The following is a 144,179-nucleotide window of genomic DNA, read 5'->3' as shown; positions in this document are numbered from 1 at the left end:
ACCATGTGTGTCCAGGGGGCTGGAAATGAAATGCAAGTACAATTCTAGCTCCAGTCATTTAAAGCCAGGCTGTATTGCAGAAGATAAATTTCTTCTATCTCAGGGAGTTTAGTTTAAGACTTCTCAATTCTCAAAGACAATGATGAACTTAATAAGTAGAATAGATGTTCACTAAAAGAATTCAGAAAACTAGCTCCACATTGTAGCAGTTCATGGAACTCTTGACTATCCTCTTCCCTTGTGGCAAAATATATTTAGCTGCATAACATTATATTGCATACTTCTTTCAGGGGCCAAGCCTCTCTAATCAGAGAGGTTGTACTGGGGCCAGGTTTGTGTGCAGAAGATACTTCTTTTTAGAGTTTAGGGATCGAATTGCTCTCAGTTAATTTTCCTAGTTTCTTCTGCCTGAGCTACTGTCATTCCTCAAGAGGCCCCTGCCTGTCTGATAAATGCAGGGACTGTGTGACTTTTCGCTACTAGAGCCCTGATCTGAGTCACGAGCTTGTTTGGCTTCCCTGGGGCTGCTGAGGAGGAAATGCTTAGCTCCTGGATGACTGCCTCTAAGAAAAGCAGTTAATAGAATAGAGCTATTTACATGTTGATGAGGGTTCAGCTTAATTACAGGCTCTACTTACATTACACAAGAGGAAGTAATGCAGGCCTAAGAGGACTGCTTTGAATGGGGAGCAAGGTGAAAAAGCAATCTTTAAGGTCAATGATAGCCATATTCCAGTCTTTTGGAATCATAGCTGGAAAAGGGAGGCCTTGTTGTAAAGGTCCCATAGGTTTAAGAACTGCATTAATTTGCCTTAAGTCATGTAAGAGTCTCTAATTAAGGTCCACAGGCCAAATGTGTCCACCGGAACCTTTTTTGGACCATGGGTAGAATAATAAGATTGAAGTCCCTTTCCTACCTCATTCCACAATTATATGTCTACTGTCCCTTCTTCTGGGAACTAAGGGCACATTTTCTCAATAAAATCTAAAAATCTTTCTAATTGGGGTTTCCCTACTTTAATTCCTCTGGTGGCTAACAACCTCTTTAGCCCACAAACATATAACTGTTTGCTCCCTGCCTGTCCTGTATTGGACTCCCAGAAAAATTCACTTACCACGTCCACGTTTCTTGCGCGCTTCTTCTCTCGCGCATCTTCTCTGGTTCCCCTGGCCAGGGCTTTCTCTTTTCTATTGGCCTCGTGGTGGCCCTCACCTTCTCCCTCTCCTTCAGGTCCCTATTCCGGCGCCACTTGACGCGGTCCAGCTGCGCCGAGTCGAGCAGGTCCTGAAGTGCGGAAGGGGGGTGAAGAAAAGAAAGAAAGACAGAAAGAGCTGGGAGGGCTGATGCTCCCATGAGCCACCAGCAAAACTTTATTGAAGGTCCAGGGTTTATATAATGCAGTGGGGTTACATGATTCCAGGACATAGCATTATCCAATAGACAATCAAGCACAGTATTGACGTCAGCGGTAGCCAGGCAAAGGTAGGCTCAGCAGGGTTCCAGTTAGTTGCTCATGGAATGCGTAAACAGAATGTTCTTTGTTCTCCATTCCCGCCACATCGGCAAGTGGGGGAAGGGCATAGCCCACTCCCCACAATACCTGACTATTCAGACTGTGAAAGCACTTTACTACAGCTCCTTCACTGTCCCCCAAAGTGGGGTGCCTCAGTTCCCTGCTCCTGTTTTGTGACTTGGCAGCAATATTACTGACGGGCAGCACTCTCGGGCCTCATTCAGACACACCGAAAAATATGGAGCATGTCTAATTGTGTTGTTCTGACATCTCTTTGAGAATGTTACTTTCCTCATGAGAAATCATCCACCATCTAATTTTCATGACTATAAAGAGGAAGTCATTCGGCACATAGTGACGGCTGAGCGTGAACCAAGGGGCACTATTCCACCCAAAAGATAATGCACACATGCTTATTAAGGCTATTAACATTATAATTATAACCTGTATCTTTTCTGAGCTGGCTAGACTCTCTCCAGGCGCCATCAGTTCTTTTATTGAGCTGCCCAAGAGGACAATTATCCTGTCAAGACACTCACTTAATGACATTATGTGTCCTCTGCCTGAACATGGTTCTATTTCCTTGGCTTGCACCCCTGCTAAAAAAAGAAAATAAGCACATGATAAAAAGGATGAATTTCTTATGCCCATATCATTTTTTTCTGACCACTATGGACACAGTATTATAGCTGACACTTTACATATAAAACTATCTAAAACTTGATATCATACACAATTCTCTCCTTATGCAAAAAGTAGTAACTGTAATGTGTACAGTTTTGAATATACTCATTTGAAAAGAGCAGTAAACACATTTCATAGTATTTCATTTGCAAACAACATAGTACATAAACTATAAGCATAAATTCTTATATATTTCCTCTCAGAAGCTAAATGACTGATATATCAGAAGTATGACCTCACAATTGATATGGAAAAATAGAAAATAACAGCCAGTCTCAGTTTCTTAACCTTCCTTCACATAAAGTTTCTCAGATGTAAGGGAAGGAGAAAAAGAGAAAAGAATATTCAAAATCAGCTGACATATAGAATCATCTAATGCCACCAAAACCCAATATTAATGTATCAATTACAGAGTAATATTTAGAAATGAGGTGCAATGTTGCCATAGTGAATTCTGTAAGATATTGTACAAGAGGAGCCAGGCTGGTAAATAATTGATAGGTGCCTAAGGTTAGAAAAGCTAATTTACAGGCTGTTCCTATGTGACAGGTACTAGGAAGTCTCTGATGAGCAGTGATGGAACTGACAACCCACCAGCCGTTTTGCGCACACAGTTCTACACTGTTAATCACAGAGAAGCATGTTACAGGGAGTGAAAAAGCAGAATAGCTTTATGTTAAATTATGTGCTTATATATTAACTAGGCAATAGAAAGAGTGGTGCTCTGGGTTCAGAGCATTTTCCTGGGTGTATCTCATTGTGTGCTCACAGCTGCTTTGTGATACACACTTAACACACGCAGAGGTGTGTCTCTGAGAGATCAGTGACTGGGCTAAGGTCCCTCGGCTGGTCCAGAGCACAAGCTCCCAGGCTTCTGCCTCACCTTGCCCTGTAAAGGAAGCCCCTCCTACACTAATACGCTCTGGGGGGTGTTTCTGGGTCAATCCTTAGTGTTAGATAAGCAAACAGTACTTTTTTGATGCATTCAAGACATAAAGCCTGCACCTCCCCCCATCCCCAGCTAAATAGAGTTCTGTCCTTTTCTATGAGCAGAGGTATGGAAATTGTCTTTCAAAATGTATTGTCTTCCCTTCATATTTTAAGCAGATCAGGAGACTTGACAAGAAATCCAGGTCACAAGGAGATTCACCTTGACCTGTTCTACCTGTTGGACTGTGGTGGTTTGTCCTGCCATCAACCCAAGATGGGATATATACAGAGTAACCAAAGATAGGCGAGTGGAGAAATACAACATGCATCCAACCAGGAGCCCTGCTCATGAGAGACTACAAAGCTGTGTAACTTGTACACCAAGTATCTTTTAATATCCATGCACAACAGGAAGGTCTGGAAACGTGCTCCATATTCCTTTTCATTAACTTGTTTTCTACCCGGAGTTCCATCTTAAGGACACGAATTGCCATGTCTGAGTGTGGCGCCTTCCAAATGCTCTGGGCACCGAAACAAGGGCTGGCCTCTAAGGAGGCCTCAGCAGCCTGTCATTTGTGCACTTCGGCTGCAGCTGAAAGCAGAGTCAGATGCCTGGGTGTCTGGCACTTAGAGGGAGCTTAATTGCTTGCTCATTTAACAAACATTTGATGATCTGTCCACTGGTGCCACCAAACCACTGCAGATGAGGGAGTCCAGAAAGCAGGGAATTCAGTAGCTAAAACTGCCATTCTGCGACATTTTAAAGCATTTTAAAGTGCTCTCACTATCAAGTTGTCTCCATGAATATGTAGGCAGATGACTATCTGTACAAGATTGGCCCTGCACTCCCACTCAGGGAGGGCCCACGCACCGAACACAAGTGTGCATGATGCACTGGCACAGGAGTGCAATTCAGACAGCAGAAATACTATGCTAAACTGCGCAATGCTTTAAAATAGCAACAGGGATTATTCAAGTGGGAACGATGAAATATCATTTATCTACAGTCTGCTTATCACTATTCCTGACTTTCCTCTCCATCTTGCAAGAATTAAAAAAAACCTTCAAACATGGCTCAACCAGTCAAGAATGTATGGTTTGGCTTTGAGGAAAGAAAAAACACCTGGAAGCTGGAGAAAGTGCTGCAGCTGCGTGACAGGTGACAGAGGTGGCCCCTGGGGGCTGTGAGGGGCCCCCCAAGCAGGGACGGCCAACCCCTGCCCACCTGCCAGCCAGGAAGAGACGTGCTTTCCCCTGCAGCCCGGCACACATGCAGACAGGCATCTGTACATACACACACACAGACTTCTGCAAACTTATAGTTGAACAGACATTTTGTGATACAGTTCTTAGCCTTACTGAGTGTAAGACTCACATGTTCTAGTCTGTTCTGTTCTCCTCCATTATACCTACATTACGAAAAATGCTGTCGAGGTCCTGCCTGTGAGTTACAATCCACCAAGAAGAGAGAAGTGTTCAGAGGCATCTAAATTTCCATTCATTTAACTCCAGGTGCTAAGTGTTAGATGATGGCATTGCTCATTCTTCAGAGAGAGAATTTTACACATTAGAAGCCTTCTACATAGGCAGAAAATCAAAACAAAATTTTTCTGCAAATACTTATGAAATCTGTATCAATAATAAGTACATTTCTAAATTAAAAGAAATGAATAGAAATAAAAGAAACCTACTTGGAGGAAACCTGTTTACTCAATTACTGTGAGATTTGCCCCTCTGTTGCCAGGCGATGTGAGAACTTTCACGGGACTGTACTCTGGGTGGCCTCAAGGCTGGGAGGCTCTTCAGTGCCCCCAAACCTGCCCAGATGTGGAGCTCAGCATCCCAGCTGGAGCCCAGTGGAGACTTCCTCCCATGTATCTAGTTGCACACACTAGTTTCCTTGGAAACAGAGATGTCTTTTTGGAGTAAAGTGATCTGAACCCCAGCCTCCTTCCCCTTCAGATGCAAAGTTGTCAATATTTGCCTGACGACGGTACCTTGACCAAACTAGATGGAAGGGCAGAGGTGCCCAAGGGAGGAGGCCTCCAGAGGGAAGCAGAGACGGAACCAGCGCCTCTACACCAAGTGTTGGACACAGAAGGGACCCTGGTCTATATCCATGAGGTGACTTATTCTAGAATTTGCACCAGGCAGGTGAGGCGGTGGCAGGTAGCTCCACAAGGATGAAGCATTCAGACTGTGTTGGTGAAATAAGGGCCACGCCACAGGAGCGTTCAGGGCAGCGCTGAGGGAAGGGGTATCTGCCCATGCCCCTGAGGATCACTGCAGCTTGGGTGAGTCAGCAGGGCCTGGGCCAGTGGCTACACCAGCCAGCTGCCATTGCAAGTCAGCTCCGGCTCTATTGGGCCACTTTTCTGTGTCTTCTTGAGCTTCAGCAAAAGGAAGACTGTACTTCTGTCTTCAGCGAATGGAGCACCAGGACAGGCAGGGTTGATTAGCTCTGCCAGAAACTCAGCCCATGGGGCCTGATTCTCAGGTCCCTTGGGTCATGGTGGCAAGGACAAGAATTTGGCACTCAAGGGGCTCAAGCAGCCTGGCTTTGGAGATTTTCTCCAGCATTTTCAACAAGTATAACACAGAGGGAACCGTGCCCGTTTCCTTTGGGGGGGAATGGCGGGTGGCCCTGCCACAGGGACAGCATTACAGATTTGTTAGAACATTCTCTGTGCTGATGCAGGGAATAGGGGGCTAACTATAATATCTGGGCCAGCTGTGGATTTTGCACAGACATAAAGACTGACCTCAGGATATGCGTAAGCACCTCTGCAATTTATTTAAGTCACCAAGGACAGGTGATGGTGGTGGCATTATGACCGGATGTCTTATCTGGGGCTGTACTTTGAGGAGAAAGGGTGGCATTGTTTATACTAGTGACCTGGACACACTATTTTCCTTCTTCCTTTTTTCCCTAACAGTTCATTTATTGATAAATATGTGTGCATAATTATGAACAAATGACTGTGCTGATATAGCTTAGAAACTAGTGATTATGAAATGGTTAAAGAGGAAAACAAAAATCTTGAGTAATGCCTCCAGAAAGGTGCTTAACGGTGGAACTTGGGAGGCATTCCAGACTGGGGTACATCCTCAAAACAGCTCTCTTCTACTGAAAAACTGGTTCAGGATATGAACTTAGACTCCTTCTCGTTTGTCACAGCCCAAAGAAGCAAGATTAGAGAGAAGCAACTTCAGAGAGAGAGAAACGGAGACAGAGAGAGAAAGAGAGATGAGTGGGCATTCTTGGCATAATAAACAGCAGCAGTGGAATTTCCCAGAATATTTTGAAACCCAAGTAGATAAGTTTATGTAATGGAAGAACTTCAAAGCCCAGTTAATGACAACTGGATCCTTTACAGGGTGAAGCTGAAGCAATGTGAGACCAGAGGTGTCTTGGGATCTGAGCAGCTTGGAGTCTGCCACTGAGCCAGTGAGATGTGCAGGGCAAGACTGGCGAGTTGGACCCATGAACAAGAAGTGGTGAGAGCAGCCTGGGCCACTTGCTCATGGTTTCTGCCCAACACTAGGCCAGCAGGGGCAGGGGAGTACTGGTGAGGCACCATACGCTGGACTCTGGTGTACCATTTGCCTGTGTTTTGTTGAGAAAACCATGATTGAACCTTTCTCAGGTACATCTTCACTTTTCTTGAGGAATCTGAACTGAAGAATTCCTACAGGTAGATTGTATAGATAACCAAGTTCTAACAAGGGGCAGATGCCCAGAAGGGGCAGATCTGACCAGAAACAATCTTGCTTATTCTTGCATGTGGGTGCTACATAGTACATTGGGTGCTGTAGAAAATAGGTCAAGAAATAAGAAACAGACTCTGCCTCCATGCCCCAGTTTAATAGGAAAAGTGAACACTTTATGTAAATACCCATAATAGGATGTTAAAACCGGTAAGACCCATAAAAGAAACACAGATAAAGCACTGGGAGAGTCTGTTAGAAGCATAAATGGTATCTAGCTGGAGGTGGAAGCAGGGAGAATTTGGAGGCCACAAGTTTTGCCACCAAAAAAGTATAGCACAAGGGCCAAAAGCCTGGGCTTTGGAGTAACATCGCCTGGATCTCAGTCTCGGCTCCCCCACATCTGGCCATTCGCTCAACTTCCCTGAACCTCAATTTCTGCAGTTGGTAATGCAGATAGAACAATGAATGCATCACTCCAAAGCCGCATGCACTGATTTCCCAACAGAACAGCGTCTTGTACCTGGTAAGCTGCTCAGTTAATGTTAGCTGCTCTACCGTTAATAAAGAGGCCTTTGTTGAGCTTGGCCTCAAAGGCTAAGGGTGATTTTGATTTGTGGGGATGGAGACAGGGCTGTGCCCCGGAAAGCTAGGACAAAGCATGGCAGGACAGGCTGAGGGGGTGATGCTGCCCTTCCCTCTTCCTCCCCTCCCCCTCCTCTCCTGCAAAGTGATGTTAAGGTTGGAATGGACATGCTGCCTGGCCTCACATGACCTCATGGTAGCTGGCTGTTCCCGCATGTGTGAGTGAGGGTGAGGGCAGGGGTGAACCGAAAAGGCTTAACATATTCCACCCTTTGTGCACAGAGGCATGCAAGTCTTCAGTGACATTCCCACTGAGGGTACACAGGTGGGTCAACCAGTTCCCATAATGTAAAATGTAAGATTTGTGATACATGCTCTGCTCGGTCTTGGGACTCAACTAGGAAACAAGTGCTCACCTGCACAGCACCCCCTTTACACTTAGACATGATGACTCTATTACACTGGAATCTGTGTTTTCCACTATCAAGTTCTAGCTGCTTTCATTTATGGCAAAGTCAGCTCAACGTCCTCAACGTCTGGAGCCTTTAACAATCATGCTCTCAGGAAATGGTTACTACTGAGTAAGGCTGGACTATATTTAAAAATCTCTACCTGTAGCAAATCCTGACTTTACGTAGTAGGAAGTTCCATGACACACAATTAAGTGGAGCAAAAGAGCCCTCACTAGACTAGCTGGGGCTATGTGTGAGATCTGGAAGAGGATAAATGACCAGGACATGCATATTTCAAAGGTACACACAGGGTCTCTGCCAGCCTCAGAGAGTGCCAGCACACTGACGTCCTAGAACCACTCCAGTGCCCAGGTAAGAATGACTGGTAAATGGCATATGAAGCAAACTGCCATTCAAGGATGATGCTTAACACGCTGTAAAGCCCTAGCTCTTGCTCAGTAAATATTTGCTGAATGAACAAATGAACATTTCTAAGGAACTTAGAAAGAGGCTTGGTACTTGAAACAGCACAGGACCCTAGTTCAAACCCTCAGTCCACTTCTTCAGATATACAACTTTCATTCGTCATTTAAACCCTAAGCCTCAGGTTTCTCATTGGTGAAAATATAGATGCTATTATCTACTTCAGAGGCTACCTGTGATGTTAAGTTACGGACACATATGCAGTGCTTAGCACTAAGTGCGCTCATGGTGCTCCCCTCAAAGGCCTATCTCGTTCAACTATTATTTCTACTTTTATTATAAATGTAGAGATTGGAGACTTATGCCAAGGTTTCACCAAAATAATCAAGTTCATTCAATAATGAATTAATGAGATGTCACTGGCACTGCCTTAATAATAGTAATAATCCTAAAGCTAATTATATCTATATTTAAGTCACTTAATATTTTTTCTTCTAGTACATTTACAGTCATGTTTTAAGTTAATATATGGGAATAACTCATTGCATCCAAACTATGTATCTTTACAATCCTACTATGATATAATAGATATTACAGATATTATACCATATGTATCTTGAATTAGGAAGCCAATCTCTAAGCTTTCTTGCTGAACAGGTACAGAATCAGACATAGCCATCAAAGTAGCAAAGATAAATACGATTTTACCTGAATATCAGTCTCAGAGCTTATATTCCCACTCAGCACAGGGGTTTTTCTCACAAAATAAATTTCAACTCTGCAACAGCCTGAAAATCCCAGATTTAATTCAGAACACCTCAAATTTGAACCATGGGCTCCTACAGAAATTATATTTCAATGTTAGAACTAATATTCAGATAGCAGTTTGGTCCTGGGATTCTAGGATTATGTCTACCCCATAAGGTTCTTAGACTTGCGGCCCACAGTTAGTTTTACATATAAAAAAAAAACTAGAAAATCTCTCCACTGCCTTAATTTTTTTTTTAAAAGAAAAATGGTTCAAGAAAAAGCAAAAACACTTTTTGATCAACAAGCTCAGGCATTTTCTATGGCTCTTATCTATATGCTATGTGGACATAGGGGCATTTACAACAATTTACAATGTCCATGTTATTCAGGAATGTACTTGAAAAGCAGGGAAACAATTTGAGAATGATTCCAGCCACCTGGGATATAGCTACATATAAATATACATACATGTATGTGCATGCACACATCCATCTACAGAATACACACACACACATATGCACTCACATAACACTCTCTCTATATATATTATATATACATATATTCGAAAAGTCTGTGTAGAGATACTTATGATCTATGATATATATGTGTGTGTACATATGCATAACATCCATACATAGACCATAGACAGTCCTTTCTGAACAGATATATTTAAATATCGTGCATGCACATGAAGAGGTCTTTTCATAGGCTGAAAAGCACCAGGTTTCAGGGGTAGCTATCACAACATCAGGATCCCAGATTCCTCTTCCATTCTGAACCACATTCAAGGATAATGATAGTCACTCCTTATCTGACTTAGCTTCAAGTTTCCACTGCGTCTCAGTTCCATTTGTTATTCAATCTGCAGTCAGTTAAACTACACTTAAGTGAAAGGTATGGGTGTATTTGGAAATAAGTCCAGGCATCAATCTTGGTCATGATTTGACATGTTTTGCTTGGAAAACTGTGTCTTGGCAATACCCACTTTATTCAGCATAGACAGAGACCTCAATGAAGACAAGTCATCAAACTGAATTTGGCTACCCCATACAATATCTTATAAACCAAGCAACTACAAAAACATGGTGGTAAAAAGAAAACATTTACAAAGAAACTTGAAATAAATAGCTAGTCCCACACAAATGCTTCTCATATGCACCAATATAAGCCGCATGACTTGGTCTTTCCAACATTGGCATATGTGGCATTTGTTGACCTTTCACTTGAAACCCAGAGTTTTGTTTAATCCTTTGAGCAGTGGATCAAAAGCTATGCCTTAGATTAAGAAATGACTGAAAACTATTTAAAAGTAGGCAGAGTTGATTCCCAAAATAGAAATTTTCCATTTGTCTGGCAACAAAAGGTCCCTGTAGATTAACTACACTGGCAAGGGAAAAATGAGCCTGTTTCAAAGTTAAAATTTCAACTGGGCTGTCATTCTGCCAACATGCTGAACTCTTCTAGTATGCCATTAAAGTAGCAAATTTTAAAACTCACACACAGTTTACTTGTGGAGTAAGAGAAAAAAAAGAAAACATATTCTCAAATGAGTCCCAAAGATTAGAACATCATCAGTTGCCTGTCATTTAATATATCTTAAATTCTACTAATGAGAAGCAACTCAGGCTAAGAATCTAGTTGAGTTTTGAGATTCTTTCAGACCCACATTCTTGCTCTGTTATGTAATGAACCACATATATTTGTATGTCTATAATATTCAAGTTGGACAAATAATTAATGTTGCAAAACCACTGATGCCCTGACATACTTCAGAGGACACAGAGTAGTTAAATAAAAAGACAAGAACATGCAGGAAATGGTTTACTATCTTTCATGTCATCAATTATGAATGTCAGTTTCTCAAGCTAATTTTCATAAAAGCCTCCTTTGACTCTCCTTTTATAAAAGCAATTCCTGCCTAATGCTGGTATTTTCCCTCCTCTTTAACAGAAGCCTTTGCCAAACCCTGTGATAATCATTATTTTCTTGCCTGGCACTTTACTGAATTGTAAATAAATTTCTTAACTTATCATTTTTGATATAAAGTAAAGCCAGTATTTAGGTTCTTACAAATAATGCTCCCTCTGTTCTACCTTTATCCTCATCCAACTAGGGGTGGATTTTTCTAGCTAAGATCTGCCCCAAACTTGAGTCTCATTTCTGTAATTTTCTTAATGACACTGCCCTTCCCAGGATTTCCCAATCATCTTTCCAAATGCATTTTCAAGATAGTCATGTATAAGCTTAAACTCATTAGAAAGCTCGTATTTCAGATTCCAACGGAACTCAATGGTCTAAGGATGAAATGGAATACCAGAATTCGCTCTGGTGGATATCCTCTAAGGGAATTAAAATACACCACAAAACATCCTACTTGGAATGCAGAAGGAGCAGCCGTTTCAGAAACTTCTTGGGGAACTCCAGGTTGCAGGATGGCAATGGACACTAGCAGACGTGGTGGGTCCTTCAGCTTCACTTGCAAGTTTAGTGTAGACATAGCCTTAAAGAATGCTGCTTCTTGTGTACGTTAAATTTTAAAAAGCAGATTTCACCATTACTTGATGGCCCACCCTTTAATTGATTACCTCCACTCTAATTCTATCAACTGCCCTATGTTTTTCAGCCCCCAATCTGACTCTCCAACCGGATATCTTCATGCTGTGGCATCTTAACTGTCCCTTATCTCTGCAGCATCTTCTATGTGATAGCTCATTAGCAATTCAAATGTAACTTGACCAAGATTGTTGTCTCAAACTTAGAAGGACCTTCCCCCAGTGCCGCTCAGCCTTGTCTGACTTTCACCTTCTAGCAGTTTTCTCTAACTCTGCTCTAATTGATTTGCCCCTTCTGGCCCCAGAGCTCCTAGTTTGACTTTAACAAAGTTGGATTTTCAGGGGAAGGCTTGACAACGTTCTTTAAAAACTTGCCATTCTTTCAGGACATGTACACAGAGAGGGACCCCAGATTCCTTAGGGTAGCATTAGCATCCTAGTGATACAAAGTCAGTGCGAGGCCAAGGTTAATTGGCCGGCTGGAATGACTTGTCTCTTCTTTGACTTATTGTGTGTGTTACTGCCCAATTTCATTAAATAAGGAAAAAGGCACATGACCTTGTAATGGAAATGAGGCAATTTGTGCCTCATACTTTTCATTTGATATTTATAGATATGGCTGAAGGTAACAAGCAACATTCCACATGCAAGGAAACTTGATTTTCCCATTTTATTGAGATACAATTGATATATAAATATTGTATAAGTTTCAGGTGTACAGCATAATGGTTTGGTGTATGTCTATATTGCAAATGATTACCACCCACCCCAGCTCAAATGCCTCCCATCACCAAACTGCCACTTAGCTTTTCTCCATCACTATCATCTATTCATCTTTCTAGGAATTTACTCAGTCCAGTCATACTCTTTAGATACTGGAGGTTGCCTTTTTTATCCCTAGTTCAGTATCTGATCTTCTACGTGCTCAGTGAGTGCTTGCTGAATGAATAAAAGTTGAGAAGGGCAAAATAACAGCAGACACAGACAAGCACTTCCTAACTTGCCACATTTACAAATATGAATTCATTTAATCCTCCTTAACACGGAAACTGCTATTTCCTTCATTTCATGGATGAGGAAACTGAAGCATAGACAAGTTAAAGACTAGCTCTAGGTCACATAACCCAAGGAGTCTGGAATCCTATGTTGCTTCTCTATTTTGTGTATTTTTTAAGAAATGTAATAATTCCTTAAAACAAAATGATTCCCCCCCAAAAAAGGAAATAAATGTGCCATTGTGGATAGTGAAGAAAACTACTCAAATACTAAAAGTCACAGAGCTTTATAAAATTTCTATGACAATATAATGCAAAGAAAAAATTGTTAACAGCCTTGAAATAGCCCCACTGTGTTTTCTATATTACTTGGAAGAACCTGTAGACTTGTTCTGTTTTTGCTTTTATTAGATTTTGTTTTTTCTATGTACTGTCAGGACTCTAAACTTTGAATACTTAAAGTGTTTAAATATTTAAATTCTTTGCATTATCAAAACTGACTTGCATATACCTTAACAGTATCTACAAAAATGGAGTTATAAATATAGCCTTGAAATATTTCAATATGCTTAAATTATGTAAAATAGTTTATATTTACTGTCCTATTTTTTGGAGGATCATATAAGCATATTCATTACTTTTGTCAGAATTCAGCAACTTTAAATTGATTCTTTAGTTCCCTAGAGAACATATTTTTCCTAAGCATGAAGAAATAAACTATCCTTTGTATCACTATATCTAACATGTAATTGAAAATACAGTATTTCTATATTCCAAAAAGCATTAAATAAAGCAATGGCTCTTGAGCTTCTCTAAGATCCATGTAAGAAATACATATTATCTGCAATCCAGTACCAATGTAGGTATACACATACTTATTTAAATGTGTATAAAAATTTTTGCAAAACATTTAACCTTATAATACATGACTCACTTTGGTAGTTCTAGTTTATTCTATTTAATATTTTTAAAAATAAGTGGTTATAAATCATGAAACTAATTTTCTGATCCACTAATGGGTCATTAATGGTTCATGATCTGCAGTTTTTCATGACTAAAAAAGCAGGCTCTGGAGTTCACACTTTCTCCTTTGGATTCTGGTCATGGCAAGTTCTTTAGAGAAGCTTCCTGGTCATAAGGAGGGTAGGCCCACAAAAAACCGTTTCCTTAGGCAGTTAAGAAAGGCATGTAGTCGTGTGGGGTACACTTATCCCATTTTCACAGGACAGTGGCCTCCTGACTAAATACTCTGCAAAGAACTCATTAAAAACTTGGCTTTGCAAAGTTAGTCCTTGGTCCAGTTATTCTGCCAGATTTCCTGTTTACACTGAACTCTGTTGTTAGGTTATTGTCCCCACTGTAAAGTACTTCAGACAAGAAAAAAAGGTGAATCAAAGCAGGAAGCCATATTCCTAGCATCATTTCATGGTGCACTCTGGGAAAGAATTAATGAACACCGTATAACTGTTGATGAAATCTAGGAGCCTGCCGCAAATGCTAACTGACCAAATAATCATAGTAAATGGTCCAAAAGGCTTAATACAGTGTGATTAGTATGTACTTCTTTCTCCTGGCAGTCCTTGAGAGAACAGCCCACTGGTTACTTGAGATATATTTTACAGAAGTTTCAAGATGAACATTTTCCATATTCCTGAGCTAAGAGTTGAGGTAAAGCATTTTTGTGAGTACACTGATAACACTTCATATAACTCATATTTCTGCCCCAAATCATGGCCACACAAAACCTAGTTCAATTTAACTGGTTACTAGAGGCACATTTGTTTTGTTAATTTAAGAGTTAAGAAAAGATGAAGCCGCACTCTCAAAAAATAAAAATAAAAATAAAAATAAAAAAAAAAAGAAAGAAAGAAAGAAAGAAAAGGGGGATTACTCCTTAACAGGATAAAACTATTGGTAAATCAAAGATCAACGCATGCTTTAAATATCCTTAATGTTGATCACTTAAAGGGTGTCAGATGATCAGCTATGGAGGTACTCTTTTCTGATAATATTCCTTTCTCTTAATTTAAAAAAAAAAAAAAAAAAAGCAGTTACTGTGTGCTGACCTCCAATGAGTTCTGCACAGTGGTATAGAGGGCATGTCAAAGTGTGGGCAAAGGGTCTCTTTGTTTCTATGCAGAAGATCAAGGCCTAGCTTGGATACCCAGAAAATGAACTAAGATACGATATGAGGAGGAGCTTCCGGCATCAGCACTCTCTGGAGGACTTGTGCCGGGGGATGATCATCAAAAAGCCTCCACAGGGATCCGGACGATGCTGCGGTTGTGGCTGCATCCAGCCCACCGTCTCCTGGACTTGCCATAAGAATGAGGAGGGAGATGTCTAGGCTGGCATGTGCATACAGTGAGACAACGAATTTGACCGGATCTGTACTGTTGGAACTCAACCAGGAGTTGGGAGGGGTGCAAGTTGTAGCACCCCAAAATCTCATGACTATAGACTATATATGGTTAAAAGAACATATGGGATGTGAACAGATCCCAGAAATGGGCTGCTTTAATTTGTCTGATGGTTCAAGTACAGTTGGACAATATCCATCATATCATAGATAAATTTTCACAAATGCCTAGGGTGCCTAACTGGTTTTCTTGGCTTCACTGGAGATGGATGGTAATTATAGATTTGCTTTGTTTATGTCACCGTATTCCTATTATGTTAATATGTGTGTGCAAATTAGTTAGTAGTTTAAAACCTATACATACTTAAGGTACTATACAAGAAGATATGTCAAAGAAATAATCAATCCTCCCAAGTTTCCTTCATATGCTACATCTATAGCTTTTCTTCTTCCTTCCTAATTACAACCCTTAAATAGAATTCGTGCCTCAGATCGAATTTACCGAGTATCATAATTCCTCCAGGTGGTAAAGATACCTCGAGACAAGTGCTGGGCATAGAAGCCACAGGGCATAAATCTGCAAAGAAGTAAAAAGCTAACCTTTGCAAACAATATGGCTTCTCTCTCACTTACCAACTTTACATTTCCCTGTATGGCCCCGGAAGATGACTGGTTAGCCAGAGACGGGTAAGATTCCTCAAGGGAGGAACAACCTAATAGTCGCAGGCACAGTTGCAGGGGGGCCATCAGGTGAGAATTTGGGGATCAACAGAGGTGAGGCTCAGAACCTCACCCCCCCTGCTTTGAGAGAAATCTTCTGCATCCATGGATGTCTTGCTGCCCTTGTCTAGCCTGGATTAATACTTAGTCCATAGGCACACACCTGATCATCTGATCATCTACATTTGCCTTCTTACAGCACTAAACTATGTTTTCTACCTTTATCTTGCATCTACCTACCACTTCAGCATTTTATTAAAAATAAAAATAATAATAATAATAGGAGAAATGTGGGATCAACATATAAATCAAGTACAAAAATCAAACGAATATTCATATTTGACCTGATTGTTTATAGGTCATATTGCATGATCAAAACCGAAAGTTTCTGTGATGACTGCCCTTGTACTGTTCACCATGTAAGAATTTATTCACTATGTAAGAATTCGTTCACCATGTAAGAACTTGTTCGTTATGCTTCAGAAGATTGGAGACTGACGAGAATTAGGCTTGAGATGGATTAATGATTGTACATTGAGCGTTGACCCCCCTATACTGAATTTTATTGTTGTTAACAACCATTTGATCAATAAATATGAGAGATGCCCTCTCAAAAAAAAGAAAGAAAAGATGAAGCCATCTGACTATTTCCTTCCTTCTGCTATTTTTGAGTAGTTGATACTTCTTTTCCTAGCTCCTTAAGCTGTAAAGTTAGGTAATTTTTTGAGATCTTTCATCTTTCTTTAATGTAAGCATTTATCCCATCTTAGTTCTGTTTTTACCGCATCCCATCAGTATTGGTATTTTGGTATTTTGTGTTTTCATTTTCCTTTGTTGTGAGGCATTTTCTAATGTCCTTTTTGATTTCTTCTTTGACCCAAAAGTTGTTCAAGAGGATGTTGTTTACTTTCCACATTTTGTGAATTTTCCAGTTAGCTTTGTGAAAAGATAGGAAAAACTGACAGACTCTTAGTTACACTAAGATGTCCCATCCCGCGGGACGAATGTGGGGCGTAGCCGGAGATGCCTGCAGAAATGAAACAAGCAAGGGACACAAAGAACGACCAGCAAGACAGGATGTCTGATCAAGCTGGCACAGTTTATTGTTTACAGGCTCAATTTATACAAGTAGCAATTAAGGGGTGGGTCAGGAGATAATTGGACCTTAGGTGGCGCCGGCAGGGAGGTGTAGAAGGGTGATTGGGTCTTGGTTGGTGCCGGCGGGGATGGAGGACCCGGAAGAGAAGCGGGGAGTTCACCATTTTGGGGGTGGGGGAGGTGTTTTCACACATCCTCAAGGTCTCCCTATTTTCAGAGTGAGGAGTCTTGGCTCATCTTCAAGGACAAGATATGTTTTTGTGAGCAGATAACTTCCAAGGACTGCACCAGTTGCTCTCAAGCTTGTGCTTTCCCATGCTGCATTCAGACGTGGGGGAAGGGACATAGCCCCGGCTCCCAACACTAAGATAAAAAGAAGATTCAAAACTAGAAATGAAAGGAGTCACTATAATAGGTGACCCAGAAATAAAAAGGATAATAAGAGATTACAATGAAAAAATACACACCACCCAACTGGGTAACTAAAAGAAATGAATAAATTCCTAGAAATATACAACCTACCAAGACTAAATCATGAAGAAATAGAAAGTCTGAAAAGACTTATAATTAGTTTAGAGATTGAATCAGTAAACAAAATCTCCCAAGAAAGAAAATGCCAGTACCAGATGGCTTCCCTGGTTAATTCTACCAAACATTTAAGGAATAATTAATGCCAATCCTTCTCAAACTCTTCAAAAAATAGAATAGGAGAGAACATTTCCAAAATCATCTCATGAGGCCAGCATTAACCATGATGCCAAAGCCAGACAAAGACACCACAAAAAAAGAAAACTATAGCCAATATCCCCAATGAGTATTGTTGTAAAAATCGTCAACAAGATACTAGCAAAGTGAAGTCAACACCACATTAGAAGGATCATATACCACAACCGTGTAAGATTTATCCATGGGATGCAAGGATGGTTCAACATAAAAGATAAATTAATATGATACATCACATTTACAGAATAAAGATAAAATTAAATGATCATCTCAATAAATGTAGAAAAAGCTTCTGACAAAATTCAACACTATTTCAAGATAAAAATTGTCAACAAACCAGGAATAGAAGGAAAGTATTTCAACATAATAAAGATCATATATGAAAAGCCCATAGCTAACATCATAATTAATGGTGAAAAAACTGAATGCTTTTCCTTCCTTTAAGATCAACAAAGTACCGGACATCCTAGCCAGTGGAATTAGACAAGAAAAAATTTTAATGGCATCCAAATAAGAAAAGAACAAGTAAAACTGTCCCTGTTTGTAGATGACGTGATCTTAAAACCATGACAGAAAACCCTAAGGACTCCATAAAAACAAAAACAAACTTTAAACTAACAACCAGATTTAATAAAGTTGTAGGATACAAAAATCAGTTGCATTTCTGTGTATTTACAACAAAACATTTAAAAACGCAATTAGGAGAAAAATCCTACTTAAAATATTACAAAAGGAATAAAACACTTAGGAATAAAGTTGAAAACTACAAACATTGATGAAAGATAATAAAAAGACATAAATCAATGGAAATACATCCCATCTTCATGTACTGGAAGACTTAATAATGTTAAAAATGTCCATACTATACCCAAAGTGACCTACAGATTCAATGCAATCCTTATCAAAATCCCAAAGGCATTTTTTTTTACAGAACTAGAAAAAAATTCTAAAATTCTGTGGAGCTACAAAAGGCCAAGAATAGCCAACTCAATCTTGAGAGAGAAGAACAAAGCTGGAAGCACCACACTTTCTGATTCCAAAATATGTTACAAAGGCACCATAATCAAAACATTATGGTACTGACATAAAGATAGACATATAAACCCATGGAACAGAATAGAAATCCCAGAAATAAATGCATGCATATGTAGTTGACTGATCTTTGACAAGGACTTCAGGCATACACAATGGGGAATGGAGTCTCACTTCAACAAAAGGTGTTGGTCAAACTGGTTAGCCACATGCAAAAGAAAGGAATTGGGCCCTTACTTTACCCCATACTTAAAAATCAATTCACAATGGATTAAAGCCTTAAATGTAACCTGAAACTATAAAACTCCTACAAGAACACATAAGAGAAAATTATGACAATTGTCTTGGCAATGATTTTATGAATATGATACCAAAAGCACAGGCAACAAGAACAGAGCTAAACAACAGGGACTACATCAAACTAAAAGGCTTCTTCATGGCAAATAAAACAACAGAATAAAAAGGCAATCTACAAAATGGAAGAAAATATTTACAAGTCATACTTGTGATAAAGGGTTAATCTCCAAAATATATAAGGAACTCCTATGACTCTTGAAAAATGGGCTAAGTACTGGAATAGACATTTCTCTGAAGGACACATACATATGGCTGGTAAGTACATGAAAAAATATTCAATGTCACTAATAATCAGGTAAATGCAAATCAAAACCACAGTCTGTCAGGATGGATGGCTATTATCAAAAAAAAACTGATAACAAGTGTTGATAGGGATGTACGATTTCTGTAAATTGGAACCTTTGCATTCTGTTGCTGGGAAGGGAAAATGGTGCAACTGTTATGGAAAACAGTATGGAGGCCTCCCCCCAAAATTAAAACTATAATAAGATCCAGAAATTCCATTTCTGTGTATTTATACAAAAGAACTGAATTCAGAGTCTTAAAGAGATATTAGCAAGCTCATGTTCACTGTAGTGTTCCTTTAACAATAAACAAATGTGGAAATGTTCCAAGTGTCCTTTGAAAGATTTTTTTAAATGGAATACTATTCATCTTTAGAAAAGAAGGAAATTCTGCAATATATGACAACATGGATGAACCTTGAGGACATTATGCTATGTGAAATACTCCAGTCACAGAAGGACCACTACTGTAGATCCCTCTCATATGAGGTATCTAAAACAGTCAAATTCATAGAATCAGAGAGTGGAAGAGTGGATGCAAGGGGCTGGGGGAGGAGGAAATGGGGAGTTACTAATCAATCAGAATAAAGTTTCAGTTAAGAAAGATAAATAAATTCTAGAAATAAATTCTACAGATCTTTGTATAATATTGTGCCAATAGTCAACAATACTGTTTCATAGTTTAACTTTTGTTCCAAGTGTAGTTCTCATGTTAAGTGCTCTCACCATAATTTAAAAAAATGAAGCTGCTTTCAGCAAAATTTTTTCTCTGGGAAAGGTGACATGCAAATGAGATAGATAGTCTCTATCTCTTCTTCTTCACACCCACCTAAGAGAATTAGACCAAACTTGTTGCTTATCATGTAACTTTTTTGTACAGAGATCACCCATCATAAATAGGTTATGCAGCTTCACCTCAGATGAAGTACAGCTTCTTGGCTAACACCAACAGCCTTTTCTATCTCATACAGGGTCAAGTACCTGATTTAGGGTGGTTCAGGGACATCTACAGTAGGATTATGTGCTGCAAGCATTAAAACCATGAGCCGATACTAAGAAGTAAGAAGTACTAAGCTCTGGTCTTGCCATCATATCAAAATGTATCTAACCCACCAGGGAAGCTTGACAGTCCTAATGTCTAACAAAATCAGCTCCACTTAAGTCCATTTCCTCTTGGTTGTTTCTCTAAGAACATCAACACAATGAACCTCACACAATCGAGTGCTTAATTTTATATAGTCTGCTCATTGTTTCTCGTATGTGCATCTCCTCTTTGTAGTGGCCTTTGAGCTATTCAAAGGTTGGAGTTTTGTCTTATTTTTTTGTTTGTTGCATCTCCTGCCTCCCTTATGCAATGACACTACCTATCACCTATTGTCTGCCCAGCTGATTTCTGGGCCTACCGGGTGTGTGCTAGTGGAGAATTGAGTGGAATCAGGGGTGGGAACTGGTTCTGAGAGTGTGGCCCTTGAGTTCCAGGGAAATTCATCCAATTCTAGAATAATATATCAGCATAAAAGTTGTCACTGACTCATTATAAAATCTAGAAAAGCAGTTGTCTGCAATACTCTAATATCAAGCTCATGTACAAGGCCATAGTATGCTTGTGGGAAAGTGCCTAATAAAGATTATTTGAAAAAGATTAAAAACCTATAGGCTTTTTCAATTATTTCTAGTGAACAGTATATTATTTTGCACCAGTTAACTTCTAAATACCTTAGGATTTGATGTAGGTCTAAAAGAAAACCAACTTTATAGCAGTTTAAGGCCTTGTAATCCTCATGTTTGTGTTTTGAGATAATTTTCATGCACAGGAAATCTCACTGGTTGTCTTCCATTCAGAAACTTAGGGTAGAAGTGTTTGTCATAAGCATTCAAAATGTGACACACTTCTGCGGGCTGAGAAGTTACTATATAAATATTACAAGGAAGCCCTTCCTGTGCCTTAGGTCCCAAAACATGATTAGATAGCATAAAAATAGAATATGCCCCAAATGGTAAATCTGGTGAATCATTTTCTTATATTTTCTGACACATATTTAAATATATTTTCTTCACTGAACCAGAAGATAATAAACCAAACAAATATAGTACATGTGGAGGTGGAGAAAATGAATATGACATTTTTCCTGGTGCCTGGATTTGACTATTATATGTCTAATTATAGCATCATGGACAGGGCTTCTTTAGGCTGGAATGCAATATTAGTGAAAAGAGATCATTTCCTGGGTAGAGTCAGACCCATTTTTTAAGTATCATTAATCTTTCTTTTTCTATTAAGACATAAAAGGTAGATGCTTTTCAGTTTAATGACACAAGTTTCCAGGTAATTAGAAATGCAGAAATGTGGCTGATGTTGATAAGCCAGCACGGTATACCTGGTTACAGCACCTACATTAGATGATTTACACAATCATTTAGGGTACTACTTAAACACACTTACGCAGACCCAGATCTTGCTCTGAGATTCATTCCCTCCTTACTGCAGATCTCATTAAGACATTATAATCAGGTCGTATGTGATGAAACCACTGTCTACCATCAGCAGAGAAGATCAAGTGGACTTGGGTGACCCAGTGTCGCTCCCTGTCCAGGAATACCCACACGAGAGGAGTCACATCACTCATGTTCCTGCTCTGACCTATTGATTTGTCACTTCCTCTAAACGGCTTGCCTGGATTACCCACACTCCCACCTGGACCAGCTGAATGGCACTGGGATGAGGCTCTTTTACAGACCTAGCACCTCATGGTTTTACATGCAGCCTCCTAAGGGAAGACAGGATGCCCTCCCAGGGGAAGCCATGGCCTGACTATGGGTCTACAAGGTCAGTAAGCTGCTCGCACATGTTAGAGAGATCTCACCCAGATGTTTACATGAACTTTCCTGGATATGGGAGTGGTTTGTAGATGGAGTTTCTCCTCCAGGCTGCCTGCAACACTGGAATCTATGTTATTGCTTCCAACTTTTCCTGAATGATATTTGTTTTAAAAATTCTCAGATCCAAGACACTAAAATCATTCATGAGAGTTCAGAGACAATTAAAAAATATGAAAACTACGGTTTCCACTATCCACTTTTCATCCCCACCCCAGGCTGAGAGACCAACTTCATAAGATAAGACATAGCTAAATCAGGAGCCTCTGACTTCCTTTTTATAACAACAGTTTACTACATGTTCAGCACAGCTCTGAGTCCTGTACATACTCCCCTGCCAACCCCTCACAACACACCTGTGAAGTAGGCATTATAATCTCCATTTTACAGATGGGAAAACTAAGCATCTACTACGTGCCAGGTCTGGTCTAGGCACTGGAGCTGAGATTAGTTAGCATGCGCAGAAGCAATGGCCTGGAGTCGTCTGACCAGGTTATACTGCCCAGTAGAAGGACTCCGTATAGCAGTATGATTTCCTACCTCTTCTTAGCTGTTCACCACACTTTATAAATGCAAAGGCCAAATTCTAGAGAAAGGTGACAATGAGGAAGAAATCTAGATTTGTCTACTGTGCTGCACCCACATGGCTCAACTGCCTTCAAAGTCAATCCCTCCCCCTGAAATCAAATGCTTGTGCTGGTGACTCCAGGAGGGTCTGCCTCTCCTCACCCCCGGGACACAGATTTCATACGGTAAACCCACAGTAGCTTCATGGTGAAAGGAGGGAGATGGTAAAAGTATTATTTTGGTTAAAAGCAGGGAAACTGAGCTTACAAACTGCTGATGACTATACATTTTCCTGTTGGAATAAAATAGACTGCTGGTTTAACAGGGAAACAAAAATCGTGTTCCACAAGCAAACCTAGTATGTAAAGGGACGATTTATGACCATCCCGTGAACTTCACTACTGGCGAAAAGTGACTAAACATTTCTGGTCCAGAATGGTTTGGGGACTTAAATTTTAAATTATCTGGTTTACACCTCCAGAAAAATCGGTTTTATTGATCAACTGCCATATCTCCAGGTGACTGGCATTTGTGAGGAAAAAAGACTATTTACAACTCTAGTCTGGAAACGAAAAGGAAAATAATATCAAATGCTGCTCTAGGACAAAGGAGAAGCTGCTGTAGTAACCAGATTTTTCTATATAATTGAAATATGTTTGCATCTAATTAAATAGCATCTAATTATGCTATTCACAGGCACTGCCAATACAACTATAGAGAAGTTTTAAGCAAGGAACCCATAGATGTTTAATTTCTTACAGGCTAAAATATATCTACTTCTAATGAAAAAGTATTATAAAATAAATAAATATTGGAAGAGGTATAATGAAATACAGAGATACTGTCTCCATTCCATGAAAGAATTAATTATTGAAGATAAATAAAAATTATTTTTTGATTGTTAAGCATGTATTAGGAAATATTATTTTTGTAGGAATATATGTATAGAAACCAAGTCATTAAGCTATTTAGCATGTGGCCAGTACCTTAAATCTGGGAGACACACAACTCTAAATATATTAAATCTCTCTGTGCTTACTGCAAAGTTATGTTTACATGCAGAGTGATGTGAGATCTTCAAAACCCCCATTTTATTTCCCTTTAGGCCCTTATTAATTGTATTATTTAATCATTTGTGTTATTTACAATACACCATTCACAACATAAATTAAACCAAAATTTTTGGTCAAGGTACAATTAGTAGACTGACTTCAAAATTTATAACTGTGAGATGTATTTTAGAATTTCTGCCCATGTTATTATAATGAACTAGAAGTTATTGCCTTACATAATCCCATTCTGAGGTTAAAAGTAATAAGCATCATCACCTGAAGCATTGTCAATCCTAACTCTGTGCTAATCTTAAAAGAATAGCATTTTAAAAGCATTCTTTATCGCATAAGCAAGATGCAGGCCATCCAGGAAACTGTAGGAAATGGGTGTATATTAAATACTCCCGCAGCTATGGGAAGTTACCATGACAATCTGTGGAGGAAAAGGGTCCATAAAAGCCAGAGCAAGTAAGTGTAACATCTGAGTCACTTCGCTTAATGGACAAATGGTCCCATGTTTGTAGGTTTACAGCCAAAGAAGGAACAGCCCTATGCTCACACAGATGGCTCAGGCCATCCAGAAAAGGGAAAGTCAACTTCAGGATTCTGTTTCAGAAGAGAGAGGAGCATGTCTCTATGTTAGAAAGACTTCCAACAGAGTGAACTTATGTCATCTGAAACGCTAACACACCTGGAACATTCCCCTATAATAGTATATAAAGGTGGTTTTATTGTACTTGTGAAGTGGTAAGTGACAGACTTTGCATAAGCTTCCAAACAGTAGACTCAGCTACTGCTGATGCCAAAGGTAATGCTCTATTCGTAAACAGAGGGATCTCTGGCATTTAAGCAATAATGGTTTAGGATCAACTATGGGATAAAGAGGTTAACATCAGTCAGTCATCACTGTTCTCCCACTTTGGTCGGTTAATCCTCAATGAAGAGCCCATTTCAGTAAAGCTTACCCTCTTATGGGATGGGTGTTCAAGTAAAACAGAGACCACTTTGCAAGATGTTGCAAAGAAAATCCATCCACAAAAATCCAGAAGCTTCACTCAAGTTCACAGATAAAACTCATGAGCAGACTCGATAGTTCAAAAGGTTTGCAGAAGGGAATTTAGCCAATTAGTGCAAAATAAATGTTAATTAGAATTTCCCTTTTAAACTAAGGTGGAGCTTCTCTACAATATTGATAGTAATACCAATATCAAAATATTAATGGAAAACTTCCAAAAATGAAAATTTCATCATTTGTTTCCTTTCCCTTTGTGTACATTTGATCATTTCATCACAGTGTGGGACACAGTAAAGGACAGTGCTTAAGCTTTCCAAACCTACCTGCTTGTCAAAAAGGTCTTGATTATGACTTGATTTCATTTTGATTCATATTACTTCAAACCACTCATGGACCCGTTCTTTCCACAGACCAATATCAATACTCTCAAAGAACTTATATCCTGAGTGACAAACAAGATAAATATAATCAATTCTTACTATGCATATGATCCAAAAGATCATATATTTTTTAATTAGTAGGGTGCATCTTAGAATTTAGAACTCTGAAGGCATATTTGGACCTTTAAATGTTCAGGGCTGTAGCCAAAATTGTGGGAATTTAGGCCCACTGGAGCCAAAATAATAAAGGTCCATTCACAGGGCCTCCTCTGGCCATTGTGCTGCCCAGTCCAGCACCTTCCTGCAGCCTTCAGACCAGGCTGGGGATGGACGGTGTCACCCTCCACACCATTCAGCCTCCCCAGAGAAGACTCCCTCCAACTTTGTGATTTCTTGGATTCACTGGGTACTCAGGAAGGTAAGGGTTTGGGTTTAAGGGCCCCCACAACCTGGTAGCTGAACTTGGAGGTTAAGGACACCTCAAATTTCTTCCCTTTCAGGGTAATTTGAATATAACATCCAGCCAGCAAAGCAGAGGCTATTTTAAAGTGGGGAGAAAAGCTAGAACTGTGGCTCTGAAACACTTTTTTAGCCATGGTTTCTTTAAAAAGTTTATTATAGATTCTCTTCTGAAAGGAAAAGAACAGGGAGGGAGGGAGGAAGAATACATACATGTTGCCTGTGTTTCACATAAACTTCAATGGAGAAAAAAAATCACTGCTGTCCTGCATGTCATCCGGGATCCCAGTGAAATCGGTAGTTCTGCAGCCATTTTCCCTGGGCTTTCTTAGCTCTGAACTGTGTCTCATGCTTTCTAATCTAGTGGCTCTCTGCTGGCACTGGCCCTCTGCGGGGCTGGTGGGTCTGGGGCCCTGTGTTGAGAGGGAGCTGAGAGCAGGAACACAGGCTGCTCTCTGCCTCCTAATCTACAGTCCTCACACCCAGTCCTGGCGGAAGGCTGGGGCGGCTCTGCCAGCTTTGACTGTCTTCTACTAAATGGGGGTAATTCACATATTTCTTTTCAACACTTCCAGCAACTCCTTTTCAGTGCTAAGGACATGACCCAACAAGATATCAAGTTCTACAGTTTCAGTAAAGATACGATTGAAAGCCCGTACTACAATGCATTTGTGTCCAACTGACATTTCTGACAAATACCTCAACTGTTTAACAAACACTGAGGAGAATGTGAAAACACCCAAAGGCACTCGTCCAATTTGCACTAGCTGATAAGTGCTGGCAAATGTCAGCATCTGGGAGAGCTTTTAATGTTATTGATAGCTTATTCAAATAGGCTGGAGTGATCCCACAGGGCCTGAATCACTACCACTGCTATGCAATAAGCCACTTACAAAGTAAAGATAGGGAAAATGTGCTCAGAAATAAGTGCTCTAGCATGCCGCAGTCAAAATGGCCCTTTGCAGCATTACAATGTCATCAGAGGGCAGTAACCCTTCCTTGCAGTTTTGCAATACAACTGCTGCAAGAGTGTCTTGAAAGCCGAAGTGCCAAGTGGCTTCCCTTAGGAAAGAAAACAATTCTAAAATAGGTAGTACTGCTTCCAGAAACTTGAACAGCTGCCATGGTCACAGAAAATACCACGGTCTTAAAGTCTGTTCTTTCCAATACACCATATGTCCTTGCTGAGAGGACAAAAATGCCAGGGAAATAGAAAAAGGCACTGCCTGAAAGGAAAGAAAGGGGAGAAGAGAAATGGGAATGCTGAGTGAGGGTTTTTCATTGGGGAGAGAGGGTAATGGGGGGCACAGCTGCCCACATGGGCCAGGGGGGAAGGGCATGTATGCCAGCACCCTGGGCGGCTGGCAAGGTGGAGGCTCAGGCTCTTCAGTGGGAAGGTGAAAGAGCAAGCACATTTGAGGCTAGAAAATGGGGAATGTTGATTCATTCTTTAAAATGTGTGTCTGTATATTCTATATATGCGTAGACACACATATATTTTTTTTCAGGAGGCAAAATGACTATAAAGAAGAGATTAAGGTAGTGTTTAAAAAAGAAACATAAATGAGTGGGAACTTGTTTCAAGAGCTTTGATGGGCTTTTGGAGAACCTAGGTAGCCAAAAGCAATCTATACGTGCCTGGGTAAAACATTGGGATAAAGAACCAAGGACTAGTGTCTGATTCTACTAGAATGAAACACACTGCTTATCACTCTTAACAGTGAAGTTGTGGGAGGTTTCAGAGCCTGATCTATGAAATGGCAGGATCTTCAAGATAGTCTGGTTCTGCTTATCTCACTGGCAACCAAATTTTGGCTGCTTCACTGCTCATTAGGCTTTGAATCAGGGACTAATCAGGGGAAATAAAAGGAGAAACAAATTAGTCCATTTATGAGCAGCTCTAGTTGCAAGATGGAGGGAGAGGAGATTTGCCATATCATAAGATTGGTTATTATCTGTGGGATTCCATTATCTCTGGTGTGCTGGCTCCCAGGGGGAGCTGTAATTGAGAACCAGCTGTAGAAATGCGAATTATAAGACGGGGATGGTGTCCGCAAGCCGAGTGGCAGCCTTTGAACAGCAGACGGGCTTGGATTCAAGAGCCCAGTTGGAAGGGTTGTGTGTCCCCTGACGTTCCTCTATCAGAGGATGAAGGCAGAAAAGCTCACCTGCTCTTCCACGTCACAGCCATGGATGACTCTGCGAACTCTGGGAAGACCATGACAACACTGGGAAGGTCATGATGACGAGTCCCAGTACCAGGAAGAGGTAGGAGGTCAGGCGTACAGCTCTCACTTCACAAGTGAGGCCAACTCAAGATCAGGCTACTTGGAAACTCCACCAGGTAGGGGCGTGTCCTGAACAGACGGACAAAAGTCCTCAGCCCAGAGCTGGGTGGAGGCTCTCCTAGTGTCTCCAAACACAGGGACCAAGGTCTGATGACTTTCAGTTTGTCTAAAAATCTATGTAATGATTTGCTCTCATGGAAAGACATTCGGGATAAATTCTGCTATATGAAAAAATCAGCTTATAAAATAGCAGAGTAAATGGTTCAATTGTTACAAACATGGTATCTATATATTAAAAAAATCTGGGAGGAAACATGCAAAATGCAAACGGTGATTATATTTAGGAGGTAGAATCATGGATAGTTTGTATTTTCTTCTACTGCCTCAACTAAATTAAAATTTTTTCAATATTGAATACATTACTTGCATGATAATGTATTTAAGGTACATTAATCAGGTATTTAAGATATTAATCAGGTGTCACATGCCCATGGTGCTGGACCTGTGAAACTATAAGAGCACTTTTGAAATTGATTTCTAAAAACTCTTAAGTGGATGCCTGAGGATCTTGTCAAAGAATTGGGGGAATACAATGTAGGTTTCACTAGCTACAATGTATTGACATGAATGTTTAAGGTCTGCGAACTACTTAAAACCTTATGGAACCTCTAATTAAAAGCCTTCTTTCTATATAGTTATTGCTTCTGGAGTAAACTACAGGTTGCCTATGGTTTTATTCTTATTCAAGAAAATGCATATCTAGGACTCAAAGGATAGCAAATGAAGATGACAGTTCCCCAGTTCTCGGCACTGGAGTGTTAGGTGTGGGTGGATTTGGTCCCACTGCTTTGCTGAGTGGGTGCAGACTCCTGCAGAGAATAATACTGCTCTGCACCCTCCACCCCCTTTTAAAGGGCTTCTGTTTCTACTTGAGCTGCTTCCCACTCAGCTGACACTCTGTGTAGGGTAAGAGAGACAGCTCCGGTGAGAAGAGAGGGCTCTAGACTGGACTTCCAGAGCCTAGTAGGGAAGTTCCTGCAGATGTGTAATGGTGGACAGCTTGATACAGCGGTTGCCATAGCAGTGGACAGGACAGGGCTAAACCCGAGAGGCAAAAAATACCCGGGACTTTCACCAGATGAGTACCTCACACTCATTCCCAAAAACAAAAGCCACAATAGCAATAAGCAACTGCTCCGCAGCAGGCCATCAGCACTTGAGATATTTTACAAATGTTCTCCTGCAAATGCGCAGGAAACTGCCCAGCAGAATGAAGGGACCCCTTTTACAAATAAGGGAGCTAGGACAGGGGTGTCAGGTGAACCCCATCGGGTACAATGCAGGGTTTAAAGGCATGGTTCTGGGTCCCACACTGAGGCAGGCGTCTTCCTTCAACTTCTTCACCTGCCACCGAAGTGACATTGGGCAAAACATCTAATCTTTCTTCAGTTTCCTAACCTGTAAAATAGAGATAATAACAGATCTCCTGTACAGGGGGTTGCTGTGGGGATTAAATAAGGAGAGGATGTAAAGTTTGTAGCTTAGTCCTAGCCACACAGCCTTCAAAGGGCACTGGTCTACTTATCCTGTGGATAAGGGGGTGGTAGGTCCAAGACTTCTTGAGTCTGAGCTCTTTCCACCCCCAAAAACACACCTAATATAATGTAGCCACTGCTCAAGGGGTCTCCCAACCTCTACCCTGGTCATTTCCACAGTCAGAAAGTCACTCTCCACTCCTGTGCCATACTCATAGAGCCTCTACTCCAGTTCCCTCAGAAACAAGAGGATAATGCCAAAGGGAAGATTGTATTGAGACCAAATTTCAAAGCCATAAGCAGTATTTTGGATAAGTGTGTTTTTAAGAGATACAACTAAGGTGGAAACCCGGTCTCAAGTGCTACTAGGGTCTGTGAATGTCTGAACCAAGGTCTCTTATCGAATTTGTGTCTACCTCTTGGAAAAACATCTAAGTAAAGGAAGAGAATCCTGATATGCTATTGTGCCTCAAGTGGTTTCTGAAAAAAGTCTCTAAGGATTTACCATCTCTAGTGGCAACTGAAGGATTATTGTCATTATTTTTGTTTCACTTTCAAAAAATGAAAAAATGTCACTGGACACAGAACCCCAACTTTCCAGATCAGCTTTGATTTTTACAAAAAGCATAAACTGCCCCTTGAAGTGGTGGCAATTAATGTCTATGCTTTATGTTCTGGACCTATCACGTAATGATCTAACATTTCTATTTCAGTGTCCAAAATGTCTGCTCATCTCCCTCAACCCCACAGACTAGAATCTGACTACTCCTGCCATCAACCTCATATCCATATCAACTTCTTACATATTTTCAATAGGTTTTCCTTAGCCATGTTCTTTCTCATTCTGTCATTTTGCCTTTTATAATTGTTTCAGTATATTTCACTACTTAAGTGCTTTCCATTTTCTGTATATGAGTGCATCTGTCTTTTGTATGACAGAAACATTCAGAAAAATCTTCTTTGCCTGCACACCTGGGATACATGCATTACTTTGCCTGTTTCCCATCCCTTTCTCCCTCCCTTCCTTTTCCTTTTTTATTAAGACTTTTTTTTTTAAAGCAGTTTAAGGTTCACAGCAAAATTGATGAGAAGGCACAGACATTTCCCATATGCCTCCTGCCTCACACATGTGCAGCCTCCCATATCATCAGCCTCCCCCACTATAGTGGTGCCTTTGTTACAATGATGAACCTACAGCGACATATCATCACCTGTGATGCACACATTTTACCTCATGGTTCACTCTGGATTTTATTGTACATTCTGTGGATTTGGACAAATGTATAATGACATGTATCCATTATTATCATATTTCTTTATCTTCTTTCCAACATGTAACATTATGGCTTATCTGAAATTAATTGCTTTTACAAAAGACCTGCATTAGTACCTATTGTCACTAGCTGACAGAAATCTGAAGGGGATTTTTGCTTTTACAAAATGGTAATTGTTCTTTGCTTTATGTCACAGTTGTTTACAAAAGGTTTCATAGAAAAGCTCTACTTTTGCATAATGAGGAAAACCTGTATTTGTTTATGACTAAAATGTGTTACTTTTTCTGTTTTTCTATTTTCTTTTCTTCAAACTGTTAATTCTATACTTTAGTAAGCTTTATTAAGTAACTGATATTTCCTCAAAGCTATACTGCTTATTTGTGTGTATGAAATTAAGTTCATTAGATAATCTATACCAAAATCTAGAATATACTATTATTCTTACTCTAATTTTAAATTCTGAATCATAGAATTTTAATTATGGTCATTTGTAACAGATTTTTTTTTTAATTTGTAAAGGCATGTTTATCTTCATGACTTCTTTTTGTTAAAATTTCAGTTTTGATGTTCTTGATTTTTCATTCTAGGTGATTTAACTATCAAATTATAAAGCATTATATAGACTTTTATTCATAATTAATAAGAATCTTCGGGCCAAAGGATGGAAATTCCTGTGTCAATCAGGCAAACAATATATTCTAATTCAGTACATATTTATTAAACTCCTACCATTTTCAGGCCCTTTCCTAGTCTCTAGGGCTCAAAAGGTTTGCAAAGATATGCCTCTTTTCCCTCCATTCACAAATTCATAAAGGTTAAAGCTAAAACAGAATGCAAACACCTAGAACAGCTCCAGGAAGGCTGTTCGTCCCATTTGGGGATCTCATGTGCAAGTATCCAAGCCAAGGAGGGGCTCTAAGAAGCAAAGGACTCCTGAGTGTCAATGATTTTGAGAAATATCTGAAAGCAAGATGCAGCACTCATGTAGATTCAACTGTTCAATACAGTTTTAGGACAATTCAAATGTTTCTGCACATTACTGCATTTGACTAACTACTCCATTTTTATATGGATTTAATTCATGTATGGAACCAGAGGTTAAAAGGCCACAAATCCTGGATTATAAAATATATTGGATTAAGGCAGACACACTTCAGTGGTGTGGATAAACCCAAGGACTGTCCTGACCAACATCAAATCTAGGTCAGCAACATAAGCCAGGCAGAAAAGCCTTCACTGTCCAGTTTAAGCTAATATTGCTACTTTAATTAGGGAGTTACGATGTCAGTTTGGAAACACGATGGGGGAGCAGCTGTGCTCCAGTGAAAACATTCCTACCATTTCCATCAACACAGACAGGCTCATGCACAATGCAAAGGAGATGTGTGCAAAGTCACACAGTGGAATGAATGGGAGGCAGAGAGCAATCTCACTTCTCACTGGAGAAATTACCCCTCTGAGATTTTTGAGACTGACCACCTGCTTATGTTTTCATGACTACTTCTTCACATGCATGGTCAAGATCCCAAGAAAAAGTCATAGAACTTTAAAGATATTGTGATCATTAACCAGCCACATACAGAAAAGTCACGATAGCAGCAACACATTTAACTTACTTAGCCATCCATCCTAACACTTCTCCAATCACTCACTCCTTCTATTCATCATTAAAAGTAATGTCTTGAGTCTAACCCTATGTCCGCTCCACTCATTGCTGCCCTCCATCAGCATCCTGAAAATAAAGGTACATTTTAAACATTCTGTGCCTAGGCTTGTCACCACTGCGTTCTGCTAATGGCATCCATACAATTCCCTCCAGCACCAGGCCTTTATGTGCATGTGCACCATCTGATCATCTGATCAGTACTGACAAGCAGTCAAGAAAAAAAGTATGTTTCATGCTATTTTGCGTTTACATGCAGAAGTCTACTCCAGAGCACATCTGCAGCACACAATTCATTTGGCAACTCCAGTGTTACTCTGATAAATGCCCTTTTTAAAAGTTGCCTGTTAATGTTCATGCCTCCTGCCTTTCTTGATACTCCAAACCCACAGTGAATGAGGATTTACCCTGAACATAATTACCTTACAGGTCTTAAGATCTTACAGCTAAAGATGTATTTGTTAAGGCTCACTTATGTGTTACAGATTTAAGTGCTCGCCTCCTCTTCACCGGGGTGGTTCATTTTTTCCCTGGGAATCTTTTCCGTACTGTGCAGTTTCTCATATTTTCTTTCTCTCGAGGTGAACACTGAGCCCCTGACCCCAGTACCCAGAAAACACTGACTGTGAGCATGGCTGGACCATCTGGCACCACGATGATATCATAATGTATATTTAATTAATGTTTACTGGATGAGAGGGCCATGTGTCAGGCCCAGCACCAGGCATTCTGGCACATTTGGCTGAATCCTCCCTGTGGACATGGACCGAATTCATTCATCTCCATGTATTCACTGTCTTTTATTTTCTGTATTGTGATGTTTTGACATCTTGGGGCCTTGATGATGCTGGCAGGGCTGCCTCTCCCAGGGTGAGCCCATTCCTACAGACAAACAACTGGTCTTCCAAAGTGCCTTCCCTAAGCAAGCCAATCAATCCAGAGTCCATGCTCCCAACCACCTCCTCTATTGGCCCTCACAATTAGGGCACTAGCCACCTGCTGTAATCATTCTGGGGTCAGGGGTCAGACGAGGGCAGCCCTATGCCCCAAAGCCTTCTGAAATTATTCATACCAGCTGGTCTTATGCCTGCTTGTCCTGCCTCTCCTGTTCCTTCAAGTGGAAACCACAAGAGACGCTCTTGTCCACAATTCCCCTTACTTCCTCTGCTTCTCAATGGGCCCCAGTGCTTCCGATGTGTCCCTGCATGACATTCTTTGCCTCTTGCTTCTGGGGGACTGTGAGCATAATAAAGTTATCCCACTGTGGCAGTCATTTCTACATCTGCATATCTTAACATACTCGATTAAAACAAATCCTGGGCACCATTAAAACACCCCACATAATCACAGAATTGGCAGCTAAGATTACTATGTTTTTCTTTGATCCCATCCTACATGTTCAGTAAAAACAAGTTTTAAATTTTGTCATTTGTCATTTGTCTGGCCCACTTTAAAGGACTTCATAAAAGTAATTATATGTAAGTTTGTTTGGCATATAACCAAAAGGACTTAATTGTTGTTTTATACTGTATGAAAGAATCAACTTTGGTTTGTCTGCCGGGTCCAGTCATGGCACCTGCTACCTTGGCACATGGGGAGAGGCCATGGTGAACCTCTGCCCATGTCATGTTCTCACCCTGAGCGGGCGAACTGAATGTATTTTTGGAACTCATGAGTGACCTTCGTTGGTTATGCACTTGTTTCAGAGGTCACACATGTCACTGGACTGGAGTCTGGGTGTTTTTGCAGATCCAGTCTTACAGTCACGGACTTGGAGGTTATCTGGGCTGTGCTAATTACCTCAGCTCCTCGGGATTGCTGCAGAGCTTCTGCTAAGCTGAGCCTCCCTGCCATTCCTTCTGCTGCATCTTCATCCAGCTTCCTGTCCTTGGCCTAGAAGTACAGCCGACTTGACTAGGGGGCAGTAAGGAGGCAGAGGCACTGATAGATGGAGGTCTGTACCGCCTCTCAAGGTTTTCCCTTTTCTGTCTTTTTCTTTGTCAAAATGTCAAGATGCCCTTTTTGGGGTTAAAAAGTGGACAATAGGCAAGGCCTTGAAATACATATACACATAAGTCTTCTTGGAGATGTGCATCCAAAGTCACCAGCACTGAGTGTCTGTGACAGAACAGCCTACGGCGGGAACAGTATGTACCTATGAATTCTCAGCTATGTTTAAGTACACAGTGGGACAAGTACGCGAAATTGAACTAAGCATAAAATTCGAGCAATTTTTTATTTTGGATCATACAAAAGGGCCAAGATAAAAGTTGTTACAGATTCCTTCAGTAATCAAAGATTAATAAAAGTTACAATGGAATTTCTTCTACCCTGCACTAGTTTTGTAACAGCATGAAATACTTTGAATAGGGATCTGTAAATAAAATCAAAGACTTAAATGCTGGCCTCACTCTTTTTCTGTTTGGCATTTCTGTCAATCTCATAATTATAAGAATGTTTTCCGACCAGCAGGAGAACAGTCAACTCCTTGATGCATCCCTATGACACTCCATGGAAGAATGACTTTCATTCGCTCATTCTATGGACATTCACTGAGCAGATTAACTATGTGTTCTAGACTCTTCTAGTGGTTGGCATATAGTAGAGAACAAGAGAAGTCCTTGCCCTCCAGGAGCTTGAAGTCTAACAAAATGAACGACTACATGAATGAATGAATGAATGAATGACCACATGAAAGAAAGCAGGCAGGTTAGGGTTCAGGAAACTAAGGACACAGACTAGCAGATCTCATAGCTAAGGCTTTTTTCTTCACATTTTAACTTCTCTGAAATCAGGGTGAGTCTTAATATTGGCAGTATCTTAAAACTGCTGACAAAATGACAGTAGTCACAGCACAATTGTCATTGCTCTGCCACATGAACAAACTTGGTCACAGCTATTTATTTTGTTGCCACTTCTGCTAAATTATGGGCATTGTTGGCACTGTACATGTTCTGTTTAATTGCCATTTAAATGGTTTTCAAAAAGATTAGGCTATGATTTTAACTGAAAGATGTCTCTTCGTATGCACCAAGGCACAGAAATAAAGCAGTGGGGTATACATGTTATATTACTAAACAACACATGTGTCTATTTTTTGGCATTTTCCTGTTACCTTGCAAAGACAGATTCAAGTGCTTTACCAGACTGAAGAAAGACACACAGATGAATATGAGCTATGGTCTGTTAATAAGATATATGCAAACCCACTGCCAATCACACTCTTAGCAAGGAAACTGAAAGGACCAGCAGGAAAAAGTATCAAAACCCCAGGAAGCAATGAAGGAAACATGAAAGCAATGAAAGATAAGTGTGACCAACTCACACAGTGTCATGGAAAACCATTGTTAAAGTGGCATGTCATAATATAATGGGCAGTATCTTATTTCTTTCTGTGTGACAAAAAAAAATAATGTGTCTTACAACTGATGGTATTTTAGATTTGAGGAAATATGGAAAGAAAGATGGCATGCAATTAATGACAAGTTTTATAAACAGAATAGAATGCAGACTGGAAATCTGTTGACACTAGACCATTTTAAGTTAATGAGGTATTTGCATGAACCCAACTTTAGGCAGACTGTGTGATGTCAATAGTTTGGTATAATTCTCTGGGTAACTAGTCATTTTTAAGACATCTGCTTCACTCTTCATCCCCAGCAGTGTTTCTGGTACATCTTCCATTCTGGTTCAAGAGTGTGACTATGAGCAAATCTCATGTTCTCTTTTCCCAGCTTTAATTTGTGCTGTTACAGTTTCTGGCAGTTTAGAGATATTGGAGGGAAGGTGTTGGGGCTGTATTCTAAACTCAAACCTGACCACTGCCACAGGGCATGGAGTGAAATAATTAGATAGGAAAGTCCATTTGAAATCCCAAAGCCTGCATACAGGACTTTTGAGACTCTGCACTAGGGTAACATGAGTAAAATGCCAGCTACTGGGATATGTTTCCAGGCAGCATATGGCCACAGCTCAAAAATGCATCCATTTCTTTTTAGGCATGGTACTGTAAATCATTTTGGAACCAGAGAGAGTTGAAAACTATATCTGGGGACAAGAACAACACACACCCCTAAGGAGGAGAAATGATATGATTTCTCTGCAGATTGTACAGACATGGTTTTTTTAGGCCCAGCTTCAAAACATACTGTGTCGCAACTCTGACATCAGTTCTTGACACTTCAGCCAAGTGACAACCACAAGGCTGCAAAAGGAAGTAATCAAATCAGACATAGGTGTGTGGCCACATCCATCAGCAGGACAGGAGGTAAAAGGGTGTCTATATGGTGGACACATATCTTCAATAGTATTGACAACAGACTGTATCAAATGCATGGCATTTCACACTAGGGAAAAGGCCTGTTTCCTGCTCCTAGGGTCCTCTGGTAATTTCCTTTCCGGTCCCCAGTGGAGAATCCAGGGATTCCCTCAACTTAATACCGCCTTCTCCAGCAACTTTGTTTCAGGTTTTCCTTTTAAAGTAGGCTGGCCTGTGTCAGGAATTCTCTGACAGTTGGTACAGGAAAATGAGTGTGCCAATGGGAACACTACCAGGTTGCGTTGCTGCCAACTGGTGGTGTGTATTGTGTGTACAGAGCTAAAACAGGCTTGGATGACTGAGAGGGTAGAAAGTGCTCCTGAAGTGACAAGGAAGGAAACACTTGGCTACCTGTCTTCTAGAACCAATTTATATGAAAGGACAAGATTATGTTTCCATCTGAGTTCACATGCTGGAGTCTGGGGAGTTCCTGATGTCACTCTTTGAACAGAATATCTGCTGGGCACAGGCATGCAGTGTCAGGTTCTCAGAGGGACAGAATATTGTAGAATGGGGTCTGATCCAGGAAGCCAGTAGGGATAGTATAAATTGCCATATCTGGATTACCTACTATAACACAGGGGAACGCTCTCTCAAGAGGGGATGAGAGGCAGCATAGGACAGTGGTAAAGAGTATCAGCAGATCAAGGAGATCCAGGTTGAAATCCCACCGCCATCAGTATATCTGGCACAAGGTATGTGCTCGGTACCACGTGTGTCACTACTAAGGAAATTTCCTTCTCTTTATGATGCAAATGTTCCTACAGATGTGGCATTACCACTTGCTATAGTGTATATAACAGGAACCAGAACAAAATGCCCACGTCCTTAGCTGAGGGTGTTTCTAGGGCACAAAAGTTGGTCTTATAAAGTTGTCTTATGGTATGAATATGTCTTGGGAAGAGAAGAAATGAACAAAGCAAATGCCAGGATCCATGTGATCTGAAAAGTATCAGATCCATTGGAATTAAACAGGATCAATATATATTTGTTAATTTCCATCCCATGTGATATCTACTTGTTCCTACCTCTATTGTGAGCTACTAACTGATGATGTGGTCCTACAATCTTGTGTAACGCTCAATTCTGACTGTATGTCTCTGCATTAGAGTAAGTTTTGTAAAGCAAATAACTCCCACCTAATCCACCTTGTTTTGAAGGTTCAAACTTTCTCCTATCTTCAAGTGGGTACTTGTGTTCTGTATTCATTGTTGCCACCTCTCCCCCTTATAACTGGGCTGTAACTTCTCCTCCCTTTCCTGTGCCCCACAGCACCCGCCCAGCACTCAGGGAAAACTGGAAGCACATGGCAGTAAGAAAATAGCCAAGATTTGACAAAAGTAATCACGGGCGCCTTGGACACACTGGTGTTTCCGGATCTTTCATTAGAAGGTCGTTTGAAATATGTGAAGCTCTTAGAGCACGGATAGCACCCATTGCAGCTCCCATTCTAGGGGGCGAGGACATGGGACAGACCCGCTGCACTGTTTTCAAGCAAAAGCCACAGCGTGGGGGCTCTGGAGGCTCTGTCTCCGGAAAGCCACCTCCCCAAAGGGGATTCCCACAGAGGAATTTCCTCAAGGAAGCGCTCGTGGCAAGTAGGCTGCTAGGGTCCCAAAGCGTTTAAGGATTCCTGCATGCCCATCCTCGGGACCCGGGCGTCCCCGGCAGCGGATGTGCGGGCCGCGGGGACCCTCGAGTCTGGCTCCTCAAGTCTCAGTATCAAACTTTCTCCTGGAGCAAAGCCTCTTGCAAACCACAGGAGGCAGGAGGAGGATGGAGGATGGGGATGCCGCCCGCTGCCCCCCGGAGACCGCCCTCCTCCCGCACCCGCTTCCCTCTGGCACCACCCTCCGCTCGCGGGGCCGGCGTCCCAATGGCGCGGCCCCGCCCAGCCCCACCTGCCCCGCTCACCAGCCCACCACTAGCTCCAGGAGCCTCGAGCCCCGCAGAGCCGCGCCGCGGGCGCCGCGGAGTCCCGCGGAGAGGGGACGAGCGGGGCTGGGTACCTTCAGGAAGAGGCCGGGACGCCGGCGCCCGCCGAGAGCCGCAGCATCGCCCGGACACCGCCGCCGCTGCGGGAGGCTACCGTGCCTCGCCGAGGGCCGGATCCGGCGGGGACCCCGCGCTTCCAGCGCTGCGCTCAGCTCGCCGCGCCCGGGCTCCGCTGCCCAGCGACCACCACTGTCAAGCGCAGCCCCGCCCCTTGCGCGCCCGGCGAGTCGCGGACCCCTGGGACGCGCCGCCGCCAGGACTGGCTGCCCGAGCTGCTGGCTCCGCCCCCAGCCCCGCCCTCCCGCGCCGGGGACGCGCGGGGCGGCGGGAGGGTGGGGTCCCTGGCTGGGCGAGGCATCCTGCAGGGCAGGGCGCGCTCCTGGGTTCTGCAGCTTCTCTCCTTTGCCCGCCCAGAAATAAATAGACGACCCAGAGAAAAACAGAGCATGGAAGCCTCTCTCGGGTCCTTCTCTCCCTGGGAGGGCAGAGGCTGCAGCTGGGTGCTGAGAAACCTTAATTATTTAAAGATATCGATTAAGGAAGCCCGGCAAAGGCTACCTAGGGTGAACTGTTGCAATTACAGCCAGAGGGGTTTCTTGTGTGTTTTTGCTGGTTTGTTTTGTAGCCTGAAGGTGCCGTCATTCCCCGTCTAAACTTCGTGGTAGAAACGAAAACCAGTTCAACTAGCGCAAGGTCACAGAGGAAGGAGATTGACTCTCTACTAAGTCAAAGCTGCTTCAGATTTTATTTCTTTTCAATCATGAGAAGAGATGCATTCTAATATTTGATGCTATGTCTATTGCTAAGAAGAAATGAATTAAAAATCCGTAGAGACAAAAATCAGTGGTTGCCAGGGGCTAGAGGAAAATAGGGAGTGGCTGTTAATGGGTAGGGGCTGCTTTTTAGGGTAATGAGAATGCACTGCAATTGGACTGCACAATTCTGAATATACTAAAAACCTCTGAATTGTACAATTTAAGTGGAGAATGTGAGCTGTATCTCAATAAAGCTGTTATTAAATATGTTGATAGCACTTTGGGGAGACTCACAAAAGCACCCAGTTCGTGTACATCACAGTTCTGTTCTTTGTGGGCAGGAATGATGGCTTATATGCGCGCGCCCATCCATGCATGCAATAAACCATGTCCATCTCTACCAGGTACTCCCATTGGGGTACAAAGATTAATAATATATGACCTCCATCTTCAAGGAGTTCCCAGACTATTGAGGGGGCAGTCATTATAGTGCAATATGTTAAGTGTTAACTCTACGGAGGTTAGCAATGTGCCAGATTTTGGGTCCAGAGCAGGGAAGGAGCTTTGCACAGTCAAGGAAGACCTAGAGTGCATTGTGTCTTACTGAAGGCTAATGTGGCCGAGTGTGAGAGGTGTGCAGGGAAGGGACGCTGGACAGTTACTCACACAGCAAAGTACCACTTGGATTAGAGTTCAGTTCAGGATTAGCAGCCTAATCAGGAAGTGAAAATTTGAGTTGCTCTGGGTCTTTCCTACCCCTGTGGAGCGCGTGCTTTTGGCGAATAGTCTTAATGTAAACTCACCTTCATCATTTCATGAGGGAACAATGGTATCATGCACGGACCTATGTTTCTGCACTTATAGTACACAAAGTGCTCTGTGCATTCTCTCCTCTGAAGCTGGAGAGGGGAGGCGATGTGCTCAGGGCCTTCTAGTTTCTGAGTGATGGAGCTGGAATGAAATTCTGTTTCCTGGCTTATGAGTCCCATATTCTTGACGTTATCAGCCTTTCCACTTGTGAAGCTTCCTTAGAAGTGCAAAGAACTCTTGAGCTAAAAAAGCTTTCTAAGCCACAGCAAATGAAATATGTTTTTATATGTGGAATCGATCTACTTTTTGATTGGAAAGTAGGAATATTATAGGCCCTAAATTTAAAAAAAAACATAGCCACTGATCATCTAAGGTTGGGTCATTGCAGTAAAATCCTGGAATCTGGCTTTTATATATGTATATATATGTGTGTGTGTGTGTGTGTGTGTGTGTGTGTGTGTGTGTGTGTGTGTGTGTATTCTGGCTGTTCTAGGAAAGTGAACTTACCTTTTGGTGAATATGAATGCACACCACACACACACACACAAACACACATAAAAGTGGCTCTGCAATATGAAAACTGAAGGCTACCTATTTGCATTGTCAGTATCCAGTACAGTTGCCAGCACACCAGTGGCATTGTCACTTTCCTCCACCTTCCCTGCCATCCCTCATCGGACTGTGAACACCTTTTGAAAGCAGGTACTGTGCTTTGTTAATTTCCTTACCTGCCCAGACCCTTCTTGCATTCCCATCCATCCTAACCCTAACCTCCTTCCCACCCTCTTCCTACCCTTAGACCTGGGACCCACGAGCCCCTCAATGAATGTTTGTTAAATGTTCAGTGTTGTTTTATTACCAAAAAGGGAATCATTTTTTACATGCTAATTGTTTATAATGATGACATACATCATAAAGTTTGGATATTAGCTTACCCACACAGTATGTACCCTCTAGAGCTTTGAGGCTTAGTTTCAAGAACATTAGAGAATTACATTCCACACTTTAATAAACTGAGAATTCAACTCTAAATCTAAATGCCTAAAATTTAAGTTACTCTCAATCTAGGAAGGCACAATATGAATATTTTAACAGTAAATAAACTCAGTACTTGAGAGCAGGATAATTTTGATATTAATTATAGAATTTTTAATCTCTGAGGAGATAATTTACTAGTGGTTTTAAAGGTCTTTGAAATCTTTTCTATACTGTCCTTGTTTCTTTCCTTTTCCCTTTCCAGTTCTTTCTTTGGGGTTCATTTTTATCTTTCACAGTATTCTGATACTTAATTAACACCTCAACATTACAATTCTCTTTTCCATAAAATTTGTATAAAAATCTAGGGAAGCCAAAAAATGGGGGTGGGGGCGCTGCTGATCTCCCTGGAGTCTGGAGCTTGGAGAAAACCAACAAGAAGCCTGTGGCTGTTCTTGCTGGAACAGATGTTGTCCCTCCCCAAGTACTTATTATGGATTGGAAGAAATGAGATAATGAAAATAAACCAGCTACTTTGTGACTGTTATCAAATCTCATCAATCAACACCAGCCACATAGATCTCTGAATAAAGTATTCTTTACTGATAAAAGTCAAAGCAGATAGTGATTAGCACACATAATATAGGAGGGGCACGGGGAAGGGAGTACAGCAGAGAAGACACGTAGTGACTCTATAGCATCTTACTACACTGATGGACATTGACTGCAGTGGGGCATGTGGGGGTGACTTGATAATAGAGGGGAATGTAGCAACCGCCATGTTGCTCCTGTGAAACTTTCATAAGACTGTATATCAATGATACCTTAATTTAAAAAAAGTCCAAGCAGATGAACATGACAGTTTTCTAAATATACTCAGAATAAAATAATCTGTAACTCTCCAGTGGAGAGTTACTGGAACAGTGATCAACTGCCCATTAGGGTACTTATGGGTCCTGCTTTTTGGGTAAAAAGGCAACCAAAGATAGTGCTAGAGCAACAACCAAAATGTTTCCCTGCTGAGCTGTCTACCAGCCCCTGGTGTTTTCAATCAGCTGGCCTGGGGTTCCTGACTCTTCTAGGAAAATGAACTTACCTTATGGCAAAATTTCAGGAAAAGAAGGATCCCAACAGATAAGGATTACAAAAGCAGATAACCTGATGAAAAAGAACAATTTTGTAAATATCATCAATGTGAAAATTATGAAGAACTTTTAGAAAACATCAAAGATAGGCTACAATTGCCTACTCTAAGAGAATTAATAGTGGGGAACCATCCCCTAGCAAAGACAAGAACACCTGACGCTGTCTGGATCAGAGAAGGCATGCAGATAGAGGTGGACTGGGCTGACAGTGAAGGATGGAAGAGGAGCAGAAGCCTGAGAATGAGGGAAGCAAGGTGTGGGGTAAACCGCACCTGGAAAGTCCCAGGGTGTGAATATATATATGGTTTCAGAAAAAGGCAAACTGATATGATATGGATGAAATATGGAGCGGATACACATTTCTGTTCATCTCAACTGCTTATACTTTCTTTGGCTTTTTGTATTTGCAGATTCCCTACCCCCATGTCCAGAAAATAGATGCATACTTAAGAGAGAAAAGGAACAGACTTGAAGTAACTCAGCTGTTACCATAGAAAAAAGAAAACAAAAATTTTCATATTATGTGAAAGGAAAGTCAAGCATGATATATAATTATTCAGAATAAAGCACTAAAGAGGCTTTTCAATAGAGTAAAGAAGAATAGTTATCACAAGGGAAGCTACTGTTTTGACATTTAACTGGGAAGACATCCAAAAACTTAAGATTATAGCCCTTGCCTTTCTTCTGGGAGACTTTGTAGTGATTACTCAGAGAAGCTGATGTTTGCAATTCTAGTTACCTTCAATGATAATAAAATAAAAGAAAGCAAAACCCAAGGATGCATATGTAAAGGGCACTGATAGTAGCATCGTTTCCATCCATTTAATAAATGACTTGAAGCATTTTCTTGATGTAGCTAAACTTCTTTCAAAAAGTGAACTTCAATTTTCCTTTTTTATTTCTTCACTCTGTTTTTGCCTGCTTTCTAGACTTGTTGAGATGGCTCCACTTCTTCCTTTTTTTCTTTTACTGTCTCTTGCCTTGCAAGAATTTTATTTCACACCACTGGGAGTAGCTTAGAAGGAAGTTACCAAGGTGTTAATCTATGAAGAACTCCAAGGTGTGAGAGTATGTCAGGAAGACAGGAAAGGGAACAATTCAAATCTAATTTTCCTAAACAGAAAGAAGTCATTTCTGCAAAGTAAGACGAATGAACTTGATCAGGATTCTGACTGAGGGTCTGGACCAGGTTTTTAAAAGTCTTCATATGAGCACCTAAGAGAACGTAATGACCACCAGATTCCAGCAGATAATACTGAAGAATAAATTATGTCAGATTAACCCTCTGGGATCCCCTAGGTTATACAGATAGGTCAGATATTATTAGGTTAATGTACAGGTGACAGAGACTGGTAATTGATCTCCAATATCTATTCTTCTCATCTCATTTTCATTAAAATAACCCCTGAGTAATAGTTGGAAGCACAGTGACCTAGTTAGACTCCACATGGCAGGACATAGCCAAATGACTAGGTTCCGGGCAACAGCATACAGAGCAGGAATAATGTGTGCCACCTCTAGATGGCCTCCCGTTATTTCTTCCTTCCCTTTCTGCAGACAGGTAGTGGGGAGGAAATTCAGCCAAATATTTAGAACAACACTCAGGGGAAGGTGGAACAATATAGTGAGTCCTTCACTGGCCTCATGAAGAAAAGCTACCCATCTCTCTCTACATTGTATATTAAAGAGAAATAAACTCTGATTTTGTTTCAGCCTGTTAGGGTCCAGGCTTCTGAGGCTTCCCCAGAGAACAAACTACACAGGCATAGAGATGTAAATTCAAGCAAAGTCTTTATTCAGCTAGCTAGCTGAGGTCCAAGTCAGCCCGATGCAGCGGGTCTCAACAAGGACCCCGAGCACTCCGAGCCAAGGGTTTATATAGCAATTTCAAAGCACTTAACTCATAGCAATTTTCTATAACTATACATTATTCTTGCAAGACATATATCCTGGGGTTAAGCAAGGGCAGGGTAAGACTACTCCTCAATGGTTAGGGAGGTTCTGCACGATAAGCTTGGTATGTAAGATTTACTGACCAAGGTTAGCTGACCAAGGGTCACAGCTGCCCACCACCCGGTGCTCATGATTAACTTGTTTTTCAAGGCCTTACCCAGGCCCAGGGTTTGTTTTTTTTGTTTTTTTTTTTTTCCTCTGAGTCACACTCTCAGAAAATGGTTTCTAGGTTTCTAAGATGGCTATGCTTATGCTAATTTACTAATCTTACTAATGCTTAGATTCTACATTTCCCCACTTTCCTTTGACCATTCCAATCATGGAATGTTTGTTTCTTCCTGCTGTGTGAGTGAATGATACTGCGGTCTCAGCATTAGCACCTGAACAGCACTCACTCTTTCCCTAACAAAGGCTATTAGCCGGTTTAAGATACAGGGACCTAAAGTGAGAAGCAGTATAAAAATAAGCAAGGGCCCTGCCAGGGCGGATATCAGGGTTGTAAACCATGGGGATTTAGTAAACTAGGATTCAAATAGCCCTTGGCAGGCCTCTCGCTCTCTCTTCCTTTGATCTGGTCTCTCTCTAAGTTTAGACATTGAATCTCTTACTATTCCGGAATGGTCTGCTGTTAAGGTTTAGCTAAGTTTTATTAGTTCTTTTTCCTGACTCTTAATGCTCTCTGCACTCCTTTACATTTCCCCCCTTTTCTTGATTAGACTGTGGAATCTTCCACAGCGGCATCTGGGTCCTGATACCTTTGACGAAGGACTAAGAGTTGGACAGTGTCAATTCTTTCCTGCACAAACTTAACAAGCCTGTTAATTATGCACGGGCCAATTGTAAACAGCAACAGCAGGATGACGAGCGGCCCCGCAACGGCCGAGAGAAGGGTAGCAAACCAAGGCTTGTATTTGAACCAAGACTCAAACCAGCCTTCGCTACTTTCATATTCTTTACGCCTCTTCTCTAAATCTTTTTGCAGTTTGGCCAAGGAATCTCTGACTGCACCTGTTTTGTCTACATAGAAACAGCACTCTTCTCTTAAGGCTGTGCATAACCCACCTTCCTTTAAGAACAAGAGGTCCAGGCCTCTTCGGTTCTGTAGGACCACCTCGGACAAGGAGGTGAGGGATTGCTCTAGGTCTGATATTGTTTGTCGGAGTTGTTCTAGGTCTCTGTCGATTGCCAGCCTCAGGGCTGTGAGCCCCTTTTCTCGAGTTACAAGAGCTGCAACCCCCGTGCTTGCCCCTGCCATCCCTAGGGTGAAGAGGGTTCCAATGGTCAGGGCGGTAACAACCTCCCTCTTGCTCCGGTGGGGGCTCAGCCTTTCTTCCCAATAAGAAAGGAGAGATTCATGAGAATGATACATTAGGCGAGGTAGAAGGGCCACCAGCACACAAAACTCACTGTTAGCATTGAACACAGAGGTGGATAGGGCCGGAGTGAGGCCTGTCTTTGAGCAGAGCCACCAGCCCGAGGAGGGTATAATCCACTTTCCCTGCTCCCACGTAGTGTTATTATAGGAGGAGCATAACTGGCTCTGGGTCGTCAGGACTGTGCCTACACACGTACCAACGACTGATACTTGAGCGATTGTAAGTCCCCACGGTCTCCCGTCCCAGTAAGTGGGATGGGAGTTGTTGATAGTGTAGGAGCCATTTATCTCGATTGCCTCATAGAAGGGAGGTGAACCTGTGTAGCATAGCCAACAGGGATCGGTGAGGGAGGAAGTGGTGTGGTTAAGAGTCTCTACAACTGCTTGCACCATTTCCCACATGGGATTATCTAACCCGGAGGGGGTGTGCTGGGCCCATAACCCAGAGGTCGATGGACTCAGTCCTCTCGTGGGCTCTGGAGCAAGCGTTCTGGTTGGCATTTTCTCATCTTTTTTGCTCAGGCCTTTGTCCTGGATTGAAGGTTTCTGGGGATTTATAACCGAGTTGGGACCTACGGCAGCGGTGGGAGTTGACACGGTTAATTTAATGATGAGGGTCGAGCCAGCATGCCCCCCATATTTATAATACACTATTCCCCACGCTAGTCTATTTATCTAGCGCGATACCTCAGTGTTTTTGCCTGTCTCGGTGAATTGAACTCTTACTCAATCCTGGTCCGTTTTGTCACAAGCCTTGGTTTTGTAAAGGGTCATAGGCTGGTGACGAGGGATGCCCTTGTTGACATAAGTAAATTTGACAGAATCGATTTTTGTAACTGTCCATCTCCAATCCCCATCGTTCGAGGTTACACAGTCCCAGCTGGCACAAAAGAAGTCATGCCCCCCCCCACAGTGCCTTCCTTTACCTGTTCCTGGGCAAGCATAAAACCCATGGGAGCGAGCCAAATTTGGAGGGATGGATCAGTAAACGGGGTTGATCTGTCGAAAGCAGAAATACAGGTCAGGCCACCAGGTTCCGATTGGCGCACTGTGTTGTGTGGAGTTGATGACTTCCCCATTGTCACTATCAATCAGCATCCAGGTCAGGTTCCTTGGTTGATGGGGGTTGGTGCCTTTGATCCCCACAGATGTGGCTCTCGTGAAGATCTATACTAAGGAGCTTATTAGCAGGATCTCTTTCATCTTCGGCTTAAGTGTAGTTTTAGGGGATTGGCAGGATGCTGCTGCACCTTCCACTTTTCCTTACAGGCCCCTGGGTCTTTATGAGGCAGGACTTTCCGAACGTGGGTGTGGTGTACCCAGGGAGCGATACCATCAACCTTGAGAGCAGTGGGGGTGGTAAACAATACAACATAAGGTCCTTTCCACCTGGGCTCGAGAGTCTTCACTTGATGTCTTTTGACCCATACTATATCCCCTGGGACTATGCCATGTTCCGGGCTCGGAATTTTCCCGCCCTCATAATATGCTCTGATCAGGGGCCAGATTTCTTGCTGCACTTTAGCAAGAACTTGCAACACATTCAGATAGTCAGGGGCCGGGTCTTCTGCATCGGGAAGCTGCACTCGTCGAGTTATAGGTGGAGGGGCCCCATACATTATCTCAAATGGAGTTAAACCATGTACATAGGGGGAGTTCCGAGCGCGGAAGATGGCTAAGGGAAGGAGAGTCACTCAGTCCCCACCAGTCTCCAATACCAATTTAGAAAGGGTCTCTTTCAAGGTCCAATTCATTCTCTCTACCTGCCCAGAGCTTTGTGGGTTATAAGCACAATGTAACTTCTAATCTACTCCCAAAGCTAGGGCTAGTCCTTGCAGGACTTTGCTAATGAAAGCCGGGCCGTTATCGGAACTTATTGCTTCAGGGACCCCATATCTGTGGATGATTTCTTCAATTAATCTTTTTGCTACTACCTGGCTAGTCTCATGCTTGGTTGGAAAGGCCTCCACCCACCCAGAAAAAGTATCTACCATAACTAGCAAATACCTGTATCCATACTTCCCTGGTTTTATTTCGGTGAAGTCTATTTCCCAATTCCTCCCTGGAGCCCTCCCCCTTTCCCGGGTACCTGCTGGGTGGAGCCCTCTTGGGGCTGGTCTTAGCATTGCACAGCTACTGCATTCTTTCATGATCTGGCGAGTCACCTCATTCTGGTGGGGAAACACCAACTGCGCAGACTGGAAAAGGCTGAGCAGTTTTTTTCCACTTAGATGGGTGGACTTATGCAGATTAGCAAGCAGGTACTGTCCTAATGCTTCTGGCAAGATCAATCTACCCTCCTGGTCCCTACCCCAATGTCCCTCTCCAAACACTTCCCCCGGGACTTGTTTCCTAATCCACTCAAGATCTTGAGGGGAATACTCAGGTTTGGGCGGCAGTGCGGGCAGTTCAGGTATGGGTATTTCGAGGGCCGCAAGCACAAGAGAGTCCGAGAGGGCTGCCCTTTTAGCTTCTGCATCTGCATGGCTGTTGCCGATGGCCTCGGGTGTCTTCTTTGATTGGTGGCCCGGTACATGTATAACTGCTACCGCTTTAGGTTTTTCAACAGCAGCTAATAGTCTTTGGACTTCTTGCAGATTCCTCAGTCCCTTCTCTTCCACGGAACGGAATCCTCTTTCTCGGTAGATGGCACCATGGACATGGACAGTGCCAAAGGCGTATCTGCTATCTGTGTAAATGTTGGCCCGCTTTCCTTCTGCTCTTTCCAGGGCCTCAGCGAGAGCAATAAGTTCCGCCTTCTGTGCTGAGGGGCCAGGGGGCAGAGCTGTGCTCCAGACAACTTCCCCATCGTGGGTTACTACTGCTGCCCCTGCTCTCCTGACCCCCTCCTGCACAAAGCTGCTCCCATCTGTATACCAATTTAGCTCACAGTTCAGTAACGGTGTGTCTTTCAGGTCTGCTCGCACCTGGATAATTTCGGAAAGGATATCTCTACAGTCATGGATGGGGGTCGTCAGATCTGGGTCCGGCAGAAGGGTGGCAGGATTTAGGGTTACCGGGTCAGAGAAGGCGATTCGGGGAGAATCTAGTAGGAGCCCTTGATAGTGGGTGAGTCTTGCGTTCGTCATCTATTTTCTTGGAGGATGCTTGAGGATCCCCTCCACGGTATGTGGGGCTGTTATTCTCAGATTTTGGCCAAAAGTCAGCTTGTCTGCCTCTTTTACCAGTAGAGCGATGGCTGCTAGGATACGCAGACAAGGTGGCCACCCGGAGGCCACTGGGTCTAGCCGCTTGGACAAATAAGCCACAGGTCTCTTCCACGGGCCCAGCTGCTGAGCCAGAACTCCTTTAGCTACTCCCTTCTTTTCATCTACAAACAGGATAAAGGGTTTTTCTGGGTCTGGCAGAGATAGGGCGGGGGCCCGGAGAAGAGCTTCTTTTAGTCTGTCAAACGCCTCTTGTTGTTCCTGCATCCATTGCCAGCCCGGCCCTACTTTGGTTGCTTCATATAGTGGTCGGGCTATTTCTGCGTACCCTGGAATCCAGAGCCTGCAAAACCCGGCTGAGCCAAGAAATTCTCTCACTCCCCGGGGTGAGGAAGGGATGGGGATAGCCAGGACAGTTTGCTTCATGGCCTGTGTTAGCCACCTGGCCCCATTAGATATTGTGTACCCCAAGTAGACTACTGACCTCTGACAGATGTGGGCTTTCTTGGCGCTGGCTCGATATCTCAGTTCACCTAGTTCAGCCAGCAAGTTCCTCGTGGCTTCTTCGCACTCTTCACGGGTTTCTGTGGCCAGCAACAGGTCATCTACATACTGCAACAACGTCACGTGGGGGTGGCTCCTGCGAAAGGGCTCCAAGTCCTGGCTTAGGGCTTCATTGAATAAGGTGGGAGAGTTCTTGAAGCCCTGAGGCAGTCTAGTCCAGGTAAGCTGCCCTTTTCTTCCTCCCCCTGGCTCTTGCCACTCAAAGGCAAACAAAGGCTGACTAACTTCAGAGAGTGGAATACTAAAGAAGGCATCTTTCAGGTCCAGAGTAGTATACCACACATGCGTGGGTGGCAGGTGGCTGAGTAAGGTGTAAGGGTTAGGCACTGTAGGATGGATGTCTTCTACCCTCTCATTGACTTTCCGCAAGTCTTGCACTGGCCTATAATCTTTACTGCCAGGCTTCCTCACTGGAAGCAGAGGCGTATTCCATGCAGATTGGCAGGTCTTAAAGATTCCTGTCTCTAACAGTCTATGGATATGGGGTGCTATCCCTTTCCTAGCCTCTTCTGGCATTGGATATTGCCGGACCCGGATGGGTAGAGCTGCGGCTTTGAGTTGAACAACAACCGGGGATAGGTGTTTAGCGAGACCAATTCCTCCGGTCTCGGCCCATGCGGAAGGGAACTTCTGTAACCAAGAGTCTATCTCTCCCTGGCCCCCCTTTTCTTGATCCGCCTGAAACAGACGATGTTCATCGGCCAGGGAAAGAGTTAACACATGTGCCGGTTGTAGGGGCTGCCCTTCTTTGTCCATGATTTTTATCCCTTCGGGTTCAAAATGAATGCAAGCCCCGACCTTGGTTAATAAGTCTCTGCCCAGCAACGGTGCGGGGCTTTCGGGTACGACCAGAAATGAGTGAGAGACCTGATGCCTTCCTAGGTCCACTTTTCTGTTAGTAGTCCAGGCACATTTCCTGGACCCTGTCGCTCCCTGGACTATACTTGTGCGTCCTGGGTTTAGGGGGCCGTGGGCCTGGTTGAGAACTGAATACTGTGCCCCAGTATCTACCATAAACCCAATGGGAGTCCCCTCCACGCACAGGGTTACCCAGGACTCGGGGAGGGGTGCCGAGCCCCGTCCCCGTCAATCCTCCTCTCCTAGGTGCAGGGTCTTAACAGGGTTCCCTCTCCCTTGTTCCCTCCTTTGGGGGCACTCCCTCTTCCAATGTCCATATTTCTTACACAGGGCGCACTGATCTTGTCCTAGTCGGGATTGACGGGGTCCTGTTCCTTGAGGTGGCCTAGGGCCTTCCTTCACTTCGGCCAGGAATATCCTGGCCATCTCTTCCCTCTGCTTCTTGTTCTCCCTTTTCTGAAATTCTCTGTCTTCCTTCCTATTTTTCTCCTGCATTACCCATTTCTCTTTCCTCAGCCTTTCTTCTCTATCTTCCGGAGTTTCTCTAGCATTGAAGACTTTCTCTGCCTGCTGCAGCAGCTCTCTAATAGAGATCTCCCCTAGGTCCTCCCGCTTGTGGAGTTTTCTCCGGATATTGGGGGCTGCCTGGTTGATGAATGAGAGGACTACAGCTGACCTATGTTCCTCTGCTTCCGGGTTTATGGGGGTGTACTGCCGGTAAGCATCAAACAGCCTTTCCAGATACGCGGCTGGGCTTTCCATTTCCCCCTGAACAATAGTTTTTACCTTAGCCAAGTTAGTGGGCCGTCTGGCGGCCGCCCGGAGACCGGTCATCAGAGTCTGGCGGTAGACCCAGAGACGCTCCCTACCTTCTGCAGTTCCGAAGTCCCAATCTGGGTGTGTAAGTGGGAACGCCTCGTCGATGATGGGCTGGAGGGTAGTGGGTCTTCCATTTTCTCCGAGGACATTTTTCCTGGCTTCATTGAGGATACGCTCTCGTTCTTCCGTTGTGAAGAGAGTGCGGAGTAATTGCTGGCAGTCGTCCCATGTGGGACGATGGGTAAACATAATGGACTCCACTAAACCTATAAGACACTTGGGGTCCTCTGAGAAGGGACGATTCTGAGTCCTCCAATTATAAAGGTCACTAGATGAAAAGGGCCAATATTGATATTGCTGAGCAATGCCGGTACCGATGGCACGCACAGGCAGAACTGGCACTGCTCCTTCTGAGGTGGAGGAGGGAGCCTCCCCTTCTTGTTCCCTGGCCCCTCGAGACCTTAGCTGCATTCCTCCAGTTCTACCTGGCGCCCAGCGTGGGGCCAGGGCGGGGGAGTGTGAGGAAGCTCTTTCCGGCCTCCCGCCTCCCTCTGCTGAAGAATCTGGGGAAGCTGCAGCCGCCTGGTTCCTGCTGGGTTCCCTAGCCGCATTTTCTATCCCCCCGGCAGCTTCACCCCTCTCCTCTGCATACGGGGGTGGCTGCTCAATCGGCGGGAGGGGGTAAAGAGGAGAACTGTCGGGGAGGACAGGCGGCGCACTTGGGCGCACAGGATTTCTGGCCCTGCGATCAGAGGGCTTTGATTTTTCCTGGGCAACTAGGACGGAGGTTTTTTGTGGGTCAGTATGAGGTTTCTCCACCAAAAAGGGCTCCAACCAGGAAGGGGGATTCTCGGCCAAATTTTCCCAGACAAGAATATAGAGAAGTTGGTCAGGGTGGCCCTCAGGACTTGGCCGGGAGATAATGGCTTTGATCTTGCCAATAAGGTCCAAAGAAAGAGACCCCTGGGCCGGCCAGCCTACTCCGAAGGAAGGCCACTCGACTGAGCAAAAGGTGTCGAGCTTACCCTTCTTGATGCCAAGGCTCATACTTAAGGCCTGTTCCTTGACCTTGGGGAAATGGGAGAGGATCAGACTCTTAGGAGTAGCCTGAGTCTGACCCATGGTGAGAAAGAAGAAGGAAAAAGAATATGAGGGAGACAAAGGCGAAGGATGAAGATGCCACTTCAAACAAAATGACTGTTGTATGTGCTTATAAACGAGTGCCTGTCGTTGCACAGTTTTTCTTCCGCGGGGGACGCGAATTTATTTGGGATTCGCGGCTGTGACCCCCTTATCCTGTCACAGGAGTCTTCTAGCGGCGGGCGCCCTAATGGCTCTTAATTGCCTGACCCGTGCCCGCAGGGAATGATGTAGTGGCAGAAAGGAGGAACAGACAAACAAAATGACTGTTGTATGTGCTTGTGAACGAGTGCCTGTCGTTGCACAGTTTTTCTTCCGCGGGGGACGCGAATTTATCTGGGATTCGTGGCTGTGACCCCCTTATCCTGTCACGGGAGTCTTCTAGCGGCGGGCGCCCTAATGGCTCTTAATTGCCCGACCCGTGCCCGCGGGGAATGATATAGTGGCAGAAAGGAGGAACGGAGAGAGCAGGAGAACCTTAGAACAAGGAAACTTAAAATGATAAGTGCAAAAAGAAATATAAACCAAAACCAAAACACAGTAAAACAATCAATGATAACACCAAACATACACACCACATCTGATCGCACTCGTTCGGACCGGTCCTTCTCTCACTCTGGTGCGCACCACACTCACCACTTTCAGGGTCCTCAAAAACTCTCGTAATTCTCACGAAGGGTGTCCACTTGGACTGCCGCAGGGTGACGAGCTCGATCTTTTCCTCCTCGGGTGCCAGTTTTCTGCCGATCGGATTTGCCTTCCTAAGGCCGAGTCACTCGGACCCTAGGGCCAGGATTGGTTACCTGGACTTTTACCCAGGGTCACTAACCTGGGGGCCGGGACTACCAGCCCGGACTTCCTCACTCGGGACCACTAACCCGAGACCATACACGGGATGGCGACTCCCACTTTATAATGGATTTATGCAGACACGAGGGGGCAACCCTCAAATTAAACTGCCCCGTCCGGACAATTAGACCTTGCCTCCAGCTGTCCTTTGTTCTCAGGGAAGCCGCTCGAATCCCGGACGAGCCCCCAAATGTTAGGGTCCAGGCTTCCGAGGCTTCCCCAGAGAACAAACTACACAGGCATAGAGATGTAAATTCAAGCAAAGTCTTTATTCAGCTAGCTAGCTGAGGTCCAAGTCAGTCCGATGCAGCGGGTCTCAATAAGGACCCCGAGCACTCCGAGTCAAGGGTTTATATAGCAATTTCAAAGCACTTAACTCATAGCAATTTTCTATAACTATACATTATTCTTGCAAGACATATATCCTGGGGTTAAGCAAGGGCAGGGTAAGACTACTCCTCAATGGTTAGGAAGGTTCTGCACGATAAGCTTGGTATGTAAGATTTACTGACCAAGGTTAGCTGACCAAGGGTCACAGCTGCCCACCACCCGGTGCTCATGATTAACTTGTTTTTCAAGGCCTTACCCAGGCCCAGGGTTTATTTTTTTTTGTTTTTTTTTTTTTCCTCTGAGTCACACTCTCAGAAAATGGTTTCTAGGTTTCTAAGATGGCTATGCTTATGCTAATTTACTAATCTTACTAATGCTTAGATTCTACATTTCCCCACTTTCCTTTGACCATTCCAATCATGGAATGTTTGTTTCTTCCTGCTGTGTGAGTGAATGATACTGGTCTCAGCATTAGCACCTGAACAGCACTCACTCTTTCCCTAACAAAGGCTATTAGCCGGTTTAAGATACAGGGACCTAAAGTGAGAAGCAGTATAAAAATAAGCAAGGGCCCTGCCAGGGCGGATATCAGGGTTGTAAACCATGGAGATTTAGTAAACTAGGATTCAAATAGCCCTTGGCAGGCCTCTCGCTCTCTCTTCCTTTGATCTGGTCTCTCTCTAAGTTTAGACATTGAATCTCTTACTATTCCGGAATGGTCTGCTGTTAAGGTTTAGCTAAGTTTTATTAGTTCTTTTTCCTGACTCTTAATGCTCTCTGCACTCCTTTACAAGCCACTGTTTTGAGTGTCCATATTATAGCATCTTAGGTTGTATTCTCACTAATGCAGTGTATGAACTTCAAAAGATACTTGCTTATGTCTTTTAGAATGTACTTCTATACAAAGACCAAAAAATGTAAGACAATTATATACATTTGTAACTGGAAGATTATCTTTACTTAAATTGAACTCACTGAAAGTTGTTATACTCACAGTTACAGTGTATTACCTTGAAAGGATCCAGATTAAGTCAGCCAAGGAAAGAATCAGATAGGTCAGAATCCAGAAAAGTTCCACATGTAGATCTGTATGTCCTGTCCCAGTGGAGTCCTGGACAGAGCTAACTTTTCCCAAAAAAAAATAAGCAATAATTTGCTCCAAGTAACGCCAATCAGGGAAGGGCACCAGAGCTTTGGTGTCTGGAGTTATTATTGGGACTTGTTCACACAGACCACTTGCAAAGCTAGCCTTAGCCTCTAGGCCCCCAGAGGTCGAGCTGATACGGCATGGCTCAAAGCCCCAACCATAAGGCACATTATTAGTCTATCTTGTGTGGCCCAAGGCTCCCAAATAAACAAAGACTCTCATCAGGCAGGACATTCCATGGGACTAGAAATCACTTTCCAGGAGATGAGGGCAAAGACCAGGTCTCTCTTTAGGTAAGGTTAATTTTTTACTACACAATAGGTGTCAATCCATTGTAATTACTGTTCTTGAAGCTCAAATTGTGTCATCTTTGACCAAAGAGAGTGTTTTGAGTTTGGTTGCTGAGTCCTAGTGAGAAGAGTCAGTGATCTCAGATGGGTTCCTTCCTAATTTTTATGAAAACATGCTCCACGCTCATCTGATTTCTTTTGGAACAAAGGATCAAAGTCTGTATGCTAGGAATGTTCATCACTATTGAGTTGGTTATTATTTCTAGGGATTTTCAGTGGACAGAGTTAGCAGGATATGTATTCCACATATTATATATAGAATGTTATATACATAACAAAGATCAATATCTTATGAGTGTCATACTGGTATTAACTATTGGACTACAGTAATACAGAACTTTTACTTAACTTCTTCTGTATTACAACTACATTTTCTTTCTTACATACTGAAAATTATGATTCTCAAGGACCAATACAGAGGATATTAGAATTACAATATCCCTTAGTTATTCATTTGTTTTATTTATAAACACACAACAAAATAATAATACTAACAGCATTGCCCTAACATGATTACTGAAACAGGTAGAATGTTTTCCATGTGCTTTTCCCCATCTTTCCCCTGTAATTGTTTATAGGTATATATCTATACTGATGGAGTATATAACCTCTAAATACTATACTGTCTCTTTTTTTAGACACCATTAGTTTTAGTCCTATTTTTTTAAAAAAACTACTGCACATTTAACATTCACAACAAGTTGTATGGCAATGTCTCTCTTGTCATTTTGGTTATCATAACCTCATTCTCTAGGATTCTTTAAGGACTCACAGAATTATGTTCCTTTATCTCTTGAATAATGGTAATGTTTTTCTGTGCTTTTTCTACCTGAAAACAATTTTTGATGGATATAAAAGCCATGGCTCAAATCTCATACATATATATATGAAATGGAGTTCTGACAAAAACAATGCAAGACAGGCAGTACTGTCCCAGGATGGGTTTGGAGTCAGAGTGAAGCATTTTTTTCTGGCAGATCTGAATCACCTTGGCTAGTTTTGCAGATTCAGTTCTCATTCCCATCCAGCGCTGTTCTGCTTTTATCAGGTTAAAAGACACGAGGCCCCTGCAAGAACCATGTACATGTTATATTGTGCAAAGCAGCTGCAGGTTTTTCAGCTCTAGGTAGGTTCCTGAAGCCCTGTGCTCTCATACCCTCTGCCTGATTCAGAACTAGACACGTTGAATTACAAGAGCTGACAGAAATTAATCCTCTGGAATGTTGAAAAATAGGTAGACCAAACTCTGGAGCTCTGCTGATAAACTCAGATGATACTTGTTGACTGTGCAGCCTAGGGTTGCTCATGTGAGACTGACCGGCAGCAAGGGCCTGGAGAGGTAAAAATGAGGGCAGTACCGCTTCTACATGTGTGCACAGTCGGGAAAGAGCCAACGGCACGCTTCTCTCCCTTTACAATTTGTTGAAGGGAAATCAGGATAAACTCAACAGCTGCCTTGAAGACAGAAATGTGAAATGCATCTTGAGGGGTGTGACTAGACAAGGGGCAAGAGAAATCCCATCTGGGTTGAGATTTAGGGGTTGGAAGTCCATAGGTATGTGAGCCCAGGTACTCTCAGCACCTCCTGGCAAAATTGCTCTCAGCCTCTCTCTTGCCCAGGCCCCTCCTTCCTGCCCAGGGGTGGTCTGGCAATGTGTCATCAGTTTTGCCTGTAGAGATGAAGCCTTGTGCATTTCTTGTGAAATAGTTACATATTTCATTAATTCTTTTCTCTATGCTATATATTTCTAAGTAATGTGTTTCTATAATTGTTTTTTCAAACCAACACCTACCAAGTTACATTGTAAGAGGCTCTAAGTATTTTATAGTTAAAGCTTCCAATTTGAGGTTACAATGAAATGTTTACTAAAACTACCATAAGTTAAAAATGTATAATTTTCAGGCATGTGCTGAAAAGTATACCTAATGTATAGATTTTAAAGTGCCAAAGAATCAACAAAATACATAATCCTGATAAATTTGGAAATGTTCAACAGTCAATTAAATGTAAATAAAATTATCAATACCTCTTGGTTCAGACAGAAAACCAATTTTAAAATTCAACTAAAAACTAAAGATCATAATGAATGGTAAAGTAACTGTAGCCCAATTTGTTATTAATAAGACTAATATGTTGATTAGTTTTATTATAACCTTTGGCACAGAGCATGAATTTTAGAAACTTGAAATAATATATAATTACAGACTAATTTTTTCCAAAAAATAGTCTTAATTTCCCTAAAAATAATCATGGAAAGAAAATTTGCAAATGTTATCTAAGGTAAAATGTATTTGTATCTCTTTACCCCTACCATATTTGAAAATGCTTAGGGACTTTGAAACAAAACAAAAAAATGTTATAAATTATATTGCTTTATCGTTTAATGATTATTCTTGATTGGTTTAATCTTTATGATATTAAGCCATCTATTTCTCCAGCCATACCTTAGAAAAATGAGTTAAGTGTTATATAATTAGGGGATAATAATATTGAATTAATGAATAATATACCTGATCCTTTTTCTATTTTTTCATAAGAATTAAGGTAAAAGAAACATAGTAAACTTTTACCTTATTCATTTCTTTGCTAGTCAGTATTTCTGGTAGTTATATATTTACCTAGACTTAGTGATCTACTATAGAGCGTCAATGGCTAAGCTATTACTCAAGTTTAATATTCTTACCACATTTAATTCATCCTCAGAGTTGGTTAAATCTAAGTATTATTAGTGCATAGTCAAATTATACAGACTGAATTGAAAATATAGTTTTTATTTTGATAGAGTATACCTTTGATTTTTCTAGAGATGTGCATGATTCCTGGATAAACAATACCCAAGTATGTATTTAAAATACTTTTAGCTGTTGATTGTTGAATCATATTTCAGAGACCATTATAGTTGTGCTTATAAACACAATAACAGACATCTCTGTAGTATTCGATAATAGCTGTTGGATCAGAGAAATAATGTACTCCATTTTAAAAACAACATCAAATAAATATATATCCATATTATACATTTGGATTTAAGATATGTGATTAATAGACAAATACTTGGAACTATTTCTACTTCACATTCTAAGAAATTAAACTTTTCTTTCCTGGGTCACTTATTAAGAAAAAGAGACCAAATCAGCAATCTGGCTTTACTTTATCATATCCATTAGGTGCATTGATACAATTGAATTTTTCCTTAAAATACTGTTTCTTAATTGGAACAAGAATACTCTCATCCTAAAAGTATAAAGATCATTAAAAATCACATAATTTATTCTCTATATTCTAAAAATTGAATATTTACTCAGGACTATGGAAAATCGAATTACTTCTTTTTTAGAGTTGATTATTAATTTTGGCAATCTGATATTAAGCAAAAGTGAGTAGCATGCTGATCTTGCAAACACACAAGTTATAGCTTTTATTTTTCTAAGTCTTGCATTTTAATGTTGTTTTCCTTGTACATTGACAACTCAGTGAACAAGTCCTTCAGGAGTGAAGTTTCACGATAATAAATTTGACCAAATTGACAAAACTGACCTAGAAAAAAACAGGAGGTAAGTTACTTGGCAATGACTTTTTTGGATTTGACACCAAAAGCAAATCTAAACAACTGGGAGACATGTCAATCTAAAAAATCTCTGTATGGCTGAGGAAACCATCAACAAAATGAAAAGGCAATCTACAGAATGAGAGAAAATATTTGCAAATCACATATCTGGTAAGGGGTTATTATCCAAAATACATAAAGAATTCATACAACTCAACAGTAGAAAAAAAAATCTGATTGGGCAGAACACTGGATAAAGGACAGGAAAATAGCCAGTAGCTACTTGGAAAGCTGCTGAACATCACTGGTCATCAGGAAATTCAAGTCAAGACCACAAGGATCTATTATTGTCTTACACCTGTTAGAATGGATTCTATCAGAATGACAAGAAATAACAAGTGTTGGAAAGGATTTGGAGAAAAGGGAACGCTGTGCATTGGTGGTGGAATGTAAACTGGTTCAGCCTCTATGGAGAATGGTTTTTAGGTTCCTCAAGAAGTTAAAAATAGAACTACCATTTGATCCATCAATCCCACTTTTGGGTATTTATCCAAAGGAAATAAAAACAGGACATCAAAGAGATATCTGATGGGATGTGACCTATCCATGTTCACTGCAGCATTGTTCATGATAGTCAAGACTTGGAAACCTAGATTTCCATCAATAGATGAATGGATAAAGTTGATGTAATATAAATATATATATAATGGAATATTATTCAACCATGAAGAGGAAGAAAATCCTGCCATTTATAACATGGATGGACCTTGAGGGACCTTGCTAAGTGAAATAATCCAGAAAGAAACAAATCCTGCATGGTAGGTAAAACTTATATATGAAACCTAAAGAAAAAAAACCAGTCAAACTCATAGAAACAGAGAGTAAAAAAGTGGTTGCCAAAGGCTGGGCGTGGGAGAAATAGGGAAAGGTTGGTGAAAGGCTACAAACTTGAAAAAAAAAATTGGACAGATTTAAAACACATGCCTATAAAGTAATCACGTGGAGCACAGATAACTGCACAGATGAACAGGAGAAAGAAAAAAATATCTCTTCCAACTACACCCAAGTGGAAGGCAGACATAAAGATTATTCTGGAATATGTGGACGTTGGTGAAATCTGTCTCAGTCCCTATCCTCCCATTTTCCACTTCACTCATTTCACTGAAAAAGTGAATGACTGTTGCTCATGTCAGTTTTCAGACTTCTGGGTAGTCAGCACTTTCCAGGACCATCAGTGGTATGGATCTTCTATCGGCCAGTTCATAAAAACAAAACAAAAAGTTTGCTCGTGTTGGTTTTTACTCTTCAGGTGCCCTGAGATCAAGAGCCATCAGTTTGCATTTTGAAAGAGATTAAGAGCTTGTTCAAGATCACACTGCCTCTCTGTGACTAGCTGGGACTAGAACTAGGTCTTTTAATACCCAGTGTAGATTATTTCAACCCAAGAGCATAGCCACCTCATATGTCCTTCATGGAGTGTCACAGGCTGGTATTTCTAAAAGCAGACTCTGAAACATAGTGCTCAGGGGTCTTTATTAAGGATGTACCCCAGGATCAATGCCTGTGGAAGGAAGAGGAGCAAGCAGATCAGGCAGAGGAGGAAGTGACTGGGGTTGCAGACCAGTAGCCACAGCTGACACCCTGGGGAGGATGGGATGTGACCCGGCAGAGCTGTCATGCATTGAGCTGCACTGGGCCTCAATGGCTGGATCCCCACCTCACTCACTCATTGGATGCCAGCTACATAGAGAGCATGACATCGGACAAGGGATTCTGGAGATGAAGTGATCCTTGACGGTGCTGATAGCTGAAGGCAGCATCTGGGGCAAAAAGTCCTTCCTTAGCAGGCCATGGGGGTGGGGGCACATCTGTCTGCAGCCACCACGGAGAACAAACAGGAGGTGAGGTCATGACTCATTCTGCTTAGCGTTCAAAAAAGTAAAATCTCTGGTGACCTTAACTTCAATTAGAAGCTTCAAGGAATGCTTGCTACTTATGGCCACATAGTAATAGAAAAGTCTAGTCCGCATTCCACAAATCTCACATCACCATCTCAGCTAAGCCTTACACCAGTGTCAAAGCAGAGTCAGAAGAGAAGGCTTGATATGTGCCATGTCAGTCCATCGTCAGGAGCACAAGTCCTATCACATCATTGGCGTGCCCTCAGCAGCACTTCTCAGGGTGCGTGCACTTGCTACTCATCTGGGGAGCTTGGAAAATGCAGGTTCCACTTCAGTAGGTCTGAGGTGGGGTCCGAGATCCTGCAATTTTAACTAATTCTCAGATGCTGCTAAGGGTGCTGGTGCTCTGACCACACTTTGGGTAGCAAGGTCCAGTGTGGAAATTTCAAGCCTGTCTTCAAAGGCCAAGGAAAGGTTACCTTACCTAAGCTGATGGAGGGTGATTTTCCTGCACGCCACCACTTTGCATCTGCATGTGTGCTAACTGCACTCTGTTTGTGGTTTTTCCTGTTGGCATGCCCTGTGCGGTGGTCAGGTAGAACGGGTATGACAAAGAACCTGTACGTGCAGCTAGTCAAGCACTTACATTTACTTTGTGTGACTTAGCCATTGTTTGCAAAATTATGGAGGCTTCTTTCTTTATATTAGTATTATATTATGGTGAATCTTTCAGAGAGAATAACTCTCTCTGAAGACAGTTGGCAGCTGACTTCTGTATTGTTACTCTTCAGTTTATTCTTAAGGTATAAATTTTACCCAAACCAAGATTTAGGTGCCTTTCCAAAATGTGTATTTGGTAATACATAACAGCATAGAGCCTTTCTTTCCTAGTGCTCGGCACACTTCTGTTATAATAATAATCTTACAACATAGGCAGGGAAAACTGTAGGGAAACCTCGAATATCATGCAGTCCAACATCCTGATTTCCAGAAAAGGCACGAGACATAGTACAAATATTTAGAGGGAAACCAAGAACTGAAGTTTAATTTACTAGCTCTCATATAGCCCTCTTTCCACAATATTTCATCTCGGTTATTATCCAATAAATTGTGGGTATTTGCTATCCTCACTGGTAGATGGAAAAGTTGAGGTTTTTTTAAATAGCATATTGGTGTTACAGTTAGGAAGAAAATCAACTATTCATTCTTCTTATATGGTCATTTTCTCATCCTGGCCAAAACACTGAAACCAAACCAAACCGAAACAGTGTGTCTGGTAAATGAACCTTAGGCTGCCTTCATTTATGAATGAAATGATAACGAATGTTTAGTAGAGTGCTGGGCACATAAAAAGCACTTTGGGCTTCCTGAATGAATGAACGAAGTTGGAAAGAACCAAAATATTTCACAGCAGGGAAGTAGTTAAGTCAATGGAAAATCATGCAATCTCTACACAGAAAAATAGCAGTTGTGAAAACTGTGTACCAGGAAAATATTTTACAGTCTTGCAAAAGGAAAACAGCACCGCACAATTGTATGTATGCTGGGTTTACAATGACAGAAAGCATATATATTTGTATATATAGGGTAAAAAATAACAAATGAAAGAGTCATTACATTAAAATGGTGGGGTTATGGGTAATTTTATTTTTACTTATGTTTATTTTAATATTGCCATAATTTAGCTTGTGCAATAATAATTACACCATTGAAACAAAAAGGAACCATATCACCACGTGTGGCTTTCTCAGCACCACACCTGTGCAGGAGTGAGCCTCCTGTATCCCAGACGTGACTGGGGTTGACAGGGTAGCTGGAGAGGAGAGCTTCCACTGGTGCGGAAGTCCAGGACACTTACCCTTTACTTCCTCAGCCCACTCCCGGAAAGACGTTGACTCCTTTCTTAACGGCTATCCTAAAATCCTTAACTCTTACACTGAATCTTCAGTGTCAACTAATTCAAAACTACATTGAGTTAATGGAATTTTGTTTCTTTGGTGTTCATGTTGAAATCCTTTAGCCACTTTTAAATTCAACGAGATCATATTAATTCAGTAGTTGGCAGATACAGACCAAGAACCCCTCATGACTGCTGTGACCCTGCAAAGAGACCCTTTTCTCTCCTGTATATGCTTTGCAGGTGACTTGCTAAGAGCCTAACATCATTGCTACAAATTGCATATGTTTTGGCTAGTGTGCAGAATTCTCCAGTGTGTTTCAAGCTGATAAGAGTATTTGTTTCAGGGGTTTAGAGTTTTATCTACACTCTTTCTCTTGAATCCCTTCTCTTCTTTGCCTGAGCAAATTCTGCAAATAAAACTGCTTTCTGCTCAGCCCCCAGAAAGTCTCTCCAAAGCCTAGATCTGAGGTCTGTTCTCTGTGTCCCAATCTCTGGGCAAATTTTCTCCCTCTTGTGAATCAAAGTCAAGGGTCTTACTTCCCCTCCCCCACCTCTGTGCTCTGTATGGCTTCATTCGCTCAAGTGTCAGGAGGGAGGGTGTCACACGTGCCCTCCCTTTTAAGACAGTCTGGTTTCACCAACTATTACATGAAAGATGCTCTACTTAGTAGGTAATAAAGTTTTGGAAAAGTCTTATATGAATCTCACTGTCTTTGTCTAGGTAGCACTTATCTCTGGGTAGGTTTTCTTATGTGTTGACAATCATTACTTCCTTAAGTGGCTCTGTGTCCAATTACATGGCAAGGAAGGATAATGATGGGGGTGGGGAACTTCCGAAGATAGATATATCCACACACACATAAACACATCGCCCTCTGTCCTGCGTAGCACCCCTTCAGCCACCTAAAACCCCTGGGTCATTCTGGATAATTGGACTGTTATTTCAGGAAGCCAAGGACACACACATTTCCTTCATTCGACATATAATTACTGATGACCTACCACGTATTAGCCACTGTTCCAAACAACCATTTATCCACCAAAGCCTAAAGTTTAAAATGAGCCCTTTCTAAAACCGTTTATATTTCTGTTCACTTTGTCCTTTCTACAGTGCCCTGGTACTAGTCTAATCTTTTCTTGGTGACAAAGGGTTATACGCAGCTTGAAAGAGTGGAAAGGCCTTGCATTAGGAGTCAAGAAAACTGGATTTTAGTTTCAGTTCTGCTGAAAATAATTTGTGTGATCTTGAATACTTCTTTACAGATTGTTTTTATGTAAAAAATCCTTGTAAACTGTGGAAGTCTATCCTCATAATTCATCATCCTTAGGGACATTTATTCTAATAATTGGGTCAGAATACAGACATTTCTTGAGTACCAGCTAAGGTATACAGAATTATTTGCCCCTATACCAAATGGACTCAGATTTGGGGCTCTTAGCATTTGTATGTATGTGTAGGGGGCAGAATTGGGTAAACTGTGGTGGGGTGAGGGGGTGGGCTGGGGCAGTCTCACCACTCCTGCAGAGTTATTCTGGACAGAGGTGATATGAGTTTTCACATGGTTTCCCTGTTTTCTGGAAGAATTAATAGGGGGAAGCTTTGTAGGGGGAAGCTATCTTTCATATAATTTGATGATGCTCAAGGAAAACCTAGAATTGCAAAACTTTTCCTTTTCTTTTGTGCAACTAAAGGGTAGAGACCCTGAATAGAAGGCCCTTTGTTTAACAATGTGGATTCATATTCTGGACAAGCAAAGGTAGACTTGAAACTTCATTTGGGATAGGGCTGAAGAATGACACTATTCTGCGGAAAGGTTAACAGGATTTTGGAGGCAGGGCAGAGTAGGGAGAATCTGTGTGTGTGTGTGCATGCGTATGTGTGAGTGTGTGTGTAAGAGAAAACCCCAGAGGATGGAAGTAATGTAGGCTTAAAAGTAGAGTTGGAGGTGTCTGCATGTGCTTTTAGAACAAATCTTATTTACATTTTTTACTGAACTATAATCTATCTCATTATCCTCACCTCTCAGTACAAGTCTCTAAACTGTTGTGTGCTTATAGTGTGTTAGTAATGATACAGGGAGTTGAGGGATAATACAGATCCCCCCAGAGCATCCCTCTGCTGTGCTACGTGGTGATGGTGGCACACGCTGAGGGAGGAATGAGGCCTGTGCTCCTGGCCATCAAGGTCAGAGGACACCCAGAGCTGGGGATCATGGAGGAAAGATACTTACAGAACAGGAACTGACTTAGCCAAATTGGAAATCCTCTAGAAATTCAAACCATGAAGAAACTTCTGGGCAGACTACATTAGGAAATGTAGGATGGAAATGAAGGCTAGAGCCATTTACAATTTAAGTCTAAAAGATGGTGGAACCACAGAAAAGTTTGTGAGTTAATATTTCAAATACACACACTGGAAAAATTAAACAATCACATTAGTTAGAGTTGCTTCAGGTCTTTTTAGTTTTTTGTAACATTTGTGGAAGAGACATTAAACAGTTTTTCTCCATAGTTTCCCAGAGGTAAATCATTTCATAAAATTGGACAATATGGTTTGATGTTTGGACAATAATATAAAAGAGCAAATGAAAAATTCAAAGCAACTTAAGCACCAAGCGTTTTTAAGGAAAATCATCAGCGGCGGAAGTGGACAACTAAGACAAAATAGTTTGCTGTTTCAAAAGCAACAGAAAAATTCAGCCCTTGACCTACAGGCCTGCCCCACAGAACCAAGAAAGATAAATCAATTAGAATCACTGTCTCAGCCTCTAAAGCAACTAGCATGTGACCCGGGGTTTCCACCCCACCCCATCCAGGGACTCTCCAGGAATGTGTGGGAAACATTTCCTTAAGATCCCTTCTGGATCTCATACTTTCAGTGGTCAAGTCTGCGCATTCTGATTCGGTCCAACAAAAATAGAGATAAAGTTTATGTAAGCTTAGGTCCTGGACTAAAAATAAGGGATCTGAGAAGAATTTAAATATGGAGTTACCAGCATCCTCATTTCCCCTTCTTTATCCTGGGCTGTTTATGCAGTTTAAGTGTGTGGAGTTTTCTATCCTATTTTAAAAACTCCTGAACAAATAATTCTGATGGGTTTTGAACCCATTGTGAAACGTGTAAAAACACATCACTTTGGGGTAACGTTGAAAGAACAGCTGATTCTCCTCAAGGAGGTTAGAACTTCCCATAAAAATTATAGTATAATTGGTGGAGGAGTTTAAAAAATAAGTTCTGAATCCTGAGAAAGAAGAATAAAGTAGGGGGATCTCACTCCCCAACTTCAAGCTATATTACAAAGCCATAGTAATCAAGACAATTTGGTACCTGCACAAGAACAGAGCCACAGACCAGTGGAACAGATTAGATACTCCAGACATTAACCCAAACATAGATGGTCAATTAATATTTGATAAAGGAGCCATGGACATACAATAGCAAAATGACAGTATCTTTAACATCCAAAATATATAAAGAGCTCACATGCCTCAACAAACAAAAAATAATCCAATTAAAAAATGGACAGAGGAACAGAACAGACAGTTCTCCAAAAAAGAAATACAGATGGCCAACAGACACATGAAAAGATGCTCCACAGCACTAATTATCAGAGAAATGCAAATTGAAACTACAATGAGATATCACCTCACACGAGTAAGGATGGCTGCCATCCAAAAGACAAACAACAACAAATGTTGGTGAGGCTGTGGAGAAAGGGGAATCCTCCTACACTTCTGGTGGGAATGTAAATTAGTTCAACCATTGTGGAAAGCAGTATGGAGGTACATCAAAATGCTCAAAACAGACTTACCATTTGACCCAGGAATTCCACTCCTAGGAATTTACCCTAAGAATGCAGCAATCATGTTTGAGAAAGACAGATGCACCCTATGTTTATTGCAGCACTATTTACAATAGCCAAGAATTGGAAGCAACCTAAATGTCCATCAGTAGATGAAAGGATAAAGAAGATGTGGTGCATATACACAATGGAATACTACTCATCCATAAGAAGAGGTCAAATCCTACCATTTGCAGCAACATGGATGGAGCTGGAGGGTATTATGCTCAGTGAAATAAGCCAAGCAGAGAAAGAGAAATACCAAATGATTTCACTCATCTGTGGAGTATAAGAACAAAGGAAAAACCGAAGAAACAAAACAGCAGTGGAATCACAGAACCCAAGAATGGACTAATAGGTACCAAATGGAAAGAGACTGGGGAGGATGGGTGGGTAGGGAGGGATAAGGGGGGAAGAAGAAGGGGAATATTAAGATTAGCATCCATAGGGTGGGGAAGGGAGAAAGGGGAGGGCTGTACAACACAGAGAAGACAAGTAGTGATTCTACAACATTTTGCTATGCTGATGGTCAGTAACTGTAAAGAGGTTTATAGGGTAGACCTGGTATAAGGGAGAGCCTAGTAAACATAATACTCATCATGTAAGTGTAGATTAATGATAACAAAAAAAAAGAAAGAAAAGGGGTTTACTCCCTGATAGGATAAAAATATCTGTAAATCAATGATTAATGCATGCTTTAAATATCCTTAATTTTGATCACTTAAAGGGTGTCAGATGATTGGCTATGGAGGTACACTTTTCTGATAATATTCCTTTCTCTTAATAAAAAAAAAAACAGTTCCTGTGTGGTGACCTCCAATGAGTTCTACACAATGGTATAAAGGGCATATAAAAGTGTGGGCAAAGGGTCTGTTCGTGTTTATACAGAGGGTCAAAGCCTAATTTGGCTACCCAGAAAACAAATTAAGATACGATATGAAGAAGACCTTCCAACATCAGCACTCTCTGGAAGAGTCATGCCAGAAGATGATCATCAAAAAACCTCAACAAAGATCCAGGCAATGCTGTAGTTGTAGCTGCATTCATCCCACCTGTTCCTGGACTTGCCATTGGAATGAAGAAGGAGATATCTAAGCTGGCCTGTGCATACAGTAAAACAACAAATTTGACTAGATCTATACTGTTGGAACTCAACCAAGATTTAGGAGAAGTGCAAGTTGTAGCGCTCCAAAATCTTATGACTACAGACTATCTATGGTTAAAAGAACATATGGGATGTGAACAGATCCCAGAAATGGGTTGCTTTAATTTGTCTGATTTCTCTCAGACTGTTCAAGTACAGTTGGACAATGTCCATCATATCATAGACAAATTTTCAAAAATGCCTAGGGTGCCTAACTGGTTTTCTTGGCTTCACTGGAGAAGGCTGGTAATTATAGATTTGCTTAGTTTATGTCACCGTATTCCTATTATGTTAATATGTGTGCACATGTTAGTTAGTAGTTTAAAACCTATACATGCTTAAGGTACTCTACAAGAAGATATGTCAAAGAAATAATCAATCCTCCCATGTTTTCTTCCATATGCTACCTCTATAGCTTTTCTTCTTCCTTCCTAATTCATGCCTCATATCGAATTTACTGAGCATCATAAATCCTCCAGGTGGTAAAGTTACCTCGAGACAAGTGCTGGGCATAGAAGCCACAGGGCATAAATCTGCAAAGAAGTAAAAAGCTAACCTTTTCAAACAATATGGCTTCTCTCTCACTTACCAACTTTACATTTCCCTGTATGGCCCCAGAAGATGACTGGTTAGCCAGAGATGGGTAAGATTCCTCAAGGGAGGAAAAACCTAAAACAGGCACAGTCACAGGGGGGCCATCAGGTGAGAAATTGGTGATCAACAGAGGTGAGGCTTAGAACCTCACCCCCTCCCCCTGTTTTGAGGGAAATCTGCATCCATGGATGTTTTATTGCCCTTGTCTATCTTGGATTAACACTTAGTCTACAGGCACACACCTGATCATCTACATTTGCCCTCTTACAGCACTAATCTATGTTTTCTACCTTTATCTTGCATCTACCTACCTCTTCAGCATTTTATTTAAAATAGTAATAATAATAATAATAAGGGGGAAATGTGGGATCCACATACAAATCAAGTATAAAAATCAAACGAATATTCATATTTGACCTGATTGTTTATAGTTCATAATATGTGATCAAAACTGAAAGTTTCTGTGATGACTACCCTTGTACTGTTCACCATGTAAGAACTTATTCACTATGTAAGAACTTGTTCACCATGTAAGAACTTGTTCGTTATGCTTCAGAAGATTTGATACTGATGAGAATTAGGCTTCAGGTGGATTAATGATTGTGCATTGAGCATTGACTTCCCTATACAGAATTTTATTGTTGTTAACAACCATTTGATCAATAAATATGAGAGATGCCCAATCAAAAAAAAAATAAGTGCTGAGTTTCAGTGAGAACCACCAAAATAGCTCCTCATATTTGCATTTTTTAAAGTGAGTTCAAAAAAAATTAATTTACTTAGCTATGACAGCCAGAGAGAAACTGAAACCAGGGAGGGGTGTAGGGAGGGCCAGAAACAGGGAACCAATAGGAAAATGTCAGAAACTGGTCTGTATGTTTTTGGGGACAAGAGGAGGAAGAAGAAATTCATAAATGTGTCAGAAAAGCCAGGGAAGGAGTGTAGAACAGGAAAGAGTGGTGCCCTCTGCAGGGCCCCCACCAGTAAGATGGCAAACTTCCGGCTTCTCTTCAGGGTCCTCGGTTCCTGCCGGCACCTCCTGAAGCCCAATCACCTCTCGCCCCCCCTCCCAATCCCAGCACCTAGCCAACAGCCACCAGCTCCATAGAAGTGACACCTCAATCAATTCATGCCCCTTCCTATATAACCCAGCACCTTTCACTAATAAAGCAGAATTCTCCGGTGAATTGCTGCTGTGTGTCGCTCCTTTCCTTTCATTGTTGCCGAAACCCAGAAGACAGGACACCCCAACTGGGCCCCGTCTTCCCCCCAACACCAGCAGCAGCTTGCCCTCATCCTCTTTTTCCGGCGCTGGCTCATCACACTCACCATTCCTCTCTGGCCTTTAGGTAAGTTTTCCCCCCAGAGTGGGCCACTCTTCCCCGAGCTATCACAGTGCCATTGACCATGATCGTCCGGCAAGGCCCTGATGCTCGGGGACAAGGAGGGAACTCTCCCCACCTCAGGCCTTCACGGCTGTGGCGGACCCTCAGGCCCCTCCTCCAGTAGCCATAAATACCCACCTCAGGCCTTCACGGATGCGGCAGACCCTCAGGCCCCTCCTCCAGCAGCCATAAACGAGGTGACTCCTTTGCAGATGAGAATGCTCCCTTTCCCCCCCTCCTCCTTCTGTTCCATCTGCCGAAATCTGTTCTGTCTGCCAAAAATTCCTAGCGCTAGGTACCTTGTGACTCCGGCAAACTGCCTTCTTAGGGAAGTCTGGGTGACCACCCACACTTCCTAAGAAATTCCGACTCATATACGAGTTTCCACAGAGCACCAAGGATCATCGGGAATGCCCTTTGTCTCCTTGCGGTCTGCTTCCAGTCCGAGGATCTCTGTTCATCTTCCCCTTTTTGTCTCCTTCTCTGTCCTTTAGCCATGGGAGCCTCCTCATCCCTCCCTGAAAGTTCACCTCTTGAATGCCTGCTTAAGCATCTGGCTACCCTCTCCCTGATGCCTGATATAAAACCAAAACTTCTCTGTAAATATTGCTCCCAAGATTGGCCAACATACCCCCTAGACAATAACAACCAATGACCCGCAGGGGGAACTCTTGATCCTAACATCACTCACAATCTCTTTAACTACTGCCCGTGCCTGAAAAAATGGAAGGAGATTCCCTATATCGAAGCTTTCCGCCTCCTCCTCCCCGCCCCCTCCCAAGTTCTCCTAGCCTGCAAGCTGCCAACCCCGCAGAAGCCTCCTGTTCACTCCCTTCCCCTTCTTCTCCTACAACAGCCCTTCTCCCTTCCTTCCCCACCATCTCCTCCCCCATCTCACCTCTGCCTTCGTCCCCCACAGATTAAGCCTGAGCCTTTCAGCCCCCCCTTTAACTAGGTCCTGGGGGCCTCCTCTGTCTTTGCCCTCCTCACCTGTTTCTCCCCTGTTAAGGACCACCTTTGTCTTCTCATATGTTTGTATGGAGAATGGGAAAGCACCTTCCCCCCTGTCTGAATGCAGCATGGGAAAGCACAAGCTAGAGAACAACCGGTGCAGTCCTTAGAAGTTATCTGTCCACAAAAACATATCTTGTCCTCGAATATGAGCCAAGACTCCTCCCTCTGAAAATAGGGAGACCTTGAAGATGAGTAGAAACACCACCCCTGCTTCTAGCTATGCCCTTCCCCCACTTGCCGATGCGGCAGGAATGGAGAAAAAAGAATTCTGTTTATGCATTCCATAAGCAACTAACTGGAGCCCTGCTGTAGCTCAGTTAGTAGAGCATGGGACTCTTAACCTCAGAGTCATGAGTTCAAGTCCAACTAGAGTGGCAGAGGGAAGCAGCTGGGCTGCTAGCTGGCGACACGTGGGTCCGATTCTATCTTTCATTATTTTCTTTGCCCGCCTTCCGCACTTCAGGACCTGCTCAACTAGGCACGGCTAGACCACGTCACTCCCCCACAGACTGAGCCAGAACCCTTCAGTCCCCCTCAGACTCGGTCCCGAGAGCCTTCCAAAATTATCGCCCCCCCTACCTCGGAGGTAGCAGGATCCGAAGGCATCATGCGTGTTCACGTCCCTTTCTCCTTAGGAGATTTAGCCCAACTAGAGAAACGCCTAGGTTCCTTTTCCACTGATCCCATGACATACATCAGGGAGTTTCAATGGACCCTCCAGTCTTACAGCCTCACGCATCATGACATTTTCATGCTCCTGGCCAATATTCTCCTCCCTGAAGAGCATAGATGAGTTTGGGACTTCGCCCAAATGCATGCTACTGAAACCCACAGGACTGACCCCACCTATACCCCTGGCCCCACTCCTGTCCCCGAACAAGACCCACACTGAGATTATAACACCGCCATAGGTCTCTGCTCTCGAGATATTTTTGCCTCCTGCTTAATAGCAGGTCTGAAAAAGGAAGCCCGTAAAGTAGTCAATTTTCAAAAGCTCCAAGACATAATTCAAAAGAGAGATGAAACCCCCTCCCAAGTTCTTAGACAGACTCACTCAAGCCCTATTACAGTATACCAGCCTAGACCCAGAAACACCTGAAGGAAAACATGTCCTTATGACATACTTCATAGCTCAAAGCTACCCTGACATTAAAGCTAAACTCAAAAAGTTAGAACAGGGCGCCGCTACCCCATAGACTGAGATCCTAACAGTGGCCTTTAAAGTCTTCCATAACCAGGAGGAGGAGAAAGAACACCATAAACAAAAGGCTGATCAGGCCAATTTCCAAATGTTGGCCCAGCTGATAAAACCAGAACCTGGGTGCCCCTCTACAAACAAACCCCCCCAGGAGCTTGTTTCAAGTATGAAAAAGAGGGACATTGGTCAAGGGTGTGCCACTCTCCCAGGTCTCCAACCACCCCATGCCCCAGATGCCACAAAAAGGGCCACTGGGGGTCTGATTGCCCAACCACAGAAAGGGGAGGCTGGATGAACAACCCCCATCCTAAGCCCGCCATAGTGGGGCTGGCAGAAGAAGATTGACGGGGTCTGGGGGCTTCTCGCCCGACCATTTCCATCACCAATCAGGAGCCCAGGGTTACTTTAACAGTAGACGGTCGCCCCATCTCCTTCCTCCTAGATATAGGAGCCAACTTCTCAGTCTTGCGAGAATACTGGGGCTCTACCATGCCAGCCATTACTCATATAGTTGGAGTAGGAGGTAAAGAGATTTTTCCATTAAGCCCCCCCCTTTTATGCACAATCCAAGACAATCCTATACCTTTCTCCCACTCCTTCCTGGTTATGCCCCAGTGTCCCATCCCTTTAATAGGACGGGACATCCTTTCCCTCCTCCACGTTTCCGTAACTATATCCACTCCCACAGCCCCCAGTACTCCCTTTCTGATGGCCCTCATAGCCAATGACCCCCCTCTACCCAATGAAAGCTCCAGTTCCGCCCTCATACAAACTGTAAATCCCAAAGTTTGGGACATTACAAGCCCCTCCGTGGCCCTATGTCTTCCTGCCTCTATCAAATTACATGACCCCTCTCAGTATATCTGTCAGGCCCAATACCCCCTAACCACTTCAGCCCTCATAGGCCTCCAACCCATCATTCAAGATCTCTTAAACAAAATTACCTCAGACCCACTCACTCTCCGTTTAATACCCCCATATTAGCTGTTAAAAAACCAACGGATCTTTCTGCCTTGTCCAAGACCTTCGCCTCATCAACATGGCCGTTGTCCCTATCCATCCCTTAGTTCCAAATCTGTACACCCTTTAATCGCAGATCCCTGCCTCGGCCTCCCTCTTCTCAGTCCTAGATCTCAAAGATGCATTTTTCCTATCCCTCTGGACCCCTCCTCCCAAGATTTTTTCGCCTTCACCTGGATGGACCCATACACAAGACATTCTGAACAACTCACTTGGACAGTTTTGCCACAAAGCTTCCAAGATAGTCCCAATATTTTTAGACAGGTCCTAGCTCAGGACCTCAAACAGTTTCATCATGATCACTCTGAGTCCACCTTATTACAATACATGGACAATCTTCTACTCTGCAGTCCCTCGTGGGAACAGTCTCAACTTGACACTGCCTCCCTACTTAACCTTCTAGCTTCCAGAGGTTACTGAGTATCCCCCGTCAAAGCTCAAATCTCTTCCCCTCCTGTCACTTACCTCAGATTCCTTCTATCTCAACAAAGAAAGTCCATTACCTTAGACAGAAAACGGCTCCTCTCTGACCTGCCCGTTCCCAAAACCAAGACTAGAAATCCTTTCCTTTCTAGGCCTGGCTAGATATTTTAGAGCGTAGATCCCTAACTTCTCCCTGTTGGCAAGACCCCTATATGACCTCAGCAAGGGCCCCCCTGAAGAACCATTATCCTCCTCACCCCGACACTCCTTCATTAAGCTCCGTCAAGCCCTTGTGGAAGCCCCAGCTCTCCATCTTCCTGATTTGTCAAAGCCCTTCTCATTATACATTCATGAGAGGTCCAGTCAAGCTCTAGAAGTCCTAGGCCAATATTATGGCCCATCCTTTGCCCCAGTAGCTTATCTCTCCAAGCAATTAGACCCCACAGTTCAGATATGGGACCCCTGCCGACGAGCATAAGCCGCTAGACAGCTCTTGCAGAAGGAAGCTCATAAACTGACATTCAGGGCACCCCTTACCATTCTGTCCCCACATCACCTAAAAGATCTCTTAACCTACAAAAGTTTACAGACTCTCCCTCCCTCCAGACTCCTGACCTTACTGTCCTCTTTCCTCCAAAATCCCATTCACCCCCTTTGCCATCCATACCCGAATCATGACTTTTTCCTCCTTCACTGCTCTCTCACTTTTTTTCCTCATTCCTATTGTCTTCCCCACCACCCCAGCCTCCTTTGTATGGCGATTCAAAGTCAGACAGACTTACACACAGCATCAAACAAAAGTTACTGCCCTCATTGCCACACCAGACTGCCCTCTGAAAAGCTCCTCTGAGCCTTTATACCTCCACTTTCCTCCCTCCACCGAAGTGTTCACTAGCAGCTACCCTTATTCTCCCTACCTCTGCTTCCTCTATGACCAAAAACAAGCCTATTGCAGGTGATGGCCAGACACCTACAGGAGATGTCCCTACTAGTCTTGCGCCATTCACTACATGGGTAACTTTCAGTACCCACAGTATTACTCCTCCAACCGTTTCATGAAATATCCCAACGGCTCATTCTCCTTATCAGTCCCATATCCCTGGGACTCTTGATGGGCTGCTAGAGTCACAGCCTCAGTTTACTATGGGGGGTCCTCGACCCCCCATGGTACCCTTCATATCTCTCAAAAGTATGTTCCCTCTCATTCCCAGATCTCTCAAGTTGCATCAGATATCAGACATTCCAAAAAAGTCCTTATCCAAACTCTTGATGGCGCCTCTTCATCTTCTTATCCCCACCCCTCTTCCCATTTCTCCTACTCTTCATTACAGCTCATTCAGGACACCACCATCTTTCTCAACCACACCCTTAACACCACCAATTGTTTCTTGTGTGCATCACTACAGCGCCCACTGCTGGCCGCCGTGCCCCTTAATATTTCCAACTACTCCTTCCATGCAGAAAGACAACCCCTCTGCCCCCTAGCAGACATACCCCTATGGGAACCAGAATATGCAGGTAATCTCACCATCCACCACTGTGTAGGCCCAATTCCACCCCCCTCCAGAGCACTTCACTGCCTCTATATCTACACCCCTACCTCCGGCTCTAAGACTTTTATGCAACTGGGACACTTCTTTTGGTGTAATGGCAGTCTTTTCAACTCACTGCCTCACAACTCCAATACACCCTGCATTCTTGTCACCCTAATCCCACAGCTTACATTTTACTGCATGGCAGAATTTCTTGAGCTCCAACCTCCCTTGCCCTGGTGCACAAAAAGAGCTGCTTTCCTTCCCATCATGGTCGGTATCTCTTTGATCACCTCAGCCATTGGGGCAGGGTTTTCGGGAGAAGCCTTGGGTCACTCTCTATGGGTAGTTAGAGATCTCAACGCCAAACTTGAGGGAGCCCTGACATCCACTGCCGATTCCCTAGCCTTTCTCCAAAGACAGTTCACTTCACTACCTAAAGTCACCCTTCAAAACCGGCGGGCCTTAGATCTGCTTACAGCCAAGAAGGGTGGCACCTGCGTCTTCCTTCAAGAACAGTGCTGCTATTACATCAACGAACCCAGCATTTTAGAAACTGACATCACCAAACTCACTGACCTTGCCTCCAGCCTCCACTCTGCTTCCAATTCCAACCCATTCTCTTCAATACTAACAAACCCCCTCCTCACCTGGCTCTGGCTCATTGCAGGCCCCATAATAATCATTCTTCTCGCCTGTCTCTTTTTACCCTGTATAATAAAGTTCATCAAATCTCAAGTCGGAAAAATCTCTAATCAAGCTTTCAACCAGCTTTTACTCAGGAACTACCAGCTTCTGGCCACAGAAGATCCCTCACCCTCACGTGAGCTCCTCACCACACGCTGAGATGGACCACTCTCTCTGCTGGAAACTGTTCCTAGAAACAATGGCTGCAGAAGCCTGGCTTCTGGCACCCATATCCCCCTGGCACCACCATTAGAATCAACAAGTCCTCGACCTATAGTTACAGGGAACCTTCATTGATTTCCAACCTGAAGAAGTCCACATCTACTCATCCTTACCGTGCGGAGTCCTATCAACCCTTTCCTCCTGATCCTCAAGCCCTCACTCCCTTCTCCGCTCCTGTTCAGCAGGAAGCAGTCAGAGAGAAAGCAACGTTCACAACCCCATAGAGGAGAAAGGGGGGAATGAAGGGCCCCCACCAGTAAGATGGCAAACTTCCGGCTTCTCTTTGGGGGTCCTCGGTTTCCGCCGGTGCCACCTGAAGCCCAATCACCTCTCATCCCCCCTCCCACTCCCAGCACCTAGCCAACAGCCACCAGCCCCGTAGAAGTGACACCTCAATCAATTCATACCCCTTCCTATATAACCCAGCACCTTTCCCTAATAAAGTGGAATTCTCCAGTGAATTGCTGCTGTGTGTCGCTCCTTTCCTTTCACCCTCCATTCCAAGAAAAGAGTTTAAAGGAGGAAGTGTGAAGTGTTCATTAGGAATAAATCCTCCGGAAAGGTCAAGTAATGGGGACACCCTCAGGGGCGTTGTGGGGGTGGAGGCTGTCAGGGATTGAGAGGTCAAAGCACTGATGAAATGCTTTCAAATGTTCAGTTATAAAGAGCCGGTGAACATCAGACATATGCTAAAGGAGGGTGTAGGCTGGTGCGGCTGTCTTGTTAGATGCGAGACATCCGGGCACTGTGGGCTGAGGGGCAGGAGCTGACAGAGAGGGAGGGGAGGAGGGTACAAGAGCTCACGGCTGATGGTGCCAAGGATGAAACAAAGATCAATCCCGGGTCCAGAAATACATGTTTTATCCTAGTTCTATGAGGGATTTAGATATGTCATTGTTGCTTTCTCTGAATCACACTTTTCTCAGAAATATACCCAGTTATACATGCTCGACTTCCCTGTGCATCTGTGTCTGTTTTAGGGGGTATTGTAGGTGATAGGAGACCTGTTTATACACTCACGTGAAGAGAGGAGTCTGAGATTTACAGTTAAAATGGTCACGTGTTGATTGAAACGCTGTCTGCATTCCCAGATTTTGCTGGCAATAGGTCACTTAACTTTTAAGTTGTGCCGACTGCCCTGCTGTTGATCTGCCATGTCTTAGAAAAGCTTCATTGTTTGAAGCTATGCCTCAGTTTTCTTTCCCAAATAGAACAGGGCCCTGTAATGCTCCCCTGGAGACGTGGATTTCCTGTGCATTGAGGCTGCCTGAGAAATGTGTGACATCCCAGGAAAACGGAGAATTGGATGATCCTTGAACTTCATGTGAACTTTTGGATTTTTACTTCACACGGATCATCAGGAAGTGGTTTAATCCAAGTTATAGATCTTCCCAGAAATGGGGCAAGACATTGGTTTATGTGACAGGATCTTAACGAACTCGGGTACAGAGAATGGAGGAGATTGAAAGATGCTTGGCTAGGTATTACAGCAGTTGATGGCTGAACAACTGCAACTATGACCCCAGCCCACTGACATCTCACCCTGCATTTCCTCACCCTAAGTGGATGTTGTCTGTAACAGGACAGTGTATAGCTTCCATTACAAAACCATTACTGAACTAAACACCCTAGCACCATGAGTTCAGAAAATCAGTACACAGGTGACAGTTTTATTGGTTCCCAGACAGCCCAGAAATAATTTCTTCTTGTATCCAAACTAGTTAGGAGTCTATGACTCAAAATAGTTAGGAATTTGCTCAGGTCCCAGAGGCAAGAGGTGTCACCGAGGGCTGGGGCCAGGCGCTTTCAGAGAGCAGTTCCCCATTTCTGAATCTGCAGTTTTGTCACATGGCCTTATTATTTTCTATTTCTTCATTTGTAATTTCTCTCTCCTGTACATGTCATGTGAAAGTATGTCCTGAAGACCATGCTAATGAAGCGCAATGAGTAATGAATAGGTTTCAATTGGGACTTTAGGAAGAATTTCTCAAGGACTGAGATCTCCTACTGAAAAAATATTTAAAGGGAGAATAGTCTGATTTAACTTTATTTTCCTTGTTCAGAAATAAACATTATTATTAAAAATTCATCTTCATTTTTCATAAACAGTATAATAGCTGACATAAAAATAGGTAAATATATTGTAACTCTGGGGGGAAAACATGTTCCCAGCCTGGGGCAAATTACCTCTGAAGCTAAAATCATCTAAAGGAGATATAAAGTGGGAGAAACTTGTTTATTGCTTGAGGCAGTCATCCACTTCTGCTTGCCCCTGTCTCACTATCCCACTGCAAAAAGGGCCCTACTAAACCTCTCCAGTTCAGATATACCATTGCTCAGCCAACCCTTGTAATCACCTATTAATATGTAGATGGGCTACTTCTCTCCATGCTTTGGAAACACCGATTGATGTGGAGATGCACTAAGGTTAGATGAGAGATTCTGGAAATACTGTCATTTTACCCACATATATAAACAGATATATACAAAGAGAGATGTTTGAAATCACTTTTTCTTATTCACCGGGTAAGAGAATAAGAAAACACAAATGCTTATCTTCAATACTTTGTTTCTTGAGTAAAGTATCTAAGTCTATGTATTTAATATGAATATATGCCCACCTATGCTACACTGCAAAAACTAAAAAGAAATACACCGGAAGATGCATTTCCTTTAGATGCCCTTGGAGCATTTATAAAGCAATAATGTGGATATCATTGGTGACACTTTACCATCTCTCATTTGTATCTTGTGCCTTCTCTGGATCTCTGCATTGCTTATGAACTTGAGGATGGAAAGCACAGTGAAGAATCACCTTGGGTGAGATAAATTCTGGAAAATGTTACATGACTAGATTTGTAGCAAATTACCAAATACTGACTTGATCTGGCCCCCGAGTCAGCCTGAAGAGACAAACGTTGAGGGGGTGGGTTTGCCTCATGATGAGAGTCCATGATGCTATGGAGACCAGGTAGATGGAGATGCAAAGCTGTGGGGCAAGGTAGGGGTGGGGGGCTCTGATACTGCTGCCTGTCTACAGAAGCTCGGATATGTGTGTCTCGTTTAAAGCCCTGGGCCATCAAGAAGCTAGTTCAGCAACTGCAGTGGACATCAACTATTTTAATTTTAATTGGAGATAGACATTAGGAATGAAACAAATGATGTGAATAAGCTTAGCCATGTGTAACACAGACAAACCATGTACCCTCTTTTTGTACACTTCTCTGATGCACCACATCAATTTTTTGGGGTATCTTTTTTTTTTCAAGACAAGATGTCAATCACACACAGACACACAGAAGGAATACAGACCAGGTAATTCGCCCTTATCATTTCCTACTCAGAGATGGCACAGTCCATGGCCACTTAAATTCTGGAGCAATGTTTAATTGATGTTTATATTGTTGTGGAAAATGATTCAGAGGTGGTATTTTCATAACCACACAGAAGCACTGGGTTTAAAAAACAAGTCTGGCCTAATAAAAAAGACCTCACTCGATCCAGATAAAAGACTATTATTTGCTAAAATCAAACATACTCCTGATGGCTTTCTGCTTACACAGCAGTACAGAATGAGATTGTTAATCACACAGCTGTCAGAATTCAATTCTGTACCATTTGTTGGCATGCTGCTGACCAGTACGTTGCTTCCATTTCTCTGTGCAATGTGCTCCCACCTTCCTTGGCTCTCCTGACCTTCTGATTTTCCTCATGTCCTCATCTCAGCAGTAGGAGCACGGACCTCACAGACTCGGTTCCCCCACATTTGATTCATAGGTTATGCTTGACGTTTCTCAAGATGGGGAGATACACATTCGTGCTAAGATTGCAATACCCTAGGCTCAGGGTCTATTACTTACTTATGCTCCTGATGTTGGGAACTGTATTAGGAAATAAATCATATGGTGATCAAGAACTGGCAAAAGACATTTAGTAAAATGTTAGTGAATGTAGAAAGCAACTGATTGTTTGGAACTAAGCTAAAAGCTGGGAAGCAACTAATCATAGTGAAGAGACAAGATGGAGAAAAGTTCAAAACCATAAGGAAAAAGGGCAGCCTACCCGATGTGTAGGAACATTATTTGTAGAATCCTACTGGAAAGATTTCACTGATGTAAGAAATATCTCACTTGATTAAAAGGAAGGACCATATGTGATGGCTTTAGTCAATACTAAGTAACAACAGGTAAGTTACTAGAACAGCTGTGATGCAGAAACTGAGATTCTTCCTTGCCTGGATGCTACTGGATAAAAGGTCGTCCCATTAACAAATAATTAAGATGACCCGGTATTTTCGGTCAGCTGCTTACATTTCGTTTCATTAAAGAAACTCGGAATGGAGCGCACAGTGAGGAAGTGAGGCTGCCGCCTCTTGCTTTGGTAAAAGGGGAGAGAAAGAAAAAGGTGAGATGTGTCTTATTAAATGAAGCTGTTTCCAAGCTATACTGTCTGTCAGGAGAAACATGGCTAACAGTCAATAAATCCATGGTCTGTTAAACTGAAAGTAATATATGGACAAATGCAAAATATAATTTTATTTACCTGATTTTTTTCACATATACTTTCAGTATAAACCATAGCGAGGCCTTCGCAAGTACTTCTCATTTTCAAAAAACGAATCCAAACTTATGGGGCTTTTTGTTAACAACAATGGGAATTTACCAGAATAAGCAAATGGTCCCAATCAAACCACTATTCTTAAATCCTCTTTAACACCTCTTATTTGTGTGTTCTCTGAAGGCAGAACTTTCCAGCAATGACAGTTACACTTAAAATTACTTAAGAATATAGATCTTATTAATATTTTCATAAAAATGTTTAAATGTAAATCTTGACAGTTTGTCCACTTTTCCTCTTGGGCCTGCAAAGCAATATCCTGTTTGGAATCTCTGTTCTTCTGACATTAAGTAAAAGCCTAGAAGGCAAATGGTACTGGGCTTCGTCCGTCTACCTCTCTGGTCATATGCTAGGTGTTGTAGCCTGTATGATGTTCTGCTTTCAAAGTTGCTACTCCCCCGCCTCCGTAGGGCTGGACTTGAGGTGGGTGAACATCTCAGAAATCCTGGGCTAGCAATTCAGCAGGAAGCTGCTGATTTAATTTGACGTGGAAAAAGCAAAGAAAGCCATGTTCTTATGACCACACTGGAATTGCATGTCATGAATGTCTTTATTTTATGGACAGTGCACCTCAGTTTAAAAGCAGAGCAAGAAGTGCCCACATGCGGGCTTTCCCTGGTAGGTTGGTAGTGCTGACTAGCTAGAGACCAGCTGCACAACAGCCTCCTGTTAGTTGATTCACTCGTGCATTTCAAGGATGCAGGGTGAGAAGAACCCTCAGGTACAGTTCTCAGCACAGCTTGTAAGTAGTAAAGCTGCCGCCAGAATGCAGTCCCAGTGGGCATTCGGTTGTGCCCTCCTTGCAGAAAGCTTGGCCATTGGTAAAGCTGAAAGGCTTTGTAGATGTCATTGTCCAAGTGCTGTACTTTTTTATAGGTAGCCCACCAATGTCCAGTGAGACAAAACCATTATTAGGAAATTGGTTTCCCCATACTATTGCCAAGGGCTATTTTGTTCAGAACCCCAAGTTTAAGTGAACAGGAATCATCTGTCCACACAATGGACGTGGATAAACTCTTGTTTTTAGTTTTGAAAATTGATTTCCTTTGATTTTTGTGCAGCAGCTGTTTAAACTTGTCCTTGAAGAGCTGGTGTGAGTGTGTAGAGGATGGGGTTCAAGGCACTGTTGACCAGCAGGAAGAAAATGACCACCCAGGAAGTGATTGTGCCTGGAGAAGGAAGCAGAGAATGAAAAGCAGAAGTTGGCATTTTAAAGAGACACAAAATGCACATGACCTTGTGTAGTCAGGGGTATTTTTGAGAAGGCTGCCTAGTTCCTTTAAGTTTTCTCTCACCTTATTGAATATTTATGGAAGCTATGAATTCAAGTTCCTACCATTTAACATCTCTGAATGTCAGTAACCACTTCATGGGTTGTTGTGAGGCCAACGGAGAGGAAATGTGTGAATGCATTTCACAAACTATAAATTGGTATGTAGTGGTATTTTTGTTATTATTGCCTTTCCTTATAAAAAATAAGAAAATGAGGGAATCATTCTTAACCAGTGGAACAGTGTTCAGGAAACTGTGGAGCTGGGTCAGATCTGACCTTGACCCTAACTGCAGCCCTGAAGGCCTTCTTGCCCCCCTCATATTCCAGGGGTTCTGAGAAGACAGGACTCTGACAGTTTGAAGGGCAGAAAGGAAGGCATCTCCAAACATAAGGAAGTCCTTTTATGTAGAGCCTCACAAATGCTAAAAGAATATTAAGGGAAAGATGCCACAAATGTTCTTTGTGAGGATAAAATCTGGGATGATGCTGTACCTTCCGAATACATCATTTGCTTGGTTCAGAGGAAGTGGATTTCGCTGTTACATGCAGCTAAGAGACCTCTTAGCTATGTCACTGTGGGCAAACTGTCTCAGCTCCCTAGACCTCCCCTGCCTTCTGTGTGAAAGGGGACCCCCGTAACTTACTGGATGGACATCAGGGGCCTGGGCCAGTGTCAGCTCTGCTGATATCGCTTTTCAGCATCAGTGCCTGAGGCTGATTCTCCACTCCACCCCCAGTAGGAGGCCTCCTCCCCCTTTTCAAAGAGCTCCAGATAGAAGCTGGATGGTGAGACCAGAGGTACTATGCCTCTCACTCTCTGTCATCCCCCCTGTAATTTTCTTACCCTGCAAACCCCGTGACTTGTTCCTCTTTGCCCTCTTCCTTCCTTCCAACCTTTCTGGTTTTCTCCTTTTTTCTGATTCTTCTCTGACTGCTCACCTGACCTGTCCCCCGTCTCCTTTCTGTATGTCTACCCCCCTTTCTTCCCAACCCATCTTCTCTTTATTGTCCCTATTTATTTATTTTTAACTGGAATGAATAGGGAAGAAAAAGATCTATATTTGGCATATCTTAGACTTATTAAAGTTTCATATTACTATATTATTTGACTTTAATTTTTAAAAAAGGAGAAACTAGGCACAGTTTATGACTGAAAAAAACAGGGTAAGTTGCTTTTTGCCTGTTGGGTCCACCAAGGAACCAGCTCAGGAAAGAGACTTCCCACTCAGTGTCATGGGGACACTCTCAGGACTCCCCTGAGATTGCAGGGCTAATGCTGGCTTATCTTTTTGGACTGACCCCACTGCTGTTGGTGACATGAAGCCTCCACCAGAGTTCTTGGTGGGGACCAGAATGGGCTTAGGACAGTGGGTGCATTTCTGGCAACACTGTGGGAAGCCAGGTAAGGAAGAAGGGGCTTAGCGAGATGTGAAGAAGATTTCTAGGTGCACTGAGCTGTTCAAGACAAACCTCAAACTACACACTATAAACATAGAGAACAGCAGTGTGGTCTGATAATGTTTTCACAAGACATTTTTTCTGATTCCAGTTCCCCACCATGATCTGAAATGTCTTAGTCTCCCAGAGGATGATGACTGCTCTTGCTGCCATCAGATACCCTTGATCACCTATCATCTCCTGATTCTAAATCAGAGAATGTTGTGGGCTCAATAGCATTCCCCCAAGTTCACATGTTGAAATCCTGTCCTCCTAGAACCTCAGAGTGTGATTATATTTGGAGATTGGACCTTCAAAATTTTAAGTTGAGTCCATTAGGAAGGGCCTTCTTCCAATCTGATGGGTGTCCTTATAAGAATGGAAGTCTTGGATACACACAGAGACACTGAGTATGTGCACCAGAGGAGGGACCCCATGAGGACCCCATGAGAAGGTGGCTACACTGAGGAGAAGCCAAGGAGAGAGGCCCCCACAGGAATCTGCCGACACCTTATCCTGGTGCAAGAAATGCATTTCTGCTGTGTAAGTCTACGGTATTTGTTATGACGGCCCCAGCAGACTAGCACAAGGAGAGAAACCCTTAAGGAGTTAACAGATTCAAAGAACATTAAAACTGGGAGGCATCTGAGAGACTATCTGGGAACAGCCTGGGTGAGATGAGGTGAGGTCCTAAGTTCCCTCAGTGGCAAGGTCAGGACAGGAACCCAGGACTCCTGCCTCCCCCGGTCCTTCTCCCATCACACGGGCTGCCTCTTCCACAGCCAGCTCTGTGGTGGAGAAGGGCACTGAAAGGTGTAGAAAGAGGAGCCAGGGAGGATGACACCCCACCCGCCCCATCTACCACTCTCGGACCAACTCAGCATCTTTACCTGAAAAGGCATATATTCAATAACATTATGTGGAAAGACAAACCAGACGTGGTCTCTCCTCTCCCGAAGCTTATAATCTGAAGGGGGCAATGAATACACTTAGAAAGTACTACTGATCTGAGGCAGTTCAAATGAAGCTAGTAAGTAAAGTGCAAACAGGATATAGCTGACATTTAAGCAACTGGATTGAATGGGAGAGGGGTGGAGAGAGGTCTGGAAGGGGGAGTGTTTGGGGTGAACCTTGAGGGATGAGAAGGGGTGTTTAGGAGGCTATTTACTGGTTGAAAGTACAATCCAGATGGAGGCAACAGCTTCGGCAAAGGTAGAACATCAAGGAAAGGCAGATTGAAAAAGGCCAATAATTCTAATGGGCCTGGATCACAGAATAAATGAGGGACAGGTGGGAGGTGAGAAATATTTTAGTGCCAATCCCAGCATTTGGACTTCACTCCATGAGGAATGGAGGCCAAAGGACATCTTGGTCCTGTTGAATTTGCAGTGTAGGATGTAGAAGTTGAGATGTCCAGGAAGCTGCAGTTGACTTGAGACTGTCCATTAGGTTCCTCATCTGGGACATGAGCACTTAATTAACTCTTCTCTTCAGGGATCAGGGATCTCACACACATTCTCATGGCTTCTGCTCCCACCACCCAGGAAGGGCTTTGGAGTAGCTAACCCTTATCAACCTCCTGGATCTCCACTTCTACATCTTCCATGGCTCTAGGTCCATCTCTGCCTTGTTATGAGACTAAGCTGACAGGTTAAGGGGATGCTGTGTGTCATTTTGCAGTGAGGCATTTGACAAGGCTCCCATGACTTTGTGTACAAGCCAGAGGGGCATAAATTGTGACAGCTGTTACTTGTAAATTCATCATTCTTTTATAAGAGCTTCCAACATGTCAACTGCATGCTTGATGCCAGGGTACCAAGACAAATAAGCACAATTTCTGCTCTGGTCAAACTCTACAAGGAGATTTGCGATAGCCTGAAACAATGAGTTGAAGATGATCACAAACTCTGGTTCACAGGAAGGCAGCCATGAGCTCTGGGTGGCCCCTAGATGGCTATGACTTCCAGGTCCCAGAAAGGGCGACCTGATAAATTTCTAACTAGTGTGAGGGTTTGCAAACATCCAGCACTCCACAGAGTGGAGCTCAGTGTGACAACCACAGGGCTAGGGCCAGACGCAGACTGGTGGTTCTTAACCAGAGGTGTATGTGTGCCTCAGGGTCACCTAGGCAAGTTTTCCACAACACCCATGTATATCAATTTGTCCCTATAGGATAAACTAAGAAGCTCAGGGTGGAACCTGCGCATGTTCATTTTGATATTTTATGTGTACAGTTGGTCAAGAACCATTATATGTCTCAGGTAGGAGCAAGACACTAAGAGTTAATGTTTTTCTAGCTCCTGTTTTTTGTTATTCTTGTCTGAATTGCACTCCTACCCAGTTGGTATCTTAGAATACTGATTATAAAGCATTGAGGGAAATAACTGGTTGTACTGAAGTTGTATGTATTTATGGAGCATTTACTATACATAAGTCATTGTATTTTGACCTTGCCAAACAAAGAGCATAAGAAGGCACAATGTACTGCGGAATAACCGAAGGGACTGACCTGGTATTTCCACCTGGAAGAGGGAAAGAATTTTAGTGACAAACACAGGAATCCAGCAGATGGCATCAGAGAACACTATAAAAAAGAAGCAATTTGCAACGGCCACCTCTCTTCCAATGTGATTCTTCACATCCGAAGTTTGCAAGGCAGTTTTTTGAATGGAACAGAACATGATAGTATAGGAAAAGACGATGATGAGAAAAGCCAGCAAGTTCACACCTGTTGGGAAAAGTTCACACCTTTTAACATCTCAGGTGCATAAATCAACAGGAAAAACATTGTATTACTTAGGTGTTCAATATGGTGCCTCTTACGCTGTATTTCTAAGGAGCATTCTTTTGTATAAGCCCAGTGTTAATCAGCTAAAACCCTAAATCCAGGGCTCTGTGCTGGGAAAAGCAAAAGGAATTGAGCTTACCAGATCAAAAAGATACCTCAAATACAAAAATGTTTTATAAAGAATTATAGAACTCCAAGATTCAGAGCTAGGTATGTATCATGAGGTAAATTTTAACTTTTTTGAAACAGGGAAAAAGGTATTTTTGTTTTTAGCTCTCTGCAAATTCAAACCTTAAGGGATTACTGTAATCATATATATGTAAATAAAATAAATATGACCCCATTCCTTTATCTTACAAATATGAATAAGATGATCTTGGAATATCAAGAAGATAATAGCCCCAGGAACAGTATTGCTGTTTTTTGGTCTTAAATAAAACTACTACATAAAACAAAAATACATTATTGTTTTTCTTCAGATTGCTTACTGTAACTTAAACTATCATAACCTGTTAGACATGTTTTAGAAAAAAAAGACACAAGATAAAAAACCTTTTAAATTTAACTATATGACTTCTTCAGGGTCAGATACGTTCAGAAGACTCTCACTTAACATCACCATCCTATTATGCTGACTTCTAAGTCACTTTGTTGTATTCCTACTACAATAAAAAATCCCAGGAGTGATCATATAATTCTTCATTGTGAGCATAAAACTGGAACATACTTTCAAAGTTGTTAAAAAAAATGTTCATCTGAATCTAGACTCTGTGGAAGATGGGCAAAGACTAAGGGAAAATTCTATAGATTCATGGTGGTCTGCTGTTTTTATCCAAAACCTTCATATTCCACAGAATCTCATAGTAAAGTCACACTATAGAAGTTTATGAAATTGGTGTATCTTGGCCTCCTGTCAGGAAGTTTTATTAATAAATAAAAACAACTGTTAAGGAGAACCCTCTGGGACAAATTGTGAAAACATACTTACAGAAAGGCTCAAAAGTGTATGTTCTGAAAACCCCACAGGAACGTAAGGAGCTAACAACCAAGGAGCCTGGGGGTGGGGCGTATGGAAACTACTCTCCTCGCATCTTTCCTCTAAATCTAATTCTATTCTCAAATAAATAATTTAAAACTGTGTTTTCTTATGTTCTTCAGGCAGAAAAAAGGGCTCCAGGAGTCATCATCCAGGTGAGCCATGGGTATAGAGATGATGATGTGTGTGTGCGCGGGGGAGGGGGGGGTGCGTGGGTGCATGAGTGCACGTGTGTGTGCACATGTGTGTTTGCGTGCTGTAGCTCTCTGTCTGGAGCATATCCCCTCTTAGCCTCCTCCCTGCCCCTAACTGAGTTCCAGCTGCACCCAGTTTCTTTCGCCTTTCATCTCGGCCTGTTCCTTGGCTTTGGGCCTTGAGATCCACTGTCTTTTCCTGGAAAGGACATCACCTGGCTAGTGACTCCTAACCCTTTGGGCTTCAGTTGGGAGTCATTTCTGTTGGAAAGCCTGTTGGGCCCTGCGATTTGGGGCTCCTAGAATGTCCTGCTCTCCTCCTTCGTGGTTTTGTCAGCCTGTGACGGAAGGATGTTGACTTGTCTTCATCCTCCTTTCTGGCTGTAGGTCTGTGAGGGCCCATCTGTTGTATCTCCAGTCCGCAAGGGAGTGCGTGGCCTATAGTAAGTGCTTATTAAATCCTTGTTGAATCAGTGAATGTAAAGGAGCATGCGTGTGTGTCTGTGAATGTGTCTGGCGTGCACCAATGCTGGGAACAGCTTACCATATCCTGGCATAACATATCTCTGAAAAATAACTACAAAACAGGGTGGTATGTGAAGAGTATTATCAAAATGGCACCAAAAAAGTGTATTTTTCAGAGAGGGAGGGGAAGGAATCACTGGAGAAGAGATGGGGACAGTGGTTAGGACCATTCTCTGATTAGTTTAAACTTGATCTTGCAGTAGCAGGGAGTCATAGAAGGTCTCTGAACAGAGGCACCCAGTCTTTTTGGCACCCAAGTGGTGAGCAGATAAAGAAAAATAAGGCCCCCTACAGGCTAAAAGACCAATAAGAGCTGATGTAATAATTCCAGGCTGAGATTGTCAGGTTTTTAAGGAAGGTAATAGCAGTAGGTAGAGACTGGAAGAAATAGAAGACAGGCATATTTTGATGTAAAATATTTGATGAAAAAGAAAGGGTTATAAAGCATATTGACCACTTAGCTGAGGGGAATTGAAATGCTAAGAAACAGGTGACATGAGAATGGCCTTAACTTGAAGCAGGAGAGATACCTGTTGGAAAATAAGAAATGTGTTTTTTTAACATTAAATGCCTGATCTTCTCATTCATCTGTTACAGAGAAGGTGGGGGCTTCTTTTCTAAAAAATTAGGAGAAATTAAGAAAACCTTGATCACTCTTACATTGCCGACTTTAGAACTACACTCACCAAGATAATAAATCTTCTTGGTGTTTCATATAGATAATCTCCTGCTAGTGAGTTTCCATAATTTCATCATTATTATTTATCTAATTCATTCTAGGTTGTAAAACAGAATATGAGTTCGAATAACTTGGTAGGGTTACAGGACAAGGCGCTAAAATAGAATTCCTTCAGCTCATAGTCACTACGTGAATAGCAAAGGGTCTTAGAGATAATGGAAGATCAGCCAGAGATCCAGACAGTGTTTTTGTTCCCCCTACTGAATCTCTATAATAAGAAGTTTAATAAACATTTCCATACATATGCAGCAAGAACTTTTCTTTAGGAACTCACACAGTCTTGTGTACTTTCTGAGATAGACAAACATGCCTTTGCTGAACTTTCTGCTATTTCTACAGCAATTCATTTGTCCAGGAAATGAAAAAATGTAATTTACCTAGGAAAATGCCCAGAGAATATCCTTTGCTCCCGACGTCTTCTGTTTGGTCATAATAAAGGGGGAAACAGACTCCATTTTTTCCATAAAAGTTTCCAAAATAATCCTCATTCCAAAAGGGAATCACCGCTATTAAAAACCCCACGATCCAGAAGCCCAAGAGGATGACCGAGGTCTGCCGTTTTCCAGGACGAAGGTTACTGAAGGGAAAGACAATGGCCAGGAACTTCTCCAGAGTCAAGTAGGTCAGCAAGAGCACGGAGACATTGGTGGACAGCAAGGCCAGGAACCCCATGAGGCGGCACTGCAAGCTCTCCATCCACAGCAGTGTGTACTTCTGATACTGCCCGCGGTATTTCATATGGGAAAAGCCAATGAAGAACAGATAGACGCCCATCAGGCAGTCCGCACCTGTTGGGGGATCAGTACAGAGTGTGTGGTTGCCCCGAATCTCTGGTGCTCCCACCTAGATCTACATCTTTCATCCTGTATTAAATAGACATACATAAACACCTACAACTCTACCTGGAAAGCAACGGACTTCAAATAAATGTAATGTTTTTAAAGTACCACCTTGGATCTTTGTTTGATCATTTAAAAGAACAGTGGTGGTGGCGGGGGTGTAATTTTGTGAGGGGAGTTAGTTTTTAAACAGTAGATACATATTACACAGTTAATCAAGGGAAATATTTTCTGGGCTTGAGGAGCATTGGTGCTATTATAATTGAAGGTTAAACAAAGCTTAGTTTTATGACACATGACCTGTCCTCTACATCCATCCTTGACTCATCGGTTCCTCGTGACCCCATTTCTAAGACATAACTGCTAGGGGTGGGTGCTCGATCACTGCAAACCTATGCAATATAGAACAGAGTGGCCCAAGGGAACAGTGCCTTCATACTTAGAAAAATGAATTGCCCAGCATATATAATTCACATTAAATGCCATTGCTGAAGGCCAATATATGTCTAGTCACAGCTCACAGAAGATAGAAAACATACTTACAACAAAGTTTTTTGATTGACATAGCGTGAGTCGTATTTTCAGCTTTAATGATAGATCTCATGCCAAAGATAAAAAGATTTCCAAGGCAGGTTATGAAAGCTATAACCCAGACAAATATTCTGAGGATATTGTTAGCCAAGAGGTCCTCAAATGAAGAAATGCTGTCAGTCAAGGGCATACATATTCGGACATGGGGAGCATAGGAGCAGTATCGAAAGTTTTTAAAATAACTAAAGTGAAAAGGAAAAAAAATAGTCACTTTACATGCAATGACACAATGAGCAGCTGCAATCCCATGAGCTCCGTTAGGTGTGTGACTCAACTAGGTCTGTTTGTGTTTGTTTAGTACTGATAATGTAACTATAGAGCTCTTTATTCAATACTACTCTATCCTGGGTAATGTTCTCATTGTAAAAATGAAGAACCAAAAAGACAAATGAATTCGGTGTCTTGTCAGGCGAGTCAGGGGAGGACATGAGATTGGAAGTGTCTGGGACCCTGTATTTTCCCCCGCATCATATTGGACTCTTCTCTAGGGTTTTATAAAAAGGAGATTGCTACTGCTAAATTCATCTTTACCAACAGTCAGGCTTTTGTGTTCGGGGTGTAAGGGACCCAGAGTAACTCATTAGGAGCATTCCTACATTGCACTTAGTTTTAAATAGACTCACTTAAGCCGGGCCTCCTTTTCCCTGACATGGGCAGGAAGGGAGGGTCTCTGCCACTAGGAAAATTCAGTCTCACTGGAGCTGGGAGGAGAAGCAGCGGCCTTAAACACAGATTTCTGATCAGGGCCTGGAAGGACTTAAAATAATGTCTAGAGGGAAAGGTAGGTTTACGTGTGATCACTGTATTTATGACGTAGGTGTGCGCAGTCTCGAGGTGTTTGAACTGGGAGGTCATTTGGTTTATTGATAGTCCCCAAATATCTGTGTTTAGGATTTTCTCCCATAAAACTCATTCTATGAATTTTTTTTCACCATGTTTTCAAGTTCATTTCTCTCCATCTTTTTTTCTGTCATCTCCCCATTCAGTTTCTGGACCAGCAAGTTAGACAAAGCTTTATCTGGCCCTGGCGGGACTGGCCCCTGAGGCCTCACTGCCTCCCTTCCTCACTCTCTCCACCCAGACATGCTGACCGTCTAATTCTCAAGCAGGCCAGTTTCATCCCCTGCCCAGGGCAGCTCTTGGGCTGCTCCTTCTGCCTGGAAGGTTCTTCCCCCAGATATGGGCAGGGCTGCCTTCTCCCTCCCTCCAGGTCAGCTCAAATGTCACGTCTCTCTGATACCCCTTCGTCTTGCTTTACTTTTCCTCACCAAATTTACGAACTTTTTGAGCATTGACTTCTTTACTCTGAATGGCAACTCCATGGGGCAGCCACTCGTGTCTCCTGTTCAGCCCCGTGTTCTCAGATCCAGCACAGAGCCTGACCCCTGGGAAGTCCTTAGTACTCAGCAAATACTTAGGTGAACAAAGGAATGATGGGTAATCTGGTTCTGGGCATGTCAGGTAGAGAACCAGGAGACAATCCCTGACCTTAAGTAACTTCCTGTCTAGAGTTCTGATATCATTTGTGCTATTAAATGCATTTGACATATAATTCTTTTGCTTTCCTCTTCCCTGGAGCCTCCTGGTTCTTTCAGGGTTCCACTGTGTCCACTATGTTCAGAGAGAGCCAGCCAGCATCTCTCAGAGACACAACCTCTCCTCCCACTGTGGCTATGGCGCTGGTTGGAAGGTGTAACCAACTGACACATTTTCTGCCAATCATTGGTCCTTCTTGACCTCATCCTCAAGTTTACATGTTAAAGCAGTAGCTTCTCCATCAAATTCTGAAGAGGTTGCATTTCTCTATTTTAAAACGACCTCACATTCTGAGTGCAACAAGGACATGACACCTTCCTTAACTATTTATCTTCTGGTGCCACAGAAAGAGATATGGTGAAAACCACGTAGTGTACATCAAATGCTTGTCTTGTAGCAATCCACCTGCTGCACAGATATAAACAAAATGTTCTCCCAAAAGAGCACCTTGGCACCAACCATTTCATTCACTGGCTGCACCCAACTTGTAATCTTAGATCAGAATCCTCCCTATTGTTGTGGATAACAAGGGTGAACTTTTGAGATTATGAACACAGAGATTATGCAGTTGATAAAGAAATGATCATGTCATAAGCACATATATTAACACAACTTCCATAGTGCACTTTAGCCAAATCTAGTAAAGTGACTTATCAAAAACTATGATAAAGATTAATTACCTCAATTTTGCAGTGCACTTAGTAACAGTAACACCTGAAATTTATTATAGCACCTTTCTTCCTAGGGACTCAAACCATAGAGCAGCCGACTGCTCATTCATGTGAGGTGAATTAATGATTCCAGGCCTCCTGAATACCATTTAGCCAGCGACTTCATCTCATGTAATATGTGGCACTCTGGTACCCTGATCTCTTAGTGGGCCTCAATTGGATAAACAGCGTGTTTCCAGAGAGAACTGTCATTCGTGTCAGCACATCACAATATTGAACTCTATTTGAACAGGGACCAAAGGTGACAAAATTAAAAAGTTCTCAATAAAAAGACTTTTCTTGCATAAAAACACATTGCAGTGATACATTAGACAGTTTACACTAAAACCTAGGTAACATTGCATCATACTTTCTTCTCCATTTTTTCATGCATACATACATGTGAGAAAGATTCTTCATGGGCTGAAACATTTGGGTATTTATATTTGGAATCTCTATCCCTTCCAGGTCTCTGGAAAATATGCACAATAGGTTGCATGTTTTTAGGGCTGAACTTTTTAGCCATTACATTCTGTCTCATATCAGAAATGCCATGTTTAAAAATCTCATATTACCAATTCATATCAGGATTTGAAAATTTTACAGGTAGTCTCTTAGAAAATTGCCATTTCTCTTTATGCCCCCTGTAGTTCCAAGCTGATGTGTCCCCTTACTGTGCAGAATGACATTGTAATAGAATGCACTTGTTCCTTTAATTTAAACATGGCAGATGTGATTTGTGTGATTATGAAATTGGCCTTGTGGTTTCATTTTATAAACCATGTGCATTTAGGGTCTCAGACAGGAGCTGATATTTCCAACCAAAGAATATCACTGAGGCAAGTTTTGTGAGAATGTGGATTTAATCACATTATAATTTCATGACAGACCTATGTGTCTTTAGAGGGAACACCAGGGAAGCAGTATGAGCAGCTTCAATTCAGGATAATTGTTCTTAAGACAACAGTGGGAAGGGTAATTCCTTTCACTCCTGCAGGCCCCATCAGTGACTCTCAGAGGGCTGTAAGGAGAACCCCTATGCTCCTCACTTATCCAGAAGCTTCTTCCAATATGGATGCTTTGAAGACCCTAGGACGGCATGAATTAAGGGAGCCTGCCGTGTTCTCAGCAAACACAGGTGGAGAGAGAAAAATCTAAAAAGGCAGAGCCTTACCCCTTTAGGGTTTATTTGGAAAGATGTTTGATTCTCAATTACTTTCTTTTTGGCTAATCCAAATAAGGATTTCTTGGCATGGCTCTGAGTATTCCTTTGCCCACTGTGTACTTCAGAGAGGAACTGCCCTGTTCTTTGGCAGTCAGGGATGAAATTTAGGGGAGAAATTATACCACTGAATCATCAGAGGGTCAGTCCATTTGAAAAGATCCCCCCCTTCTCTCTTCTGTTCCCCAGCTTTCTCCTAGACTTGTCACCACTGTTAGCTTTACAATGGATGGTGAGATTATGTGATTACAAGCTCATAATTTCCAAAACTGCAGAGACCACTATCTCCTGGGTACCAAAGAGTGCTATGAATAAGCGGGTGGCCAATAAATGTCTGCGAAGTCAACGTGTGAGTCTTTAGGAAAAAAGGAATGAGACAATAAAGAAAGGAGAAACATTGTTTAAGTGCGGAGTAGGTCATCGCTACTCCGACTTGTAGAATGGCCTGATGTGGTAACATGGCGTCTTGGCCTCAGAATTCAGTGTGTGCTGAGTGCAGGGAAGAGTCACTCAGCCTGCATCCTGGGGTGTGTTTTCATATTTAAAAACAATGTGTCATTTATATTTTTTGCTTTTGTATTCTAACTTCTTGAGAGCAGGAACCCAGTCTTTTCCATCAGCAGATGCTCCCTAATATCTTTGAGAGAGAACCTAAATCTTGCAGTATTTTCCAATAGAAAATGATTTATCAAGAATAAAAAAGTATGGTATTAAAGATGGGTCTTTGGGATGAAATGAAGTCAGACATTAGGCTGAGATCAGGTCATGTAGTAGAAACAACATGTTTATGTGCAGAAACAAACAAGTAAGCTTCAGCTAACAAGGGCTGTTCGTGGGAAAGGAATCATGAAGCTCGGATGATGACTGGCAGAATTCTTGGCACTGAAGCCAAACATGTTTGAAATTCTAAAACACTACACAACATGAATTGTCTGTTCCTATTTGTGGGATAGTTTTTTTCTCTACTGATAGAAGAGTAAAAAGCATGCTCTGTAGATCAATATCAAGTGGACGGTTTTAGCAAAAGGGAAAAGGAAAACACAGGTGAATCTTAATTTGTTCTTTTCCAACTGTTTGGTAACAACACTATTGAAAATTCAATTCTTTGGGAAACTTTAAGATGAGACTCTTGCATATGAACCAGTTTTCAGGAAGGAATTATATCTAGCTTCAAAAGCAGAAAGGGTCTTCACATAATTTGAATGGTTAAAATAAAGATTCAGTACATACTCCATGGTAACGTCTTTGAATACATGTTTTATGGTAACAACAGTATTTGCAACTGCCTGAGGATGCAGGCTTAAGTCAGAAGCCTTCATGTATATTAAATATACCCACTTAAACATAAATTTGGGTCTAAGTACATCCACTCAAATGATAATCAACATCCTATTAAATTTCACTTACAGAGACTGGAGTTGTTCAAGGTTTTCAAACTGGTTCTTATGGAGATATAAAAGAGGATTGGATGACAGATTCCTTTAGGAATTAGAAGGAGGAAGAAAGAAGAATGAGAACATTATTATTTCAAAGATCAAGATGTTGCCATTTCAATCTGATGAGAGTAGGAAAAACTTACAATTTTTGTAGAAGCATCAGGTTTTCAAAAATGTGGGGTGGTAGCTCCATTATCATATTGCTAGACAGGTCCCTGTGGGTGACAGTGAAAGAGGCAATTACATTGGAAATAAATGACATACTTATTACTCTTCATAATTATCATCATCCCATTTGACATAACAGAAAATATGCTCCACTTTAACCAACCTGATAACTGGTTACCCAACTAGCCAAATGGGTGTGGTTCTCCATCATTCTCAGATGTGACACTTTGCTCATCCAGTTCCTGCCTGGAATTTACCCTCAGCCCTTCTCCAGCACATTCCTAAACTGGCTTCAACATTTACTTTGATTTACTTCCTCTGTTTTATGTACCCTATGTACACTTTGATTTCTCCATTGTTTCTGTGATTTCTACTTGGTTCATGTATGATGATATCTTGTTTATCCAACTATACTATAAGCTTTCTGAAGTTAAGACCTTCATCTTCAACTTATTTCTCATTCCAACTAAGATAGTATTGGCCACACAGTATCTGCCCAGATAACCTTGAATGAATAAATTCACACATTTTTAACTTATTTTAATATGGTACTATTTTTCACAGGAAACTGAGAATTTAGAACTGAATATAATAGGACTGTCCAATCTGGAAAGAATCATAGGGAAGTATTTCTACAGAATGTGGAAAAGAGATGTCTTAAGACCCAGAAGGAATCAGGGATCTTTAGGGGTCCAAAATATCCCTCTGAGTCAGAGAAGATGTTAAGAGTGAAACAGATGTGAAGTTGCCTAAGAGTCAAAGAAAAGATCCTGTTTTTTGGAGCTGCTGATATGTGGGAGTTACAAATAACTAGGACTTAGGTCTTTCACAGAGGGAGCTTACAACTAGGGTAAGCAACTAGATTATGAAGCTAGGATGGAACCAAGTGCTATTACAGAAGTACAGATAAACACCAAGGAAGAAGACGTCAAAGTGGGCCTGGGAAATTAGGAAGTGTTTGATCAAAGCTTGGTGATTTTTATGGGTGGAATAAAAGAAGAGGATCGTTCACGTGAGGGTTAAGCAGGGTCAGAGAAACAGACATTGGTAATTCAGGACATCTGCAGGAGTCAGCAAATGGTCCAACGTGGGTAGAGGGGGAAATGTATGGGAAGATATGGAGACAAAATGGGAAGGTCAAGGGTACATTCTGAAGCAGGGTTTCCCATAGTATGTTCAGGCGTCAGGATCAGGGAGGGAGCTGGCAAAGAGCATATTCACGGTGCCCACTCCAGAAGCATTAGGCGAGAATCTCTGGAAGGGAGCCTGGTAACCTGCAATGTAAAGCCCATATCCTGTGTGGTTCTTCTGAACATTAACATTCAAGAACTGCGTCAAAGACTTTGCTCAACAGCAGGCACCAAGGAGCGAGGACATTAAACAGCACGGTGGCATATGTCCCATGTTCTGACTGTGGGATGATGATTCTTTCAGAAGCCTGAAAAGTCATAGAGATAAAGGAGAGAGACCAGGCTGGAGTCTCTGGCCCTGGCCCAGGGGGGACCTGCTGGGCCTTCAATGGGGCACAGGCAGGGCTTGCGGCCAGCTAGGGTATGAGGAGTAGAGACAGGCAGAGGGAGACGGAGTCACCTTCCAGCCGGCTGCTAGGAAGGATGCTGATAGCACTAGGACAGCAAGTCCGGGGGAAGAAGCTGGCAGTGGGGTAAGGGTCATGTACAAATTACTTCTGAGGTGCTGCTTTGACATCCCAGTGGAGACATCCTGGGAATTCTGATCTGATGCTCCAGATATGAGGAGCACACCTGGGTCGTGTGCAGAAGGAAAGCCACAGGTATGCAGGTGGAGAGAGCGTGCCAGCAGAGCAAGAGGACGGTGATCTTGTGTACCTAGAACACGTTGAAGTGTCTATTGAAAAGTCAAGTTGAAAATCAAGGACAGTCTTTCGTGGGGAACAGACTTTAGTGGCCTCACCTAAGTGTGCTTATTGCTCTCTGGGAGGGGTGTCTTGAAATCCCTCCACCCGTGTAACCCGAATTCAAGTGTCCCTATGAGGAATGAGTGAGCTCTTCTGAGGGAGCTGTCTGTAATTTTTTGCCATCGCATGATAGCATTTTCAGTTCTAATACACCGTCTTGCACAAAGTAGGTACTCCTAAATATTTGTGGGTTTGACTTATGATACTTACTTATTAGATTGAGTTATCTTAATTATTTGGGAATTAGTTTTCAAATTCTCTTACCAAGTTATTTTTTTCCCCTAGCCCTTTCTGGATGTCAGTACAAGGCATACAGAATGGGGGAGAGATTAATTTAGAAATTATTTTCCATTTTTAGGATTTAGATCAAGAGAATGATTTCTCTACCTTAATTGCTATGATTTGTAATGTAACAGACTTAATTTTAACTTCCAGTGATACATAATTGCATTAGCAGCAATGAATTAATAGCAAGCCAGATGCTTTTTACAAGGCTCAGATCTACAAACATATATTTGGACAGAAAAAATTACACAAGCTCTCTGAATATTTTTCAGTGAACCTACTACTACTCTTCATGCTGGATATTTGTATTTTTTTCATGTACCCTAGAGGCAATAAGTGTCTTCATTCCTTTGTTCCATTATAATTCATATTATGTCAGTCAGTCACTTATTCATTCAGCAAACATTTATTGAGAATTAACTATATTCCAGCCATTAGACATGATGATCCCTGAGTTTAAGGAGCTATGGAAAACTCATTTATCCCAAAGACACACACACACACACACACACACACACACACACACACACACACACACACATATGAAATAACCCAAAGAAAATAGGGAAATTTGAGTAGGTTAAATCCATATTAAGCCCACTGTCCAATTTCCATTTGCTTTTGGTGTTAGGATAATGTTGGTTTTCTTAATTGATTTTGAATATCCGGTATTCTGCAGGATTTTGATTGCTGCTAGTGGAAAGGAAGTCTCAGTTATTTAAGTTTATAATCTAAGAAGAAGCAATCAGACTCTCCTGGTAGACAGTGCTACTTACAGTTCTCCTAAATTTTTTAATGAGGCAAATGTCATCTCTGGAACAAGATCAATTTGATTTCTAGGCAGAAACCTGCAAGACACGGTGAGAGTCAGCCCTGGTATTTGCGTCTGGCGTAACCGCCCGCTCTCACTGGGAGCTGCCATTGATCTGGGTGTAACTTAATGAGCCTCCTTTGAAGTCCTGAAGTGAGGCATGTTCTGTGGTCGAGCGCAGGCAGGAGTTTCTCACAGAGGATACCCGGATGTCCAGGAATTTCTGCCATAACTAATTGGGGGTGCTAGGTGTGGTCTATAAAGTGGCACCTTGTTTGGATTCTCATTACCTTAGAAAGTGTTTCTTTCCTAATATTCCCAGGTGTAATTTCAAGTCTGGACATTGTTAATAGTTTTCAGAGAGGCTGTGAGACAATCCTTGCATAAGGAATGTTCCTTCGGAGAAGATCAGAAAAAGCAATGCTCGAACCAACCTCATAGCAGTTTCTGGGGCCACAGACAAATTTTAAATGTGGTGGGGGGATGGTGTTTTTACATTTCCTTTGTCTAGAAATGTACTCCTCCAAGCATAACAGCAAAAGGACGGGGTCAGCAGCTAACTGCCTTAACACATAAGATGATGAGTATGAAAGTGATGCAAAAGCTACATGGAGCTATCAAAAAAAATAGAAGCTGTCAATGTAATTTGTTTGGTTTCAGTGTTCTTTCTCATTATCCATGAGAAAAAAAAATAAATTCTGCATCTCCTAAGTGGGATAGCTTCTTTCCTCATTAAATATGCTAATCTGAAATCTCATTAATAAATACACACCCTGGAAGTAGCCTTATCTCTTCCTTTGTTGGAGAAGAGGGGTTAAACCACTAGGAATGGATATACTCTTATTTTTCTTTTCCAACCATCCACCCAGCCAACAAACTACCAAGTGCTTACTACATGTGGACAACTAAGGCTAAAACAAAGGCAAAATTCTTCACTTTCTAAGCTTACCAGTGCAAAATTTGCCCATTAACTGATCTTTCTGACTTCCTGACTCCATAGAAACATAATCAGTAATCAGAATCACCAATCAGAACCTTTGGCCAATCAGAGTACATTAGACAGTCTTCCTTTTAGAATAAAATTATGGCTTTCTTCTTTAGAAAGAGAGAGAGAGAGACATCAAGTGATTGGTGTGATTGGCAGTGACAACTAATTGCCGATTAGCTAACCACTTTCACACACATTATCCCATTTCCTTGGTGATGATGGGCTGGGTACCAGTTCATCGGAGAGGATGCACAGAAATGATGATTGCCCTCAGATAAAAGGAGAGCCGCTGGAGACTTAAATGATGGGCGGATGAGCATAAGGCTCAGCCCCACCATCAGGATCAAAACCCATGTATTCATTTACTAATACTGCAGTGTCAGACCAAGGCTGTACACAGAACACAACTTTAAAATTCCTTGTCAATATTTTCATGTGATTTCCAAATCCTTTGGTCTTCCCCTCATTTGCTGAATTCCATTGTATACTTACAGCACAGTGAGTGAACTGCATGACAGAAAGGTGGAATTCATAAGGTATTTTATTCCATTGCCTTCCAAATCCCTAGAAAGTGTGGAGGAAAAACATTTCTAATGTTTTTGCACAAATCATATATCTAGAGGCACCTTTGTTGATATAATAGCTCTGAGCTTTATTTTTACTTCATTCCAAGTTTTATGTCTTCCTCCTAATCATTGTGGGGCTGGTATAATGGACATTATGCCTCCTTTTCCCTTCCAATTAATATTAGAACTTAATAAAATTGAGGGAAAGAACAGCCCATCATTTTACTGAGTGTTTCTCAGTGCTGAATACCATGCTATTAATTACTATAATATCGCCACAATAATAGCAGTAACTATAATGTATTGGGCTTTGATGGTACCAGGTGCTGTTCTGAGGGCCTAACACAGCACTCCCCCTAAGCTGGTATCATTACCCCCCTTTTAACATAAGAGGAATTTGAGGCTTGGAAGTGCACTTTCCTTCCTGTCACATAGCTCATAAGCGGTGGGACTGACCTCCTTATCCAGGTCTGTCTGAATGTCAACACTGACCATGGCATCATAGACTGTTACCTCCCTCATTTCCCCCCAACATCAGGAGGATATTTTTGTCTCTATTTTGCTGAAGGGGAAATTCAGGCCAAAGGTGCCTTCCAAATACTGAATTGCAGAGACAGGATGCGGGTCCCATCCTGCGACGTGGAAAGCCAGGGCTCTCTCTGTGGGGGGCCAGGGACGCTCTTGCTGAGCGCAGTGCTGCTCCCAGGGTGGCTGTGGTGGGCCTCCGTCCCCCGGAAACTTAATAGAAATGAAGATTCTGGGCTCCACTGCAGACCCTGGATCTTAAACCATAGGACTGAGGTCCAACCGTCTATGCTAACAAATGCTCGCCTTGTTTGTGATGCACGCTGACGCTGGAGAAGCCCTGGTGGAGAGATGACACTGTGCCGATGGCTCCTTAAAACAGGGGCGGCACACGTACCCCGGAAACGCCCTCGGCTACACTGCTGCATTGCCGCTTCCTGCAGGGCCTCAGAACGAGAGCGTTGACTTTTCTGCCAACTTGTATTTATAGTTATTCTTGGACAGTCTTCCTTACATATGATAGTAGCTATTTTGCTGCCTTTGAACCTTACTCAAGTTCATACTGAAACCACCAATCCATTTGTCATTTCCCTTGAAACCCTATTTTAAAGCCATTTAGGAGGTCTTGTAGGAGCTCAATATTTTTTTCACTGTCAAAATATGGATTAAAATAATAAGCACTGTAGCCTCTTAAAAGTCTGAATCTCATTAAATGGGAAAAATGTTTTTATGTCCCACAAGTGTTAAGAGAGTGGCACACTCACAGGAGACCTCTATTGACTTAAAAGCCTTTTGGTGGCAGGTGTATAAATAAACACAAAAAATAATCAGTAAATAAATACAAGGTATCATCTTATAGGTACCCTGATTTGGCAATGAGCAGAGGGGACAGTACAGTCACACGTCACAGGGCAGGGAGTCACTGGCTGTGACAGTATTGCCTGTCTCAGGAGACTGAGAAGGTAAACATGACAGGGAACGGTAGGTAGTGGTGGGGAAACTTTATATAAGCGAGACTTACATAAATGCTTTAATGACGTATTGGTTAAAAGCTAACAAGGAATAGAAATGGTTTAGCACGTTCATTTAATAAGGATTTCTTGAGCACTTATTATGTGTTGATCATGGTGTCAATATCAGGATATAAAATCACTAGATAGGTTTCTGCCCTCAGAATTTACAGAACCGTACAGGGCAAACAAGTAAATGAACGATTCTATGCTGATAGTACTGTGAGATAGGGGTGTAGTGTAGACAATGGGTGGCTTGCTGGAAGTCTGTTCACAGTGTAACGGGAACATGGAGGCAGCCACGGAAATCGGTTGGTATGTCCGGGATGGCTTCCTGGAGTGATGCTTAAGTGGACTTTTGAAGGAAATGTTGGAGTTAATCAAAGGAATAACTGAGCAAGACTGTTCAAAGTGAAGGAACAGTATGTGCTCAGGAAATTGATCAGGGGAGCTGTGGATTGGTGGCACATGAGGGGGGCAGGGAAAGAGACTAGATGGGGGGAGGGATAGAAAATGAGAGGGCCTGAGGGCTTCGGGGGGAAGTTTGAGCTTTACCCTGCCAGCCGCGGGAATTCTCCAAAGATTTAAACCAGGAAGTAACAACGGGATTTGGGGTTTGGAAAGAAGATCATGGATGGGCTTTTTCGGTAATCATGAATTAACTTCAGGATTACTTTCCTTAATCCTGTTAAATAGCAAATTAACCCCTAAATGCATACTCACATCCAGTTGAGGTGAGGCATTTGGGTGCACATCTCCTTGGGAAGGGCTTCCAAGTGGTTATTAACCATAGACCTGAACACAAATAAGACATTAGAAGCACAGTGACCTGCCACTTTGCAAACAGCATTTTTACTGTTTCCACAAATTGAAAATGTGCATGCTAAAATCGATAAAGTAGGATGAAGAATATAAATGTAACTGCCTCTTCAGAATGGCCTCTAGACATGGATATGGTGTCGGTAAGGGAGCAGACGTCACAGAAACCACAAATGGAAAAGTACAATCTACAACCTAGGAATAAATATGCACTTTAATTTTATGAAATGAATCAAAAGTATATATTGGGTAATAACTTTGAAGTCCATGGTAATTTTCCTTGTGAATTTCAAATTTACAATCATTTCAAGCATCGTACATCCAAAGTTTCTTTTTAAGGGAAACACTAATCATTTCTAATATTAAAGTGCTGCATTGGAAACTGCATTAAATCTAAGAAGTGAGAATAGGAGGCATTTGGGGAGAGAAAACAGCTATCAGCATGTTAAGCGGCATGATTAATTTATGATATTGTGGCTCCTTTTGAAAAATGGAAAAATAATGAGCTATATGATCAACTGTAAAGGAACATAATAAAACCCTGCTGATAAATCATTCCAGTGTATTAATAAGCATGGAAAATGTAATTATGAGAAAAGCTCTGTAGGATGAAGATTTTAGGATTTTCAGTGACTCTTGCTGGGCACAGGCACATTTTACTCTGTTAAAAATGTAGTTGGAGCTGACCCCCTGGGAGATTCTAACAGACTTATATGTAGTCAGGAGATAAACATGAATAGTATCTTTGGTCAAAAACTGCAGATAAAAACATGCCTGAGGACTAAAGGAAATTAAAAAAGAAATCAACTGGTAGACTCAAAATATACCTGGAGATACGGCCAGGAAGTAGCAACAGTAATGTTGCGGCTGGAAAGACAGGAAAGGTTTTGAGTAATACAAATTTTAACTTGATTTTTTTAAAGCCCTGTGCGTAAGCTAGTGTTTGGTGTCCTTGCAATTTGTAGACAGATGTATCGAAATGTAGAGGAATACTTACAGGAAAAATAAGGACTTCAATCCTGTAAACAACCGCTGTGAAATTCTGGCAATTGGATTGTCGTCTAGAATTCTGAGAAAACACATCACAAACACGTCCAGCATCAGAGACATTTGTGGAATGAAAGCAGAAAAAAATGAAAGGCCTATGACGATCGTGCTTCCCCCAACACCTGCCCTTGATCTTGCTGCCCTTCCACACTCGGCACCCTTCTCTCCCTCAAGAGCGTTTCCGGCTCCCCATGGTTGGAGCTGTCCTTTGCTCCAAATCCCTACAAGCCCCATGCCAGCACTTGTCAGGTCTATGCTGCTTGCTTCCTCTTCCTGCTTCCACCTCCCACTGGACTTAAAGACCCAGGTCATACCCTTCACCTCTGGATACTTGGGTCTGGCACAAGCTGCACTGATTGACTGACTGAGTACGGGCTCCATAAATGCTTAGACCTACTGACTGACCAAATGAAGAATGAATGGACAAAGGCTCAGGAAATCACGAATGGTTCAGCGGTCTCATGACGTTCATGTGATTATAAGGTCTGTACAAACTCATGAAGGGCTTTGAAGATGAAAGACTGAAAATATTTAAATATTCAGATCTCTGGTTTTTAACTATATATGGTGTTTTCCGAGAAAATATTAGATGAAGGGGAAATTTGCCTTCCTTCCCTTTCCCTTTGAAGCTAGGTACCATTTCATCTTCCTCTCAGAATTCCTGATGTAGGATTTAGAGAGGGAGTTAACATGAGCACCTACTATATGCCAGGAGCTCTGCATGTGGCACTTCATATGTGCATTGTGATTTAATCCTCACAACAGGACTCTTCAAAAGGAATTAGGACTACAGTTTACAGATGAGAAAAAAGAGGTCTAAGAAGACTAAGAGCATTGCCTGGAACATTAAGCACGGGGCCACGGCATATCCAAGGATCTGCATGAAGCTGACATCCTGGCTTTGCCCCCTAGACCAGGCCAACCTATGGAAACTGGGCAAATACAGAGAGCCCTGGAACTGATGGAAACAAACACAGGTATCTGGGCTGGAGCTGCAGGCTCAGGCTGGAAAGTGGTAAAACGCCAGGAACTATCATATTTTCAGACTTTTCTATGAATGCTCTGGAAATCACAAAAGTCCTGAACTGGCTTACTTTCCTGGTGAGTGGTTCTCAACAGATGGCATTCCCCCAGGGGCATTGGAAATGTCTGGAGATACTGTGGGTTGTCACAACTCTGGAAGCGAGAGCTGCTGGCATCTGGTGGGGTAGAGAGACCACAGATGTTGCTGACCACCCTAAAATACACAGGACATATTTTCCCCACACTCAAGTCAAAGAATTATCTGGCCCCAAATACCAATAGAGTTGAGATTGAGAAAACCTGCTGTGGGTAAACACTGGATGGATGGGCCAAGTAAGCCTACTGCTGGGCTCAGAAGGCCCCCTGGAAAAGCATGGTGCCAGTTTCCTCACACACAACTTCCATTCGGCATGCCATTATCTGAATTGCTTGGGTAAAGTGCTCCAGATTGTATGACAATAAGGAAAACAAGATACACAAATGGAATTAAGACCAGGATCCTTTGTGGAGGAAGAAAGAGCTAGCATACTTACAACCAAGTGAGCTGATGCAAGTCTTTGAATACTCCAGGTCTGAGAGCTGTAATGCAGTTGTGGCTGAGATACCTACAAACAGCATGGGTGAGTTAATTAGGCAAACTCTATACTGTCTGTCATTCACATATAATTAGAATATGAGCTTCTCATGATGATTATGAACTATGGACATCTGTTTCTGAAAGCACTCTGCCAGCTGAGCGGAAGAGGAAAAATCAAAACACAACCAAGAAATACAGATATCCCCAAGCTTAGTGTTTGCAATCCCGGGGCCAGTCCTGGAAAGTGCCTCAGAATAGTGTGTGGAATATTACACTATGTTAGAGTATGACTGTAATAAATATGTGGGGCGATTTTTGCTTTTGTCCTTTTGGGTCATATCCTTAAAAGTCTAGCATTTTAGGAAAGTACATAGGTAAGTTAGCAAGGGTTAGAAAAAATAAAATGCTCAAAAATTGTGGAAATAAGCCTCACTTGAGAAGATAAGGTTAAGGAGAACCTTTGCATCCACCTTATGGTAAAACTAGGAATCTTTTAATAATTCCTTCAGGGTAATAACTAATCTAAGTACTTTGTGATAACCTGTTCCTCCTGTTTCTTTATAGTCAAATCATCCCTTTTAAATATACCATTCTACCCTTTAATCTATACTGAAAATTGTACTCATAATATAACTGTAAAGAAGTTACTCACAATATTTGCAGATTATGTAATCCAAAATATGCTTTCCTGGATACGTGTCTAATACAGTTATGCTGCAGGAATCTGGTAGGAATAAGACAAATGCCATGTGATTACGGTTTTTGTACTTAGTAGGCTGTTGGGTGGGCTCTCCACTTTCTTTACCTAAAGACAATTTGTGAAACTGGTTTATAAACTCCCAAACCCTATTCTCATGTTGAACCCAGCCAATGCATGCTGTCCCCCTAGCACCCCTCCAGTGAGACTCAGGCATGCATGATTTGGACCATGGAACTCCAGTGCGATGTGTTGGTGGAGGGAACTAGTCCTGTTGCCACAAACCGGAAGTCTGGGGGCCTTCTTGTTCTGACTTGCTGGAGTCTCACACCACGTGAGAGTGGCCAGCCTCTCACTGCTGAGCTGTCTTGCTCTCTCTGCTCAGAGTTCCACCCTGAACTCCTCATTAACTCCCCAAAACGGAGAGGGCAAGTCTTAATCGTTTCTATTTTGAGATACAGAGTGAGAAGCACAAAGCCAGCTGGCGAGGTCCCAAGCAGCATCAGTAGTTGAACTGGGGCTAGTATACACAGGGTCATGCCTTGTTTAACCTCTGAAGCAATTTAGCAATATAGTCTTGATTCCATAATAGCACTGTTGGAAGCAATCTATGTAAATAATTTCCATTTCCTGTGCTCATTATACAATGGGAGGTTAGCCCTGAATTCATATTTTCTAAAGACCTTTCAGGACAGGAAATAATATCACTAATAATAGTAACTAATGGCACATAGTCCTTTGAATGACTTTCCTTTCTCTTTTTTTATTTGGTTTGGCTCTTGCTATATATAATATGTAACATTTACTTGTTACGTTACTTCACTGCAAATCTATGCTGAAACATATGCTCATTCAGCCACCTGTGAATTTTGTTATGCCACAATTATTTCCTAGCAAAACTTCCCAGCCTTTGAGTCATGAATGTTGTACCAGGTATGCCAGGATATTGAAGCCCTCAGCCCCATAGACAGCTAGGTAAAGAGGAGACGAGGCTCCAGTTACCAGCAAACCCATTTTTTTACCCTAAATGTTGAACAAATATTGTCATTTTATCTGTGTACTGCCACGTGGAAAGATCGGTACTACAGAGCACCTGCAATACATCCATAGCAGTTCAGAAAGCATCAATTTCTCTCCTACAAAGTAGACCGGAATCCCAGAAGACCTTGTGCCATTCATTCCAAACCCACAGTCTCTGGACGGTGTCTGAGAGAAGATGCTTCCCATTGCAACATAAATTCTGCCTTTGGTTTAAAGTTCTACTATGAATAAAATAAACCCATATAGATCAGTATCCATTTCAGCATTTTCAAAGCCCTTGCAGTGATGTGATGAAAGTTAATATGATAAATTATGTTGCAACAGCACGTGAAAAAGGGAAAAGCATATATTATAAGAAAGGTATCTTGAAGTTCCTCCTAAATATAAAATGTACTACCTATCTAGTGCTGTTTACATTTTATTCAGGGTAATTCAAAAGCACCAGGCACATTTTACCCACATGTTGTCAGTACTGAAGGGATGCATGTAATCGTGAGTTCTGAATTTGACCTTGTGCATTTGATCTGCACGACTCATCTGACATGTACAGCCTAACTGCCTTCCTGACCGTGAGTTAAGATTCCAATGCCTACAATAATAAAGCCTCCAGTCTTCTATTTAGTCAGCTTGCTGGCACCCTGTTGAGAACTGGAGTCCCAGATATCTTGTCTCAGACTTAGGCTGCTGCATTTTCACTTGATCCTCTAGCACCTGCTTTCTTCTTTGTGGAATAGTAGCTTGGTGAATATAAGGGGAAATTCGGAAACATGACAATTTGGCAATGGTGTCCTCTTTTTATACAGAGCTGAGATAGGAGCCCATTTAATATACTTTACATGAAATGGCTTTTCTAACAATAACTTACTAGTTCATGAATTCCTGCTGTTTCAGCTGTCAGGGATTTTTAAGCAGAAATGCCAGGAATTTATGTACCTGAAACTAGAGCAAATAAATGCTGTAATGACATGTGTGTTTATAGGCTATTTTTTAATCCAACATTTTGCATTCATGAGTCAGGCAGACTTGAATTACATCTTGCTGCCAATAACTGCATTGAATAAGAACCCAGTTTAAGAAGGAATTCCTAGTTTATGTAAGGTTTCTATTACAATGAGGAGGAAAATTGCTGTTGGTTTCCATGGTAGCAGTGATAAACTATTATAGTCAATCTCCTGAATTATATTTTATTTCTCTGAAAGGTCATCTGAAATTGCTCCCCTCCATGCAATGTTAGAAAGGCTGGATATAGTAAAAGATTATTAAAATGAATAAACTGTTCAGTAGTAAAAGCATTCAGATAAGTTGAGCAAGAGTTACCCATCTGGCAACTAGAATTTCATTTTGATTTAGGAATTTGTTTTTCTTGATGCCTAAATGGCCTCTATTCCACTGTGAATATTTACAGCATTCCAGACCAGAGAGTCACTTAGCATTAAATATTAAATTTGGTGATCTCCTAGGATCTATCCCAATACAACTTAAAAATGAATATTAAGTTTATTGGTTCAATACAATCTAAAACACACCTTTGGGTAGGCCTTCTTCTTGGTCAAACAGAATAAAACTGAAATTCTTTAGCCAGGAATTTAAAGGTCCTACAATTATGATTCAATGATTTCTCCAGCATATGTTTCATTGTTTCCTATGGGAACCCTTTTCTCTTATAAACTGTCCTTTTCTCTCTTGTCACAATATCCTTTGAGGGTTTCTGATTATGTTTTTCATTCTCCCCGCTGAAGATGCTCCCCACCTTTGCTTTAGTCCTGTGGGTTAGTTGTACACATCATTCCTTCAACAAATAATCATTGATCCTCATGTGTGTTTGACATATGCAACATTGAGGGGTGGTGGTACATGGTACTGGGAGAAAACTAGGACCATCCAACTCAGAAGGAGGTGGTCAGTGGGGGTGATTCTTCAAAATTCAAGGTTTAATGGGAAAGGTTCATAAAAATGGAATCGTAGTCCAAATAATGATCTAAGTCATGTTCAAAATCAAGAGAGTAAAGAATACTGTGGGAAATGGAAATATATTTCTAGTTATACTTTATAAATAAGAAAATGTTAAGGAAATGACCAAGCCTAGTGTATGGAAACTATTTTATAATATGATGAAATAATATATAACTATAAATGCTCAACTCCTACATTATTCCTGTCATCTCAGTCCAAGAGATAATCTCAGGATGGCAATGAATAGAGAGAATACAGGGTCGGGGCAGTTCAAGCCCAGATGGTAGAGTACATTCATCAAAATGAGTTAAAGCCCTCTGTCTTGAGCAATTTCTCCTAGAAATTGAGAAACAACAAAAATGAAAACACTGAATCATGACCAATTACTGAGGAATCTAGAAAGGAGAAGATCAGCTGGAAAATTAAAGATGGAAAGCATAGTTTTCATTTTTCAAAAATGGAAAAAGTAGATTTCACAAGCTACGGCTGGATGAGCTTGACATTTGTTTAAGGAGAGATCATAGAGCAGGCTCATAGGACACCGCTCTGTGAGCGCCTCAAAGAGGGAGAGAACAGGGCATGTCAGATCCTCCTGACCTTCTTCTCTGAAAGACTGATCAACAGAAATGCTTGGTATAATGTCAACCAGACACAGATCATGTCTTTTCATGATGTGTTTATGGATGAAACAGAAGACAATACTTATTGTCTGAAGGATGATGATAACAGGCCCTGGAAAGGTGACTTGGCCACATCCTCTCTGGTATTTTACACCAGATCTTGGGTAAAGATGGGTCATCTTATTTTCAGATGACAGAGTACTGGGAGCATAGTGAGTAGGGGGAGTTTTGCGACCTTGGTTACTTGAGCTGTTGTAATGCAGAATTTGGAAGAAAAGGTAGTGTGTAAGGACAGGAGATACCAGGGCTGGGCTGAGTCCAGGGGTTGGAGAAGAGTGGCAGGAGCTGCTGGGAGGCGTGAGGGGAGCGGCCGTGAGGAAGGGTTGCCAAGCTTATGAGCGGCTCTACGAGCTTCTAGTAACACTTGTGAAGAACTTGAGTCATTCTCAAAGCAGAGTTTGGTTCCTGGACATTTTCCTTGATGGTTAACAATATTCTGAGACTGGACCGTGTGGATAAGCTTCCAAAGGATCATGATCGGAGGTCTGGCTTTGAGGCCAAGCTCTGCTATTCATCAGCTGGCTGACTCCGGGCAAACAACCTCTCTTTCCCGAGTATGTTTCCTCATCCTGAAAGGGACCTTCATGATTCCTGCCTCACCTTGCGGATTTTGAGGATCAGATGAGAATTCCAAATCTTGGAACCCTTTGTAAACGTTAAAAAGTGACATATGAATATAAGGCATTGCACCTTGCATGGCATAGACACTTAGTGAATATTCATTGATGACAGTCTCCTAGTCTCTTTCTCTGAGTCTCTAGGAGAATCAAATAGCCTAGAAAGCGTCCAATAGCACCTTGCATCAGGAGAACCCTTGCTGGATGATACTCCGGTTATGATGTGGTACCTAAGTTCTCTCAAAGCAGAATTAAATATTTGTATGGAGAAGTTTCCAGCTGATTCAGGCAGTTAAGGTTAATCCCTACTCTTTTTAACTAGGAAAAACTGGGACCTAAATTAGCAAAATTAGTGATTCCATATTCTTCCATTGAGTGGAATAGTAGATACTATGAGAGATAAATATAGACGTAGCACAAGGCTCTGGGTCAGAGGTCTGGGAAAGCACTTGGCCTGAGAAGTCTAATTTTAATGCTCCTTTGCTTGATCCTCAATTGATCCTTCTGCCCCCCAAAAGATGGTTTTCCCCAAATTAGAAGGAAAAACATGTATACAAGGGGTGGGGTGGTCTGTATGTTGAAGAGCAGTATGTGTTGGTAGAAGATTCAATTAGATGCTACAACAATTTCTTTCCATCTCTATGTTTCTGGTTATTGTGAAATAAATGCTGCATTAGGCATCCGAAGACAGGCTCTAATTCTAGCTTTTCCACTAACTAGTTCTGGATCTTAGGTAACTCATTTAACCATTGCAGACTTTAATTACCTCATGAATAATGAAAAGATTTAATTAGAGATTCATAAAACTTCTATGACTCCAGGTAATAGAATTTCAACAGGTGCTCTAAACTGTGAATCTTGTCCCTTTTTTCTGCTAGTGCTCTTTTTTTGTCCTCCCTTGAGCGTATGTGAGGCAGTGCAAGGACAATATTGATTCACAGAATGAGTATGTGGTGATCCTAAGAATTCCCAGTAAGAGTAAAAGCAGTGCGTTCTCTAGAGGAATCTGGAAACCCATAGCTAATGCACAGCTACTCCTGTGTGACAATGACAGTGTGACCACATTTCCAGGATGGAGAAGAAGGTCCTGACTGCAGATGAAATTCACACAGGCTATAGTCAAACCCAGGCATGGTTATCTATGTTCACATAAAATTCTACCTCACTAATGGACCTACATCAATGACTCCCTTTCTTGTACTGGGGATTCTGGACCTGGATTCATGAAGAGCACACAGCTGTCGGTGGGATCTGAAACCAAACATGTTTTTCCAGTATCAGCAAAGGATCAGACTTTTTTCATTCCTGGTTTTGACATATTCCACATTTCTAAAAACTCTTCCTCTGTGCCAAAAGTTGATGGATAAAATAAGCTGATGGCCCTGCCAAGGGGCCTTACAGCGTAACTTGGCTAATTTTTAAGTCTACTCTAATGACCATCTTGGCAAGTATAGAAACTTGATCTCTCCATTAACCCAGAGTGACTGGGCATAGAGGGACTGATACACAGTAGTCAAACTCATAAAAGTTTGAATAATCTCATTTTCTTTACTCAAATGGGAACTATCTTATATCACAAATAAGAATGTTTCCCAAATATGTTAGTATGAGTAATTTGGAAAGTTAATGTAGTTATCATAAAGTTGTTTGGTGAGCTGGCAATCAAAGCAACGACTCTCTATCAAGACACAGTTATGTAAATTGTGACAATTACAGTCCATCCCTGTCCCCCCATAGAGGCTGTCTCTAGGTCATACACCTCTGACCCTGGCTTGCTTTCCAGGATGATATTGGCAACATTTTGACACTTTGTTCATTACTGATTACCATTTTTTCACTGCTGACTGGAACCAATTTATTAACATTTTATTTCCTCCGATATACTCTTATCCCTGATTTCACTCAGATTGTGTTTTTGCTCCTATTGGTAGACAGCCTGTAGCCTGTCATGTGTTTTAAATGATCTGATCATTCTTGCCTATGCTAACATTTTTCGTTGAAGTTAAAAAGTGCATCTAATGTCTCTGAATCTGCAATGTCATTTTCCAAATATCTTGGAGAAATGCATTTAACTATGTGTTTTCTTATTAAAATGCCTGTTCTCAACTCTTAACTCTATAAAAGTAGTTTAAATCAAAATTAGCTCAGCTATGTTATGAAATGTAAAGGTACTACTTTTCAATGCTTTCTTTTCTAATCTTCACTATATTTAGAAAAATTTATTTAATGATAAAGGTAATCAACATTGTATTTCATTTTACTTTAGGATCAAAAACATCTTAAACAAAACATCACAAGGATTTCCCCCTAAAAAACACTATTAATAGCTACTTACATCTTTTTAAGTTCTGTGTATTTGATTAAACTTTATCTGGAAGACTGAATTTTTTTTCTTAAGAGACCTAAAATAACATGTAAAGCAGACTTCATTATGGTTGTTATGACCAACCAAACTCTTCCTTAGAAACTGTGCTTGAGAAGAAAATATCTGGTGATGTTCCAAGCTACTTAACACACACTTGAAAAAAACAAAGTAACTTAAAACTTTATCATGGCAGAAGAAAAAGCTTAGGAAGCACAATTAAAGCAGTTTGCAAACATTTGACAAGTCTAGTCAGCTAGATAATAGTCTGGAATGTCTACAGTGATTTAACTTTTTTACTCTACTTAACAAAACCAAAAAGTCCACAAATCCTAACCAACTCACGCATGCCCAAATTATGACATGACTGAAATTCCTGAGGCTCTCAAAAGCTTTTTCACAGCACAGAAAAACTCACAGGATGATGACATAGCTAGTTTCATAGCTCTTATATCTCTGCAGTCTTGGCCACCATTAAAAATGAGATCAACTATGTGAGTATTCTTCCTTTTTGAGTTTTCTTTTTAGTTGTACAGATCCAGCATTTTCCTAATAATACATACATCAGAAAGCAATTAAAAATAAGAACTCCGGACATCTGTGAACTAAAGCATAACCTGGCTAATTCAACATAGAGTGTTGAATATGTTTTTTTCCCTGGAGAAGGACTGGAATTCTCTGATGGCTGGTGGTCTTAAAAGCAGGTGCTGTTATTTTGCCAATATACAAGTAGCATAAAACAGAACAAAGACACACTGGATCAGGTTACATGGCTTTCATATGACTTTAGGGGCAAATAGCATGAGGATTTGACATCTACTCACAGTAATGTGGCATTGCTGGAAGTCAGGGGCACGAACTTTAAGCCAGCATCCATGCATTCCAGCTCAGTTTCTTTGCAGTCACAGCGCTGTGGAAACTGGTCTAGAACTAGGGGCAAAAAGAGTGAGATTTCACTAGGGCAAAAATACTTTGCTTTAATTATGACTTTGTCTCTAAGAACTGATGTTGTTCTCTTTGCATTGAATGTATATGACATTTATGTCTTGTTAAAAGGACTAACTCAGCCCTATGATAAAAACAAGTCAGAATCCTTTCCTAGTCAAATATAGACTGATGTGGTGTTCATCTCCGTTCTAGCTTCCAGGGGTTATTTCATAGGCATATAATAAGTGATTAGAAAGAAGCCACAGAAAAATTTAAATATCAGAAAAGTATCTAGTAAAGTAAGATTAAGTTTTCCTCAATGAAAAATGTTACTATAATTGCGTGTATCTCTATGGTATAATCTTTAAACTTGAATGGGTATAATTGAGGCAATTTAATTTAATTGAATGGCACAAAGAACTTGCTCAAGAAATACTGTTAATTTAAATTCAGTTCAGTTCTTTTCCCATTTTCAAACCTCTTAGAGCTGTGTGAAGTTGCAGGTTTTTACAATAGACACCATTGCGCCTTATTAAAATAAAAAGTCAGATACCCTGTCATTTTGGTTCTTGTTTTTCCTGGCTAGGAAGTTAAAGTAGGTCATACAAGTTGTGGAGAAGCTGTAAAGTTGAGAAAAACTTAGATCCAGCTATATAAAGCATTCAGAAGAAAGAAGAAGGTTTCAGAATTTACTCTGAAGAAACTTACATAATTATGGAAATAATGGCATATAAAGGTGTGAAGAATCTGTGGAGAAACCAGGCCAAGTCACTCCATGGGACAGTCACTTGGTGTGGATGTGTTTGTGTTTGTGTGTATGTGTGTGTGTTCGGCAGAGAGAATGACCAGGCTATACTAATGGAGCATTTGATTTTGTCTCTGATTCTATGGGTATTTGTTTTGATGGCACTAAGAAAAATGAGAAATATTTTCAAATTTTAACTTTTTAAATTTGTTGAAATCTGATTATAAGTTCTCTCAAGTTGCTCTGCTTCTTCTAGATCACTTTTAAACTTTATTTTAAAAATTAACTTCACTGAATTTTAGTAAATTCAACACACTTATTTTGAATGCCTGCTCAATTCAAAAGATGCATTTTAGCATACAAAGTTTTGGGAAATAGTCAATGTTGTTTATAGGTTTATGCTAGGTAGCTCAGCTTCCTAAAGATAAGTTCAAAATGTTTACTTTAACATATATTGGCATTGAAAATAGTGGTTATTAGATTAAAACCTTGAGGTTGCAGACTTCTATTTACCGATAAATAGATGTTCTCTAGGGGCAAAATTGTCCCAGTTAGAAAACCACCATCCTAACCCATTCTCTACAATTCTGGTGGAGGGATCATTTTCACATATATTTCTTATCCTGTGCTTCTCCTCCTGATTGAAAGAAAATAAGCACACGACTTGGGGGGCTGCCCACTGTGTACAGCAGTGACGGCCACATGGGACATGTGTAAGGCATCAGGGAGAGAATATTAGGACTTCCAGTTCTGTCTGTTTCTAATCTTCTTCATTTCTAAATTTATACATGATATACTTGTGAATAAGTCTATAATAAGTGGTAATTATAAACTGGTATTATAAAGTATGTAAGATATTGTCAATGCAGTATTTAATACATATATACATTATGTATGTAATCATATGTAATTACTAATGTGTATATAAAAACATATATGCAACCTACATAACTATGTCTATATTCACAGTAGACATATATAATACATGTATATACATAAACATATTTCTATCTCCAGCATCAAGGCCAATCTCCAAAGTGTGTACCCAGAGCCCCTTAGGGGCTGGCCCCTCTCTGGGTTCATGTCCTTCACCTCGTGCACTCAGAACCATTGCCAAAGGCATGGGGAACCATGTTCTTTACCTTCCCATTCCAGCACTTTCCTGGCCTTGCTTTCCTGCTCATCCTGTTACCTCCTACCCTTCCCTCCATCTAAGGATTTCAAAGTCCATCTCACTGTCATCTTTTCTGTGGATCTTTCCCCACTCCCAGCAGGGCAATCATTTCTACCAGTGGGCGTCCACGTTGCCTGTGCAAACATAAATCTTCCAATTTAGCATTAATAGTGTATCCTTCCTGCCTCTGTAAGGATTTGTCTTTCTTACTGCAATGTGAACTATGTATTTGTGGGTTGGGACCACATCTTATGGTAGTCTCAGTGTCTGATGTAGGGGCTGGAAAGTAGTTAGTGCTCAATATCTTTATTGAAGGAAATAATTAGAGGGAATAAGATCTTCATTATTTGTCACAATCATTCAATGCCTATATATTCTTGCAATGATAAACTAATACATAAAATGATCATGAATTGAGAATGTCTTTTTCTTCTTTCTTTTCAGCCTATGGGCAAACAACAGATGAGTCGACTCTTGAAATACACTGAACTGAAATTGAATTTCTAAAGGGAATTTATCACACTACCCATATAAATCCATCAGCCACAAACCGTGTTACTTGTAAAGCTGATACTGAGTCTTTGAACCAATACCACTCCTGTGTAAATGTCACATTATTAGCATTTCCATGGACTGTGCCAAATATAGTTGCCCATCCACTTGTGTCTCCTGTGAAATAGTTATGAATATGTGTCAGTTATTCTATAAACCAAATATCAAACTACAAAGCAAAAGTATAAAAATTTGATAATGAAATCAATTAAAAATTTGTTTAAGTATTAATAACATCAATGGTAAGGGACAAAGAGCTAGGTAAACATTTGGAGTTTTCCCCTTTTTCGCAGTTACAAATATTTCAAATGTATTTATCTTGAAATATACAATGTAAATCAGTAATTATTTTACATACACGTATCCATCTTGGAAACTGTCACCTATTTCTATGCTGACATTTTAAATTATCTTAATTTTGAGGTCCTCAGAATAATACAATATAATCTGAATTCTGTTTTGTCAAATGCATAAGCATTACATATTACATTGATAGATGTAATGAGTTCTGATAAAAGTCATGTCTCCTGATCTTTTTAATAAAGCAAAAATGAAATTCCTTTTCATGAAGGCTATCCATTCCTGTTGAAAGAAATAATATTTTCTTAATTTGTCAGAAGATATGATTTTGCTTATTTGCCAAGGTTCTTTTTCTTTTTTTTGCAATAAAATCATATTCATTTTCAAAAGGAGGCATCATTTGAAGTATAATTACTTTAGCATATGCTCTTAAAAAGGTATACACATCGTATGTATGATAGCAAAGTCCACACAGACAGAAAAGTCAGTTTAAAATGTTGTCCACAGGTGCCTTTGAGCCCTGCGATCTTTAATTAATTTCTGTCTTATAATACTTTCAATGGTTTTTTAAATGATTCAATTTGATGCCTTTGTAGGAATTATCTAATTTGCATTCAGAATATCCTCATGAGGCAGATAAGCCTGCAGAATCTCTGATCCCCGTGCCATGAGGAGGAAAGGCCAGGAGCTTGATTGACTTGCCCATGGGCATCCAGAGGGCTGCCCCCTATCACCGATTGAGAACCTGCGATGGACGTCATTGTTTTAGGCTCTGGGACAGCAAAACAAATCAGGAACAAATAAACTCTTCTCGAGGAACCCATGTCTAGTGAGATAAGCATGTGAAAAGACAAGAAGGTCCTTAGTACATCACAGCAGATACACTAGGATGCTGTGGCCACAGACCAGGTGCTCATCCTAGACTGATGGGGAGCTTCCGGGTCAGGGCACATGAGGAGGGGACACCTCGTCAATGAATTCATTCTCAGGGCGGGATTAGGATATTCTTGCAACTGAACCATATTAGTAATCCTTAAGGAGGTAGCCACAGGAAGCCATTTAAAATCAAAATCTGGGGATCCAAGGAGATTTCAAAATACAACTTCAATTTTTATAAAATATTTTTAATTCTACAATACTGTATTTTATACATGTTGTTGTTCTGTATTTTATAATATATTTTATAATACTGTATTTCTGGTTTCAGCAACCTTTATGAAAATTCAGGTCATCACGACAAATCAATCAGGGATCAATTACTTGTGTTCCCTATAGAAGAGCAGATCCGCCCCACTGCCGGGGGAGCATTACTGTTCCGTGTGCAGGTATCAGGCGGACTCACCGCAGTTGTCCTTGTCAGCCCCGTTCCCGCAGTCGTTCACGCCGTCACAGTGGAATACGCGGGGCAGGCACTTGGTCAGATTCCCGCAGGGAAAATATCCTTTTGTGCACAAAGGAGTGACTGTACCGCCTTCAGTCAGTGCAAAATCTAAGGGAAAGGGGACCAAAATGTCATGTAATAGCAAGAAAGTGCTAATATGGCTGAGCTCTTGTCATGGTGACCCATTCATTTTACTTCCCCAGGAACACTCTGTGTTGAATCTGTCTCATGTTATTCTCAGTGCACAATTTCTTTGAAATTCTTAATTAGAACGTTCTACCCAATCACCATCATGAACCCAACACCAGCCGTACCAGCAATGGAGTCAAGGCCCATTTTGACTCCACTTGATGAAGGCAATAGTAAACAAAACCCAAGCTACTGTGCTACTTTTGTATGAAATCAAAGCTAGCAGAATCGAACAGAGGGATTTGCTTACTAATTAGTCCTTTACAAGGATTTGAGGTGACATATAATAATAGACGCATAGGCAAAAGGCCAGCTGAAGCATGAATTAGGAGTGCAGAACCACCTCTGAATAAGGAGAGCTAATAGTAATAATATCTGACACTCACTGAGTTTACCGTGTGCCAGGCCTTTGCATAATGGTTATCTCAGCTATTATTTCATCCACGTCTGGGTGATACTGTCCTTTATGTTTCAGGAGTAAGGAGGTCGAATGCCATCACCCATCTGGAAAGTCACATATGGCTGGTTTAAATCACCCCCATCCCCAGTCCCAGAGACCCACTCTTAACCACTCTGCTCTGAAGACATCAACTGAGTCAGGAACCTACATTTCAAGAAGCATATGTCCCCTATGAGTATGAACTGACAACAGTCTCTGTATTGAGAACGTAAGAGAAGACAAGAGTTGAACAACTGCTGGGTTGAATGAAGGAATGCGGTCAGGACATATAACTAGCACTGAGAACATGTCCTGCTCTGTGGATAGGATGACCAAAACATGCCAGACATTTAGACGTAAGAGACAGTCTTTCAATTTTGTAACAGTACTTTTCAGAAAATAAAGAGGTATGTTCTTTGTAAATACTAAAATTGTGGAAGTCACGTAGTTTTAAAAAAGGGGGACAAGGTGAAATGTCACAGAAGCTGATTTAAAGAGACTGTAGACTCAGGCATGGCTACAGGTCATTATGAGTAATTGAAGGAAGAGAGGGGTGTTTGCAAAGTTCCTAACCATGCCCCTGAATCATGGCCAGAAATTTCCTTGAGTCAATGGTAAGATGTTTGTTAATATAGTGGAAAGATAGAGAACAAACCTTCGTGGAGCACCATCTACTTTGTACTGGGCATATCCTAATTATCTCACTTTAATCTTAATAGCAATTTTGTGTGGTTGGTGTTATTACTTCCATGGAAAGATGATAAAATGAAGCCTGAGACTATGACGGCACTTCTGACTCTGGTTCTTCGGGAAATGCTCTTGTTACATCTGGGTCCTTCAAGAAAATGCTGACGTGGAGTGGTCTGCTGCCCCACCCAGGCAGGCTACCAGGCTTTCCTAAAGATAGTGGAGCCTGATGGCCCTTGTTGGTTAGCAAATAATGCCCCTTATCACAAGGCAGGAATTTCATATAGGCACTAAAGACATGTCTGAGCTACATGTGCATGTTAAGCTTTTAGTGATTTCATTAGAGAGGAAGAGTAGTGATCTCATTACTTGAGCTTTAGACCTTGAGTCGTAATGACCCTCAAAATCCCATAAATGCAAAGAAGGGAAGTCTGGCCCTCTCCGGGGGACAGTCAATGTGACAGTGACACTGTCCCCCAGAAGCTGATGCATCTGCTAGGCCTTTCCTAAGTGGGGATGTGTTCTATGCTTTCTATCCACTGGATTTTTGTTCTTACAAAAGCAAAAAACATTTTCTCTGCTTCTAAGGGAGTGACAGATGAATGATTTACTACCAGCAACTAGGCACTAGAGACCAGTCAGGTGTGACTATTTTAGGGACCCTCAGCTGCACGCCTGTGGAGTTTGGCTTGTGAAGCCTATTCACCCAGCAAGAAGCATACTGAGTCTTAGATTTTTAAATCTCTTAATTTCTTTTGTGTAAAGATTTCTGTAGAGAGCAGAGTCATAAAAACTAGTAGTCCTTCTATGTTTGGGACATGAATGAATGAGAATCAATACATCTCAGTGCAACAGTTTTGGAATTTTTTAAAGAGAGTTACTCACAGTTAGAAATAAGTTTTGTATCACAAATAAGCAAGCTCGCACATGCACACCACTGAAAACAATTTCTCAAATACTTCTTGCCTTTTACTATGTGGGATGTGCTCTGATCATTGCTCTTCTGACTTACTCAGTTGAAAAGGACTCATAGGCTGCTATGTTGATCTGTGACCTACTATTCAAAAATGTACCTTAATGAAGTGCTCTGGAAATTATCAGACCTGCCTGGATTAGAATTCTCTCTGTCTGCCACTCACTAGTGGTGTGACTTTGAGCGAGATACTTGATCTCTAAACTTTTGTTTTCTCATATTTAAAATAAAGTAATGATAAGATCTCCCATATGAGTATGTTTCAGGAGCTGGCCAAGCTAAGGCTTGTGAAGTACTGGAGACTGCCGGGCTCTCAGTTAACCTTGTCATACAGGCAATTTCAGCACAAGCTCAGAAAAGAGGACTTAAGGAAGGTGTGGTGCAGAGGGAGGCTTGCTGTGCCTTAGCATTGCACCATGTTTTGTGACCTCTATGAAAAAATAATAGGAGCTGTAATAAAGCTTCCTCTACTTCTCCACGTTTTTCTCTCTTAACTGCCCTAGGACATTACAGCTTCTGTTTTAAGCAGCCTCAACTCTCTTTTGAAAATTAATGGGGGTCTTTTAATGATAAATAAGCAATGAAAATGTCCTCATGAACCTTTAATAATAATACTTTCTTAACGATCCAGAAAAATTGCTCAAACGTTTGATCAAAGACAATTTTGCAATAGAAGGCTGAGGCCTTATAAGGTATTTTGAAGACAGTATTTTGTGTTCCCTCATGAGATTTACCATGAAGGTAACCTTGAGTTCTTTGAGGGCTGGATCCAAGTAATGCCCATCTCCCAGCGACAGACTCACTTAGGGGGAAACAAACATTCAACTGTTACAGATGAGAGGGATCAAGATAGTTTCTTTTTCTGTGGGAAACCTGGGTCACACCTAGAAAGGATGCGTGAGGGAGGGGAGGAGGAAGACTGGCCATGCGCAGAGTTTGTCCATTGCGTTTCTCATAATTCCCCACTTTCACCTCAGAAAATCTTCCTGAAGACATCTTAAGGTATAAATTTTATATGAATTGAAAGTAAATAAATGAAATCTATCCCCTACTCCTTGCCCTCTGCATCCTAAATCCCCATCCTGTAACTTAGGCCTGGGTACATGATGCTCAATAACTTTTTAAATTAATGAATGAATTAATGGATCCTTTCAGAATAAAAGAGGAATCAAAGGAAGAGGCCCTTACAAGATTTAAACCTCCCAAAGTTTCAGGCTTACATTTTTATTCCAATGACAAAATATTGTTTAGTCTTCTATTTATTCCATTTATCATTCTGTTCTGTCATACAATTTAAAAATAATTAAAAATCCCTGCTGTATTTGCACATAATGAAAAAGAATCAATAGACATCTGTGAAGGGTATATTCGGCTATCTATTCTTCCTGCCATCTGTGGGAATGGAAAAAATGAGCTTTTATGGAAAGTTGGGGGTTATAAAAATCGAGGATGCCTACATTAAAACTATGTTGATAGCCTCCGCAGCAATTTCTGTGGGGCCCCTGCCGAACACACAGCCGAGGGGAGGTGTGAGCACTGGAGAAAATCACTCAGGAATAGTCTCTCTTCTTCTCTCTTATGGTCAATATTCTGGACATGTCTGTGCAAAGGGACTTAAAATGACTCTTTGATAGCTTTTTGAAGCCTGCTGGGCTACTGCCCAAGGACAGTTTTTTTCCTGCCCACCAACACTTTCCTTGTGTTACTGGGAAACAATAGGTGAGAACGACTTTTTAGGTTCTCAGTTTAAGAATTCAAGGAGATGTACATGCCCTTCTTTGCTTTCTCTGATTCTCTTCCAGGGTTAGTCCTGCTTACAGCTGGCCAAAGCCTTTACCCATCAGCCTGATGTTCTGGCTGAGTCTCTCTCCACAGTGAGGCCAGAGACGACGACCCCATGGCCCCAGGGATTTGGGGACCACAGAGGGTCCAGGCCAGGGAGGCCATTTCCCAGAGTGCACCACTCCTAGCGGAGTTCGGTCCTGTTCAGATGCAGATGAAGCCTCTGCCATGGATGCCAGAGAGCCAGTCGCTCTTGAAAGAGCAGCACCAGGGAAACCGCTCACTTAGAGTCAAACAAATGTTAACCGAATGCCCTCTAGGTGCTAGGTCAAGGGTCAGACAACATCCATTCCCACCTGGGACACAGGATCTCTAAGAGGGGAAGGCACACCATTCAGTGCAGCCCTGCAGCCCCCACGAGAAGCAAAGGTGATCCAGCTCATTCGAGTCCACCCAATGGAGACCGTCCCACTTTGTGGACATGTCTGAGCCTCACTGAAAGCCCACCGTGGTGGGGCAGATGATTCACTGTTTCTGTGAAGGAAACCAATAAAGACTTGCTAAGAAAGCTTTTATGTGATGGTGAGTGGAGAGGAATTGGCCTCTTGTGTGTTGTTTCCTCAGCTTAGAAATCTTACACCTTTATTCTACTGTTTGCCCTGACAGGATTGCGTGGCCACATCAGTCAGTAAGTACAAGATCCAGACCCCATTTCTTGCACACTTTTACCCCACCTCCTTCCCATTTCAAAGATGCCTGCCTTCGAGGAAGGTCACCAAGCCCCATTTCTGTCATATTTTTCAGGACAAGCCAAATGCCTGTCAATTTCCCTCAGGCTTCTTCTACTCACAGATTTTCTCAGAAAACTGTCATCCCATCTCCCTCTTCAGATATTGTCTGATGTTTAGACAAACTGATTGATGGTAATGATACATACCTATGTGGAATAAAGTATGGGCTGGATACATGTTGACTGATAGTAGAAAACAGGTGAATTTCAAATTGTCAATATCATTTTCACCAGGGGTAGATTTCAGCCCCATGTCTCCCCTAGGCTGGTGCATTTATGTGGATCACACATAAATCCACATAAGGGCACAAGGAATGCTTGTCTCCCCAAACGATCTCTTTTACTGACCAGGAAACTGTATACACTTCACCTTGAGAGATGCTTTCTTTTAGCTGAAAGCTTGCCTTTTAGTCTTCAAACACCTGTCTTGTTCTGCTTGAGTCTGAGAGACTAGTTCTTCCTACAAGCTGCCTGAGCACAATGAACTCAGAGAATGAATGCTGTGGTGTGTGAAGGTTGGGTGGATATGGGGAGGGTGTCTGTGCAGGGGACAGGGTGCAGCCTGATGGGAAATGTGGAGAGGACAGAAAGGGACAGTTGTGCTCTTTGCCTCTCCCTTTATCCCTCTCGGATTCTTTGACTGCCCCGTCCCAAGGGACTTTCACTGGCTATTATTCCTCTTGGTGGTCATTCTCCCCAATTCGAGTCTCATTGGATTACAGATTTATGTGCATCCCAGACTTCGGTGGACCTGACACGGGCATGGGACCCCTTCACACTGATGGACTAGTGCTGAGCCTTGCAGACACTGCACAGTATTGGCTGGAATTCTGGAAGCATCTTTTCTGGACCAAGGACACAGGTCTCCCTTTCTGCCCTCAGTGTAGCCTCTCCTCTGTGTTCTGCATTCCATCTAACTGCCTCTTCTCAGAATCTCTCTTCTGCTAATTATTTCCTTTACCTCTTACATTTTCAATACTCCTGTCTTTCCCCTTAAGGGATTTTCTGTTAACATTAATCTTATTCAATCTCCTCCAGTCAACCAACTAAACCAGTCAACCACTCAAGCAAGCAAGCACCCAATCGACTCAAATCCTACTCTGTCCACATGAGGACAGAGGCACACATCTCTCCTTTCAAAAGTAAATTCCCCCAAAAAATCAGTCAAGTCAGTGTCTCCACGTCCTCACCACCCTTTTTTCTTCTGAAAAGCATGCTGTCTTGGACCTGCTGCTCTGCTGTCATTCTTCACACCAGAAGCACTAATATCCTCTTTGTTACTAAATACAGTAAGCATTTCAGAGTTCTCTGCAGCGCTAACGCAGCCAACCGCAGTCACCAAGTAGAAATCCATCTCTGCCCTGGCTTCGTGGTATTGCACAGCCTTGCTTTACTTTACTTCCTCTTTCTCCATAATCTCCAAAGGTTGCCTTATCACCACCCCTTTTCTCCGTAATGCTCTGGCTTCCTTTCCTTTGCCAGTCCTTTGAGGGTCACCGATACACAGATGAGGTCCGAGGTTTCTGACACCAATAGGATGAACTGAAGAAGTTAGAGGGACCTGCAAAAAGTTACTAATTTTTAGTTTTGCAAATAAGAACATTAAAAACCCCTGAGTGACTGTGTTTTATAATAATGGTTTGTTAGAAAAATAGTATTTTATTGTTAAAATGAGAGAGAACATACCCACAGAAGAAAAGACAATCCTTTGAAAGGAAGGCATTTAGCTTTGTAAAAACCTAATTTATTTAGGCTCATGGACTGGTAAAACTTACATTCCTGACTGCAGTGGCCTGGACCAGTGCTCTAATATGTGTGAGAAAATGGAATCTGGCAATGTTACCGGAATTCTCTGGGAAGGTTAGCTCTCTGTTGTATAACTCACAGATATTTTCACTCCCAGTTTGTCGCTTGTCTTTAACTCTGCTCATCATGACAGGGGCTCCAGAGAGAGAACTATCAGATCCTGACTTTAAAATAACTATGCAAACTGAAAACAGAAGGTAATTTACTTGATTCAATTAAGGATATTTATAAAAACCTATAACAGAGTATACTCAATGGTGAATTATTTATGGCTTTCCCTTTGAGACTAGGAACAGCACAGCAATATTCCCTATTACTACATTTCTTCAACATTGTGTGGAAGTGCTTAGCAAATTCAGTAAGGCAAGTAAATCAGTTGTATAATTATTGGAAGAGAAGAAATAAATCTGTCATTATTCATGACTGGTACGATTGTGAACATAAAAAATCCAGAATAATAAACTATTAGTGTTAGTGAGTTTAGCAAGGTGTCCACAAAATCAATTTAATTTCTATATATCAGCAACGAACAATTAGAAAATGAAATGTTTAAAAAATACCCTTTACTATCACATCAACTGTTTCATATATTTAGGAATAAAACTAACAAAAATCTGCAAGACATTTATGCAAAGTATATAAAATTATTAAGAGACATTAGATACTTAAATGAATGGAGACTTACTATTTTAAAGATGTTAACACTTACCTCAAATTCATCTATAGGTTCAAAACAACAAAAATCCAGGAGTGTGCATGTATATGTGAGCAGAAATGGGTAAGTTGCTTCTGAAAGGCACATGGTAATGCAGGAGAGAAAGAGGCAGCCAAGTCAGCTTTGAAGAAAGAGAACACATTGAGAGAACTCATCTGTGTGTCAAGACTCACAGTGGTGCAATACTCTAAGCAGCACGATATCAGGGCAGACTGAAACCTAGATCAATGGAGCAGAACAGATAGCTCAGACACAGACACACACGTATGGACACTTGATTTATGACCTGGTGGCACCGCAGAGCACCATTGAGTATGGTCACTTAGAGGTAGATTATGCTACATATTAAAGGTAAACCAAGGAAATTTCCAGAAGATAATATAGGAGAAAGTCCTTATGACTTTGGGGTAGAGATTTTAAGAAAATACAAAAACAACAAACAAAAGCATCACTCATAAGAGAAAAGAGAGAGAAACTAGACTAAACTTAGGAACTGTTGAAAGATAAAATGTCACTATTAAGAAAGTATGAAAGTAAGCTGCAGAGGAGATGTTTCAAAAACTTTCAAAGTCTATAGTTAGAATACATCCTAATACTCTCTAATACATATGTATTTTATATTTATATTTATGCACATTTATATTATCTATATACATTATATATATATGTATATATATACAAACATATATATTAGAGAGAGAGTGGTCCTACTTATTAATAAAGAAAAGATTAACAGTAAATAGAAAAAGTAGCAAGAGCTTGAATAGACTCTAAATATAAGAGGATATCCAAATAGCAAAAAAAATCTGAGAAAGTATTAAATCTAATAAGTGATCAGGGAAATGCAAATTTAAACTACAATGAGATAGCACACAGGTTACCAGCATGGCTATAATTTTAAAAAAACAATCATACACTATTTGACAAGGCTATGGAGCTGTGCAAACTCTCACACACGGGTGGGACTCTTAATTAGAGCAACTGCTTTAGAAAACAGTTTGTCATTTGTGACCTACCAAACTTGAGGCTCTGGGAACCTTATGAGTTGGCAGTTTTACCTCTAGATACGGATCTCCAGATCCCCGTAGAAATGCACACCCAGGTGCCCCAAGAGACTCAGACAAGGATATCACAGAAACAGTACTCAGAAAAGGACAAAACTGGAAACAGTCCAACTGTCCTTGCAAAATAAAATGGCTAACAAATGGATATATTCATCGATGCGTAACATATGGTATTGAAAATGAAGAAACTAAATCATTCAAAGTGATTTCAGATCAATCATAGCCAGTGGACAGTTCTCCTGTACTTCTTATAATTGCTCTGTGTTCCATCAGGGAAACACGCATTTTATGGTAATAAGACATTTAGACATTAGTTTGCCGTGTTCTGTATGTCCGAAATGCAATTTTTCTCATTTTGCACTTCATCGTTCTGTGATATTTATCTCAAAAATCATTTCTATGCAAACTTTACTGATCCCTCCACGACCACTCCAGAGGATGAACTTCTCTTTCTTTGCAGAGCATCTTGCGCATACATCTATTGTAGTATTTATGGCATTTATTATAATTAGAGATATTTTCATTCTTCCTGTAGTTTACTGTGCCCCACCTATGGAAAGGAACTTACTTTATTAATTTTGAATCTCCTGATGCCTAGAAAAGTTCTCCATTTTTAGCACATACCATATGCCTCCAAATTGTTATCCAAACTTAGTTAACATTTTCAAGGATAATAAAATTGTTTTCATAATTGGCCTACTCATACCTAAATCCCTGTATGTGGAAGTGCGGAGCATACAGGTCCTTCAATGATCATGTCAGAAACAGGCTAAGTTTGTGTTGGATATATGCCAGTGTGGGTTAGGTGCACACACAAGTTCTCTGCTCTTTTCCCTTTTCTCATTTGTCTTATATTAATGCTTCTTTTTTTAATTTGGCCTTTTTGCTTGAAGCTATCTCCCATACACAGCAGAGGTAGCAGAGGAGAAGTGGGAAATTTCCAGGTGAATTCTATGGCCCACACTGGCTTATTACACTATATGCTCTACACCTAGAAATCAGGTTACAGGAAAAGGAATTGCCCCATGCTTTTACTCCTTGTAAAACCCCTGCAACTCATACATACAATGAACGAAAATAACACTGCAATGCAAAACAGTGTGCTCTTACTGAAGGCAACCTATTTTCAAAGTAGATAATTTTAGCTTTAGTAGTTACAGCTTAAGTAGTGTCTTGCCAATGGGTTTCAGCCCCAGGCAAGTTCACTATGGATTCAATGAGGCCAAAGAAATGATAGTAGAACAATCTTGGGGTGAAAGGGTTATATCCAACTTTGTCTCCATGGTGGCAGGTCAGTCACTAAAATCCCATCCACTCAGAGTGAGTCTGCACACAGCAAGTCAGACTCTGCCTCTGGACCACTCTGCCCACACAGCTGTCCTCTGGGCCTCTGTCCTCGGCACTGCCACCACTCCAGCCACTGCTCTACTCTCCTGCAGCCTTGCAGCCATGCCACCATGTCGCCCATAGCACTGGGTGGAGCTCTCTAGAGTCAATAATGATGTATTGCTCACACATGTGCAGTGAGCTAGCCAACCAGGGCCAGGTGAGAACCCTGACCGCAGGAGCTTTCATTTTATCCACCGTAGTTAAGAGTGGCATTTTTTAGTGGGAAGCAGGAAAAAACCATGAAAGAATGGCTTCTAAGCAAGGGAATGGAGTTTTTCAGTACCACTCAGCACAGATTATTTTTCCTGCCAATAGGTAAGTTTACCTACAACTCTTTCACCTCATTCTCAGATAGGATTTGAGGCTTTTGAGGGAACACTTTTTCAGTGTCCCTCAAAGGCAGAATGGAAGCGAATTAATATCTTTTGCATTTCTTACATTTCATGAATTTACATGAAAGGAAATTAAGAGTAGGAGTATCTGCAACAACAGATGCACTACTTTTAGCCTGTGCTGATGAGACAGAAAGTCTCACTCAAAGTGTAAGAGATGGGGGCTAAGGGGGACAGAATGGAGGGGAGAAGGGGGAGACAGAAGAGGCCCCTGAATTAGCACTCTCGTCCAGCAAATGACTAATTCCAGTGTCCACTGGATGGATTATAAACAAAAATTGGATAATGAAATCCAGATAATGATTGAGAAAGAGAATCTCTCTGCAAATCAGGGCTCTTCCTTGGCCACATATTTCAGGGGATTACTAATTCTTCCAAAGAAGGGAGTGGTAATTAACATCAAGACTGCCTTATAAACATACATATTAATTATACTTCTAAAAATTATACCATCCCTTAAGAGGCTGTATATTGGTCATTAGACAATACAGGTTCAGCTATCCCCCTGCCAACAAATTTAATTTGTCCTCATAATCCCCAAAATTAAAAAAAAAACCTGTTCAGGTAGATTTAGCAAGTTAAATAATCCAGGTGAACCAATTAGCAATCCTGGTACACACAAAGAACATAACAAAGAATTAGCATCCCTTATTTTTTAAAAAGCCTACTTCTATTTTGATATGTAACCTGTTAATACCAGTTTCCAGAAGTGTGATCCATGCGACAAGTTGATCAGACCCCTGGGACCCTTCTAGAATGGGCAGAATCCCACATCCCACCCTAGACCTATTGAATCTATGGGGGCTGGAGTCCTTGAATCTACTTAATACCATTACAAGTGGTTCTTAGAAACTGAACAATTCTACCAGTGTTATGGCTGAGGCTGAGAGGTTTTTCGGTATGAGGCTGAAGGTCAAAGGCAGGTAAGGATAAGGTGCTGTGACGAGCACAGGTCTACCAGCCCTGAATCCAGCATCCTGTCACTGCGCCGCCTCTCCTAGCCTGTCCCTTATGCTTGTGTAACCCTTTACTTCATGACCACGTCTCTGGTGTGTATGCCTACCCGGGTTCAATCTCTAAGAAGGCAAAATCTCAAGGATAAAAACCACCTTTTCTTAGCTACTGGGTCCAGATGACCTATTGTGAGCAAGTCTTGGATATGCTCCCCATAACATATTCTTTCCCACAGACACAGAAAACGTTGATGTTATGTTTTTTCATTAAAACCCTTAGCTCGTGGAAGAGACCACTCCCCACAGCATAGGACTAGAGGAAAAGCCACTGTCGGGAGAGGAACTGACCCGCTTGGTCAACAGGAGCTGGGGCTGATGAGCAATGAGAGCTGGGTTCTTGCCTGTTTGAGAAGGGGCTGAGTGCCACCTGCCCAGGTGACTCTAGGACCTACAGGAGCCACATGCTGGGACTGAGCCCCTGGGAAGGAATGGGGATTGAAATAGCTCTGCCTGACCACTCAAGGCTGTGATATGCATATTGCCCATTGCCCATGTCCAGCAGGGAAAATCAGCAGTCACACCTTTGCAAAGTGGGTGTGAGATTTGGAATTGGATCACCCACGAGGTGAAATCCCTGAGATACTGATATAAACTACAGCCCAGATCTGAACACTCCAATGGCTATATTGAAGCAGTTATGGGACCATTCATAGAGAGACCGTGCAGGAAAATATCCCTCCAAGTTGATGAAAATGTCCAGGGCTCCAAAAAGGGGAGAATTTATACCTGGGGAACTAAATGATGGTGCTTCAAAGAGCTGTCAAAAATCTGTGCAATTTAAAATTCTCATAGAAATAATGGAAGGAATAATATCATGAACAAAACCAGATATAATAGTATGATATAATAATATCATTATAAAACCAGAACAGATTTAAATACAGTTGGAATTATTAGAAAGAAAAATATAGTCACTAACATTTTTCTAAGAATTTTGTTGAATGAAAAGTAAACTAGAGTCAGAGAAAGAGAGAATTGGTTAAAATTATCTCTTCTTCATCAAACATTTATTCTGTTAACACACAACTTTCATGGGCAAAGAAGACAATCAGATATTACTAGTGAGAATAATATGACACCAGACAGTGGGTGAGCTAAACAGGGCGATGGCTAGTGCAGATCTATAATACCTTCATAGGAACCCTTTGGAGAGATGTGTTTCAGAATTTATAATTTGTTTTATTTTAGAAAGTTAATATGATATGCACACTATAAATTCCATAACATTCCTTGCTAGGCCTGGGGGGAAAACCCCATAATTAAACACATCAATATTTATCTGCATCACCATGTATGACATTTTGCAAAAGTTTATATATAAAGGCTCTAAATAGCCTCTGGGTAGATGATGTATTGGCCAATTTTGACCAGATTTGTAGGCAAAAGTGTTAAAACTTTCCATTTTCAGAGCTTTCTGGATTTCAGAATTGTAGATAAATCATCACAGACGTAAAAAACAAGAGCAAACTGGTGTTGAAGATGAAATTCGATCTAACACTTGTTTGGTTCCATTTGGGCACATGTTCCAGCAATCTTAGCAGCAGAAAGGGTGACTGCTGACCAGGCCCGGAGGCACTGGGACTGGACACAAAGAACAGGAAGGAGGCAGGGTCAAAGGGGAGGCGAGAAAAGCAGCTGAAGACTCCGGAGAGGAAGCTCAACAAAGGCAGGGGTGCCGAGAGGTGAGGAGTACGTGAGGAGGAGCAACCTGAGGGATCGAGGATTCCACGGTGGAAATGTAAAGGCGATGCTAATCATCAGGGAGGAGCAGATATGGGAATCTGAGAGCCCGGGATGCGGGAAGGATGAAGCCTGAGCTGGAGAAGATAGGAGCTCAGAGGGCAAGAGGGTAGAAAATGAGGCAGGAAGACAAGACAGGAGGGTTTCAGAGGCCAGGAAACCTGGAAGACAGAGGTGAGAGTGGGCAGGTGAGGTGCAGAGATGGTGGGAAGAGCGTGAGGGAGGGGATCCCAGAAAGAAGTGTGCAGAGGTGGGCGGGAGAAGGGGACACAGGTGGTGGGAAGCCGAACCAAGAAGGGGGCAGCAGCGGGGGGGAGGGGGCAGAGACAGTGGCAGGGCAGAAGCCAGAACAGTGGAGAGGAGGGCGCGCAGGAGGAGAGGCCAAGGATTTGGTCAGTCAGGCTGAGCATATTTCAAAGGCTTTTTTTTTTTTTACTGTATGATTCCATTTATGTGAATGGAATGTTCAAAATCAAAGGCCTATGACTTAGTATTAAAGTTGACTTTGCAATCGAAATTCCTTTCATATCTTAAAATGTTCAGAAGTCTATTTGTCGCAAAATTATTACATCAGTCATTTTCATTTGATTTAGAAGCACTTTTCTGAGGCATTTAGCCATGTGGAAATTTATTGCAAACTTATTTTTTTCTCTAGTCCCTCAACAATCTGGAAGTAGAGGGGTGAGAAATTGGTATATGTGAGTAAACCATGGGAAAAGATGTGTATTTTTCATTTTCAGATAATTCCACTGTTATTTCTCATGTAAAAACAAGCACATTCATTTTGCCTGGTGAACGTATAGGTTATATATTTACCAAACAACTAAACCAGGCAGTTTGGGTTCTCAATATTATACATTGAGATATATACATATATTATATAATGCAATATATTATATATGTACATTGCTCTCCTAAAAATGCTGTGAATTTATCATTATATAACTATGTACACAAAAACTATTATTAGTTAACTGAGTTTCATTCATGGGCACAATTTCCTAGGATAAAAACACACCATTTTTCAATATCAATTTACCTTAAAGCAGCATCCCAATTGCATCTCTAGAATTTAGCCAATTTTGCCACTTCAAGTGAGAGTCCTCAAAACTCTGAACACATCTGGTCATATTTATTCACCGTGAGATGAACGAATGATAGACATCTGTTGCCACATGTATTTAGCAGTGCTGTTAGAGTTCGCACATCCTGAGTGGTTTTAACGTCGGAGTTTCTGCTATTTTCCCTCCTCCCTCACAGCGGGGCTCCATTCAGCCCCTAGGCAGATGCGTTTCTTTTTTATTACTGGTGTTGCTGTAGCCTTTCAGTATGACTAGCCTGCAGTATAACTGATTTTCGCAGCTATCAGAAGCCTGGATGTAATTGTGTGAAATTAGAATTTAATTGGAAAATCTTTTCTCAAGTTACAGAGACCGATTTGAACTCAGAAAAAGGACGGTCGGAATTGAGCTCTCAGCTTGTCCACTAGGGGGAAGTCAAACACTGCTCACTTCAAAATGCTGCTTTGTTAGCAAATTATTTGAATAAGTAGAAATTGGTAGTTTCCTAAGTAACATGCTTCATTCTTCATGATTTAAATTCCCCATGTAAGCCCATGTTTGGGTTTGTAATACTGTCCATGACTAGTCCACAAAAAACTGTATTTTTTCAGGGTACGAGGTGGTTTGAAGCTGGTTAATAAGGATATCCAGTGAATAAACGGATGATAAAAATACAGTAGAAAGTGATAATAAGATGTTACATTTACTTATAAATTAATGTCTGTAGCTTCAGAGAGTATCATTTATTCCTCAAACTCTCAAGTTGGTCTTGGCCAGAAGAAAAAAGACAAATATAGAATTTCTACCCTTTCCTGTTTGGTTTAGATTTGGTTCTATGAATCTAATACAGATATTGATTAAACTTGAAAAAGCAATCTTTGCTCTTACATAATTTGAAATTACTTTTCTTTGCTTTTTATAGTCTTATAGCTTGTCTATAATTTTATTGTGAAAAAGAAAAACAGTTTTGCTATTTATGTAGCAAATGATCACTACTTTAATAAATATAAGGAAGATATCAAAGTATTGATTAGCATGTCTAACTTTGAAAATAAATTATTTTAAATATAAAACTGGTTAAATTAGCAATCCAAAGTAATGTAAGAGTAGAAACTAAAGTTTCCAGAGAATTACAATTAATAAATACTTACCAAGTTGTTACTATGGATCTGAAATTAGGGCATTTATGTAAGAAATAAAAAACAAATAATATTCATGTGTTTAAAACTTCTTTCTCTTCTTTTTCTGGTTTAAAGAACACCATTACATTATGACAAAACTTAAAATATTATTTTACTAATAGCTGTTTTTCATCTCAGATTTTTTGTAAGCAAAAATCAATGAAATGCATTACTGCAAGTAAAAGCAATACTATAGTAAAATTTGGTTAACCTTATATTTCTGTATATTAAAGAATTTTTAAGAGTATAGATGACCTCTATAAAGTGTATTGAACCCCAAGAAACCTACTTATAACTGTCCATTTTTAAAAATCACATGAAATTGAATACTGCAAATGTGCATAAGGTATGACCTTCTGAGAGACCTTAAATCAAAGAAATAGATTGCTTTCTATCTTTGTTTGTCATGTAAAATGGGCTCATATGGTGTTTCTTCTTAAGAAATACTTCATATAACACATTAGTGATAACTTAAGGTAACAATTTTTCAATTAAGAGATTGAAACAAAAATATAAATTGTGCTAAGTGCATCAGAATATTTTTAAATAATTTGAAGCATAGTTTTAGTATCACATCAAATTCAAACTAAAATTTAAATGTTTAAAAAATCTTGTACTTGTTAAGTTCTTAAACAATGGTTTATAAACACTGCATTCTAATCCAAGATTTAAAATAGACAGTTGTATCATTTATAAAAAGTGAGTATTTTAAAAGCCTAAAATGAATTTCTCAGAAAATTAAAAATAACTTCAAATTGTAACTTTATTCTCAGAGAGTATACAAAGTCTTTAAGAAAGACTATGAACTTAAATAGGTATATTTTTTTAATAATAGTAATAAACCCAAAATGCCTTGGATATGATGAATAGATTATTTATTTACTTACAAATGTACAAGCTCACAACAAAACAAGTCCATATTTTTCTTTAAAACCAGGTGAAGATTAGATCTTTTTTCTCAGCTTTACAATAAAAATGCCACTAACTTGAAAATTAGCAATTTGACTGAAATAAACATGTTTAAATATCAAAAACAGAAAAGAGAATTATCAAAATAGGTACACTTTTGTACATTTTTAACAATTTGGTATTAGATAGGTTTCCTCTTAGGGAGAGACACTGGTCTTCAGATTTGTCTGTGGCTTTGCGGTTCCCAGCTTAACTAGTTTAACTACATTAATGAAACATAGTAACTAGCAATTGCATACATTTGATGAACAGATTTCAACAGGTTGAAACGTTGTAAGGTAAAATTCTAATTGATTTGTTATCATTGTTTTTTACAAATACTAAAATTTTCTCCATAACTGATATATTCCACAATCTTTTTAAAATATATTTCATTTAGAATTTTAATGACATACAAAGGAATTTTCCATGAAAAATTTGTTGCAACTAGAAATAGCTAGGATGGGACTAGAAACAATGAGTGATAATGTTAATGAAAATGCAGATTGGATGTCTGTTTAGCAAACGCTGAAAGGAGTCTATGATAAATGTGACAGAACTAAAGAGAAATATTATATTCTTTTGGAAACTGCATTCATTTATATGAGAAAGCAGCAGCCTTACCTTTGATATCTATCAGAATGATGAAATGAAGTAGTAGGAACATTGCAATCAATCTGAAGCTGAAGAGATGTTTAATACCAGCAAAATAACAATAGGTTTACAGCGATTGAGTTATCAGATGTATCCTCCTTACACCTCAGAAGGAGTTCTGATATAGTAACTTTGGTACCTCCCACGCGTCTGAGCATGCTCACAGATAGAGCTTTACTGGCATGAGGGGAAACCATCTTTTGACACTACGTAGCTTTTTTTGTTGTTTTGTTTGTTTGTTTATTTCATTTTATTTTAAAATTACAGTTGCACTATTGGTCATTAATTCATCATATATGTACAAAGAGATATAAATGAGACTTTGGTATTATTAGATAAGAAATATATTGTTTTAATCACTTAAAAAATGTCCCCTCAAAGCACACAGTACAATGTGCTTTTATATTTAAAACACAAATATATATGAAGTTGTTAGATATGAAGGGATATAGACTTACACTGAATAGGTGATAAAACTTTTTACAAGCATATTTTTCATGCAATAAGCAAGCAACAAAAAGCTACTTACTAGCAAATACATGAAGAACACCTATTCTATTCAAATGCATTTAAATGTTTTTACACAACATACACAAAGATACTAATAACTAATAACTAGTAAAAATATATGGCCTTGTGTTTTACTCATTAATGCATTTACACAATATTTGCAACTTTGTTTACTTCCTCTATAATCATATCTCTTTTTTAAAGTGGATAATTTTATTCTTGTTTTCAATTCTGTATTGCATGCCTGATAGAAAACATTAATTAAAATTTAGTTCTTATATACCAAAAGCAGCCCCTAAACAGCAGTTCATGCCAGTTAAAAGTACAGAAAGCGATTTTTGGTTGTAGGGTTTCATTGACCCTTGTGTGGTCATAAAGATTTCTACAAAAGTTCTTTGTAGAGTTTCACTGTCAGAGTCATATATATTTTACTAACAGGGAAATTTATATGCAGACATACAAAGCCATTTGTAGTCCTGATATGGATGGAGGATTGTGCTAGTGAACGATATGGATTCTCTTGTGTTATTAATGGTGCCGCAACAACAGTGTTTTAGGAAAACATCCCGTGATAACAGGCTGTTGTCACCACGCATCAGGAGAGGCGGGGTTTTCATCCTGCTTTCTTTCATTCCAGCCTTTGATAGAATAGAGATTCAGAAGGAATTTGAAGTAGAAAATACTTTAACTATCATATAATGTGCTTAGTTCCTTTCTCTCTTAACAAGTGAGCTAAATTCCCCAAGGCTCTTTCCAGACACACTGAGATGCATTCTCCTTCTAGTTTTTCAACAAAAGAAAGAGCAGCAATGAGAATAATGTTAAAGATGAGAAGAAATATTTCAAGATATTTTCTTACATTTCTAGCACTTTTTTCTTCATTAACCTCGAGGTCTTTTCAGATAAAAATTGCCTTACTTCACTTTAAAAACATCTTTTCTTACATTTTGTATTCTGCAAATAACATCATGGATGCTAGTTTCTGGTATTGAAACTTTAAGCCTGAATTTTTAAGTGCAGTTAAACCCCATGAATTGCCTATCACAAGTCTATTTGAAGTTTAAATATATATTCCGTGAAAATACAACTTTTGGAGAAAGAAAAAGATGTCAAGATTTCAAAGAACTTCAAACAAAGATTTTTTCATGAATATTAACCTTAGAAATAGATTTAAATTGCTAAAAAGTTCAATCATCATCCCTTTGTGTTAGGCTTTTAAAGTTAATCTTTGAAATATTAACATAAAAGTATTCAGAACTCAGTTAGGATAAATGATATTTACAAACATCTTTGGCTCATTATAGAGTTTTCCAAACGCAGAAAGTACAAACACTGAAATGTGTTTCCCTGGGTATGTTTTAACTTTGATTTTTCAAGTGTGAATATCCAACCTTCTGAACTAAACTGAAGTAGGTGAAATGTTCACAAAGATACCATGTATGGGTTCAAAAGAGAGTGAATGAATTTACTCTTTCCTTAGAGACATCATTGGCAGGGAAACTCTAGAGAGCGCTTCAGGCAGAGATGATGGAACCGTGTAAATTGATTCATCCTTGGATAGTAACTTCAAATTTGTGTAAGTGCACTTTATTGACTGTTGTCTGAATCAACTCACTCCTTCATGCTTATCGCCTGTGCATAGCACACACGCATACTTTCGGCAGTAATAGCATCAAAGCTTGTGTCAATACAGTATTTACAACATAGTACAATTCAATGTAATTCTGGATCATTCAAGAGAGTTTTTTTACTGAAAGTACTAATTATCCTATTCCATGTGTAAAGGCGTGGGGGTAGGGGAATTTCTTAATTTCTACTGTAACTTTTCTTCACTTCTTAGAAGCCATTGTTACATATAAAGTTCTGAATCCAGAACACAATTTATTTAAATATGCTCAGAAAACCCTGATTTTAGCACATTTTCAGAATTGCATGATTGCTTTTCATATAGGCTGTAACTCACATTCTTGTCAAATGAATATTTTCAATCAAGGTATTTATTTAACACCCACTGTGCATAATGCCAAGATAGGCTTGTAAACATGTCTCACTTCTACAGACTATCTAATCTTTTATTCATAAGTCCTGATCCTTAGCTGTTTAGTATCACTTTCTTTTTTTGAGAGAAAAGGACACCATTAGCCAATGAATGAATTACATTAATGGCTAATATTTTTCCTCAAAAAGATAAATTATAGACTAACAAATATCAGAATCCAAAGCTTGTGATAGATAGCAGGCCCATAGTGGCAATGTTCGCAACAGTAGTCTCCTTACCATCAACGGAGTTGTAGTAAAGCCTTGAAATTTCAGCCATACTAGCTAAGTTATTTGTGATGATAATTACTTTAGCCTTCCTTTATGAGATTATATTATTAACTCATCATTCAATAAGCAATATTTTGAGTAACCTTTTTAGCAGTGGTGACAGATTTATATGCACCCTGCTGGCAGAGCAAACCTTACTGACTCACGTGATCTCCTTAACATAGGGAGTCAGTCATTTAAGCAAACCAGTCCTGATACTGGGTGCATTTTAAGCAAGAAAGTCAAAGTTGAGTGTTATAACTCTGCTGCTCTATGTTTAAAATAATTTAAGTCATGCTCCATTTATCTGGGAATTTCAACACTTGGCAAGCTCAGCTTTTAAAAGCAGAGCTATAAACCAAAAGTAAAAAATATCACTGAAGACACCCACTGCTGGCAGTACTGTAGATTAGATACTCTGCAGGGCCTTCTTGCTTGAAAATAATAGCCCCTGCATAAAACAAATTTATCGTATTTCTGAAGTCTTAAAATGAAGGGAATTAAATCTAAAGGGAGATCACAAGACAAAACCAAACTGAAATGCTGAAACGGCAATGGAGAACAGTAAACAAATGTAGACGGCAAGATGCCTTCTGCAAACAAATGTGGATATTGGCGCTGCAGCTTCTGGACCAAGCCTTGGGTCTGTGGCAAGGTCTGAGGCTCCATCTCAGCCTCCTCAGAGGATTCAGCTGAGCACTGTCAAAGGAGGCCACTAGCACCATGCAACAGAAACATCATCCTCAATTTGGATCCTTGGGTTTTACCCAGATTAACATCAATGAAATGCTGGCTCATTAGCAAAGATCAACCATGCACACTTGGGTGAAAGTCAACAGAAACAAAAGCAATAGATTTAGAGCCTCCAAAACCTCCAATATTGAAGTGATCAACTATGGAATACAAGAGAGAAACACATGGAATCACAAAAGTGAGTAAATAATAAGAAATCACACTAAAGAGCCAAAGAGAATTTCTAGAAATGAGCAACAGGTTTGCAGAATTTAAGGAGTCAGTGGGTGGGCAAAATCATTGTTGAGACAATTATCCAGAAGGTAGTACAGATAAACAGAGATTTAGAAAAGTTGAAAAAGTTAAAAGATTTGGAGGAAAGCAGGAAAAGTTTCAAAATATGGCTGGAGTCCCAGAAGGAGAAAATAGTGAGAATGAAGAAGAGACAGTATCTGAGGTGCTAATGACTGAGAATATTCTAGAAGTGATAAAAAATAAAATTTACAGAAATTGGAAGAGTAATTTCTAGTAGGCAGTACAAATAAAAATAAATCAACAACTGGACATTTGGGTATTGAAATTGCATAATATCAAATACACAGGGCAACATATGCATCCCTATGTTTATCGCAACACTATTTACAATAGCCAAGAAATGGAAGCAACATAGGTGTCCATCAGTAGATGAATGGATAAAGAAGATGTGGTACATATACACTATGGAATATTTTTCAGCCATAAGAAGAAAACAAACCCTGCCATTTGCAACAACACGGATGTCGCTAGAGGGTATTACACTCAGTGAAATAAGCCAGGTAGAGAAAGACAAGTACCAAATGATTTCACTCATCTGTGGAGTATAAGAACAAAGCAAAAACTGAAGGTAAAAAACAGCAGTAGACTCACAGAACCCAAAAATGGACTAACAGTTGCCAAAGGGAAAGGGACTGGGGAGGATAGGTGGGAAGGGAGGGACAAGGGGGGAAAGGAGGCATTACAATTAGCACACATAATGTAGGGCGGAGGCATGCGGAGGGCGGTACAACACAGAAAAGACAAGTAGTGACTCTACAGCATCTTACTACGCTGATGGACAGTGACTGTAATGGGGTGTGTGGTGGGGACTTGATAATGGGGGGAGTCTAGTAACCATAATATTGCTCATGTAATTGAGGATTAATGATGTCAAAAAAAAATACACAGGGCAGGATTTAAAAGAAAAAAGAGAGAAAAGGCCAATCACCTACAAAAGGAAAATTGGAAAGTCAGTACACTTGTCAACAGCAACAATAGAAGTTAGACGAAGTAAGATAGCATCCCAAGTTCTGAGAGAAAATAAATGGCAACTAAAAATTGTGTACCCAGGAAACCATTTTTAAAGAGAGTATAGGATAAAGTCATGTATGAGATATATTAAGAAGTAAGAACCAAAATGAACCATGCAGACAGGAAGTTCTAAGGCATTTGAGGGAAGGGAACATTTCAGTTGAGTTGCAAAGCCCATTAGGTGAAACTTGAGCTCTGTCCATCTTGAACAACCTAACAGCCTAAGAGATTAAAAGTCAGGGCAACTCTCCTCACAGTGGCATCAGGTATTAGGCTCACTCAAGAAAGGCTAAAGGGAGAAGGAAATAAAGCAGATTCCTGTCAGAATACTGTGTCTGGTCATGCACGGCTGCACCAAAACCACGACGGATACTCGGGAAGTATATCAGAGATGCCGTACTACATTAGATGGTTGTTCCCAAGCATTCTGCTTGCTGTAGAAGGATGCTGCACCCCCACTTTTTGCCATGTGACTTGGCAGTACCTCTTAAGGGCTGTGGATATTATCTGCTCCACTGACTTCTCCCTTGCCCATGGGACTGGTTTTGACCAATTGACCGTGACTAGATGTGACACGCGCCATGTTCCAGCTGAGGCTTTCAGTGTGTTTGTGGGTTGTGGCTTGACCTTTTGTGTCCCCCTCTCCTTAGCCAGAGGCAGCATGCTTGAGCCTGAGTCCAGCCAAGCTCAGAAGAGCCACTGATGATGCACAGACCTGTGACTGAGGCATACGTGTTACTGCTGTCAGCCCCTGAACCTGTGACTCTCTTGCTGCTGTTTTGGTGGACACAGCAAAACCTAACTCAGATAGGTCAGTCTGGACATCATCAGTCCTTGGTTTTTCAGGAGCAAAACTGAGAATATTGACCTAGAGGTACGTACCATGTATGTTGAATAAATGTATATCCTAACTCCAGTTTTCCTTGGAGAAATTTTCATTTTTTGGAATATCTTCAATATTCTATTCTATTCCCAGGTTTCTTAAAGTAAATTATAGAGGCATCACTCCCAGAGGTGGCCTTCCCTTCATTAATCACAAAATGATTCCTAAATATTTACAAGACCTTTGGTTTTTCTGAAATTCTGTGTGACTGAACTTCAGTATGTGCTTAAGTGAGTAGATGCTGTTTTCCAGTGTGTATGTTTCATGGTCTCTAAGTGCCTGCATTTATAGCTTCAGGTTACATGAAATAAACTAGCACACTATTTGGTGCCTATTTCAATGTTTGAGTCAGTGTGCTGAGTTTACCCTGAATGAATGTACCTTTATTTATGAAGCACAGTCATGTCTATTACTGGGTAATGTTGTTTGATTTAAAGTAAAAAGCCATAAATGATTTTTTAAACTAAATTCTTTTTGAATTCATTATGTAGCCCTATATTTTATAGGATCATAAAACACAAACTTGGCAAAGCCCACAGAAGGCCTCACACAAGCCCAAAGACTCACAACAGCCATTGTTCTCTCCCTGCTCCCTTACCTTGCCTTTTGCTTGGATGTGAGTGCCGGCCTGTCCGCTCCTTCTTCCTTGTATCCCTTCACATCCTGACGGCTGGACGAAGTACCAGAGCAGCGCCCCAGCTCTTGGCTTTAGGTGGAAGAACGAGCAAAAGCCATTCCCCAAACAATCAGTAAGTCAGATCACCTCTGGATGCAGAGTTAACTCTGTTCATCTGTGGGCCATTCTGTGGCAACTCACGATGGCTGCTTTTATGTCATTTGTTGATCTATTCTTTAACAGACACTGCGCGTGAGCTGAAGAGTGAGGGAACGTGGCATGTGCAGAGGGCTAGAGTGCAGGGGTCTGTGGGCAGAAGCCAGGGGCATTCACAGAATAGGACAAGCGTAATTTATGAGGGAAGATACGTAGACTTTCTGTGGCAGGAAAGTGAGAGTTGCTTTAATTAAACGGAAGGGACAAATAGCTTGGCATGGCCACCACAGAGGGTGTTGCAGAGGGCCGAGCTTGAAGAAGGAGGACCGTTAGATCTGCTGCCCTAGTGCAGGAAGGCATGAACCAGGACTGTGGTGGAGGGAATGGAGAAGATGAAGCAAATGTGAGATACATTCAGGAAGTAGAATTGAAGAGAGAAAGATTGAGCCACTGGATAATAGACCTAGGAGGAGGAGTTTCCTTATCTAAATCAGGGGCAATGCTGAGGGAATATTTCCATGTGCTGAATTTGAGGGGCCTGAGGAACATGCAGATAGCAGTGTCTTGCTAGCAGTTGGAAGTTGATGTCAGAATTCAAGAAAGAGGTGTGGTGGGGCAAATAAGGAGACTCTTTTGTCATAATAATTACCTAAATGACTTTAAAATAAAGGGAGTGAAAAGCTACAGTCAAAAATTTTAAATCATTTGGTTGCTGTAGATAAGAAGATAGTCATTAGAAGCTTTATTGAAAAGTCATTAACATGCTCTGGCACTCACAGTTCTAGGGCTACATACAGATGATTTCAGATTACTACCAAGTACGCATTCTTTGTTTGGCCGTATATACTGGCTGCATTTGGGCAAACCAAAATAAAAGGGCTAAGAAAAGCAAAGCTATAATATCACAGATAGTAGATGAGGCTAGGTAACTAATGACATGTGCATATAGGTAACTAGGTACATGTGCGTATTCTAAGGCTGTATGCAGACAATTGGCTAGGTACTGCCAGTAAATGCTACTGGGTCTCATGATGGATATTTAAAACACACAAAGCAAACAAATGAATGGAGATAAACTTTGTGAAAATATTGAAAAGTTGTGTATTCATGGGCTATGACATAGCAGCTAACTTCAGAATCAAGCTGATGAGCCCAATAGTTAGAGCCAAGCACAGGGTCCGGGAAAGGCTATTAAATCAGTCATCCCTGAGGCAGATGCATGTAAGGATGGATGACTCCTCTAGGTCTTTGTTTTATTTAGGAGGCCCCTGAGGTCCAGTGATGGTCAAGGCTGCTCAGAGAGACTCAGAAAGGCACCTGGATTGGCGGTTGAGGTACGGAGAGACAGGAAGGATCTCACTGGCTGGTGCAAAGTCTGGCACGAGTTCTTACGTACATCATCCAGCATAGCTGGCTGCCTAGAATCTGTACTGCCCTCCCTTCCCTCATGCTTCTGCAGGGGAAGACCTCTCCCATTCTTTTTGCCAAATTTAACATACATATGCTTTAGGAGGATGGGAAGGAAAGGGGACCCATCATCACAATACAGTATTTCATCTTTTAGTGCTTTGCATTTTCATGTTTTCTGGCCCTTTTTGGAAGCCACTGCTAACAGAAAACTAAAGAAAGGAGGGAATATGAGAGACAGAGAGAGAGAGAGAGAGATGGAGAGAGGGAAATCATGTCAACAGTCCAGAAAGTTGTAGTCATTGAATAAATCAGCAAAACCTCATTTCCTGAAACAAATACTGAGAATTTTATGAAGTCTGCGGAGTATGTCTTTAACTAGCATAAGTTGAACTACTTCTGTAGTTTAAAAACCACTTATTTACTAATTTTAGTAAACTGAGTTTTTGTTGAAATTTACAACAGGGACTAATTACATATTTCACCTATAATTGAATGCATTTCCTTTAATGTATCTTTTAGGAATATAAATAGGTTGGCGTTCCATAAAAATGTAATCCTTGATTAGGATCAGTTTCTCACTACATGAAACTCTGAACTCAGAACATGACCAAAAACTAAAGAATATTTGTTAAGATAACATATTGGATTACTTTGCATTTGGCAAACTTCCAGCCTGTGGGCCAAACTTGGCCCTCGGCCTAGTTCACTGAATCTTGACTAATATTCCCTAGGTGAGTGTGGGCCTGCCAAGAACTTCTGCAGCCCCCAGTGTGATTGTATTATTGGGATTATTCCATTTGGGGAGGAGTTGGTGCAAATTTAATGATGCACCGAGGAGAACCATGAACTGCAGACCTTAACTCAGCATCGCATTGAAGGGTGGCAGATTCAGCTTCCAGGCTGTACCATCGCCACCGGTACAGCCTTAGAAACAGTTAACCTGTGCTTCCTCTAGTTCAGAAACCACAAGCCTTCTCCCGTCTGTCACTCCTTCCTTCTACCTGCTTCCTCCTTGTTAGCATATTGTTCCAGGCACACAGGAGCCCCTCAACAAACATTTGCTGATGGAGTAAGGCTGTGCCTGTTTTCTTCATCCATCTTTCTTTTCACTCTGTGTGTTTCTCTCTGTTTCTTAACACCTTTCTTGCTGTTTCCTCGTTGAAATTAATACAACATGGAACTCAAAGAGATTTGGATGCTAACAATTTTGGTTTGCTAAAAAATTAAGATTTCATTGCTAAAAAGAATTTAAGGGGTCATGTGATCCACGAGTAAATGGATGAATTTACTGTTTTGTAGTATTTTAAAACCTTGATTGATTTTCTGTTTATTACAAGTTCTTGACAGAAAACTTGTGTTTTATTCCTTATAAGTACATAACCACAGTGTACTTTCAACATCAGTAAATTTAACATCGATGCAACACTTTAACCTACCATCCATGTTTCAGTTATGTTAATTGATCAAATGATGATATTTTTAGCATTTGTCCTCTCCAGACAAGATCTAGTTTAGGGTTAGTTGCTGCATTTGTATTTCATGCTTTTTCATGCTCCTGTAATCTGGAGCATTTCTATAACCTTTTGTTGTCTTTTACAACACTGATATTTTTGAAGAACACATACCCTGATCCTCACTTTAAAAAATCAAACAGTTCTCACTCTGGGTGTGCCTGATGTTTCTTTATGATTAGATTTGGGTTGTGCGTTACAAGCCAGAACACAGCACAGGGGATGTGTTCTTCTCAGAATGTCCCATCTAGGGGCACACAAATTCCACCAGCCCCTCATTCACGATGTCAACTTGATGGCCTTGATGGCCTGGTCAAGGTATTTTTTGCTTTAATGTAAGTACCTTATTTCCCCCTGGCAACCAGTAAGTGATCTGTAGGGAGCTGCTTTAAAACATTCACATATCTTATTCCTTACCATAAATTTCTTCGTAAAGTAGCATCCACTGATGATTGCTGCCTGATTCAGTCTTCCTATGATGGTGACAAAATGCTGATTTTCCAATTCCAGCACTCCTAGCTTTACCAGTCTGCAACAGGCATTCTACAGTACATAGGCATCTGTCTTTCCTGTTCATAAAATTCATTTCTGTAAGTGTGAACATCCCAGACTTGACCAGTGGGTACCCCTTCAAGTTCCAGTGTCCCTGAAATACACCCCATCATATTCTTTTTATCACTTATGCACGTTGTGGCATACACAGACATTTCTGCTCTGCCCTGGCCCAGGAATCAACCACTCCTCCAAGTAGTTCTGGTTCTTTCTGGTGGAGGATGGTATTAGAGGTCAAGATCTAGAAGACCTGATGGACAGCTGCTGTGGAGACTTGGAAGGGCAGTAGGGAGACCTGGCGGGGGCTCCATTTACTAACGGAGTCATACATTTAGTAACGGAGTGATACACTATCTGAAAAGGCCCCTGACTTGGCTGCATCATGTCTGATGCATTCTGTGTCACTTCCAGATTACCCCTTCGTATTTGCATATTTCCATCATTCCCCACTGCCTTCATAATGAAATCGGATGCTTTTATTCCACCTTTCAAAGTCTTCCTCTCTCACCCAATTTCCCATTGGCTCCTCCCTGGTTCCTTGCCTCCAGCCAAACAGACGACCTTAATATTTTTCATATACAGCCATGGTTTCTCACCTATGACTTTGCTCATGTACTGTTCTCCCTGCCCACATTGGTTGCTTAGGAATCTATGTGTGTCCAAATACATGTGACCAGTCCTTCAAGATCTGGTCAAAGTCCCACTGCCTTCTCATCACCCTTTTCCAGATTTCCAGCTCACAGAGATTTCTCCCTCCTCTCAATACTGGAGGCAACTTTTTGTCTATAATATAGAATTCATTGCTGCCTATACAGCTTTGTGACCTTATTTATTCCTCTAGGTATATATGTTCTCACAATTCTTCTAAGTTCTAAGCTGCTCAGTGAATAAAAGATAGAGAATAAAAATTGCAGTCTTCCCTAATGTTGGGAACTTTGTTCTTATGAGTAGTTAAAGAGACAACACCTTTAAACCATAGTTTGTTTCTGC

General features: G+C 41.3%; 1 protein-coding gene and 1 long non-coding RNA gene across 3 annotated transcripts in view; both read right to left on the bottom strand.

Annotated features, from left to right (window-relative positions):
* Positions 1–2,398, bottom strand: part of LOC140846139 (uncharacterized) — a 16,694-nt gene extending 14,296 nt beyond the window's left edge. For both annotated transcript variants that reach the window (XR_012125066.1, XR_012125069.1), the window contains exon 1: positions 1,116–2,398. This is a non-coding gene — a long non-coding RNA (uncharacterized lncRNA). The remainder of the gene's footprint in view (positions 1–1,115) is intronic.
* Positions 2,399–79,878: 77,480 nt separating this feature from the next.
* Positions 79,879–124,193, bottom strand: LOC140849074 (relaxin receptor 2-like). Its single transcript, XM_073235173.1, is given in 21 exon segments — positions 79,879–80,945; positions 80,947–81,022; positions 85,073–85,291; positions 88,223–88,633; positions 89,228–89,457; positions 91,922–91,993; positions 94,151–94,222; positions 94,323–94,394; positions 97,345–97,416; positions 98,860–98,931; positions 101,192–101,263; positions 102,285–102,356; positions 103,891–103,962; positions 104,587–104,658; positions 111,258–111,285; positions 111,288–111,324; positions 112,105–112,323; positions 114,657–114,799; positions 116,325–116,529; positions 117,292–117,306; positions 124,173–124,193. Coding segments are annotated over 21 exon segments (2,433 nt in total). The 3' UTR covers positions 79,879–80,764.
* Between the last annotated feature and the right edge of the window lie 19,986 nt (positions 124,194–144,179).

This window comes from Manis javanica, chromosome 1 (assembly GCF_040802235.1).
Source record: "Manis javanica isolate MJ-LG chromosome 1, MJ_LKY, whole genome shotgun sequence".
Taxonomy (NCBI): Eukaryota; Metazoa; Chordata; class Mammalia; order Pholidota; family Manidae; genus Manis; species Manis javanica.
This window is presented reverse-complemented; position numbering and strand designations above follow the sequence as displayed.